The following is a 121,981-nucleotide window of genomic DNA, read 5'->3' as shown; positions in this document are numbered from 1 at the left end:
TTGCTTTTCCTCGCTTCTCTGCGCATTACATCTGCCGATGGATGATTAGAATCGAGGAAAAGTATGGAGGTAGGTAGTCTTTCTTAACTCGATCTTTGTACTCTGTGTGTGCAGATAGTTAGTTTTTAGTAAAATATAGTTTCTTCTTTCTTGTTACTTCCTGGCTAAAAGTGCAACTAATTAGTTTTCTTCCAAACATATGATACAAGTCAACATGCTTCATTAAATGTCGTAGGAAAACATTAAATTGTTATTGTGTACCTCATAATTTTTATCCTATCCATTTCATCCACCTGGAAATTAACAAGTGTAGGCGAGACGTTTGAATTATTATTCGTCTTATTTTCGCCTTCAATGTTTGCAGTGCAAACATTTTTTCCTAAAGTGTACAAACTTTGCACACTTTAAAATTGTTGTTTATCGATGTTGTATAAATGATGGGATTGAGTGGTTGCTTTAATTTTTTTAAATCTTTTTTTTCGCAAATGAACTGCATCTCTCGGTAGGGTTGACTTGTTTCCTCCTTGAACTCTTGAGTCTACATAATCCGTTTGAACGGGTATGGTTGAAACAAACTGATCAGACGATACAGATTTGAAAAAAATACGACATGATGATCGCTGTTGTTACTACAAGTGTTTGTCTTATCTTTTTCATCCTAATAAAGCATTCTCAATTTCTCGTAAGCCTGTCATCATCCCGTCTTTCTTTGGGAAGACATTGATTTGTGTGATTTTGTAATTTTTTAACCCATCGTCAAATGCGTAGCTGGATGATGGCATTGCATCATTACCACATCATCATCATCATTACGAATACATACTCTAAATACTGATATCTATGTATGTATCACATTGTTCTCTCTGCGACAATTTGTCAAGAGAAGTGAATAAGTTGTCAAATGCGGTAGTCCTGTGTTGTTGGGCTTGAAGAAAATCTTATTTCGTTCGTTTTAGCACGTTACTTGGTTCCGTTCTGGTCCATTTGCGAGTGATTTTAGATTTTAGTGGTGGTCGTGGGTCGTGAATAAATAATTTAAACTTGATATACAGTTTATCTATCCGTATTAATTTCACAATGTGAATAGCACCATATCATGGAATAGCAATCCTTACAAGATCGCTCAAATATGGCACCATATAAAAGGTGCAGGTGGATTAAATAGCTCGTACTATTTTGCCCAAGATTTGTTACATACATAGTAGACGCCATATACTGTAAGTGAAATGGAGTAAAGAGGATCGATCCTGCCAGATTAGCTTTACAAAGTGTCTTCAACGCTAAGTCAAAGTGGGTACAGGAAGGAAGTCGTTTTTTACTACATTATGTAACATTCACCTTTTCATCCCTTTTATAGTTTACTCGGATGGTTAGTAAAAGTATGCAAAAATAATTTTTTATCTGGTTTTGCTTGGACGGCAGAGGGGATCAAATTCATGTTCTCTTGATCAATTCGCTCCTTATCATGGTTGTAAAGCAGTCCCATTAATCCACACTGTTTCGAATTGATTTTGCGGATAATTGAGCAGTTATGGATTTGCTGAGGCTCGGATTAACAAATGATTCGCTGATTTATTCCTAAATAATAAATCTTCATTTTTGCAATAAGAGTTATTAGGTGGCGAGTTTTTAACGTTGCGATTTAATCTCTGTTCTGAATTCCGATGCACATCTGATAAGCTAAAGTGCTTTACAAATTGCTGTAAAAAGTATAAAAAACCTACAGCTTATTTTACATTTCGTTATCTCCTCCACGTTTTTATATAATATCAATTTTATTTTGTACTGTGTGCCGTTTCTGTTCAATGTAAAATGCTTCATGCAGCAAGCACCCAAGTCAAGCCAGTGTCAAATTGCTTCAATTTATGTTGTTTTGTTCTACTTTTTGGCTGGCCGAGGAAGGAGGAACGTGAATGCGAAAGAAAAGTTAGTGATCTACATAAACCATGTAGTGGTTGGTATTTTCTACTCGCTGCAAGTACGATACAGTTAAATTCTGAAATATTTAAATTTGAATAAAACAATGCAATAGACCGCATAAATATAGCAAGCAGAGATGAGCTTGGCTGGGATACCATTTCACGGTCATGATGCGAATGATGATATGTATGATGATGAGAGCAGGACTGAAATGGGAGTTTTCATCATTTCATTATTTTTTATGACTGCATTATTCCCTTCTCTGTACCGTTGTTGACTTGACCGTCGAGTAAATAATTAAACTTTTTAAAAGCTTAGAATAAAACTGGTGGCAAACAACAATGGACGAGTTGGAAATGTCTGAATTGGATTATGAGATGAATGGGGGAAAGAAATTATGTTTCTCTCTTGTAGAAATCTTTTTGTCTTCTGTGCTGCTAATTTTAGGAATTGCATAATAATAAATAATAGTGACACCATTCGATGTAGAAAAAAAAGAGTAAATAATTACAAGATCATGATCATCTAGACAAAGATTGTGATATTATATCAGCCAACCATTGTTGTGCTGGGGGTAGTGAATTGATGAGCATAGGAATGAATTGAATTGTTATTTATTACCTTGCTGATCTGCTAGGAAAATTAAATAATCCAAGGAAGTAGTTTTTGAGCAGTATATTTTTAAGGAATTGATTGTTACCGTGAAATAAAACGAGTAATTCCTTGCCTGCAGTGTTAATCTTAATTGAAACAAGAAGTTTAATTAGACAATGTTCGTGCAGTTTGTTTCGTGTCATAAAATAAAAATAGCCATTTCCTTCCCTCCTTATATACTAAATTTGTATCATCTTAATCACTAACATATTTACTACGTACGTACACGATACAACCCAGTTAATTTAATTTGCCTCAATCTCGTTTTTGCCTTTTTTATGCTTCAAGACCAAGGAGAGAGACAAATAATAAAGCGAAAAGGAAGTATCTGTAAACGGAACGGAAATTGTATCTAGCGTCAGCCAGGGTATATGCATGCTTACTTACTTTTTTATTATTGTGGTAGTGGTAACTGTGCTCTAGAGTAGCAAAGTTTTTAACAAATGTCTCAAAATGAGCAGATGTGATCTGAGGTGATGTGAGGTAGTCACTCCTCCCATCAGCGTCGTTCTTTCGTGGCGTGGGTACAGGTGCCATGCCCTGTTTCTGAAGCCATGAAACGAATAAAATGATCACGGCGACGATGGTATTATTATCGAGCGTTATAATTTTTCAGGTTGGTAGCAGTAGCTCTTGGTTTTTATGATTCTTTAAAAGCCTTTGTTTTCTCGTCGCATGAAACGAATATTACGCCAAGAGTGTGCTGAAATAGGAGAGTCTCAGATGATGTTCAGTTAAGTGCAGTTTTAAAAGCATAACCCTTTTTCCATTACGAATATATAAAAGTGTCTCACATCGTGCAACTCTTTTTAACCTGGTCATTTTACATTATTGCTTTCAGCATGTTTTGGTATGTTGCACAATTCTTCTCAGAACATGCATATTGTTTCGCAGTAATCTGAATTTGTTCGTCTCTGAGAAACTCTTGTTTCCTGCCGTTTGTGGTTTTCCAGTTTAGTTTGAGTTAGTTAAACCAAACATCATCATCATCTCTTTAAGAGAGTTGATGATGCTGCGAGTAGTTCCCTCGGGCTTTTGATTAGTAAGTGTAGATGAAGTGGATCTATGTATGTACCATAGTCAAGTCAAAGTTTAATAGCTTGGGAGCAATGAGAGCACAAGAAGAGTGAGTCGCAGTCCATCATGATGACCATCATATTATTGTGATTACTTCAATTCGGTCGTCCCTTGTTGTGTGCTAGGCAAGCCATTATTCTGACTCTTTCTCCATTCTCCATATGTTGTTTCCGGTTAACCACTTGTTGCATTTGGTTGGACGCATGTTACAATTCAAAAGCATGCGATGACGACGATGATCTGTTGCAGAATGGTGCTTTTATAACAGAGCAAGCGTAAGGAAGGATGCTCATTAGAATGGCTAGATACAGAATAAATCCTCTAATTTGTCCAGTCTTAAACTAACATAAAGCTCAAATTCATCCTGTATATTACATATTTTTTTACATCATAAACATATTTTGTCATGTTATTTCGTTGCACTAATTTTGTTTTATGTATGCACACATTTATGTATCAAGTACGGCTTTGTTGTTTGGTTAAAAACTTTTGCACATAATGCAATGTCTGCTCGCTCATTACTCGCATGACATCTCAACTTTTAATCGACATGAATAAATGATAGGGCAAGGAGGATGAGATTATTGTGGGCAGAACAGTTACGTCTTTTGTGTCTTGTATGACGTACTTTTTTTGGTGTATTTAGCTTTGCGTATCATGATTTTATTTTATCACATCATCTTTTGAAACGTGCATATGCGTTTAATTTGTTTCTGCTAACCTTTTTTTTGGTAACGTTACTTTGTGTGTGCGAATCAATGAGGTGGTGTATTTATGTAGTTGGGTTTATTTAACCTGTTCCGTTTTTGGAGGGGATGATGATGACAATGACATTGCATGGCATGTTACTCGAAAAAAAGTGCAGGTTCAGGAAGGAGCAGAAGAAGAAGAGCTCATCTAATTGTTGGAAAAGGGTAGGACGACGACGAGGATGCAATAAGCTTAAGTTGTTGGACCGTTAAAAATTGGGTTCAAAATCTTCCAAATTTATTTCGTGCTTGTTACATTACTTTTGTTTGTTCACCAACCGCATACTGCGTACATATTAAAGGACGAATACAGAAATATCTGTAATATGTTTAAGAATTGCGGAATGTTATTTGAATTGGGAAATGAAGCAAGGTTGTGATCTAGGCGCATCAGTGAAGCAAGGACACAATTTTTGTGTATTTAACAGGTAATCAGATTATACTAAAAGTGATTTGGAGATAAACCATTATGGGATTCTCTGTCGCGTGTGGTTTATTTGGGGTCGGTGCATAAAAGGAAACTAGGAAATCATATTAAGAAATCAAGCTATAGTTTCCTGACTAATTTCATGTTTTATATTCAATCTATGTATGTAGCTCATTGACAGCCCGCTATTCCTAACCCTTGAAAAATAGACGAAGAAAACAAGGGGACGGACGGAGGTGAAACACGGAGAAAAAAATGTTCTCTTCTGAGAAGAAAGAAGGAAAACGCAACGTGGTTCCGGTCTCAGTTCCAGTCCGTCCGTGGATCAGCAGATGGGATGGAAAAGGAAGGTTTACAAGTGCCTCGAGCGAGATCCCAATATTCTACTTATCGGTCGGAACTGGTTGCATTATTTGGTCGTTTGATCCCCTGCATCTCGTAATATTGCACTGGTCCCGGCCTTTTAGTACGGATAAAGAATCTCCCTTCGCATGCTGGACCTACGTCAAGCTCTCTGGAGTTGCTCCATACAATTCCTATCAAAAAGAGAGGAGTAAAAATTTCAAAGGTACAGACAACAAGACGACGGCGGCGGAAGGGTGGGTGGGTGACAACAATTGAGAAGAAGAAGGTTCCTTCACGTTTGATATACAAAAGGAGCGTGGGTCGGAGGAAGTTCGTCAGTGAGGTTGAGGTGCGCAGAGAGAAAGGACCATGACGCGATCCGGAGGACGACTTCTTCTGGTGGAACATCATCTCATCCTTGGAAAATGAGAATTAATCGGAGGTTGAGATTAGTGCACTCTTTGCATTTTAACAAGTCAAATTGCACTGGTCCCGGCCTCCCATTAGTTTTTACGACCATCATACACATCCTCACCAGAAGAAGAACTTATTTCACGTGTGTTACAGTTTGATTTGGTCAGTTACTTATGACGTGCACAAAAAAGATCATTTTATTTTGTGGTTTTCCGTGGATATTTTGTGCGTCTTGTTTTCGTGCTCGCTCTCATTTCTTATTACTTCTTCTGCACTATAAAAACAAAAGAGTAACGCTGTACTAATTTTCAATTTGACTTTTATTCAATTTGAACCAACCTTCTGAGACGACCAAAATTTAAAGTCTCCCGTCTCTCATCATCATCTGCTTCCTTGCAGAACTAACCAGATAAAAACTGTTTTTACCGAATTATTCGTGGGAATCTTTCTCATCATCGTGAAACAATGAGTCATGATGATGTTTTTTTCTCTCTCCTTGTCCTTCTTTTCTAGCTAATCCTTAAAGTAATTGCGCAGTCTCTTATCTTCTTGATTTTTTGGGCATATGTATTGTTATGCAATAGGACAAACGTGTCACTCATTCATAAATCACACACATGATTACCATAAAATTTACCATCAAGCATAACCAGACAACAATCTGCTGTATAATATGGAAAGACGAATTCAAATCATTTTTTAGTCACCAGTTTGGTAATAAAAGGCAAACCTTTCCTTCCTCCCTTGGTTGTTGTCTTTCTCTCGGTATATCAGCAGAAAGATACGGTCACCAAATGGTGAACTACGCACCAAGAAACGGTATCAATTTCCGTTTCTAGTTTCAAATTTACAAGTTGGCGACAACTTTTTTAAAGTTACGTATATACACAACGTTAAAGTGAAAAGGGAGCAAGACTGTGGTGGCTTTTTTTATGGAGGACGCTTCTCTTCTCTTTGTTCAAGTTACTAAACAAAAGTAGTACGAAATGACAAAATTGTAGCAAAAAATTGTAAAATTGCGCAGGATGTTTTGCAAAATAAATACAATTTAGCTGATGTCAATTTTTAATTTTTACGAATTTAAAATAAGTATACTGACAATTTGAAGTAATAGTATCAAGTTATTGCCTACGACTTGTAGTTTTACCACATTTTCATAAAACTGTCTCAAACTGATATAAATCAAAGTAAATTGGTCATACAAGTTGCCATTCACCTTTTGCATTATTGGCTGCATCCAATATACAATTGGCCCAACTAAATATTTTACAGATTCGGTTAGAGATGCACTTCTCCTTTACAGGGTTTGTGCTTAAAGTTGGTCCTTGTACATAGTTTATCGTTGGGTTGTTGTTCTGTCACCCAACCAGACATCACATTCTTAATTCAGCTCTCAGTCAGTCTCAGTGAGACTGTCTCACTCAGAGGCAAGAAGACTTCAATAATTCAGTAAAGACGAGGAGCATGCGAGAGAGACCTTTAAGTGTAAAGGTGTTTTCCTTTCTGAATAGGACTGGAAGGGCCCACACCAACCACCAGCGAGCTGAATAGGAAATAACAGTTGTAAATCTTGAGAATGATTCATAAAATAGAATAAATAAAATAATGAAATAAAATGCGTAGGGTCGGTCGATCCCCATTTCAAACCGATTCAACAATGAGGTAACAAGGTTGATGCCGTCCTGAACGGTTTGACATCGACGAAGCGAGCGAGGAAGTTTTGGTTCATATAATAATTCAATGTTACGTCGGTCGGTCGTGTCGTCTTTCTGGCTGAATTTCCATCTCCTTTATTCAGGCCTCTTCTCCTTTCCTTTCGGTGAGTTCACCTTCTTCTTGTCTTCCACATAAATACATGCTTCTTCTTGGTTGGTAAATTGGATTCCGAAATGTACAACATGCAGCATATGCCAGGTGCAGCTGCTCCTTAAAATCCAATAGTTTCATCACCGACAACAAAAGACAGATTGGTTGGTGTACCTCAAAGTAGGAGAAAATTTTCAGGTTAGATTAAGTTGGGCAGCTTTATTTCCTCCCAAGAGAACATTTGTAAGGGTCCCAGGCACAACGTTCAGTTTCAGTTTGAAGGATCTCTCGAAAATACTTTTAATCGTGATGGGCACGCAATCCATACTCGTACATAAGAGTTCGATGCATAGATGTTTTCGATGATAGTGAAGATCTGGGTTCAATTTTTAATCCCTTTGGGTGATTTTCTCTGTAAAAATTCAGGAGAGCAAGCAGATTGCAAACTTTTAGTAAAATCTCAACTAAAAGAAGAAAGTTATGTATTTGTTACGTACAAAATCCGCTTCAATCTATGGAGAATCTGTTATTATTATTGCTTACTTTACTTACTGCTCGCTGTAAAGGTAATCTTAAACTGTTTGTTAAAAGGCTCAAACAAGTGAAGAATGGATCTCGTCTCGTTTTGGGATGCAATACAATCTACAAGTTTCTTACGGCTGAAACGAGACACGTCCAATTTCTTTCATCTTTTTTTTCCTTTTCTCTATTGAATATTGTCATGAATTGGTTTTTTTTTTGAGTTCTGAATAGAAAGGAGATGGACTACGGAAGTTCGGGGTGAATGAAGTGAAATGCTGAGTTGACACCTGGACAGACTCAGAAACCTGGACCTTTTAACTTTCTTGCTACCTCTTAAAGTTCTGTGTGCATTGAGGAATCCAAAATTATGTATGATGCTATATGCTATGGCTTTCTTATGTAATCTCACATTTTAATTTTTAAATGTGCTCCTCAGTCAACAGAAAGGATGTTTTCATATTCTTTCTCTGCCAAATAAATCCCTGAAATCTTCTTAATGACCCAGCTCCTCCCATTAATTCTTACTTTTTATCCATGACCTAACTAACCTTAAAGTGGAGGTGTATCTAAAGAATTGAGAATAAAATCCTCATTTGAATGCGTAACCACAAACTTGTATTTAATATTTACGATTTATTTTATATGTCGTATTATTATGGTAAGTTAAAATCATCTTTTCTTCATTTTACTTACGCTCACAAGACATGCTTATCAGTTTATGGATAACATTGCATAGATATAGAACATTTTTGTTATGTAAGGAAACCGTCGAACGGATATTAATCAGCAGTATAATACGAACCCTCCTTCTGATGGAGTGGATCTGTTTTTTAAAGAAATGGTAAAAATATTTTACTTCAAAAGTAGTCGGGTGGCAAGTCATGTTCTTCAAATTGTCGTCAAACGCTAAACCACCACCACAAGTCGTTATTAGATTAAATTGTATATTTAGCAAATACATTGAGTAATCTTAACTATTATTATTTTCAATATGCATCATTCAAGTCGATGTCATGACCAAAATTATACCAGGCTTAAGGTCCCGTGATGAAGCAAGTTATCATCGAATTTCATGATTTTATATGTATGTATATACTGTTGTATAAGGAACTCATACTCGCAAAGTTACACCGATGAACTGTTACATCAAATTACGTAAAACAACTTTTTTTTCTGAAGCATGAACTAATAAAATTATTTTAAGATGACTCAAAAAAATATCGTATTTTTTCTTAATGACGATTAAAAATGGTCGGATTTTTTTGATTTATGTAAAACCACAGGAATATCGGTGAGGAATCACACCATCACCACCAATCATATACTATTAAATTCTTGTCCAAAAAAAACGAACAAGTATTCGAACCCAAAAGTTGACTGCGTAAACAATTACTAATAATCACATGCGTAAAATGTAGAGTGAAATATTAATATTGTAGTTAATTATATGAAAATTGAATTGTAGTGATGAAGCATAAAGCCTACAGTGGAGACTTCATTTAGCCCGAGTCAGGGACAGAGTCCGCCTCTAAATTTTTGTCCGAACTCGGACTATTACTACCCCAGTGAATATTTGTTAAATATTGGACTCTTGGGACCAAATTTTTATTTACCAATCTGGCAATTTCTGAAAATCCGTATGAGTCTCACTGGTGGAAAATTTTCAAATTTCACCTCGGAAATTTTCACTACGAGTCATTAACAATCTATTTTGAAATTTTGGTTCGAACCACTAGTTAACCACTTGACCGATTTTGCCCTGTTGAGGTACATATTTAAACATCAGTTCGTTAAAATCGGTTTAGTGGTTCGTCCGCTAAGCCCACACACACAGACATACCGGTCCCTGACTCGGGCTAAAAAGTGGATTTTGATGAATTGTTTTCAGGTATGTGGTCCAACAATTACTATAAAAAGCACACCGTTTGTTTTGTAAATTTTAAGAACATTTTTGGAACTGTATTATGTATGTTCATTTTTAACACTATATATTTACGTGTGTATGTAAGTTAAGTAATGTAGAAAATTGTAACGTAATCATAATCTTAAAGTATAAGTTAACATTTATCGAATCGAACTCGGAGAACAAGGTGTCTTACATATTTTAGCACATCAATATACGAAACGAATTGATAAGATCACTTGTTGAAATTACATAATAAGCATTGTCTAATTGAATGAACCTAAACAAATTAAGGATCAAAGATGATGAATAATAATTACAGAATTGTTCTTTTTTCATAATCTTAAAATCCTGAGTTTAGAGAGAGAGAGAGTTGTTTATTGGAAATTTTGAATGAACGGATTAGTAATTTATCAAGTAGCTAGCTCTCTCCTCTGTACCCTTTGTATTAATTTGTTTAACCTGTATGATGATTTTTTTTATGAATCCGATAAAATCCGATTTAGTTTGAACGACGATAATTGTAGTGATGATGATGGATGGATGGACAACGGATTTCAAGATCGATGTTGAATAATTTTACTGATTTGATTGCAGAGTGTGTAGTGGAATCAACAGTTGTGGTAGTGGTACCAAGTTCATCTCAAGGATGGTATGGGACAATGATTGGTAGAGATGAAAATTGAAGTGGGATTTTATTCTTCAATCTAATCAGAATCTGACTCAGATTCTGAAGGAAATGTAAAATATAATTAACTTAATTTGAAGCAAAAAGTTAAATGACAATTGGACTTAAAAATCGTACCCTCCTCGGCACTTTGGAGCCACTCGATAAACTTTTTCATTTGCTCCAAGAAGACGCTCTTTCCCTTGGATGAATGAGCCTCCTTATACCATTTCATGATCGAGTCCTCGGACAAAACATCGTCTAAGAAAATGAGTCGAAAATTTCATTTAAAAATAATTTCACAAATACTTGACCAGTTAAAATTGTCTTAAGCCTCACTTTTGTAAAGGAGCAAGATAATTTTCTGGAAAACCTTCATAAAGTTCATATTGTCGTAACAAAACTCTTGAATGCGCAAGATCAGGGTGAGCTCGGCCTTTGGGGTTGTGCTAAATGCTCCCAAAAAGGAGGCATAGTTCTAAAGACAGAAAATATTTTGATTATTAGTTCAGATATAGATATCAAGAAATCAATTTATTATAGATACCTTAATGTGCTTCAGAGCTTGTTCAGCAACCAATTCTTCCTTTTTGTTCCATTCAACAGCAGCCATAAGTGTTCCCCACACCTGTAGGAAAATGTAAAACAATCAAATACAATTCCAATCAACTACCTTACAAATACAAATCCCTGGTGTCATCTTTCTTACAATAGTCACAATTTCGTGCTCCGGCAAGTTATTCTTGGTTGAATAATCTTTTACTTCAGCAATGATGTCTTTTGCCGCTTTGCCTTCATCCAACGCATCAGACACGACCTTATGCAAATTCAGTTTCATCTCTTGGGAAGCTTGGTTCTTCTGGAGACGGACAATTTCAGCCAGATTCCTCTCCTGGAAAACACTGTTGAAGTACTCGGGAGTGCGCTTGTTTGAAGGGAAAAACTCCATCATCCTGCGAAGTGTTCAAATAGAAAATGCTTGGTTAGCAATGCATGTCATGAAGGGAGACAGATTTGATTATTATTAAATTGCATACTTCGACTCGAGACCACTTTTCTTCAAACCTGAAACGACGTTAGAGACACCCTTCTCTTGCTTCCAAGTTGTAAACACTTCCAAAATGAAATCAAGAGCAACGTTGTCCTTGACAAGATGTTCCTTAGAAGTGTGAATAAATGGATAGCAATTAGATCAATAAGACCATTAAACCAAAATATTTTCACTAAGCTTACTTGTCCAACAAGAGCCAAACAAGTTGGGGGTAAAGAGCCGTTACAAATCCAGAGTGCCGTCATTCTTGCCAATTTAATCCGATCTTCATCCGAATACCTCTTCATGTAAGTAAACACCTTTTTTATTTGTTCTTGAAATAGTTTTTCGAGGTACTTGAAACGCCGCGTCAGTTTGAGGAAAACCTAAAGAGAGATAGAAAGAAATCAAGTATTGAAATTTAAGTTACACAAGTTAATTTCAACGGACTTGTTCTTGTAGGCGAAGAGCGTCGATGGTGTTCTCCGTCGCAAAGACGGAGGCCGGAGCCAACTTATCCCCCTCGGCTGGAGTGACCCCATTGGGGCCAAGAATGCCCCCCGCGATTAAAACATCAAAGAGGGTTTCGCCGTAGCGTCGATAGTCCAGTTTCGTTCCCCCAGCCCCATCCAAAAATTTAGAAAGGGCCTCCAAATCCGTTCCAGCTTCAATTAGACCTTGTAACAATTGGTCGCGAAATCCATTAACATCAAGTTTTTCCTTTTCATCTGCAATTAAATAAAAATTAAATTAATTACCAGTTTGCAAAACGTTAGCATGACTAATATAATATATGCATGATCGATATGCTGGACTAAACAAAATATTCAAATTATAGAGTCATATTTCAGTTGAGTTAGCAAAATTCCATTTCATTCATCCATATTAAAATAATTATTTCAAATTATAGTGTATGCAATACTTTTTAAGTCAGTAAGTACATATTATATGCTCATCAGCATATTCTATACACAATAGTCAACTATGCCATAACCATTATAAACGAACTTGAAACTATTTACGTAAGCTTCTTCTTTTTGACAATTAGCTTTCTTATCATCAGTTTTTAAGCCAGTCTTCCTTATGTATCTCTCCACTCTCCTTGTACATTTCCTATCATCGTTTCTCTTTGATTATTACTTCCAAGATAAACCATTAAATCCAAAGTCAAGAATGAAGGTCATCAACAACTAACTACAGCCTAAGCCTAAAGACAAACTGGATGTTATACAATTCTTTTTAAGATTACAGAGCCAATATCATTCCGGGAGACGAACTTGACTCGATCATTCACACCAATAACAACCACCACACAATAATTCATGATGACATCATCTGCTGCTGCTGATGAGTGATCATTCAAAACGACACAATACAAAAGAGAAATCCTTCTTTTCCGCCTGTACAACACGTCTTAATATCTCTTAAAGTCATATCGACTTTCTTATCGTCACCTCATAAAAAACAGAATTTGTAGATAAACTCAAACTCACTCTTTTCATAACCACCGTTATTTTCACAAAAAATAAGACAAAGGAGGAAAACAGTAGAAATTTTCTTACCCCTTTTGCGAGTTTTAATTCGCTGCCCAGATAAGACAGGTTTCTCGGTTTTTTGACTCATTCAAAAATAACAAAAATTGATAAAAAACTTAAAAATTGACTGCGTATCCGTTCGCACGCCGTTCTGCTCGCTGCAATGTCGTGGCTCGAATTGAATCAATAAGTGAGTGAGGAAAGCAGATAGAGAAGAGCGGAGCAAAAGGATGATGAGATGGCCAAGAGAAACCAAAAGCTCGCGTCATTTCTCATCCCCAAACACCAAGCACGCCTCCACGCCCACTAACAATAATTCTCACTTTGCACTTGCACTACTCTTCTTATCAAGGCACCGATCGGATTACATTTGTTATTACTTTTATTAGCAGGATGTAATTCTCTTTCTATGCTTCGTAAAAAGTTTCAGATTTCGCATGCGATGAATATGAATATGAAGGATACTTGAGAACTAACTTCCGTCAATGTGTTTTTATACCCATTTGCAGTTGGGGTCCGTCCATAAATTACGTAACGCAAGAGGTAAGGCATCAATGATATCGTGCCTATGTTACACATGTTAATGGGGGGGAGGGTATCTAGAAAATCGGATTTTTGCGTTACGTAATTTATGGACGGCCCCTTGTAACTCGACATTTTTGAACAAAACTAATCGTGATCCTTAAATTTAACTGCGGGCTGTAAAATATGCCTAGATATCATCCTTACTAAAAAATCACTGCCAAAAAATACTTTCTGCAATTCCATCTGCGATTATCAATCTAGTTTTTATCGATGTGTCGACATGTCCAATTTGCGGCTGTTGTGAGAGCACTCAACCCGAGGTGAACGGCGCCACCCTTAAATGTTAAAATCCGGCGAAAATTATTAATTGTTGTTCAAATTCAAATCAAAACAACAATAAAATAAATACAGTTAACTAATAATATAATTATAATAGTTCGTGGAGACGATAGATAACAACATATCTGATAACGTTACTCTTGATAAACGGTAATAACATTAAATATTATTTGGGGTTAAAAGAAAAACTAGTAGTCGTTTATTTTATGTTGATCAATTTTCAATTTTGCAAATTTATTTATCGTGATTGCAAGAAACGAACACGAAACCGGTGATTTATAAATGTTGACAAAATGTGTTTTATTATTGTGATTATGCTTAAGATATTTATCAGTGATAATATAACACATTTTGAATTAATTTTTCAGGTTTTCAATTTCAAAATCAACATGAGTCTTGCCAGAGGACGAGAACGACGCTCCGGAGCAGGAGCACGAATGGCTCGGCTTATCAACGAGGAGGAAGAAGATGAATTTTACGCCACAACTTACGGAGGTTTTGAAGAGACTGAGGATGATAACGAATATAAGTAAAACTTAACCATTTCATTTCATTAAATAACACAAATAATGGTAAACTTTTTAAATGTTAGCATAAAAAATATGTATGTATAATATTACAGGCAAGAGAAAGAAGAAGACGATGTGGTAGATTCTGACTTTGATATTGATGAGGACGACGAGCGTATTTCTGACGGAGATGATGAAGACAAACCAAAACGTGCAAAACGACTCGTAACCAAAGCTTACAAGGAACCAACGACTAAGAGATCGGGTCCAAAAAAGAAAGTCGTAACTCAGAAGAAAGTCAAGTTTGAAAAGAGGAAAAGAGAAGAAGTTGACGCTTCCGAGACTGACGAATCGGAATCAAAAAGTCCAAAAGGAAAATCTCCTTCAAAAAAGAAGCGTAAAGTTGTTTATGAAGATGATGACGATGATGATGATTTTGATGATCTTTTTATACCAAAAAAAGAGAATGATGATGAAGATAAATCAGATGATTACGATAATCTTTTTATACCAGCACCTTACGATCCATCTAGCAAGAAAAATAAGGCTACAGCGAAGCAAGAGAAGGACAAGTCTCCAGCCAAAAGTGTGGCTGGGACTAGTTTCTCCCCACTCCGGAAAGCTGTCAGAACTTCAACCACTTTGAAATCTGTGGAGACGAAAAAACGGGTTCAGGAAAGACAAAAGGAAGAAGATAAAAGGAAAAAACTGTGGAGAGAGAGACAAGTTGACGAGATAAAGTATACGCAGGAAGAATTGTTCCAAGAAGCCAAAATTACCGAGAAAATCAACTTGGAATTTCTAGGTAATTTAATTATAATTACTTCAGTAAACACATGTTGCACTCAACTTCGTATTCGGTCAATATGTTTGTGCTTTATAATTAAACATGATATTGTAAACAAGTAAACGTGATATTGTATGCAGAAAACTTTAAACGAATGGAATTGGAAAAGAAAAAGGCTAAGCCATTCAAGAAAGGTCCAATCGTTCCAATGGTTCGGTACCATTCCTCACTCATGAAACGTTACAAGCCAAAGGAGGAATTTGAAAATAAGAATGTGGAAATGCTCGCAGATTCCAAACGGATAAAAAGAAAGGACGATGTTTATGAACGAACTTTTGTTTCTTTCAGCCACGTTCCAATGGCAAAGGATACATTTGCTCAATTTAAAAGAACGAGGAAAAGGATGCCTCCAAAATTATGCACTCTGACCAAGTACGAATGAAATAAAATAATAGAAACATGTGGAATGATGATTGATTATTTCGAATTCGAAATAATGAGATTCTTTTATTGTGCAGGATTAAAACTCCCTACTTTGATCCCGTATTGAGGTAATTTTTAGGTTTTAAATTTATTTTTGGCAAATTTCATGGATTTTCATCATCATTGAATATAAATTTATTTTGGCACTTGTAGATCTCCGTATTACAATGCTGATATTTTCAAAGTATTGCGAGCCGCCTACAATCGAATGATTTTTTTACGTGGTGATCGAAGAAACAAATTTGTGCGTCGATATTGTGAATGGTTGGAGAGGATGCATCCTCAGATCTACAATAGGGGGAATTTGGCTACTAACAAGACTCTTGCTGCACAAATAGGAAGTGCTTCTACTGAACAACAATCAGATGACAATGATGGTGAAGCAGAAGAAGAAGCAACAACTTCAACTTCAACAGCAGTGGTTAAAGCAAAAGGAGTGACGCCAGCAGATTCTGATTCATCTGACTCAACCCCATCACCTGAGAAAAAGAAGAAACCTGTGAGCAAAGGAAATCCCGGAGGTATCAAAGCCAGCACCCGGACCAATCTCAGGAAATCTGCGTCAAACCAGATTTCAAATGGTCCGGATGAGAAGCACAGACCTGCAGGATCTTCTGCTGCTGGTCACAAGGGGTCAAAGTTTGGTCGTTTACCAGTCAGATCAACATACAGGCCACCAGCGAGTAGAGTTCGGCCGTTGCCTAACGTCATTGTTAAGCCTGTACCAGCTCTTCCTCCCCCAACCGCTGTGAAACAAACTAAACCGCGTGTCATGGCTAAACCCAAGGTGAAAGTTGCGCAGGTAGCGGCTGCAACCACGGACAGGAAGATGTTAATTACTTCTTCTACTCTGGTTACTGCACCTGCTACTGCTTCAACTCCTAATATTCAGATGAATGCAGGAATAAATTCCAACCAGCCTGCCCCCATTAGAACATACGGTTCAAAGTCAAAAATTGTCCCCTTCTTGGCTGAGAACACAATTTTGGCAAGTGGAGGTGGAGACTTGACACTATCTTTACCTTCTACTACCACTACTCCTGCCACTCCAACTCCGGTGGAAATACCAACGCTATCAGCAGCTGCTACTACAATTATTCAACCAAATTCAACCATGCCCACGTTGAGTAATCCCCCGAAACAGGTCGTATTTAGTGGGAGAAATATCGCACGATCCTTAATGGTACAGACTCCTGTACAATCCATTTTAAGCAACCAGCAGAATCAGAAATCAACGCCCATTCTGATTAGAAGTTTGAATCCTACTCAAATTCAACAAACTCAGTCAGGAGGAGCCGGAGGAACTACTACTGCCGTTATTCAAACTTCTTCGGGGGGGATTCAAATCCCAACTTCTGGAATGCAGTTTACCGTTGGACCTGGAGGTAGCCCTGGTTTTGCTCTTGTGAACATCCGAGGAGGATTGGGCGGTATTCCGACCGTCCTTCGAGGAAATGTTACTCAGAGTTTTACTGGGAGCCAAGTTGTGCGGTTCCTTCAACAGTCTGGACTCCTCTTGCAACAACAGCCTATGGCGGGAGGACAAGCCGGCCAGGGTGGAATATCCACTGTGAATACAACTCTCCCACTTACTGTACGACTTCCAGTGTCTGCTGTTCAAACCGTACAGTCTTCGGGACAACAAGGCAGTGGTACTGCTGGCCAAGTAGTAACAATGACAAGTTCATCAGCTGCCGTATGCAGCACTGCTTCCGCAATAGTGGCCGCAAATAACACGGTTCGTTTAGCTGCAAGATCTGGAGTAACCGGAGTCACACAATTTCAGCTCGTGTCAAGATCGCCCAATACAATTGTGAGTACTGGAAGTGGGGGGACGGTGACAAGTACGAGCACCGCGGTCGCTAGAACACCGATCCCCGCTGTGGGAATTAGTATGGCTGGGAATCGTGTTGTGAAACCTGGCACAGTAACCACGGCCAGTGGGATTAGAGCAGCTACTATGACGGCATCACAATTGAGGTCGGCATTAGCTGGGGGTACACATGCTGTTATTCGGGCTCAGGGAAATATTGGAAATATTACCACTCTTAGGACCGCAACAGGACAAAATATTGCTGGAAATGTAAGAGTAAGTATTCCCACGAGTGGTGGTGGTATGACGCGAGCTATCCTGACACAAGGAAGTTCACCACGAACTGCGTCGGGAATGTTGAGACCGGTCACAATTGCAACGGCTGGAATGAGACCCCTTAACGCCACTGTCAGAGCAACCGTATCAGGAGGACAGGGTTAGACTAATTAAACTCTAACCATCTAAACCTTAATGCGTATAATTCATCTTTTAGCAGAGTGTGTGCATAGAATGCAACCTGATATGTTTATTTTACTTTCAGTGTGGCAAACCCAAACCGTGAGTGGAGGCACGACCGGTACTCGACTTGTAACAGTTCCGGTTACCGGGGTAAGACCCACAGCGTCGTCCATGGTTGCCAACAACCCCGGGGTTAGAATTGCTCGTAGACCTCTTCCACCTGGGACAACAACGACCACCGTCCTAATGCCCGTGGCTCGAATGCAGCAACAACAACAACATATTCTGAACCCGTCTCCAGCCAACGTTAATGTGACCAATAACACTCAGTTACAACAACCACAAACTCAACAAATAGTTGTGACCAGTAGTGTAGTAGATTCTGTGACTTCCACTCCGTTGACTGCGTCAGGTGGTGGGTCAGATGTCAATGTGATTGCGAGTAATTCCGCAAACTTTGGCAGTAACGAATCTCAAACTCCTTCTTCAGGAGGACAGTAATACTATTTTACAGTCGCAGTATTCTTTAACTGACTACAAATAGTTTGATGTTCATAATTGTGATATTTAATCATATCAAATATTCAAAATAATATCGTTGCTTAATTTATAAAAATTTCATTCTTTTATTAATATATCATGCCCAAGCTAAATTCGACAGTTTATCATCCTCTCTATTTTTAACCTAGTTGTTTATTATTATTGTAAAAATTCTTGTTTTATTTACAAATATATTATGATGTGGGCTTAAAGCAAACGTATGTATAGCTGAAGGGAAAACAAATAAAAGCACAAACTGAAATACATGAAATGCATTTCAGTATAAAATGCAGAGACTTTGGTATAATGATATATTTGCATAGCTCACCATAAGACGACTCCTGTATGTACTGCACACTCTATCACTTGTCGCAGTTAACCAACATATATTTATTTCAGCGAGGAATAAAATAATAAGAATTTCTCACTTTTACTCGATATTTCCGACAACCCCGTCAACGCCGTGGCATCGGGTGACTGATGAGCCCAAAACTATGTTTTCTTTCCGTTGCTTGATGAGAATTCCAGATCTAAAATTGTGCTGCTGCTCTTGGTCACGCCAAGAGATATTTTTCGTCATGTGATGATGATATGATGAGCAACGGACGGAAGGTCGAATCCTTTTATTTCTTTGCAGATCTACTCGAATTTTCATAACCACAAAATAAGCATTTACATACACATCTCTAGTTTTGAGGACTAACTACGTCCACGTGTAGGACATTAATAGTGGCAACCATGGAACAAGATGTAGATGTAGGTGGCAACAAATATAACTTGCGGCCATGCATCATATTATTTGAGATGGATATGGGTTGCAACATTATGTACAAGCTGTTTATGAAGATTGGATAAATTCTGCACCTAAAATGCACAAATTAGATTTTTCATTCACGAACTTAGATGCTTGTGCTACAAATAGTATTTGCATAAAACCAGAGCAGAAGGCATCATTCAGGGAGAGAAATATGTAAGTCTCATATGAGTCTCATTTTCCTCGTACAAGAAATAATTATTTCTTGTATTATTAAGTAGTCAAATTCATAGTTTTACAATTGTAAAAAATATTATATTTCTTGCCTCACCGGACCCATTTGTAGAGTTCAAAGTATGATCAGCATATTCTTTGGTAAAAGGGACGACCAGATAGAGTTGGATTTCGAAAAATTTCAAACGTCTGAAATTATTGAAAGTCTAGTGAGATTTATTTGTATCGTTCGTACTCTAAACAATCGAAAGAAATCGAAATACTTAATCGTAGGTATTGTGCGCCAATTAACCAGCAATGCCATTCATAATTCCATTCAAAAACTGTATGCTGCCATTCTGCAGTTTGTCTCACTTCATCCACTTAAATATAGGAGAAGGCGACAAGCAGTCTGGCTGAGACACGGAGACTTTTTTAAGAAAAAGGTCCCTTACAACTTATTCATGAGGAACTTAAACTTTAAATCACCATCTCGTATTTCATTTCTTCCATGGGATATCCCTGCCCACTTTTAGCTACCGAGTTGAGCAACCAACTTTTACTAAAACTTTTAGCCGTGGTTCGGTTAGTTTTACTTGTTGTTTTAAGGGTTCATGTAACAAGGAAGTAATAATGGGCCCAGTGTGGTGTGCGGTATGTTATCCATTTCATTCATTCATTCATTCATGTTTCAGTAAAGAGCAGCCGAAAAACTGGAGGTGGTCAAGTCTCAACTTACTTAAAAATCGGTTCAACATAAAAGACATATCTCCCAACATTTTACGACTCAGTCTCGCCTCAACTGGGACAAAGTTAAAACCAAGTTAAAAATTTGACACTAAATATTTTACAGAGACGATGAATTCCTACTCCTCTTACTCGTCATCGTCATCCTTGATGTCAACCCCACTGGGTGCAGAAACCCCCCTCAGCTACACCTCCCCCTACAACTATCGTCACGACTTTCCTTCCCCCAATCTCGCCTATGACTGTTCCGTCATAAACTCAGAATCGGACTCGTCACACTTTGGGGAGGAAAGTTCCTGTCTAGCGGACGACGGAAGGTGCACCAATGCCAATCAGGGAACAACAGTGTATTACACGATTGACAATTCTTGGATGCAGAACGAAGATAATTCTCACCTTCCCCAAAACAATAGTTATTACGACGAGTACTATTCCGATCAGTACCACCCACGGGCACATCATAATCATTTTGGAGGGTGGTGGAACAATAATAATAACAGTGATGATAACAACAATATTCATAATGTGTCGTCGTCGTGCCGTTCGTCGTCTTCTCAATGTCAAATTATTAGTGGAAGTGAAAGTGTTTCGGCGGAGCAGGTCAGGATTGGAGATGGGAATAGTGATCCCAGAAGTGGGGCAATTGAGACAATAATTAATAAAAGTCGGGATAAAGTTGTCGGGATGGAGAATCACAGTGATTATTATAATCAAAGGAAGGCAAACAATATGCTACGCCAAGGAATTGTTGTGAATGGTCAATCATCGTCCGGTTATCAAGCCTCGGATTCAGGATCGACAGAATCAACTCAGTATTTTGGGAGGATTTGTGGCGATTCTGAGGAAGCAGATTATTGCAGAGATGATGATTCGAATTCCTCAGGTATTTACTTATTTACTAACTACGTAATGCTACACAATAAATGAATCAGTAGTTTAAAACGCAATTTTATTAAAGATTCAAAGGGTCGAAAAGAAAGGACTGCTTTCACTAAACAACAAATCCGAGATTTGGAGAAAGAATTTGGAAATTCTAACTATCTAACGAGACTTAGACGATACGAGATTGCCGTGTCGTTAGACCTCAGTGAAAGACAGGTAAATAAATACTCAAAATATTCCCAAACTTAACAATTTACACTAATTATTTAAAATTTATCATTTAACAAAGGTCAAGGTTTGGTATCAAAACAGGTTCGTGCACTAATTTTTTTCAAAGATAAACTTTTCCAGAGTAATTTTATATGGTGTGATTTTCTTGCAGACGAATGAAACACAAGAGGACAAAAGGAGTCTCCAGTAATACCAAAGGAAGAAAGGGGAAACTATCGAGTAGCGATTCATCAGTGTAATTAATTAAGTTAGCAATACCGATAATAGTTTTTTAATAATTTCCCTTATAAACATTCTTAATCTCTCGTTTTAATTAATTCTATTAACTTATAGGCTGACATATGTTTGATTTTTCGAGTAATAAATAAAATTAGATAAATTGTCCCGTTGAGGAAGTGAAAGTTTTACATGATTGACTTGATTTTGGGGGTTTGGTTCTTTATTCTGTTGTCGTTTGCACAGTAACATCATGAAACTAAAACTAAATGAATATTTTATTTTCATTTCAAAATCTCAAGAATGTAACTGTTCAAAATCCAAAATCCTACATTGCATCATCATGGTCCGCTTTGACATTGTTGGGCTAAATGACTGCCCCTGGTTCGCGAAAGCTGTCAAATTAGCGGATGAGATTGCTGGGGCAAATCCAAGGGTGGAGTTCCATCACGAAATGCTGGATAAATTTAATTGGCACGTATGTCTTCATAAAGTTAACGCATAATGCGATATACTTTCCAATCTTATCTTAATTTCTCATTACTTAACTCGACTACGGCATGAAAAGTATTTACAGTAAAATACTAATTACATTAAAAGTTAAATAAAAACAAAATGAGAATTTTGCTTGATACAAAATAGAAAGCTGTAATCTTGTTATTTTCACAAATTTAGGATTTTTGCGACAAAATGAAGCATCTGAGAGGTTGGGATGTCCGAAAATCTCCGGTTATTTATGAAGTCCTAGTTGAGTCAAACGGGAAGGCTTTGCTCATTGGGGACTGCAACGATTTTTGTGACTTCGCTGCCATGTACTTTGACATATTTTATGACCCCACGACTACAGCTTTACAAGGGATGACAATAACCAACAAAACGGTAAACCATAACATGAGACACTTCTGCTAAATCTTCTGCAATGCTAAATTATATGTGCAGAGATTCGGACATGGATTCGGCGGTCATGATCGCGGTGACGCTGCCGTGTTCAACATTTCCATTGTCAATCCTCCTCTCAAACTGCTCGAATTGTTGATTGCACAACTGATTTCTCCAATATCGATGATTCCACCCGGAGTGTTGCTGCATATCAAAGTGTTCCAACCTAATCCAGACCACAGAGAAATGGAAGGTCTTTTTATGGAAATTATGGACATGGTTTCACCATCTCTGTTCAAAATCTCGTTGTGCTCGACTCTCGTTCTCTGCTTGTACCATTGCCACCTTCTCATTCTGGTTGAGTAGATTATTACTCTTGTAATTATTACTTAATTTTGGAGTAATTACATATTAAGATAAAATATTTCAGGCAGAGGATCTAAGTCGTGCCGATACTGAAGAAAACTGTGATTGGATTTCTCGTGTAGAACTCAACATAGCAGAAGTCATAACAGCAATAAATGACAAAAGAACGAAAATGTCGGACGCTCGAATCATAGTGGGTGGAAACGGACCACAATGTTATATTGCGGAGGTGAGACTATATCTACTTGTACCATACTTATGGACATAGGACTAATTAGAGATCATGTATACCACTGAAGATGCTGAGGGGTGGGGTCCTTCATACCAGATCAGGTCCTGGTCGAATCGTTGCCTCAGGTCAGTACATTGTTCAGAAGGCGAAGGCAGAGTTGTCCAAAGTTGGGAACGTTCCGGCCGGCTGCATCTCCCGAATTCACGCGTGGGGCTGGCCAGGTTGGTAATTTACAAAAATAAATTCGACCGTTTTACAGTTTTGTTTAAGTTGTATTTTTCCAACGATTAAGTTAGTTGTTCATATTTAAATTTAAATTAACTGTATAACCGGATTCTTGTGATCATATTTTCACCATGCTTCCATTTTCTTTTTAGGCGAGACTGGGGCATACATCGAGGTCAAAGACGCTGTGCTGAAAGGAGCCGAAATCGCAGTTAGAGGACCAGGCGTTGAAATCCCGTTGGTGGAAGTTGCCACTAATTCGGACTACATTTTCACCAAGTTTTCTAAAGAGTTTTTACGACTTCAGGTATAAAAATGTTTGCATGAAGTTTGTCCGTTACCGATAAAGTTTCTCTATTGCGTTAACAGAGGAAATCGCTGAAACACACCTTTCCCCGACCAACCCAGTACCACATGCCTCTTGCAGAAAGCATTTTGAACACGGTGCACGTTTGGTTGTCGAGTGAATCCATGTTGGTCCCCCCACCCACCAGCCCGCCCCACAACCATGCCTCCCCGACCAACAACCAGTTTCCAGACTCCACTGGAGGGGGGCCCACTAATCGACCCACGTCGCCCTTCCGACCGTACTCCCCTCCTTACAGTATTGCCCCGATTTTAAACGTGGGTGTGCCAACCCCAGCAGGGTCCACCTTCCCCGAGGGCACATTCATGGTTCAACCGTCCGTATGCATCAGTGGGCGATGGCAACCGGTCGGCCTTATCTCGGAGGGGACACATGAGACAGTGGTCGCAGAAGTTAACAAACTCTGGGCCGAGAGGGAGGAACTTATCTACCGAGATAAGAACGTGGCTCCAACCATCTTCCCAGATTTCGAAGAGTTGACTCGACCTCGGACTCCTACGGAGAGCAATAAAGCCAAAAAAGTGACAGGAGATGGTGAAGAAGAACCTGAAGATGACGAAGAGGAAGAAGGCGAGGAATCTCAGGTTTTTGAATCCGACCAGCTCCCCAAAGAACAGACCACCAATTATGATACCACTCCAGTTTATCCAAACGGAGGTGATCCCAACGGACAGCAAGCAGAAGAACAACAAGAACAACAACAAGGCTACTATGATGAGAATGGGCAATGGGTGCCCACAAATAACTAGGCTGCCTCTCTCTGGTTATACAAATGTACATAATGGTGGGCTTCCCCCTCAAACCTAATTGAATTTACTGACAAGATCATTCTTTTCCCCGTTTTCTCCAGAGACATAAATCACCCCGAGTGTATTCATCTTCGCCTTTAATCTTTCATTCTGCAATAAAAATGCGTACATAACCGTTTGACTAGGGAGGAGGCACATTCTCGACTATAATGCAGCAGCACCTTATTACCAAAAGCAGTATAGATAGTTACAAGATCAACCCTATGACTTCCTCCATGGGAAACTAATTAAAAAGTGATTTATCTATACGTGATCCCAGTTCACTTTCTTGGCTTCTACATAAGTAACTAAATATGTACAATGGACGATGAAAAAGTGGAACCCTATCTCACTCACTCACAGAGACTTACAGACTATTATCCACGTTGTAATTTAAAGCAGCTTCGAGGAGAAAAACTGAGGTCTAAGGTTAAACCAGCCACTTTTTTTGAAACACGAGACTTCTAGTCTCTCCACAAGCCAGGTCGGATTTGATCAGGCTTTGGGTTATTGCTGCACGCAGATTCTTACACACAGATTTTAAACCGTGATACAAGCATTCGAATAGGCAAGCCTTATATTTAATTGGCATCAATGACACTGCACATTGTGCACTTATAAATACACATGCGTAGCCTGCGGGGCCATGTTTGCACTTAAATTTACATTATTCTCTGATGTCTACTGCTGGTCAGATACTCGTACATAATTAACTGCAGCATATTTACAGATATTTTACTTTCGTTCCACAATATGTAAATACGAATCAACAATATTCTTTGTATGCCATCACACCTCATCACGCTAACAATTCACAATGGTCAATTATGTGTTACTTTTACTTATGCAGTTTGCAACATGAATTGCATTCTCGCTCATTGATAGATATTTTTATTTACAAACAAACATCTCCTGTAAATGATGCATGTTGGAAAAAAATTGCAAAATAAAAATAAACGCAGGCAAATAGCCGTAGCATGCATACATGAATTCAGTAGAAAAAAAATCCCCTCACTTAATGCATTTGATTTGTTTGACATTATTAACCTGTTGCAGGCAGCGTGTGTGTGGTTTGGTTGGTGGTCTTGTAAGTCCATTCAACAATCAAGTACCTGCCAAATGTATGTACATGTGAATAAGCAGTTGTAAAAATAAATTGTGACACGACTGACACAATGCGAAAAGTGAATGGATGGAGGGTTGTTGGATGGAATACTCTTTTGATTCCGTTTCCAATTAACAAATCTTGATTCTATTCAATTGGAAATACCAACAACAAAAATTTATGTCGCAATTACACACAAATCTTTATTCTTTATTAGCGTCCGCTAAATAAACGCTGCATGTCCGAGCATTATTAAATAGTTGGATGGAGGAGGAAATAGGATGAGGAGATGATCAGCATTTATTTTATTTTGGATAATAATTTATACAAATGACTCGCCAGCCGCTAAAGGAGGACCGTACATGGTGGTAATCTTATATTGACAAATTGTAAAATTTCTCTTGCACACATCAATTTCTCCGCTAAATTAGAAGTGGGACTAATTAGCGATGTGAAAGAAAGAAGGGATTATGATTCTTCAAGTGGTTTGGAATAATGTTCAATTTGAATTATTATTATAATCTGCCTCCTTCATCATTTTTTGAAGTATCGATAACTTGTAATTACTTAATGATAGGGGGAGAGAAAGATGCCTCGTTCAGACAGTTTTATCTTGCCGCATATGACTCGAAGTAATGCGTGGTGTTTGACATTAATGCTGCTGGTTCAATTTCTTTTATGTTTCTTCTAAATGAATACTTCGACTGATTGGTAAAGGGTCGTAAGACTAACTACTACTTAATTTGATGGAAAAGTACAAAATAAAAAAAGTTGTCTACAAAGAAAGGTCACCAAGAATTAGCACAATTATTAGTAGGCCGGTCATTTGTCACAGTTTATTACTAATGAAAGAAGATAAAACGAAACGTGTTGGTAATCCGTCTGGTTTTACTCTTGAGAAATATGCAAATTATTATTTTAGGTAATAAGAAATTAATTAATAGACTCAGTTGGGCCATTAAGTAAAATTCCCATGAATTTGTTGGTAGATTAACAAACGGAAATTTGATACTGGTCAGTTCACTCCAACTTCGTTCCCTCGACGTATGATAAACTATATTATTACGAACTATGACCAGTAGCAGCAGTGGTTATATAGAATCCATCATAATAAATAAATGCCTACTCGCATTGTAATGCAATATGACTAAAAACAAACTATTTCCATAAAAATCTTCCCACAATCTAAATTAATTCAATTAAACTTTTGACTTTACGATCTGCATGTGAAACGCAATTCATTTTCTGTAAAATCTGTCTCAACTTTGCACACATTTACAGAAAACAGCACAACAATTTCATCATTATTGAACCACCGAATGCAATCAATTCTTCACGTCTGTCGGTCTATCTGCATATAAATATTCCCTGCTACAAGTCCCAACCAACTGGATGAGGATGGATAAATAAAGTGCATCATACGAAGGGCGACGACGACGATGAGATTGAGATGATGAGACGATAACACCTCTCCATTAAGCTTGGTAGATATGTGCATACCTACCGAGTATATGATCACTTTGTAATAATGCCCCTGATGAGATCAAGCCTCCGCTGCTGCAGATTTCATTTCATCCCATTTATAATTCTCTGCGAGTAAAAGTAATGTTGCTTTGCCTTGCCAGGAGTGAGTTTTAGTTAGCGAGGCTTCCTTCTTCTTCATCATTTCATCCCACAACAAAATTGCCAACAAGACCACGCAGACATTCACAATGACTTCGTATTCGGGCAGCCAGGTTCACATTTATTTGATTCTTATTAACAAACCCTAGCTCTTCTGCAGTTGCCCAACTGCTGCTGGAATTCAGCCGAGAGTATTGTTGGATTTGGACAAAATTTACATTTACAATATTATCTATCCGAGAGGGAGGGAGGAATTGCGTGCAGAAAATCAACATTGTGTGTGTGCCGTATATATAAATACGTACGTACCACCAGTACCACCACCGCCACTTATTAAGTTACTTTGTTTGACTGCAAATACAAATTGTGGGATAATCTCCGTGCAAATAATTTAATTCAATTACACGATCCGTTCGGGATGAGTATTGGTTTGGTTTGGATTTTAGATGAGAGTTTTCGCTGATTTGAGGATGAGTGAGTGCGAGCGAGTCGTGTTAGCTTTGTGCTCTTTCCTGCCTAATAATCTCTGCGAGTCGTCTCATAATTGTATCAAATTCCCTGAGAGAGATCCCATTTGGTTCCTAGCTTAGTGTCATTCTCAGTTTGAGACTCGTTGGTCGGTCCAAATTGTGGGGTGTTGTATGGGCAGTATTGATTGGTAGGAGTGGGTTTTAAGCTTATCATGTGAAATTGAACCAAGATATTTGAGCTGATTGTTGTGCGGAAAATATTTTCGAGGATTCCAGAGACAAACTACATTGTAATAATAGTTGCAGCCTTGTTGGGTTGGACGGATTATTGGTGCGTTTTGACCAGTTTGAGAGGCATACATAAATTGGGGTTGGGGTAAATTCCATCGTTCTTTTGTTATAAATATACATCAAAACCGTTATCAGAAACAGACAATAGTGCGTCATATTGTTAGTGAGTGCATGGAGTGAACAATATCTACTTGTGGGAATCATCAACTCCTGCCAGTTTCTGTAAAAGGTGGTAAGTTTGCAATTTTTAAGACCTTTTTAAAGACGATATGTATAAGAAATACACAGTGGGTAATTTGAGATTGTCTCAATTTCCTCTCACATATTTATTTCTCAGCAGAGTTTTATCTTTCTTGGTAATAATATTTCTTAAGAACTTTGAAAAACATGAAGCGATGTGGAAGCAGACTAATTTCAGATTGGAATAATGCAATGGTTTGATCTCTTCTGCATTCTAATGAGCCCAGAAACTGTTCAGTGAGATTAATTGCAATTACGTACGTACATATGTAGGATATAGATTGTTTTACTGGGAAAACGACTCTCTTCTTGGTCCAGTCACACTTAATACTTTTTCATAATTCTTGTAGATTATAACTTGCAGGATAAAGTGTGGGATTTGTAATCTCTGCATACAACACGAACGAACGCATAAAAAATCAGGTAGGATTGCAACGATGCAAACCAACAGGTTCAAAGGTATTTAGCTCGTACAGTAGTAGTAAGTAGCAAGCAAGAAGAAATGGTATAAATAATGAACGCATCCTGGAACCGGTTCAACCGTTCAAGAAGAGATCTCGTAAACTGGACGAACAGAAAGTTAAACGCGTAAAGATGAATTGAGTACGGAAGAAAATTGGAAATGTCAGTTGGGTTACTTGCTATACACGGCTGCGGATCAATTATTAACAAGAGTGCAATTTGTAGTAAGTACAGAGTTGTAATTACAATCACAGATTTTACATGCTGCTTTCGTTGTAATGATAAAAATATCGGAAATTTTATTTTTTAATTTCGTTTTTAACAAACTATAGAAGAATTTAGTGATAAATTCTGTATATCTAAGCTTGTTCTTCTCTTTGTCCAATTAATTGTCACATCGTAATGTAAGTGTCACAACCTTATAAAGTAATCACAGTTAACGACACTTTAAAAAAACTAACTCAACACAACTTTAATTAAACGTCTTCATTTAATTTTCTCTCTGAATGCCCGACCTGTTCAATAATAATATTCGTATATGTACACATCCCGTTTCGTTGATCTGGTACTAACTGCTCAAAATTAAATCAAATTCATTGCGATGCAAGAGATGCGAGAAAAAAACGAGCATTGAATAATGTGTATAGAAGTGGCACAAATCACTTAATATCCATGTGCTATGCACTTTAAGTAAGTTGGCCCTTTTCTTCTGCTCAAGAAGAAGACAATTTTTTTTATACATGTCATCTTTCCAAGTTTATTTATAAACAGACAAGCCACCAAATCAAAACTGGGAATTTAATATGGCTGCATGCATCTCATTGCAGCAAGCTAACACGCGACACTTGACATTTAACGAGATAAATCCAGTCAGATCGTTACAAGAACTTGCGACTGGTTTTAATTTTATACTGCGACATGACGTAGAAAGTTTTAAAAATTGTAATGGCATTATATTTATTGCATAACTTTTGATACGAGGACGGAAAGTTTGAAATTGCCGAGTGGTGCAAGACATTCGCAAGTAACGTAGGCGAGGTCTTGTCGTCATCCTCGTTCTCGGTTCAATGCAATTAATATTTCTCGGACTTGGTTTTCCAACTAGATTAGATTAGATTGATTCCCAAAGTTTAATATTAGTTCTTTGGTGGTTGGTTGCATGCATGCATAATGTCTCCAAAAACCGCATGCACTCAAGGCGTGAAGTAAGTATATCAAAATGTCAGTCTATTTCTGCCAGGTCATTTAACCTCCTTCGTCGTCGAGTCCTCGATCGTACTGCCTTTCTTTCCTCACGCTGGCGACAAATGGTCCTCGGCAAGAGTTTTAGAAGTAATTGATCAAAATTTTAAAGTGGCAGACTTGGCAGAGATTTCGCATGCAATCGGGAGTTAAATCCGGACCGAACTCGGAAATGTAATCGTCTCAAGGAATACGTACGTACATAGATAATTGCGTTGCATTTGGGTGCAATTATATGTACACGTACTTATATGAAACCAATGTTAAATGTGAAAGTATGAGTAATTAGTCCAAGAATAGAATATCAAATTATACACAAAAAATTACGATAATTCGGAAGTGGGAACGAATTCCAGACGAGTTTAATAGGTTTAAGAGGATGTGATTCACACAGATTTTACTGGTCTCACATGTTGACAAACATTACAGTTTTTGTAAAAAAAATAACATGATTCATTGACTTTTGTACAATCTGACACGTTTTTTTTTTGATAAATATGACTTTGTGCATGTATGTAATGTAATCTATGCATTTTTTTAAAAATCAATCTCAGTCAACATATTTATTTAGTATTTGTCCGTATTGAGCACATTTATTTTCATCTATTTTTCCATAAAAATAAATGCACATGAAATTTTCAGTATTGTTGTTGACTCGGTTTTACGAATTTTATTTGACTTCACAGATAAATTGCTATCAATAGTCGACATGCACGATACGTAATACAAACATTCACCTGTCCCATTATGCTTTTCCTCAGAATACAATCCTGCATAAGCGCGTCCCATCAACTCAGTTTTATTCACGTCAACCACTGATTGAATTGTAAGGATGCAATTGATTAAAATTCAGCCATATTTTGTCGATCAAGTTAAACCCACCACAAAACGCGTAGTTGTTTTATTGCATAAAGGGAACGTTACTTAACAAATTATTTCAATCGAATCAGAATTGTGCTAGAAATAAATTCTGTGTATGCAGAAAAATAAAATAATGGAGAGATCTGTTAAAAAATTCAGTTGATTTTGGTGTCTTGAAAGTGACGGTGTTTACAAGTTCTGGTGATTTACTTGGCATATTTTTTTGGAAATTTTTATATGATGCCTTTGATTCAACTTACTTCCGTAAAAGGCTCGTATGGAACCATTTCTGATGGTGAGAGGTACTACCCAAGATAAGTTAAAAGTGAAATTTACCTTTTTCAGAATGCATAGATTTTGATCTTTCTTGTGTAGTTTCAAATATTAAGTATGTAAAAAAATGTCGCATTAAACTTACAAATGAGACTGTACTTTCTGAAATTCATGCATTGATTATTTCCAATCTAACACAATTTCTCCAGATTTCTACATAAATATTTCAATGCATGGAAGAGGGTCATCATCATTTTATACGTGCATTAGAGGTGAGCTGGATATCCATTTTTTTGGATAATGCATGGCCCGATCCAATCCAACTGGATTTGGATAGATTGGATCTGCAATTTTTTGGGCCAAATGGATTTGGATGGATTGGATCTGAAATTTTTTGGGCCAAATGGATTTGGATGGATTGGATCTGAAAATTTTTGGGTGAATTGGATTTGGATGGATTGGATCTCAAAGTTTTTGGGTGAAATGGATTTGGATGAATAGGATCTGGGTGGATTGGATTTGGTCGAATTGGATAAATTTCGTCACCATAAAGAATATCAGGAAGCGTTCTTTTTAGCACTCTGATCTCATCCTAACAGTAACTGGGCCATACTTTTGTTGCATGGACACATATACAGTCCAATCAGATTTACCCCGGACACTAACCATGAGTTTATATATATAATTCTTTGGATAATCCATGCCCTGATCCGATCCAACTGGATTTGGATGAATTGGATCTGATATTTTTTGGGCCAAATGGATTTGGATGGATTGGATCTGAAATTTTTTGGGTCAAATGGATTTGGATGGATTGGATCTGAAATTTTTTGGGCCAAATGGATTTGGATGGATTGGATCTGAAATTTTTTGGGTCAAATGGATTTGGATGGATTGGATCTGAATTTTTTTGGGCCAAATGGATTTGGATGGATTGGATCCGAAATTTTTTGGGTGAAATGGATTTGGACGGATTGGATCTCAAAAAATGACGATCCAGCTCACCTCTAACGTGCATTATCATGATTGAATTGAAATGAGAATACCGCATCCAGCTGTCGCATTATTCTCTAGAATTCATAAATACAATGTAGCAAACTAAACGTACCTGTCACTTTGTTTGACGATTCGATATTATTTATACGGATTATGGTAATGCAGATGCATAACGGAATACAAAGCAAATAACTGTAACCAATTGTGGCAAAAGTGCACCGTGTTTTGAGGCAAACCTACCTGAAGTTTATTCATTGCTCCAGTTCAATTTCCAGTTATTATATTTCTATGTATCAGATTATGGTATATATTATAGTTGTGTTCCGGTTGTACAAATAACGAAAGTTGGCTGTGTTTCGACATTTTAATGTTTGGTCGTTGAAGTACAAATGCATGGGTTTTAGTTTTAAAAAATAACTTCTTAGAATGGTGTGTATAAAGCAAAACATACCTAAAATCAGCTTATACTTATTGTACTTGTTTGAATTTTTGCAATTTTTGCAATTTTCACTATAATTCTCCATTTCTCACTTTAAATCTGACAATGGAGGTCTCCCAGCGTATGCCATAGATTTTGATCAACCTAGTGACAACCGATCATAAATTTAATTAATGTGAAATTTGCAAAAGACAAGATCCGACAAACCTGAGCATTGGGAGATCGTGTTTTATTTGTCAATTTCATACTAATTAAATTTGTGATGGATTGACTGATTGTTTGGTCAAAATCGTAGACCATACGCTGGGTGACCTCCATTATGAGTATCCTCCAAATAAAGTTGCAGTACTTAATATTATCAACAATCAAAACATTCAGTAAAATAAACCTTGCGAAACATAATACGAATCGCATAAAAAAACGATTGAAATCTCTGCTCGTACAGCGTCTTGGGTATCTAATGAAATGGATGTCATAATAAATAATTAATTACTTTCATCTTCATCTTCACCTGCTGCTGTGCTGTGCTATTATCCTGTTACAACTACTTTCATAATATTGCAAGACTTGAGACCACGTACTTATTTTTATTATTTTCTCAAGTACAGCTCCTTCATCACCCAGTATGAAAACTTTGCAAAGTACGCATTTCAATACATACAGCTCTGAAGACTCGCTTTCATAAGTATGAAGATGTTTCTCGATGATGACTGATTGCGATTACGAGGATAAAGTGACATGAAACGAAATGAAAATTGCATTAGCCACGCTGCTTTAAACGTATGTATCGATACGACACGGGCTTAATATCTGCAGCATCAGAAAATTAATGGAATTTATTTGTACATAAATCTCGTGTACACATAATTTCACGCAGAACTAATGATGATGAGTATGAGTAGTTAAGTAGTTGAGTGGTGCCATTGATTCTTTGGCCCATTGTCGATTATTCTGCATCTGATTGACGGAGGGATAAAAATATTTGCATGATGATGATACCTCCGGCTAAATATGGATTTTTGATGAATTGGTTGAGTCAGTGAGATGCAAAAAAGTTGTGCAATGTGAGATTTGCAGAGATTTCGGTAACACATATGCCGAGGAAAGAAGAAAAAATATGTATGATGATATGAGACAGAATCCGATTTTCTTGTTCCCGACTTTTATAATAATGAGGTAAAAGAAATGGCAACGTGTGGGAGTACGTTACGTATTTATTTACGTAATCTGGTTGAACTTTACAGCTCATGAAAACGACGACTGAGATCATTATTGAGATGACATGTTGAGAGAAAAACAAGTCGTAAAATAAACCTTGGATCTCGACATGTACATAAAACGTCGTACTGCAACCACTCATAAATCTTTTTAATTGACTGACATGTTCCCAACAAAATCTTTAAACTTTCTCCAGATTTTTAAAAAATGCCGTGTTTACGAGCAACAAATCTATTAACTCCGCCCATGGTTTGGTTAGACTTAATTAGCCGGATAGTTATACATAAATTGTATTTTATAAGTACTTTGTATTTTATAAGTACTTTATTTAGGTTTTTTTTTGCCATCTACGATTTTTTTATTAACATAAACATTGAAAACTATGAAAAAAAAAAAACTTTATTTAGGTAGGCGTAGACCATGGTAGTAAATTGGATGTGAACTTTATGCAATCAGAAATGCAAATACGTCTACGAATTTTTATCTAAAAGTTACGTTCTAAAAGATATCACATTTTTATTTAAAAAACCAATTGTAGTGAACTCTGAACTATTGCTAAATTACTCTTGTCCACAATTTCCAATTAAGCTGCTCCAATTTATAGTTATGGTTCCTTATCAAGGATAAAAAAAACGTTGTCGAAATACAAATTATCATTTTTCCACCCACTGCAAAAGTCTCTTCCAACTCTAGTCTAATTTTCAAACTTTATTGGGGAATAAAATATTTTGTTTCAGACGAAATTACTAATTTGTAATAGTTTTTGATATTTTGTAACAAGATGATTGAAGTAAAAATGGATCCAAATGCGAATATTGATGTAATTGAATCTGTTCCAATTCTAGAGTAAATGATAATGTGATAAATTATTCACAATCAAAATATTATTTAATGACAAGTTAATTATTGTCAAAATCTCTTTCAGATCGGGCTCGATATCCTCCAACCTCGGCATGGCCCAGTCTCGCGAACAACTCACAATGGACAACACGAAGGACAACAATTCCATGTTTAAACGTCCCCGAGGATGCTACCTTTCTCAGGCGAAAGCATTCGGACTCGTTCTTCTCGCCGTGGGGGCAGTCGTCGCCGCCGTTCTGCTCACCTATCACTGGACAACGTGTGAAGATGGTGGCCCACTTTCTCAGAAAAGTGGGGGTGGCAAGGGTCTCGCTAAAGCGGACAAGTTGTACGTTCGACTCCCCACAAATGTGAAGCCACTCTATTATAAAGTTGACTTGATACCGTACGTGGAGGAAGCCAAGAACTTCACAATTGACGGAAAGGTATCCAGCATTTCACAAAATAGTACAATTTCTTAATGAAAATTTCTTAAAATAAGCCCTCCCAATTTCCCAGGTGTGGATTGACATTGAATGTCTCCAGGCCACCCACAAGGTCACCATTCACATCAAAAACATCACCGTGGTTGAAGAAAGTGTCAAGATTTATGAGGTCGACGAGGCAGAATTGTCTCCCTCTGTTACCGAAGCAGTAGAATCCGTTTCACCTAAAAAACATGAGTACGACGTTCCCCGAGAGTTTTACAACATGACGTTACCAAAGTCCCTCGAAGCTGGGAAGGTTTACCGAATTTATATCCAGTTCAGGGCCCTCCTTGCTGACAGTTTGGGGGGATTTTACCGATCCTCGTACAAAGACATGGCCGCAAATGTGACGAGATATTTGGGCACGACGCAATTTCAAGCGACGGATGCTAGAAAAGCGTTTCCCTGCTTTGATGAGCCACAGTTAAAGGCACGATTTGAAATAAGTTTGGCAAGAAGGGTTAACATGAGCTCCATTTCGAATATGAATCTCAACCGGACTGAACCAGTGTAAGTTTAATTATGTAGTTGCATAAAACAGGAGAAAGTATTCTCTGACACCTACACAAAATCAGACGACACAAAGATTATAAAGATCTCTTTGTTCAAATTCGCATTCACTCCGTTATGAATGAATGGAGGGATGAATGAGGAGAGCGAGATTGCGTAGAGATTGGGTATGAAATGAGAATGAAATGAAGTGTCATCTTGTCAGACGACACTGATTTCATTGCGCGTTGTCAACTGCTCAATCAAATTGCACAACTTTCACTTCAAATCCAAACCCCGATTTTAATTTAGATGCGGCGTGTATCTGATCTGATTTGTTGATATTGCTTTAATCACAAGCTATGATTTGCGCATCGTCTGCAGTAGTGTGATGATTTTGAAAGTACATAAATTTGCAATATTGTCAGGGAAGGGATGGAAGGCTGGCTCTGGGATCATTACAACATTTCGGTACGAAAGTCTCATTATTTTGCATCCAATTAAGCGATGCAATGATGTGAAGTGCAACACTCGGATTTTGTTGAAATTTTGGAATTATGTGGTTCAAGTCGATACAAGCAACGTTTCTTGAATGGTAAAAATATTTTAGGTCAAAGTTGAAAAATGGACGATTTTTCTTAGTGGAAGAGCATGAAAGCGGAGTTTGCTTTCTCTGCTTTGAAAAATTCTCTTATTTTTTCAACTTAAACCTCAAATATTTTGCCAATCTCTCAATAAAATCAGAGTATTGCATTTTACACCGTCGCATTGTAGGTATTACATAGATATTTTCATGTCAACGCTATTTTCACGCAGGTTCCAATGTCCACCTATTTGGTCGCATTTGTTGTCTCTGATTTTGAAAATCGAGTAGCAAACCGATCCTTAAGCAAACCCGAATTCCGTGTCTGGGCTCGAAAGGAGGCCATCGAGCAGGCAGAATATGCGAGAGACATTGGTCCCAGAATTCTGACCTTTTACGAAACATATTTCGACATAGAGTTTCCTCTGCCAAAACAGGTAAGCAATAATCACTAAAGACCTATTTTTATTATTACGACTTTTCTAATGCGTATGATAATTGTTTTCAGGATATGATTGCATTACCAGATTTCGGGGCAGGGTGAGAACTTACACATCTACTGAATGTTAAGAATACGCAGTATAAATATGTATTGGTGTCATTTTAATGACTTTAGGGCGATGGAAAACTGGGGTCTTATCACGTACAGGGAGACAGCAATGCTCTACGATCCCAAAGTATCTTCAGACCTTAGCAAACTCCGCGTCGCAACAGGTATGCAAATAGGAACCATTATAAAATGCGAATGTGTGCGAACTTTACACTGATAATGAACCAAAACTTCACGCACTTTACAGTGATCGCCCACGAATTGGCGCACATGTGGTACGGAAATCTGGTGACGATGGCTTGGTGGAGTGACCTGTGGTTGAACGAGGGCTTTGCCAGTTATGTCGAGTACATTGGAGTGAATCATGTATGAAAAACTAATTGGAATTAATTACACAAACAAATTTAATTATTTATTTTTGTTAAAAATTTGTTAATTTAGGTTCATCCAGATTGGAAAATTTTGGAACAGTTTGTCGCCGACGAGATGCAGTATGTATTTTCACTGGATGCATTGGACTCATCCCACCCAATATATATTCCAGGTATTTTTTTAAAATAACCACCCCCACTCAACCAATGACGTAGTACATGGAAAAAATGCTCATTCATTCCTATGAACCGTTTTCAGTGGGACATCCGGAAGAAATCTCAGAAATATTTGACGGAATTTCATATGCAAAGGGTAAAATTAGCCAAACAGTTAGTCCATAAATATTTGTATAAATGTCCATTATTTAATTGTTCGGGCCATCATTATAGGTGCGTCAATCATTCGAATGATGAACCATTTCCTCACAGAAGACACGTTTAGAACAGGATTGGCAAGCTATCTCAAGAAATGGTAAAACAGTAGTATTTTTGATGTTGCAATGACTAATTATTGCACTTTTTTTTAGGAAATTTAACAACACGGTTCAAGACGACCTATGGGAATCTCTGACAGAAGCTGCTCATCACCAAACAAGTTTAGATCCAGCCATTACTGTGAAAGAGATCATGGACACGTGGACGTTACAAAAGGGTTAGCATTCATTGTTCACTTTAAATGACAAGCAATGCTGATTAAGATTTGCTAATTGTGACCAGGTTTCCCTGTCGTCCATGTTGAACGGAATTATGACGCGAATGAGCCAACCGCAACTTTCACTCAGGTTCATTTTCAAAATTCTTAGCAATACTAATAACCAATTTGCACACTAATTAATCAATTTGCATTCAAATTCTTGCAGACAAAATTTCAACTGATTAAAAACGAAACCTTAACGCAAGGCGAGTATTCTACTTACAAATGGTGGATCCCTATCTCCTACGCATCCATAAATTTTAACGCCAATTTCAACCGCACGAAGCCATCTTTCTGGATCAAGGCATCCGACAAAGCTGTGACCAAACCGATAGACACGAATAAACAGGACTGGATAATTGTGAACGTGCAAGAGACAGGGTTTTACAGGGTCAACTACGATCTTAAAAATTGGGGCCTGCTTATCAACCAGTTGAGGTCGAATGCTTCAGTGATTCATCCAATCAACAGGGGACAACTCATGTAACAATTAATTATAAAAGTAGTTGATTTGTTCAATGGTTTACTAATTAAATATTAACTGAAATTTAGGGATGATGCCTTGAATTTGGCGAGAGCCTCCCTACTCCCGTACGACTTGGCGTTCAATGTGACTCAATACTTGAAGAATGAAGAGGAATATTTGCCGTGAGGGGATAAACTTTGAAATTAAACCATATCCAAATAATTGGTGATAAATAATTAACATCATCATCAAAAATATGCAGGTGGGAATCTTTCTTTAACGCGTTCCACTTCATTTCTACAATGATGAGCAAATCTTCTTCCTACGGAACCTTCAAAGTGGGTCTAAAAATATAACAATTTACTAAATATGTAGATAATTTCAACACAATTTCGAAAAATATTTTTCAGAAATATATGCGAGATTTGGTGCACAAAGAGTACACTCGTCTCGGTTATGAGCAAAACGAATCTGATTCACTTCTCCAGCGTCTTCACCGAACGAACGTGGTCAGTTGGGCGTGCAAGGTTGATCACAAAGGATGCTTGGAATCCACCACGACACTTTTTAGCGAGTGGATGAATTCCTCTTCGCCAAATACGGAAAATCCGTAATAATAAAATACCATAAATGAAAATGTTAAGTTTATTTTCAATTTCTTTCGAATTTCAGAATTCCTACAAATCTAAAGAAGGTGACCTACTGCACCGCAATTAAGATGGGTGGCGAGAAGGAGTGGAACTTTTTGTGGCAGAGATATCTGGATGGAAATGTTGGGTAAGGTCGTATTAAATTCAGATTCGAAACAAAATAATTGTTCATTAAATATGTTCTGTAAATGGACAGTTCGGAGAAATCGACAATCTTGACTTCTTTGTCGTGTTCGAGAGAGACATGGATTTTGAACCGATACTTGACGTGGTCCATTACTGAAAATTCTGGAATTAGGAAGCAAGATACTTCAATCGTGCTTCGATCTATGGCCGCTACCTCGGTTGGCAACTACTTGACGTTCAACTTTGTCCGAGACAAATGGGCTAAACTCAAGGAATTGTGAGTTCTACTTATCGAAATTTAAATAATGTGTCGAAATAATCATGTCCTTCTTGCAGTCTGGGGGATGGCCTATCTTCGCTCGGTCCCATTGTAAAGTCTATTGCTGCAAGACTCAATACGCGTTTCGAGCTTAATGAGGTTTGTTCTTGTTACTAGTTTCCAAATCGAAAGACTTAATAATAAGATCATATTTTTCATTTTAGATGCAACAACTTCGAGACCGGTATCAGGGTGAGTTGGGAGCTGCTACGAGAGCAGGTATGACTGGAATAAATATATTTTAGTTCAAGAGTCGAGAATATGTATGCTATAAAGTGTCCACACAATGAAAGTGTCAAGGGTCCCCCTATTTTTTCAACCGCTTAAAAATTAATTTTGGATATGTAAAGAGCATAAAAATTGGCAAATTTGATAACCTTTCCAAAACTGAAAACAGAATTTGATTATCTCTTTTCGTTAAAAAATGACAGCACAAAATTTAGAGGAAGTGGAAAAATTAGTTTTACATAATTCTGGGCAAAAAAATCCATACTACTGTTTCCGCAGTACTAATTAGCACGTATGAATGTTTGTCTTTACTCTTTACAGTTGACCAAGGAATTGAGACGGCCACGATACAGATTCAGTGGATGGAGGAAAACTACCCCACGATAGCGTCCTGGTTGGAGAAAGCCATCCAAGTCGGAGGAGAAAGTACGACAACGGGAAATTCTGAATTATAAAGTGGAAGAATTTGTCATAATATTACCCGTATTTTTTCGAATGGGCGATGACACGGACTGTGCAAATTTGTTTTTATATGAAAATGAGGTATTGAAATTGAAAAAAATTCGTCCAATCTGTACACAGTATACTAAAGTATTTAATACATATGTACATAGTTGCACTTATTTTTACCCACCTAGATTTCCCTTCCACCCTGATTTATAGTAATTCTGAATCCGATTGGTACAATTTGCTAATAGCAATTAATCCGAAATTAGCGTAGTCTTCAAGCTTAATACTTAGGTGCCATATTTATTGTTAAACAACTTAAATCTAATGTAGCTAATTGTTACAATATTAAATCATACATATAAATGTACATAAACTCTATGATAAAGGAATGCGAAGAGAATGCTATTGTTGGGTTTATGCTTTATAGTGTCGAAGGCAAAAGAATGTACACGAGGACAGTATTATTGTGTGCAGATGAATTTAAAATAGTTTTATTATGATTTTCTGCATGTGATTACTGACATGAAAGTAAAATTGTAAATGATAAAGATTTCGAATGTTGTCGAGAATACAGATTTTCTTATGAACGCTTTAGTTTTGGACAATTAATCTTCTAGTGTACAAAAAAATGAGTTCATTTTTCATAATAATTTTTTTCCAATAAAATGTCAACCATTTTTGGAAGCCCTTACATATTTACTTCCGACAAAAATATGAATAAATTAGAATTATGCCAATACTACGGAAAGAAAATAGAACAATAGGTTCAAATTTGGAATTATTTTTGAATCAATGGTGGAAAAGTCGGAGGTTGGTGTGGGCCAGAGCAATATTGTGCTCGTCACAAGCGTCGACGACAACTTGATCATTATTTGATCCAGAGGGACCAGCGATGTATTCCACGCCACTCTGCATAATAATTTATTTATGAGAATTTAGTTTCTGAACGATATTGCAATCAAGAACAGCACTTTTTTTTTACCTGGAATGCTCTGTCAACATTGTCTCTGAATGGGAAGAACGCGTCGGAGCTGAGAGACACGCCCTTCAATTGCTTGACCCAGTCCTCCCTCTCCTTCTCGCTGAAGAAAGTGGGAGCATTTTCATAGTTGGCTGCCCAGGTGGACGTTTCCATGTCTTTTCCCACCGTTCCACCCACATAGTTGTCAATGCAGTTAGCAATCTCGGCACGTTTTACACCCTTCTTGAACGCCATGGTCAAGACTCGTGGGTGATGTCGCAGCCACCACAAATTCGCCTTGTCTCCAGCTAATCGCGTACAATGAATGCGGGATTGTTGTCCGGCTCCAATTCCAATAATTTGGCCATTCTTGGCATAACAGACCGAGTTGGATTGCGTGTACTTGAGCGAAATTGTGGCCACGATGAGGTCTCGAATGGCGTCCTCACTGAGCTGTGGTAAATAAAATTTGGGCATGATATACATACAAAATTTAGCTTAAACTATTTGACAGGATTTAATTAGTGTTTACATTCTTTCGGTTCGAGACCAGGTTGGCAAAGACAGATTTATCAATCACGGCATCATTGCGCTTCTGTTCCATCGACATCCCGAACAATGTCTTGGTCTCTAAATCTCTTGGGACGTAGTTTGGATCAATCTGCAAAATACAGTAGCCACCACCTTTCTTTTTCTTCAAAATCTCCAAAGCTTCAGGCAAATAACCAGGTGCTATAATTCCATCTGAAACCTCACTAAATTGGGGGGAAAATTATTATTAGTCAATCTTTTATTTGATAAAATTATCAGTTCATTAGTTCGACAAATAAGTTATTGCACCGCATACCGCGAAATGATCTTGGCAGTTTGAGCATCGCAAGGATCGCTGATTGCGACAAAGTCTCCAAATGATGACATTCTATCTGCTCCACGAGCTCGGGCGTAGGCAGTGGCGAGTGGGCTAAGCGTCCCAAGATCTTCAACCATGCACACTTTTTTCTAAGGTCGAGGCATGAAAACAATTTCAGTCAGATATTGATTCATTCTTTTATGTAAAAGGAATTTGAGAGTACTTACCTCATCATCAGACAATGGCACCCCAACTGCCGCACCTGCAGGGCTAACATGCTAGAATATTCAAATAGTTATTTTATACGTAAATTAAGCAGAATTCAAATTCAACATGACTTCAGAAGACAACTTACTTTAAAGGAGGTGGCGGCTGGGAGGCCCAAAGATGTCTTGAGCTCCTTGACCAATTGCCACCCGTTGAGGGCGTCGCACAGATTGATAAACCCAGGAGAACCATTTACGACTAGGGATAATTTTAACATTGCATTGAATTATACATAACTACCTACTGCGAAAATATTGGTATACATACCTTTGAGAGGAAGTTGGTCCAACGTGGTGTAAATTTGGGCCGGCTTTTGATGAGGGTTCATCCCATAGCGAAGCGTTAGTTGAGAAACGCCTCCAGAATACTGCTTCCGGAAGTAGTCCGATATGGCGGTGTCATATTCAGCGGTGTGGGTAAATGCTTTCAGAGCAAGCCGTTGCCTGTGCAATAAGAAAGAAAACTTGGATTACGATTACATATTTATCAGAGAGAAATATGCATATTTCGTATTGGTTCTAGTTGGGTGTCAGACCTCACGTAAATAGATAAGCGGCTTACGATCAAAGTTATAAGTCATGTGTAAGAAAATAATAAATAACAAGATTGAGTAATACTATTTAACCTGGTAGCATCCGTCGTGTTGGATCCAGACTCGAGTTCTTGCGCAACTTGAGCGTAGTCATTGGGGTCACAAAGAACCGTAACGCGAGCGTGATTCTTGGCCGCTGCTCGTAACAATGTCACACCACCTGAACGACAAGCAGGAAAATCAAGGTACGAATTAGTTTCATTTTCAGATGATAAATAAAAATGGTACTACACCGTCTCGTGACCAATATAATAGATTGAGTAGATCGAATAATATGACTTAAAAAGCGTCCTTATCACTAAGACACTGATCTCATGCACTTACACACTCACATGACTGAATTTCTTATCTCAATCTGTCAACTGAACTCATAATAATTCTTATCTGCTCACCGATATCAATGTTTTCCACTGCTTCTGGGATGGACACACCCTCCGTGGACACAGTTTTGACGAATGGGTATAAGTTGCACACAACCTAAATTGGCATTTAATTACATGTATGTAGTTGAATATCTTTTAGGCCGAAAGAACAAGATCATTAGGGACACATTATTATGCTTCGTACCACTTTCATCATGTTGTATCCTTGCTTGGCCATGTCTTGCTGGTCACTTTCCAACTCTCGGGCAAGGATTCCTGTAAACATGTGCATAATGATGATTTAATTATGCACGCATTTAAATTTTAAAATGCCGGCTTGCAAGAAAATTGCATTATTTACCTGCATGTACTGCAGGATGCAACGTCTTCACACGACCTCCCAACATTTCCGGAGCTGTAAATAATCAAGAATAAGAAGCAAGAAAAATAATGTCTAAAACACCAGTTCCCACACTAACCGCCAGTAATGTCGGAAACATCTTTGACTGGAAGTCCAGCATCTCGCAGCGATTTGGCCGTCCCCCCTGACGCCACCAGACTCAGACCCACTTTACTCAGGCGTTGAGCAAGTTCAATCAGCCCCGATTTATCAGACACGCTTAAAAGTGCTGAGCAAAAAGAACAATATCAAATTAACAAGATGTGGCTATTTACTTATTTATTATGAATTGAAATGCATACTGCTCACCATAAGAAGTCATGTTGAATTAATTTTCAGAAAATTATTTCCTGCTAGTGTGGACTGTATTCTTCTTCAACGATGTGAACTTGTGTAACGCACGAAGACTGACAAACAACTAATTGTAAGACCAGTCTTTCAACCCTTGGCTAAAGTTCTTAACTCCAGAGAGAGTCAAATATCTATACACGAGTCACTTTACATTTGCTGCATGTCATTTTAACATGACCAGATTCTTGTGACAAATCCAGCTCCAACTTGTGCATGTAAGAATGAAGTTCATACATACATTGCATTCGTTAAAACCGGCTTAAAGTTTTATTATGGTAAACCTTTAACTGCTTAAAGTTTTCTGTTGCTTGGCTGGTATTATTTATGAACCCAGTTTTTGCTGTTGGCCTTCACTCTTGCATAAATAAAAGTAGTGATTTGATTGTGGAGGTTGTTATTCTTCTGCATAGATCGCCATTCATATCGTAATCATGGCTTTATCTTTAACAAACAAATAACAAAATTTGTCCGGGGCTTGTCTGTCAAGAATCTGTAAACAGATTCACGTTCGGTAGTTGTATAAAAGTTGATGCATGCATGCATAATAAGATTTAATGTTATAGATGTATGAGTACGATACGTGGTATGGTGAAAGTATTCATTTATATCGTTTATTCAGATCGGATTATTTATAAATTGTACATAACTTTATGACGAAGACGACAAGTAAGTAATTTGAAGAATATAAACGTGTTTTTTTGCGAGTATGAAATTCTCTCGTAGGATATATTGATTTGGAAATAACGTTATTATAAAACTGTTCACAGGGAGGTAGTCGATGATTAGATAAAATTTCCATAAATTTTATAATGACAAAGAATTGCGATAATTAACTTATCTTATAGGCCCTGGAATCTTGATTACACAGATAGCAAGGAAATGCGTATAAAGGAGATCGACGAAAAAGGATGATCGAGGATAATTTTTTATTCGAGGGGTGTGACTAGAGCTAAAATTTCCGGTTTTAGAAAAGAAACTTCACCCGTGGCCAGTGGGGCTGGAGCAGAGTCCACTTTAAAGTTCAGAATCGAGGAGGGTGGTAGTTTAAGGTCGGCGAGAGAAGCATCCAAATCTGTTAAAGCTTCCCCACCTGAACGAACTAGCTCGAATTTGATGTCTTGCATTAAATTCTCGTGGACAAAGTCGTACAGACTCGAGAGTTTTTCATGGGCTTTGAAAGTCCCCTGTAATCAAAGGATAGGATAATTTACGGGTTCATAATAAATAAACTTTACAACAATTGCATGTATATTAATGTACCTGAAGAGTAAATCCATCAGGGAAACGAATTCTCATGATGCCATACCGGTACAGCCTTTGTTCCCTCAGCTCATCGCGTTCACGCATTGCTTTGGTTCTTAAAATCTGTTGGTTTTCTACCGCTTCGGACTTTAATTGTTGTTCCCTCTTAACCTCTTCGAGAGTTAGAGTATAAAATTCATCGGGAAGGTCACGTTTTGATTTCACCTGCAGAGGCATCAACACTTGAAGATTACGATCCAGTTCAGGCTTTATTGGTGTCGTTTGTCGAAGCATATCACGAAGCTCCTGTAAAGAAAATTGGAAAGATTTGATTTTAGTTAAAATTTCATTCGCCAATAAGAAAAATAAATCGTGATATTTTACGTACAGTTAAAAGTGCTGTGAAGGAGGACTCATCTTGTGGATGGAATACCCAAAACTCTTCTTCAATGTCGGAGGTGGAATCTACTTTCATCACCGTTTTATGAAATCCAGCCGACCTCAAAAACTGCTCAGCACCCAAAACACATCCAACTTTTTCTTGAAATACTTTATTGGAACAACGGATCCTTTGAAATTTGGGTTCATTTGGGTTGCTAATTATGTTGTCTAAATATTTGCATAAAGTTTCAACACAGTTGGTGATCTGTGAAGCAATAAGAAAGAATAAGATACATACATAATCAAATTATTACACTTTTATTGTGTCCTATTTTTTTAAAGGCTTACTTTCTCGTAAGGTTTGTTGCATGAATGGATCATCTGTAATTCAATTCACGAGCAAATTTAATGCATTAAATAAACTGTACTAATGTCAATCAATATCGTAAATTCGTGAATACCTACCAAACATGAAGTAACTCCGATTTCTTCCTCTGGTTGATCAAGCAAGAAATTTTTAATATTATCTTCAATCTCACTCTTGGTAAGAATCTCAGGTCCTGCAACAATAAGCACATTCAGTCACAAATCCCTTACTTCATTCAGGTGTAGTATTATTATCTCGGGTCTCACCAATTAGCGGACAACAAAAGTACACCCCACTGACTGCCATAGATTCCGGATTTGTCGCTCTGGTCCGGGTGGGTCTAACTGTCTCTTCTTGGTCATTTCCCCCTCCAGAAGCGGAATGGTCATCTTTCGTTGTCTCCATTGCTTTCTCTTTCTCCGCGTCAAGTTCTCGTCTTGCTTGTTCTGTCAAAAATTAACATGCAAACTTGTATTCAATCTGTCCTCCTCATTAAATCTCACTAGTAGGAAGCATTTACTAATCTCAAAATAATTACTCACCTTTAATAAACGCCATTTGCCTGCTTGCCAGTAATTTATCTGGATCAACCTCCCCTGGCTTCCTGGTCTTTTCCAGTCTTGCCAAAGCTGCAGCTGCTGCAGCACGTTTCTCCTCCGAAGAGGGAACCCCGCCCCCGGAAGACTTTTGATGTTGATGGTGTTGTCCATGACCAGATGACGATGAAGTTGATGTCGATTGCTGGCGTGACTTTGCTGAAGTGCTTCCTCCTTGTTGTGCTTTCGCTGCTCCCTCTGTCGTAAGCTTTTGTCCAGGACCAGCCCCCTTGAACGCTTTATCTGTCTTCTTCTTTTGCAAAAACTTTTTTAGAGCATCCATATTGAATTGCGTTAAATTTTCAGAAAAATATTATCACGGTGTATTGGGAAGAAAATTGAATTGAAGCTTGAACGTTTAAATCCGAGGGGAATGTTCTTTTGGTAATTTGAGCTCAGAAATTGAATTTTTCAGTTCTTCAATTAGTTTTGTGGACGAGGAGGGCTGCATAAATTTGTCGATTATTTTAGATCCGTACACCCTCCTCCAGAAAAAATAGATAAGTGCGATATTTGTGACTACGATGAAACCCAAGATTTTGCACAATTTCCACTGGAACTCATCAAAGATGTCAAGGTCAAAAATGGTGAAAGTGGTGAAAGTTGTAATGTTTGTGAGAAGATCCGCAGAGGTGAAAGTAGTAATTGTGGAATTGCTGAAGTTCGATGCTGCCAAAATCAGAGGTTGCACGACAAACCGGTCCAGTGCCTCAAGAAATTCCCACGTAGTCAGAGTCTGATTTTGGAGAAGGGAGTAAATTGAGGTGGAAAAGAGCATTTATTACTTATTTTTACGAAAATATATTATATGTACAAAATTAATAATTTGCAACAAAAATCAAGATCCACCTGAATGAATGATGCAGAATGACGAATGTTGACTGCTGTTTATGCTGTGTGGATAAATGTTACATTTTCGCTCGGACAGGGGCAGAAGCGGATTTGTCTATGCAAAAATCGTGACTAATACTGACGTAATTGTTCAGACAGGAAATGTACATTATATATTACTTAACTTTAGTGTAGTATTTGTCATATTTGATATAATTAGGTGTGTGCATAATGACATACAGAATGTGCAAATAAACCAATATGGTTAGAGATTTTTATATCATTGACAGTTCAAGAGATAGCACAGTCCTGCTTTCACCTGCTTTCACTTTCTCTAATAATAAGCATTTCATAATTACAATTAAATCAAAATGTGAAATCAGTTTAGGATGGATAATATAGAAAATTGTCATATAAGAACAGTTATTTAAAAGTCTATAAATAAGTAAATTTTCCAGTGTTGCATGTAAGTAGAAAAACCATGCACATTGTGCTGTCATTTTAAAACTACCATCAGCCCATTATCTTTACCAACAATAGTACATACTTTTTTCATGAATAATATTATTTCACAGCCATTAATTATACTTATTAAATCATTAAGTATCAAAATTATATTGAGAAATCTAATCTTAATTGTGAAGATTTTTTTCACTTTGCCTCAAATGAGTGTTCTAATGCTAAGAGTCTCATGTCGCCTTTCTGTCGAGAAACTAATTGGACCAGCACCAAGCTCAAAACTCAAAGCTGTTTTCATTCATATTTACCCAAACAATTCAATCGTGTATTTATTAAATTTAGTCGAGTTAATTAATAATTTAGACACCCACACAAAAAGTTTCGAGTAGTTTAATTTAGTTTGTAGCAATGTAATATCATGAATACCACCACCCTTCCTTCAAACAAAATGTAAGAACGATGGAAGAAGAAATGTTCTAATGTTTGTTTTGATTGTGGAGTGTGGAGTGAGTGAGGTCAATTAGTTGACCTCAGGTGTAAGTTTAATGACCCAAACGTAAAACTAGGCTAGGAAACCATCATATTGTGAACCTTTCATGTTAATAGTAAAATTATTTTAAGAATCTCGACTCGAAAACACAGTCAAATTATTTTAAATTTCAAATATCGTGTTCTTCGCTAAGTAGTATCTTTTAGGTTTAAATTAAAGTTAGTTAGTTATATTGTAGGCAGTTAGCGTTCAACGAGTACAACATGGAAATGAAACAAAGACGAGCGTGTAAAAAACCTAGGTTAATTGTCATTTCAATATGCTGCCTGGGATTGGGAATGATTTATTTTCATCCTGTGAATGGTGCGGCTGTCACAGCGAGTAAGGCTCAGCACTAATATTTTAAAGCTGCATTATATTCTTGGTTGTATGTAAGTTAAGTTTCATATTTATCTCTTTATTACTCCTTCTAATTCAGAGTATGTTCCAAACACGAGAAACAACCGAATAAATCGAGAACGACCTCCCCTCGTTGTTTACGAAGACCCTACTGAGGGGGTCGAAGATGTGACCGAGCGGAAGGACGAGGGTGGAAGTTTGTTAGATGCAGGATTGAGACTTGGACCTACGAATGAGAATTTGACCACAACTTCTGGAGAAAAAAGACTGGTTTGCAGTGCTTGTGACAGTCCACACTGCGAGCATGTGTACAGTTGCAGTAACGCTGTAATGGTGAGTCGTCTTTAGTGGCGTTGAGAATAAAGACTATTTATTAGTTGAAATTAAATAAAGATAATGGGCTTGATTTTTATACAGTGTTGGTCTTCCCGTCATCGAGATAGTTATGGATATGAACGTTTTTCCAAAGGTTGTGTCAACAGCAGGGACAGAATCCCCTTTACGTGTAACTCACGGTCACATTCGAAACCATCTAAACAAGCACACAACGCAAGTAATCCAGATTATGACTTTGTTGCTGGCTATTCCACGGAATGTTGTTCCAGTCGCGATTTCTGTAACAGTGGGGAATTTCCCGATATGCCGGAAGCACGCCAGGGTTAGTTATTTTCTTTGTCAATTTATTAATTACTGTTAATTTTATATTTATATTATTGAATGAATAATTACGTATGAATAATTAATTATAAATTAATCCACTTATTTTTTTGTAGATTTAACTGATCCCAACGCTTCCAGCGATTTCGACACTACCGTTATTTACATCGCTTTTGGATTTACCATCATATTCTTCGTGGTTATTATTGCTGTTACTATAAAATGTGTACGAAGGACGCACAAACGAAGGATGGACGAGTTAATGAAGGCACACAGGGAAAATTTTTATCCATTAAATGACGAAGAATTACAAGCCAAATCAGCGGGAGACAGCACCCTCAAAGAATACTTGGATGGCTCAATGACATCGGGGAGTGGTTCCGGACTTCCTCTTTTGATTCAGAGAACCCTGGCAAAAAATATTCAGCTTGTCGAGTGCATTGGAAAAGGACGGTTTGGTGAAGTTTGGCGTGCGGTGGTACGTTGAATGCATAATTCACAATAGTTGTTACAATATTTAAGCAATTTAATAATTTTACAGTGGAACTGTGAGAATGTGGCCGTGAAAATATTTGCAACAAGGGATGAGGCGTCGTGGATTCGTGAAACGGAGATCTACAGCACTGTAATGTTGCGACACAACAATATTTTGGGATTTTATGGCTCTGATATGACTTCTAGGAATTCTGTAAGTCGAAATATTGCTATTATCCGGTTTCAACAAAAGTTGCAAAATTGAAACTTTCAAGAAACAAAACAATATTTTTATCTCTTGTCTAGATGACGCAACTCTGGCTGGTTACTCATTATCATCGAAACGGTTCATTGTATGACTTTCTTAACAAGAAGACGATCGAACATCCACAGCTCTTCAAGTTGGCATACTCACTGGCAAACGGTTTGGCGTTTTTGCACAGTGAAATGGTCGGAACAGAGGTAAGCATACATATTCACGATTTTTTTAAATACCTATTTTATTTTAACTAAGGAAAAAAAATTCAAAAATGCTCTGTTACTAATGTTCTGCTCAGAGTCGACCTGGAATTGCACATAGAGATTTAAAATCCAAGAATATTCTTGTGAGCTGCAATGAATCCTGCATTATTGCTGATTTCGGAATGGCTGTAAGTGACAAATCATTTGTCACAAATGCGGTGGTGTGATGCTTTGATGGTATCTATAACTGTCTGAGCTGGTATTTCAGGTCACCCACAAACGAGACACTGGGGAATTAAATGTGTTTCCAAATCCAAAGGTTGGGACAAAGCGCTACATGGCTCCTGAAATATTGGACGAATGGTAAAACTCCAATAACTGTTTTGTCTATTAAACAAATTTTATTCTTGATTATAATTATAATCCATTATTTTGTTGATATAGCATGAATATGGCATCTTTTGACGCGTAAGTGAATCCTAAGTTAATTTAAACTTACTCGATAATATTACGTACAATGTATTCTTATCTATAAAACAGGTACAAACGTGTGGATATGTATGCTTTTGCACTTGTACTGTGGGAACTATGCTGTCGCACCATGGCAAATGGAATCGCTGAAGACTACCAAGCACCATTTCAAGATGTTGTCCTTGCTGATCCTTCTTTTGAGGAAATGAGAAAAGTTGTCTGTGTTGATGGCTATAGACCTGAAATTCCTAACCGTTGGGCATCAGACCCGGTAAGTCTATTTGTTAAATATCTACCTTAAAATTACATTGCTGATACATTACATTACTTTCCTGGGAATTTTAGGTACTCTCCCATTTCTCCAGAATAATTAAAGAATGTTGGCATCCAAATCCAGCAGTTCGACTATCCGCCCTTCGTGTGAAGAAATCTATCGCCGTCCTTGCACAAGAAAACTGTAAAGGAACGCTTGACACTGTCATCCTTTAAACAAATAGAAAAACGATTTGCTCGAGGTGGAAAAAGTGCCATGTAGTATAGGAAGAAGAATTACTTAGTACCGACTTATTTGTATATAGCTAGAGCCATTAATACAACTGGTTGGCCTGAAACTTAGAATCTACATAATGTATATGGCAAATCAGTGAGATTTAAAAGTACACAATAATTCTTCCGGTAAATCTGATCTAATATTATTATGTACGTACACTTGATTAATTATTATGACAAACTCACTCATCTACTCATGTACGTTCAATAGTCTCAAAGTGGGAAACCAACCACGTTACGATTACAATTATTATGCTAATTTCATCTCATTATTATTATGATTTATAAAAAAAAATTTATTTGTCAAGTTCAACATTGTATTTTTGTACGGAGATAGAATATGCATACAACGATGCACATGCAATGAGGCTAATGTAAATGCAAGTTTTAAATAGTGTCAATATTACGTTTTGCCTAAACTAGTAGGACACGTAGGTTTAGAATACTAAATTATATTGCAATCTATGTACGTATATATAAATTGCTAACACTACTTCTCGCTATTACTGTGCTAATTGTCTTCTAAAAGTGTGCCTATCAAAAGACAATCAATTCTTACATTACAAGTATCGAGATTCCTAAATTTAATTTTGAAATACGTATTTTTCGGTTGAATCTTTATGTCCATTGTTTTTACTAATTTGTTTTATGTCAATGTGTCATATTTCCATAATAGTTCTTCCTATTTAGATCTCTAACTGAATGTTTAGTTTATTATTAAATAATGTATGCAATTAATGCAAATTGACATTTTCGTCTCATGTTTTGAGTAGAAGACTTTCAAATTTTATACCTCAGATATCTAGCTTTTAATTTAATGTACTTAACTAACATGACTATCAAATAATTATTATGACTCATCCATCCGAGACTAGAAGATTGAAATCTACAGTTAATGATTAGTTAAGGCCAAAGGTTAATACTGATAGATATTGAATATAATGCCTAAATCAATCTACTTATTATTATGTACTGGACCTGAACTGGCTGATTTTTTTGTTATTTCATTTCTTATTTATTTTGCCGTTACATATAAAATTGTCAAACTTTAGAATCCTGACGAATCAATAAATAATGTAAAATTTATAATATCCGATTGAAGGTATAATTGAAATCATTATTTTTTGCATATTGAGAATTGGGAAACATGACACAGCGGCAACGGGATGAAAATAATGTGGTGTCCATTTCACAGTTATTCTTTTTGAGACGTAAGACAATTTAATTTTTAATCTATAACAAAACAATATAGCACTTGCTGCAATTTTCGAATATTTGATATCAAGACAAGAATACTGGTAAGCACTTGCCATTAAAAGTTATCTATAAGCAACTAAGTCTTGTAGCATTCATTGGAAGGATAATATAGTTATTACACTTGATGTTGTAAAAGAGACGGTCATGGTTGAAGAAGTTTAGTTTCAGCCTCTTTTTCTAAGTTAATTTTGTTGTTTGCTACTTGTTGGTCACCCACCGTGACCGTGTGACCGATGATGATGTTGATGAATTATAATGAGTAAAAGTTTGGTTCGTCATCTTTTCTAAGTCAGTCAGTCAGTCATTCACGCTTTAGAGATCAACGGTGATGCTTGTGGTCAACGCACTAATGTGTATGGCACTATTGTGTCAAGTACAGTTTTTGTATTAAATAATAACAGATCCCGAATTAAATTAATTTTTTTGCAATACATGGATATATTTTTTGATATTACAGTTTTCAAGATTTTTAGACCAACTTTAGTCCTTCAAATTGTGCTGAATCATGGCTTTAAAAAAGAAGAACGTCTTCCAAGGTTTCATGCCGGACGATTATGTCCCTTCTGGTGACCAACAGATAGTCAAGTACCTCCTGGGTAAGATTATGAGTTACAGAGACTATAATATGTCATGGAGTGCACAGAATGTTATTAATTGAATATTTGATTGATATTCAGGAAAAGGCAACAACCTTCATGAAGTAGAAAGTCCAACGGGGTCCATCTTTTTGGTCACAATGCCCAAAAAGTTTCGACAAACGGTCTGGCTCAAGAAAGGCAATTGCATAGTTATAGACCCAATCACAGAGGGGAAGAAAGTGCAAGGGGAAATTATTTGCGTCGTCCCATCAAAATCTGTGGTTGAGATGATCAAGTCAGGGGAATGGTTTCCAAAATTGGAGGACTTCCCTGAGAATACAACGACCTGTAACGGTGCTGGAGATGGGAGTACAAAAATAAGTCTCGAGGAGAGAAGGAAAAATTTCCTGGTTCAATTTTACGCTGACGCCGGAGGAAAAAATTCTAAGGATGAAGACGAGTCCATGATGCCTCCATCCGAATCTGAAGAGGAGGATTCATCATTATCAGGTAAATAGTAGCATAACAATTATTTAAACCGGAAGGATACAGCTTCCTTAATTGGTGTCTTTTTAAATCAAAATAGATGATGAAGACGAAGCGTCCGACCACGAAGAGTCGTCATCTACGAATAACACCTGTAAAGGTGATGTCGCAGTTCTAATAGGAAATCATTCCAACCAGAACCAGAATCCCATAACTTATTCAGCTCCAGAGCTGGACAATGATGAGGACGAAGGGTACAAAAGTCGGGTGCAATTTCTCGCCTCTGGGATTGTGACAGTGACCAATGTGGTGAATGATATTTCCTCTCTTAACCTTCAAAATGGGCTACAATCCTTAGATTTCGAAACAGAAGATTCCTCCCTAGAATCACAACAGCAGAGCCAAGTTCATCAAAATGATAACAACAGCACATCGGTTCATCGTCAAGCAAATACGATCAGGATACAGGTTAACTATCCCCCAGAATCAGCACCTCATGATGTAACCGATTCCAATATTTCGAACGACAATAATCAAAATTAGGCAAAACATTATAAGTATAATTAATGCGATTCATGCATTCCTCAAGTGATCTTATTTTGCATTAAATATCTATAACGAAAATGTTAGCTTTCACTAAGATTTTAACCGTTTGATCGAGATTTTTAATAACAATGGCACAATTATTTAAAATAAAGTCCGATTTAAAACCATTTCCAACACGCTGAACTACAAGTTATTCTCTCTTTTCATTTTCATATCACAATTATTATTGTGCTTTCTACCTACTTATCTCGGCTCCACCAAGCAAAGTGTAATGACTTGTGTACAAGAGATTAGATTACATAAGCCCATCTCAAATTCACATAGCTCACATACCTAAAATACACATTCCATTTTGCAATAATACTTGCATGCATGTATAAAAACTACTATATGCTTGGCATGCATGCATATTACTTGACATGCCAGACGACGCAGCATTTTACTTATTCTTGACCACTACTAGCCAACCAATCTCATCATGAATCTCGCAGTCGTCTCATTTTTTTCGACGACGACTAATATGCTTTCATAAGTCCTCCCTTTGTCCTCAATCGACCGAACAAGTTATTCTGCAGAAGTGCCGTGTGTGTCACCCAACGAATATGAATCTCTCTTCGTACTTATTTACCATCTCGTAAAATCCTTAATCATACTAACTCATTCCCATTCTGTTGTTTTATACCAAGTCAGATCAAAAATACGAAATGCCATATGCAACCACCTGACACCTCTACTTCCTCTGTATTTCATACCGGTTGGTCGGTGGCTGTTATTCAGTTTTGTGCTCATTCCTCCCACCATGAAATGAAATGAATCATACATACAACATACATAATGCATCCTATTATTGTTTCATTCTGTTTTCTGCCGTTGTATACGTTACTCACTCATGCCCCATCACTTTTTAACTGGTGGATGCTTCGCAGGAGAGAGAGAGAGAGAAGAATGAATTGATAAAAAAGACCAGGCCAGGCATTTCCATCCCCACCCGCGATACTGCTTTAACGAACCACCCTTTCCCACTACTTACAATAAGGATGGTGGAGGATCACAGGTAAAAGCAGGTAGGTGGGATCACTAATAAGAAGAATGAGAGATGAATACGTATACGGTGTTACTGTTCAAAGGGAAAAATCACATCAGACGAGGCATGCACGCCATGGTAGATTCTCACTCAATCCAATAATGTTACTTTACTACTTATGCACAAGTAAGCGAACCTTAATAACACAATGGAATCTATCTCCTATCCTATTACACGTTAACATAAAATAAAATCTGACTCGTCAAGTCAAGTTTGCTTTACTCATTACTCTGTATCCTTTTTGCTTTACTAATAATATTATACCAGACTCGAACAGTTTTGGTCCCGTAAATCGTAAATTTTAGTCTCTGGTAGTGGTGTACAACTAGTTTTGAGCTTAAGTTCTGAAATTCGAAGCCTTATTCACATATTAACGACTTTGATCTAAATACAACAATACATACAAAACTTGGTGTCAAAAATTTACCCTGAGTGAATCAGTCATTCTGCATTTCGTCAAGTACTTTTATCGGCTTTGCGATACAACAAGAGGAGAAAAACGAATATTAAAATTTCATGCCGAACATAAACTTGTTCAAGTAGGAAAATATATTTTCTTGCAACTTTGCAATCCGTTACGCAAACTGTGATACGTACCCTGTACAAACTTCCGGTGGTGTAGTTTCGACTACTTTTTTTTACTCGTGTAACTAAAAGTAAGCACGCAAGTTGACAAAACTTTCTCCGAGTTGGCTTCATTCCAGGAGAAACCCGTCCCGGGAAAGAATTTTTGGTGTTTTCATCTGGTGAAAGTTGGACCCGTTGGAAGAAAACAATGTGATTTTTACTTGTAGAACAGAACACGGCATTCCATTTTTGCTACAAATTTAAGTTGAGACGAGGTGAATTCTTTCATAAGCAATACACACTGCTCAAGGTTGTAATTAAACTCAGAAGTGTCTCAAAATAGTGACGCACATCCTTCACAAAAGATATATCAGCGTACGTAGTAAAACGCGCATTGTGAACTTTTACACAATTTCTTTAATGAGTACCAGTCTTGGAGAATAAGTGGTCAAAACGGGCAGCAATAAGAGATTGGACGTCATGCCGTCACCAATGGCGAGGTCTCCGGGTGATAATGAAGTGCCTGAAATACGGGTGAAAACTGCGTATAATGGGTAATTTTGAGAACTCATTACGTTTAACTATATGTCTCTAAATATTTAATTACATGTCGATTATTATGACAGAGAAGTGCTCATTACATATATACAACCGAGCATCAGCTTGGACCAATTTTGCGAAGAGATTCGCGACATGTGCAAATTCACACGGGAACAAGGTAATCTTGATTTTATTTTAATTCAGAGTTTATACTGTTCGCATTGAAAATATAATATTTGACTTTCACTTTTTTCAGCTTTCACCATGAAATGGGTGGACGAGGAAGGTAATCAATTTAATTATAAGCGATTCATTTTTGCACGTCTTAATTGAAATAATTATCCGTTAAAGTCGATGCTTTATTTGTCTTAATTGGGGTGTAGGTGATCCTTGCACAATTACGACTCAGATGGAATTAGATGAAGCCATTCGGCTTTATGAGATCAACAAGGATACCGAAATCGTCATTCATGGTATGCCGAATTTTCATCCCGATTTCATGAGCGGTATTATTCACATGCATCCATTGATGTGCACCAAAGTGATGATGGATACATTTAAGAAATTAGATAAGCAAGAGAGCAGTCTCATCTCAGATATCTTAGACATAAACCCTCTCCGTCTCCCTGCATTTCATCCCTCACACGTTACTTGAACTGATTAGATTACACAAATTTTACATCTGACTCATCCCAAATTACAACAAGATGTGCATTTTTTTCCTTAAAATAGGGCACACACAGCATTATGGTAAAGATACCAGCCACCAGTCAAGGAGAAGATGGGCGGTTTTACATTGCAGGAGCAGCAGACTAATTTCAGTCAATATATTTCTATTTTGAATTATATTCTCCTTAATTTCTCAAGAGACTCAATTTACCATTTTACTTGTTGTCGTCTCTTAAAAATTCCGAGACAATGAGTTTTATAACAAGGAACAAGATCTGGAAAGCAATCAGCATTGCGGGTAAAAAGAAAGAGGAAAAAAACACTCTCCTCCCGAAAAGTCATTTCACCGGGCATAATATTATTCAACCCGACACTCGACTAACTTGCCCACTCGTGCACTTTCTCCAATCGAGTTTTAGTGCACTTGAAAATGTTGTGTAAAACGGCATGCGCTCGCTCGATACACTTTACTCACTCTGAGATCTTCAATCTTGGTGAGGGAAACTGCACATATTTTCATCCCAATCAAAATTGGAAAGTTTTTTTCTGGCCAAGTTTTTTTTTGCACATTTGGAATAATTAGCGGTGAAATTTTGGTATTTTTTGTCGTATGTGAAGGTTCCCTTGTAGTCGACTTTCTCCACTCACCTGCTCCATCCGAGAGCAGAGTGACATTCTCCCACACTTTTACTTTCACTTCGTTTCTCGAGAAAGTCATCGACAGTTGGTCCTCTAGACGATAGTGACAGGGAGAAAAAAGTTATCAATTTTACAGTAGGGCGGAATTATGCACTAAATTTTGTTCGGTTGTTGGAAGGAAATTAGAGACATTTTACCGCTTTCCTTTTTTGAGACTTTCTCTCTTGTTAAGTACTAATTGCACATTTGTTTAAGTCTTCTTACACATATTGTATTAGCTGTGTGCAAAAACTATCTGCAGCCACGAGATATCCACAAATTGCTAAGTAAAGTGCAAGGACTGGAGAAAGTTGTGATAAATTGTTTGCAATAATGGCATGGGGCTACTGGGTATCTTCAGACTTAGGGCCAGATGGTGTTTGCTTGGCTGAAGGTACTTTATTCATACGAACGAAAGGAAGTAGTACTGGAGGGGGAAAGCTTTTAGAAATATGGTTGCATGATTTATGTACCAGCTAATTTTTGCATTATTTGTTTACAGTATTCCCAAATGTGCCTACCGTACCTGGGATGCCTTGCCAAGGAGAAGACCGTAAGTTCTTACTTTTAATAGTGGTATATCAACAAATATATGCAAGAAATTCAGAAGAATTAGCGGATAGAACTCCCATCATAAAATACATTCGCCCATTAAACGTTTTGGTCATGCAACTGCACTTTTTCTGCAATCAACACTCTCGAGTCCGATTCTTTGAGATAATCCAGACTGGATTAGACCTGGTTCAAGTTTCATTCGAATGACGATGTGTTTTTCATGAGGATTATACCATTAATGTAATTGGAGTACAAGTATACTGTAGATTGTCGGGTGGTTTATGAGTTTCGCAGATAAGATTACATCATCTCCTGTTGTTCCCGAGTTTACAGTCACAATTGAATTAAGTCGGTTAGAATTTTGTGAAATTTATGTAGTAGATTAACAAATGTGAATTTTATGTTCAGGGAGCATCTATCGCAGAGGTGCGCGAAGGTGGAGAAAGTTATACCGAGTAAGTGACAATCAACTTTCTAAATAATTGACCATTGTTTTGCTTATAAAGCGTGTATTTTATAGGTAAATGGACACATTTTCCAAGCAAAGCGGTTTAATCGGGTAAGCATTCGCTTTGTTCTTGTGATTCGTTATTATTAGTCACTACATATACTCCATTGTACAATACATGCATAGACGCACACACACATATTACGCAAGAAACAAGTCAAAACAATATTCTATTAATGAAACGAACGAGTACATGCGTTTCTTGCGTAAGATGTTTGTTAAAACCAAAAATAAACAGAAACCAACGATTATGTATTTGTTCTCCGCTACTTCATTTCTTATTTGTCGTTTCCTCCTTGTCCGGACCGAACACGTTTTTTTAACGTCCATTTCTCATAAAATCATCAAATTATTTACTTTAGCTTAGTGATTACAAAGTTTTTCTTTATGAACATTTGTATATTTACATTTATGAAGGAGGCATGAGTCACAAGACTCTGTACTTTCCATTAGAATTTGCCATGTTTATTTGTACAATAAACTCTTAACCACCACACCACACACCCGTTCTCATTAGGAAAGTGCTCCAGTTTAAGGATTTGGGTTTTCGTATTTATTCACACGCTTGTAAAGTGCTATGAATTTTTTTATTTTTTGGACAAAATTAAAACCAAGGACAGAATAAAGATGTGCATCATATTGCATCTGTAATCTTGTTACGACGTGGAATTTACGTCGTAGCAAGGAAACTCTGGAGGAGGAAGAGGGTTGTGTGTACGGTTTAATAATATTGTCCTATTTTGGGACCTGGGATAATATTACCCTCATCTCGTCTCATGTTCGGTGCTGGTGTGTGTCATTTGCTCTCCTTTCATGGATGGACGAGTGGACGACCAAAGTGAATGAGACTTTTAACCATCTTAAACGAAATGACATGAAATGCAAGCAGACAATGTTACTTACATAAAAGTGTAGCATCTCCTCGTCACTTAATACGATGCTCACTCATATCATCTGAGAACGGAGACCGGAGATGATCAAGTTCAACGAAAAGTTATTACATAATAGATTATCAAACCTTGGTAAACAGTGTGATTGTTTTACTAGAGCGTATATAGGAAATGTGAAGGAGATAAGTTGCATTTAACATATGACAAATACAGTTTAGTTGATAAAGATTTTTGGACGAAATACATACTGCAACTCTCTTGTCATCACCGGTTTATTAACTTGTGGACTTAATTTTCATGTAGAGAGCGGCCTGTGCATATTGCCAAGACCGTATTTGGGGTTTAGGTCGACAAGGGTTTAAGTGTAAGTACATATTCTTCTTTAAAGAAATATGGATACATTTTCATTGAAATATATGCAAATTTAGGTACCCAATGTAAGTTGCTGGTGCATAAAAAGTGTCACAAATTGGTCCGTCTCCCTTGTTCCAATGACGCATCGGCCACCCTGAACTCTACTTCATCCACTACTTCATCATTCCAAGGAAATTCACGGGAATCCTCCATGTACATTGAGCAAGAAGGTCACCACCACCATCATCATGGCCGACACAATGGCGACAGTTCGGGTGGATCCATGGATAAGCTGCATGTTAAAGGGTCTCCCGACTCGGATACGCCTGGAGGCATCCCACGCTCCTTGTCCGACACTTTTCCCTTGCAAGACAATGAGAAAATCGGTGAGAGAAATACTTTGTGAATGATAAGCTGGGGTTGACACATGTCGTTAATTTAATATTCATTGGATCTGTTGCAGACGAAGACTTGGAGCCTGGGCGCCAGAGGCAGTACTGCTTAAAAGACTTTGACCTTATTCGCGTCATTGGGAGGGGAAGTTATGCCAAAGTGTTGATGGTCGAGTTGAAAAACACGAGTAGAGTTTATGCCATGAAAGTAATTAAGAAAGCGTTAGTGACAGATGATGAGGTGAGTAAATTCAAACTACAGTAACTTATGTAAGTACGCATAACTTGTCAGTTTTTAAATTTGTCTTGAAATTTCAGGATATTGATTGGGTTCAAACGGAAAAACACGTTTTTGAAACAGCTTCAAAGTATGTGAACGTAGTTTAAACAAAGTATATATTGAACAATGTTAAGGATAACTTTAATCTGAAATATTTTGTATTCGAATTGCTAGTCATCCATTCCTTGTCGGGTTGCATTCCTGGTAAGAAAAATTACCAAACGCAATTTCATTAACCTCATAAGTTTTGGCAGTTTGATTAGTATTGATCTTATTTATTTCAGCTTTCAGACACCGAGTCGGTTATTTTTCGTGATTGAATTTGTCCGAGGTGGTAAGTGCCAGTTTAGTTATTTGATTTCTGCATAAGAATAAAATAATGAATGATGAGTATTGACCCGAGTTTCTTATTCAAGGGGACTTAATGTTTCACATGCAAAGACAAAGACGACTTCCGGAAGAACATGCGAGATTCTATGCTGCAGAGATTAGCGTTGCTCTTAATTTTTTGCATTGTAAAGGTACGTATGTACATACGTGAAATTGAGATAGAATAGAATTTAAGTCTAAAATAAATAATAATTTACATTCTCATTATTTTTGCAGGCATAATTTACCGAGATTTGAAATTGGACAACGTGCTATTAGATCATGAAGGCCACATAAAGTTAACAGATTATGGAATGTGCAAAGAACAAGGTATACATAAACAGTTTAGCGTTTTGGAATAATCAATGCTAATAATTTGTCTTATCTGACTTTCTCCAGTTCGGCCTGGTGACACAACCTCAACATTTTGTGGTGCGTTAAGTTTATACATTTATTTGCATCAAGAATTATGTATTATGAAAAACTATGATTTTGCTATTTTTTGCAAATTACAGGAACTCCGAATTATATTGCTCCAGAAATTTTGCGTGGGGAAGAATATTCATTTTCCGTTGATTGGTGGGCTTTGGGAGTTTTGTTGTACGAAATGTTGGCTGGTAGGAGTCCTTTCGATATTTACGGAGGTAAGATTAGATAAGATAATATAAGATTTTGTATAATATGCTAATTTTTTTATATTGATTAACGGATATGATTTTATAATTTTTCAGCTTCTGAAAATCCAGATCTTAATTCCGAAGATTACTTATTTCAAGGTAAAATATTTATCACATACAATTTGTTGGAGAAAGTAGACTTTCAGTGTATCGGTTTTTAATACAATTAATTGAAATTTTGATTACAGTTATTCTTGAAAAAACAATTCGTATTCCAAGATCCTTGTCTGTCAAGGCTGCATCAGTACTGAAAGGTAAATTTGGATCTACTACTTTGTAATATTAGTGTCTGGTTGAGCCAATTTTATTTTACTAATGCTACATACTTACAGGATTCTTAAACAAGAACCCAGTAGATCGTTTAGGGTAAGTGTTGCCATAATATTTAGTAATTGTAAGCATTTCTTCGTACTTAATTTGTAACCACGTTTCTGGTTTTAACAGATGTCACGCAGAAACGGGATATTTCGATATTTTGCATCATCCTTTTTTCAAAACTATAGAATGGGACTTGGTAAGACAAATTTCAATGCATTTTTTAGAGTTAACATTTTAGTTTCAAAATATTAATTTGTTCCACGCCAGCTTGAGAAGAAACAAATTCCACCCCCGTTTAAACCCAAGCTTGAAGGCGATCGTGATTTAGACCACTTTGACCCACAATTTACATCTGAACCGGTGCAACTCACTCCTGACGATCAGTAATAACAATATTTTTTAACAAATTCAACATTTTTGGGTCATTTTTTCAAATGTCAACTTTTTACTTCTTTCAGGAAAGTTATAGAGAAAATAGACCAATCGGAATTTGAAGGTTTTGAATACGTTAATCCACTTTTAATGTCTTTAGAAGATTGCGTCTAGAAGAACTAATCAATCAATAATAAAAACCCACCTTCAATAATGCGAACTTTTTAGGAAACGACAATTACGACCTGTTAGGCCGGCAGCATGGCACTTGTCATTCAATAATTCGTAGTATTACACTTACTTTCCTTTGGCGAAAGCTAATCACGTAAAAAAACGGAGCATAATGAAAAGTTACTTATTTAGTTTAGCTGATAGTCGTACCGATTTGCTGGACGAATTCATTCATCACCAATTAGTACCTACCTACACACATACGATATAGTTTAGAAGAACATATTTACGTGCTTTATTTTATAATTTGTATGATTTTTCATAGAATTAGGTAATTCCTTGAGCTTCTACAGCTCATATTTAACATGCAACTGTGCAATCTGCTCTCAATTTGAAAGGAAGGATACTGGATCAGGAAGGGTTGTGCCAATAACAATCAAATCGAATCTAACAATACATAATATGCGTCACAATCATAATAAACATAATTTAGAAATATTATATTTAGTAAAAAATAATTTTTGTCCAAAGTCCTTTATTGCTGAATGATGTAAAAACTATTTAACTCGAGTGAATTGCAGATTCCTTAGCTATTTAACACATTATTTTGTTTTGTGTACTAATAACAAATTCTCAACGTATGTTATCCTTTGTTACGTTTATTAAATTAAAGCAATTAATTACTGCAAGGTTTATTACAACTACAACACATACATTTAGTCCCTGTCGTCGTTAATACGAATGTATTACCACGATTCCTAATTATACTTGTTTTATGGTGATTGTTAAAAATTATTGAATTTTATTATAAATAGTTAATCATCTCATCTCTTCTGTAAAGAAGGAGAAAGTACTAATGCAAATCCTGGCCTGATCGGTCTAATTAAGAAATGAATGAAATAATAAATCAGTAATTATGAGCAAAGAGTCTGATGTCTATTTGCTATGATTTTATTGGCCGTGTTACTTTACTTTTAGAAAATTGACGCCCGACATATGTCAAGGTCAAGGTCAAGGTCAAGTAATATTATTCATGACCACCGGAATGTTCGTCATGGTTATAAATACATTGTTCTCCTCCACTCTCTAAATTCGTCTGCAGAAGGAAACCCTACCTGGATTTATTTGTTGTTATCATACAATTTTTATCACGATGCGTGTCTACAATTCTTTCCTCAGACAACAGAAAAGCATGTTTATAGTCTTGATTGTTGTCGTTATTTTCTTGGTCTGCGTTGTCTTGTCGCTCGAGTACATCATTTACGGAAAACATGGTCCACACATCCCCTTTGGAGTGAGACTCATAACACTCGGGGACTATGACTCTGTGGGTAAGTTTTATTAGCGCAGCTGAAGGTTTTTGCACTTGGAGATTAATTATTTGAAATTCACACAAAATTTCACACAAAATATGTATTTAAAAAAATCCGGATCTGGAGAATTTGAAGAATTGTCACTTAATTTTTAACGTTGTTGAACAAACATGTAAATATGTGGATGGAGTTACGCACAGTTTTATCAAAAACTCAAAATCTGGTCACATTGATCCTAATTCCAGTGATTCCAGCTCCAGACGCAATTTCTATTCATATTCAATCACCGTTGAACCTTTAAGAGTGACTAGTCTAAAATTATAAAAAGCGTTAAAAACAAATAAACAAATAAATAATTAAGCAGTAACTTTAAACGCTAGAAAAATGTGACGACACTTTTTTCCCTGTGCTAAAACCTAGAAATGAAATTTGGATCAATTTTCAAATGTGTGTTGACTCATTATTTTTTGTCTATAAAGTAAAGGATAACATTTCCGAATGGGAAATTCATGGATGGAAATATGTCGCAAAGTTCGATTCATTGGGACCAATCTTACAAGATGACGGATTAAGAGTGACGAATCCGAAAAATAAGGATTCAGATATAACGGGATTTTGGGTTCTACCAGGTTTGTATACATAAAAATATTTAAAATTACAATTCATGAAAGCTACAATATTTTATGGCTGAAGTTTTATGGCATAAAAAATCATCTCTCATTAATTAGCCGTCCAGCCAGAGAGCCAATTTCCTGTAGAATTTCCTGTAGAAATGCAGCAATCCAATAATAACCCCACAACGGTGGGTGCACCATATCACGCCGAAAGTACAATGCTTGCAAAAGTCCTACCAAATTTCGCAAACAAAAAATGCAATGATTGCATAATTCTGGACAATTTTCAAAATGGGAGCAATTATTGGATGGGTATCCAGCTATCAGTGTACATCAAGGGGGTTGCAGGTCTTTTCGTGAGCTGTAAGCATAATTTTGGTGCAGTAAACTATCCCATTATAGGACCAACTAGGAACTATTGTGAAGAAGAAAATGCTACTTGTTTTCACACCGAAATTATAGCAACTCCGTATAATGGACCAATTAGTTTGGTAAGTATGCATATTTGCATGGTCAAATAAGTTTAATGAATATAAATACGACCAATATTTACTGTCTATTTCATTCAGGTCATGTTTTTGGGCAGACTTTACGAGCCGAGTGCATCAATCGTGATAGACAAAATTTCTGTGGTTGTGGGAGGCAAAATGGAAATTCAGAAGTACATGGAAAGTGTCAGAAAGTATTTGTAAATCAGTTTATTATTCATGTTTAAAAATTATAAGTTAATTTATTAGCTTAGTTCTGTTAGAATAATTAAATTTCTACTTGGGGGAAAAGTTATTAAAGTGGTTGAATTGGTCTCATCGGAATTGGATAAAGATGGTGATAATGTTCTGTTGGATAGCACATGCGAAATTTGGTCAAAGTTGGGGGGCTATTCACCATCTCATCTTCGTACTCCTTGCGAAATGCCAGTTCTCCCGTGCTACGTGCGACGTCGCACATTTGCTTTTTAGCTCCACAATCTCCAAGGCTTCGATGAAGGCAGGCATTTTGATTGCCTTCATTGCAGATGTAAATCCCTTCCGGTTTACAAGCTTCTTGATCCCCGGAGATTTCATTCCCGCAGAGAAGTTGGTGTCCTTGGACGTTGGAGGGACACTGGCAGGTCGATTCCTCGCAAGAAGCTTCCGTCTTATGGGCGATGATAAGCAGTACCAAGAATAGAAAGGTCCTTTCCATTTTTTGGCTAAAAATTTCCAAATATTTATTTTGTTATTAACAAAAATACTACTCCGTTAAAAACGTACCTGTGATTAGTTTACCTATATTTAGAAGCTACTTGATGAACTTTGCGTTATTAAATTTGATTTTTTCAGCGTAAATTCTTAACCCTTACAATCAATATAAATCTCAAAATACTCAGGAAGTAGTTAAATCATAAAGTATTTAATACATCATTGTTTTCATGTTTACTACATTTTACGTGTTACATATTGTTTCGAATTTGTCGATTTGTCATCATGTACATGATTAAATTTCAAACTGTCTCATTCATCGTGGAAAAAACAAGACGCATGAAAAGCAATGTTGTGATGATCTCTTTGTACCAAATAAACAACCCGATCGATATGGACACGTGTGGTCGTTAGAAATTCATCAGAAACCATCATGTTCCTTTGGGATAGACTTGACAAAAGAAGAAGCAGCTTCAAGGTTTCGTGTGTAGCCCATCATTCGCATCGCATCTCTGCTGCTTTCACTCGCAGATGCAGATGCTCCCTGGACATTTTCGTCTTCATCTCTCTCGATATTTGCTTAGGAGCTCTACACAAATCCTTTATACGTCCCATTTATTTCCTCTTTCTGCTTGTTTGCCTGTGTGAAATATATACAAAACAATACTGGACAGAAGAGTTGTTGTGCTTGTGTATCCAGCGAGCAAAGTTGCATTGCATCTCCTTGGCTCAAATTCACTCACTTTCGATCAGTATAATACTACAGTCTCGATAAATCAATACAAGCTAAATAAATTAAGACCGAGGGTGCATAATTGCATCACATTAGAGCCAGTTAATACTTAATAGCTGTATTATGCGGAGAGCTTTTATTTAATCACGGAAATCAGACTCGTGCTGTATTTACTAATGCCATAATTTGGACTTTATTTTTTCCTTACACAACGAGTTAAGCCATTCATATTCATCATTTTTATAAATTTCTTGGAGAATAAAGCTTTATAAGAACGGTGTCAAGTGATGTTTAGTCTTTATTTTTTGTGGCTGAGGAGTGCAAGGCAGGGTGTAATTTAATCATCAGTGTAAATTTATCATATCTACCCTGCAGTCAAAATAAGAGGTCAAAAGGTCTCCACTTTATTAAGCGATGACTGCGTATTTATCGCGAAAATGGCTAACTTCTCAATAATAATGACGAACTATACTATGCATTACAGATTGTAGTTTAATGTGAGAACGTACATATTGCATATGTGTAATAATAAACAATTAACAAAGTGTATTCACAATTCTCACGTAAAGAATGGTTATGAATTGTTAAAAGTGAGTAGAATTTAGCGTTTGAATATCTGTGAGCCATGAATTTACTAAGTGGACTTGCTACTACTTTTCTCCTATTGTTTGCCTGTAAGATTAGAAATTAATAAACTATTGTGTTTGATATGCAATTGTGTAGTTTTGAATACAATTTTATTTCACATTTCAGCCCTACCTCAATCATTTTGTGCCATTGACGAAATATCGCCCAATCCTGGCAGTCTGAATCCTCATGAAAGCCGATTTTACCAACATTTGGAGCAATATTTCGGCAGCGTTGGTGGGAATGGGGGAGAAACGCAGCCTCGTCGAAATTCATTAGTCTTATCCGAAGCCCCCTCGGGCCCCGTGTCAGTCACTGCGAAAAAGACGGAGGATGACTCCATCGGAATTTCGTCCACAAATCCGTACCGAATTATGAAGCATTTTCCCTATGCACCCCTCTTCGACCCCTCCGTACCGCACAATAATGAGCCGGAAGTGAGATTTGGGTGGCGTCTCGTGATAAAACCTAGTCCCGTCAATAATGCTCGACTTATCGTGAAGAGGATTGATGAAAGTTTGAACATCACGTGCACACTGGAATATGTCGGACATGCCAATGGGCCCATTGTTTCTGGTGAGGGGGTTGATACTGCGAACAAAACTAGTAATCTGCCTTCGCCACACCCACTTCCGGTCGTGGTAGATGAGCAGGAACCAGAGTTGGGAGAAGATCAAGTCTTTCGTCTTGCATGGCATTTGCCATTTATGCCGCAAAATAGGTGACACATGCTACAAATCTAATCTGCAAAGTACATATGTAATTTCTTATACTAAAAGTTATGGATTTGATTCTCGCAGTAAAAATCGGGTTCAATTTCAAGATTTTCACAATTCGAAACATTTAATCGTGGACCATTTAAAAGAAAGCGACGGTGGTGAATATGAGTGCACGGCGAATGCCTTGGTCGATTCTGACGATAAGTTGGGTAGGTAAGTTGTGTCAATTTATTTCATCTCCATAATACATTTACAAAAAATCTCAACACACTTCAATTTCTCTCATTCAATTTCCCTAACATTGGTTCAAACCCCCAGAATAATTTGACAAATTCACAAATCTCACCCCATGAATTAGAATCAACTAAACTACATTTATTAGTAGAATAACCTACATCAGAATTCGGACGAATAGGATTACGCAATCCCAACAAATATGCAACATACCCAGCTATTATCATCTTCGCTTCGATGGTTTTGGTGTTGATGTTCTTCTTATCATCATCCTCACAGTTGGCGACAAGGTAGGGTGTCATGGTAGGAGCCTTCAGTGGGGGTGGATAGATACACAAATCCTCTGCTCTACCTAACTCTCTATCTCTCTGTCTCAGTCCCTCGATCTCTAACTCTCTATCCTTCTGTCTCTTCTCTGTGATGCGTTTGTACTCTCTAGCACCATCAGTCCCCGCTCTTAACTGAAAACGATGTTTGAAATCGGGGGTGTTGCTCCACCCAAAATACCACATGTTCCGACTCATGATGGTATACAAAAAGGTATTCCCTTTCGCCGGTTGTTGTTGTGCTGCTGCTGCTGTGCCAAGAAGATATTCTCCCGGAAATGGGTACTTGACCCCCGCCTTCTCGTCTTTGGTCAAGTGGCGCCGAACTTTGAGCTCTATCCCCAACTCCTTTAGTCGCGCATCGATCTCACCCTCCATTCCATAACACAAGGGGATCAAATCATCCAAATTGATGATGGGTTGAGATCCGGAGGCGAGTTTGATAAACATGCCAATGGTCTAGAAATGCATAATAATAATAATAAAATCATTATTCAAAACATTATGTTCGAGACAATTTCACTAACCGATTCAAATGACAGCATCCTTAGAGCCTCTCCTTCGTTGTTAAAGTGGTGTCTAGATATCGATTTGGGGATTGGTCGAGTTTGTAGACCACTGGTGGTACAATAATTTGCCCACTGCGTGTAACCGGTACATAAATGATGTATCATCAATTCTGCTTTTTCGTCTTTCATCTGTTTGGACGCATTCGATACTACCGAGAATGCAAGCTTCATATGAAGAAGAACCAACACGTCTCTTCGATTGTAATCAGTCATTTCCACCACGGAAAAAATTGGATTTGGTTGATGTTGGGCACATTTCGGGAGGACATCACTTGAGAGAGTTTGACTGTATTGGTAGCATTCTGGTTAATGAGAATTACATCTTATTTAAATACGTACCACAGATACAACACATCCATCTTAACTATGCTTACTTGGTTTTGTACAAAGCCTTATAGCTATATATCCCAGTACTCCCCTATTTGTCTGAGGTACCTCCAAACACAAATGAATTAACCCGGTGGTGGGGGCCTTGTGAATAATTAAAAACCATCCCGGTTTGTCTTCAACGTCAACACGACCTCCTCTACCGAAAATCTCTTGGAAGAGAACCTCCCTCTGTCCAGCAGTCAATCCCTGTTCCTCTTGGGTCGAAACTAGTTCTGGGGACGCTTCAAAAACATCGAGGTCAGACGAAGTGGTTTCATTCTGAGCTACTCCAACTAACCGCAGAATCGTCTTCCTGATTTGGTCGACCCCTTCACCTATATAACATGATAATATTATTATATAGTGTGCGCCAATCATTATCATGTAAGTGGTAATTATTATTTTACCTTTCACCGTTGTGCCAAGTCTCACATCTGACGAACCCACGTACTTTATATGGAACTCTTCAGCCAATTCCACAGCTCTATGAATAATACCCCTCCCATCCCTGAGTCGCATTTCTTCCTCCTCCACTTCCATCTCCTCCTCATCAAGAATGTAGGACCACGGGACGGGTAGGAAATTCTGGTCTTCACGGACAAGACTTGTAGCGGTTTCCGACTTTCTCTTCTCCTTATCCTTCGTTCCACGGGGATTTAATTCCCCTTCGGCACAATTAGCGGCTCTTGTAGTCTCGACGGCCAAATGTTTGCTAGGATCAGGGAGGGCTGTAGCAGTCTTCGTGGTGGAACTAACAAAACAAATTAGAAATATTGATTAAATATTAAATACAAAGTAGTGGGGGGAGGAAGAGGAGGAAACTAAAAACTAACGGCTTAGATTTAGCAGCAGATGTAGATGGACCGGCTTTTACTAATTTCGCCTTTTTCTCAACCACCTCCGGTGTCGCCCTCCGCCTCGTCCTCTTCTGCGTTGTGACGAAATCGTCGTCATCCGAAAATGAGTCGCTCCCCTCCATTGTTATCCAAACAAAACTACAGTACAAAGTGTAAATTGTTACTCCTGTGCTGTGTGAAAAGTCCTAATATTTGAGGTTCTTTTGTTGACGGGTGCCTTTTTTTCAGCGGCATAAGTTCTACCCCGTCTCACTCTGCTTTACCTCAGAGCTAAGTTTGTAAATACTTCTTTTGTGTTCTTATAGCATCCCTCCGTTTGTGGAATCCATACAGATTTTAGTAAAGCCAAGTGAGTAGTTACTTAATCCATTATATGGTGACTTTATATTTTATAAAATTTGCATTTTTACTTTCTCTTGCAGAAAAGGGAAGTTGTAACGAACCGTTAATTCTCTGCTCTTCCGGAGAATGCATTGCAAAACGGTTCATGTGCGACGGAAAGCCGGATTGCAAGGATCGCAGCGACGAGTCTTTTGATAATTGTGGTAACGGTAACGTACTAATTAAGTATGCATAATTTCTTCACGTATGAAACTGAGGTATTGTTGATAGGCACATATCATCCCTGTGAAGGAAAACTGCGGTGTTCTGACGGTAATAATATATAAATTCTACGTTCACCACTTTTTCTATGCGAATTTTGTGGCTAATATTTATCATAAATTGAACAGGCCGGTGTATTTCCCCGTATTGGTGCTGTGATAGAACAATCGACAAGAACTGCACGAGTCTAGTTCAATCGCCTTGTTGTGCCCAGTTGAAACATAGTAAGGATTTTATGATAACTATATTCCTCAACTAATTTATATGATTTATTTCCCCTGTGACAAAGTAGTTCCCTTTCTCATCGAGACGCACTACGGTGCCCAACCGCAACACTACAACGAGATGGGATTCCTCCAAACCACGATTTACACGGTCATCGGATGCTCCATGGCCTTCATGTTCATCATCACAATTATGGTCATTGCCATTTGTCGCGTCCACCTGCGAAGAACAGCACTAACTCAAATGAACCATAATCACCATCACGGTCAGTTGAGGGGGCTCGGATCAGCCGGAGCACCCGCACCTTTCGGCGATATTTTATTCAATTCCGGAGGTATGTACACAACAGTTGCTCTGATTCATCGTTAGATTTTGTTAATTGACGTATCTAAATATTAATTAGGTGCGATGCCTTACACTGCAAATGCATCCGGGCTGCTGGTCACCTACAACATAAACAACGGGGTTCAATTTATGGGGAGAAGTAGACCTACGAATCCTCCACCCTACAGTTTTGAGCAGCCCAGCCTTCCCCCCAGGGAAGGACCTCCACCAGCCTACAGCTCCGTGGAAAATTTAGCCGTGTCTGGAGGAGGCGGAGGTGAAAGTAGTTTATCTACATTAAACCCAGAAGGAAGTAGTAGCAGTCCTTCCCCAAACAGAAATAATCTGAGCGAAGATAGTGCTCGAGAAGGAGGAGTAGGTAACTCGAGAAGTAACAATGCTACCAACAATAGGACAAGAAGTCCAGGTCCGTCAACAACGAGTGACCCCACACCCGGTAGACCATTACAGGATGCAGAGGTTGACGAGTCTATCGCAGTAGCTCAGCCATTACTTGCACAAACTTCGTCCCCATCAAATGATAGAAATAGAAACGAGCAGCAAAATACTTAATTGAAACTGCAACTAAAATCATTTTTACACAACTGGTGAAATCATAAAATGTTAAAAGAAAGATGAGGAAAGATGAGGGTGAAATTTTTTAACTCTCAAGTCACGTTTTTAAATTGAATTTGTATCAGCAAATGGTGAAGATGACATTGTTTTTTTACTATAACTCACTAATTAACTTAAACCAAAGATTTTATTAGCTCTCTCTCTGTAGTTGAACCCTGTTTACACGGAAAGCTTCCTCATATTCTTGCCACGAAAAAAAGTTTTCTCCAATTTTACGAACCTGTCAAAAACTTAACATACTCATTTACTTTGCTCATTCATTTAAATCTCATCATAATCACGACAACATGAAGTTATTCGACATATCATGTATTGATTCTGGTTAAAGTTAAGTATGTACATACCTTGTTCGTTCGTTATTAATTTGAAATGACTCTTATATTAATATTGACAAGAACTGTTGAAACGGAACCAGTCAGTAGAATAAGTTATGATTTTTGTAATAATTTTAGACAACAATGAGATCTTCCGGTGACATTTTATTAGTAATAAATTATTAGCAAAAAATAATAAGGTTCTTAAAATAACAATAATACTTTGCATATTTGCAATAATATTAATGTTGGGCGCAAATGTCCCAGACTTTATCCTCCTCGGAGTCATCGACATCTTCGAACTCAAATCCAGTCGCTGTTCCAATACCACCACCATTATTGCAGAAAGTCGTGTAAAGTAATAGGTTCCGTTCAACTCAGGCTTTATGCTTCGGAAGTAGATGCTTTGCTCTTTCATGGAAAATGATCTCTTGGGCTTCAAGTTGTTTTTAAATAGTTATAAAAACTATGTGATAGTATGTCTTATATACAAAGATCCGCAATACTTGTTTTCGAATAGCCTGAGGAAACAGTTGTTCCTTCACATCATCCATCACAACAAACCCCAACTCGGATGGTTGTTAACACTCAACAACCAACCCCCCCCCATCCACCGTGCTTATCAATAATTCCAATTGTAGTGGGAATAGGTTCGTTTGATGGAGGTTATGATGACCATTCTTTTGTGCATTCTCCTCCTCCCCTTCCTCCGAGTCAGTGGAGAAGAGAACATCGCTCGCCCTGAGCAAGAGGGGAATCCCCCAATGGAACCAATATCAGAGAATAGTGAAGCAGCCCCCCACTACTGCGAAGTATCCGACTCTGTCATTTCCGAGGGGGTGAAGGAGTACTTGGAAAGTGAGGGGCTCAGGGAGATTCTCCTGGTCGACAAAAGTCCCTTCCCCGATCTCTTCCCCCTCGCAAAATGGCTCAACCCACAAACTGTTTGGAACAATTTCCAGAGGCTGCCTCCAAATATCTGTTCCCTCGAGGAAGTCAAGTGGTTTCTACGCTACTGCGCCAACAGAGAAAGCATTATGGACCGGGTGCGCCACTACTGGACTCAACCCCATGACTCGGCAATCGTTGCAGAACGCAGAGGTGCCTTCATTTCTTTTTTATACATGCTGATGGTGATAATTTGCTAAAATCCCTTCCCTTTTTTCAAATCAGCAAGTTTGCGGAATCTGATTTGGCTGGACAAGTTTGAAAATGCCGTGCTTATTTGGTGTCCCAGCAGTCCGAGGAACAGATGCAGACACTTTTGTCGGGGGATAAATGCAACCAAGTTCAATCATGATGGGGACCTGGATCTGGGGAAGTTGGAGCGTGTTCTTGTCAAACTTGTGACCAAAAATGGGCCACTGGCCCTCACGAATTTGACACTCAGCCAGGATCTACTCACTCGGATTGCTGCCTTTGAAAAAGGTAATTCCATCAATTAGTATTATTACTCAATATATTTGATGACATTGTGTAGTACATATCATGGGCATCATTGTGTACTCAAGTTGTAGATATTCACTGACAGTCGTTGACTTTACTAAATAGCAATTAATTATTACTAACTAATTCATATCAGCATTTCTCACATGTCCCTGTCTGTTTAGATTTTGCTAACTCAATATGTAATTACAATTCATATTTATGTTAATTATTTTTTCAGGGAAGGATGACGTGAGAGACGTAAAACAAAGGTTGGAGAGACTTGAGGCACAAGTAAAAAATATTAGTGACATCCTGACATCGCTTCACCATAATGTTACAGAACTGCAGAGCGAGAGGAGAAAATCGCCCCCCTCTGGGAGACCTCGGAGTTATCCTACAGTCGATCGTCATATTCGTCATTATCCCTCCCACTTAATAAGGAAATAAAATTGAAATCCCTGAAAATAAAATTGAAAAAAAACATCAAAAAGCTGAAAATAAAATTGCAAAAAAAGTATAAAATAAAATTGGAAGCAAGCTGAAAATGAAATTGCAAAAAGCATCAAAAAGCTGAAAATAAAATTGCAAAAAAAGTATCAAATAAAATTGGAAAAAAGCTGAAATATTTTGTAAAATCATTTTCTTTACAAACACTAATACTTTGCATATTTGCATAAATAGTAGTAGAATTTGAGAATTATTCACGTCTTAATTGCCAGCCAACTTATAATAAAATAATCGACGTCATACGCATAGTGCAGCCATATACAAATTTCTCGGGGATTTAGCCAACGTAATATCCCCGAATTCGGTTTTATTTTTGCAGGATGGAAAGCCAGCATGCGTCAAGCGTAGAAGCATTGTGTTTGTTGTGTCACAACTCAAGGAAACACGTAACCCTTCCGTGTTTCATGTAACCGTGCAAAATGTCGTTGTTCATGGACAATGATATAGCAAAGGAATGAAATTGAAACAAGAATAATATGTTTTCCCTACTTCGGGCATTAGCTAACATGTGTGTAGCCGACAACCCGCTGGCTTTACGGCTAATCTTGCGAAAAAGCTACGACCTGATTAGTTAGTAGGATTCCCTATATTTTTGGTTACTGCATCATCAGACGACATCAATCAATTACATATTTACAGCGTACTGAAACTGTGTGATAAGTATGCATGTGGAACAAGATTTTAATAGACCATCAAAAAATCAAGTTAAGCAAACATTTAAGATAGTCACTGGCTGAACTTGAACCCTGACCTTCAACTTAAAATGTTAGTTTTACTAACAAAATAAATATCATCATATGGATTGATGGACAAATAAGAAAGAAATATCAGGTTATTGATCAAGTGAGACTGAAGTTAAGCAGAGGTCCACATCTTTTTTACAAGTTCAAAGAAAACAAACAGACAAAACTTTTGGATTTACTTATTTCGTAAAGCGCTTCTAATACGGTAAGCCATTTAAAGTTTTTTCATGAAAATTTTGAGTGATTGTGTCAAATTCGGTTTTGGCATGGCGCTGTGAACATCGTGTCGTTTTCCATTTTAATGAACAGCTCCCTATTTAGCACGCTTTGTACATTGCTGTCGTGACATGAAACGAGTTAAGTCTGGAGTTGTGATATACTTAAATTGAGACAAAATTAGCAGCATCCCATCAAACAACAAAAGTTAGTCAATCTGACCCCAGCCATGGTTAATAAGCAGTGATACACATAATAATAATCAAGTGTCAATTAATCATGAACATCATTTCATTTCCAACTCGCCACATACTAAATACAAACCTTTAGACACAAGATTAATAGCACTAATAAGCGTCACTTTTTCCAACGACGAATACATCGCAAAAAATCTGCTCTGTGTGTCCTACTAGAGTTTTTGCTGTATATAAAAATCAAATAAAGGCATACAAAATCCGGAAATTTGCAAGACATTTGTTCAAGAAGCATCATTTCTGACCTGTTTTTGTGTGACTCTGGGGTTTAGAATTTCTACAGACTTTTGGAGTGGATGTAAACAATTTCGGGTCCATTAAAATTATTATAGTGGATTGTTTAAAGAAAACGCAAATCTTCTTGGAACTCTGAAACTGAAGACGAGAGCCAAGTCAAAACAACGAAGGCACACTTGATTCTTATGAATAATATCTGGTATCGTTGACGTGAGTAGTAAAATAAATAGTAAGTAAGTAGTCGTCTCTTGGTACATATTACGATAGGACAATTTTAAGAAGGAAGCATAACTTATGCTTAGATTAAGATTAGACCAGTCTCACTTTCTGTATTACGTCCATGCTGAGTTAAAATACCACTGCTTAAGATTAGTTTTTATGTTTGCCGACTGATTCATCAGTCCCTGGTATTGGATTCCATGAAATTATCGTAATATTTCATTACTTATGTACGAATTGTAATGAAGATTTGACACGAAATTAGTCAGGGCATGTTACTCATTGCGTTTATTCAGGATAAGGAGTGCAAGCAAGCAGAGCTGACCAACTTGCCCAACTTGCTCGTCTCAGTCCCAAGATTTTTTGTGATTGTAAAAAACGTAAATAAGTATTAAAGTTTCTGACGTGTTACATTTATTTGTGGTTGACCGTGTGCGCTTCCGATTTCTGGCATCCGGGCAATTTTGGTAGAATCATTTAGTGCAATAAAGTTTTAACACAGTACGTAATGTTGCTAAAAGTATTTCATAATTACTGTGACGTTAAATACGAGTATTTTGTAAGAGTAAGTAACCATTTATTAATTATTTGCAGGTGATTCAGGAGAGAACATATTTATCTAATTCGCCCGTCGTCTGATATTATTCCGAACTTTTTGGTGGATTGCGACAACTTTACAATTTACAAAATTCTTTCATAAGATGGGAGCTCGACATGCTAAGAGATGGGGACTTATCTCCTGCCTTGGCATTCTTCTATGCGCTATACTCCTCCCCCCTCTGGCTGAACTGGCACCAGCCCCCGCCGTCGAGGACAACGATTCCTTGAACTTGCAGATAATACCGGATGCAAAGGGAGACAACTCAACTACTCAATTTCCCACCTTTCCCAACGGGACAGCAAACTTTGCTAACGGCACAAATGCAACAGTAATATGAGAAATATTTAATAAGACAACTACAAAACAATCCGTTTATATATATTTCATGATGATACGTATTTTCAGACCATTCCCCCCAAAATGACGGAGGGTGGTTTACTCAAGACGCTGTTCGACTTCACTCTGACTTCAATAACTGACTACGCCCACGAGTCAAAGTTCCTCCAAGAACTTGAAGCAAATGGAACCAACATTGAAGAGTATTTTAATAAAACGTACGGCCCCAATGGAACCTCAGCGACGGGTCAGATGTCCGAGTACGATCGTCGTTACAATGAGCGGTATGGATATAGACCGCATGGCTATGGGGGGTACCCAGGGGGCTATGGGTATGGTGGAGGTAATTTTAATTCTAATTCTAGCTATTCAAGATTCCCCTTGCGTGTGCTAATTGTATCATTTTATTTATTTATTATAGGAGGCTACTACGGAGGTAATCTTTTAATGTGACCTATGAATTAATAGGGGGGATTAACTATGTCTTTTGAATGTGCAGGAGGATACGGTGGTGGATTCATGCCGATCCCAATTTTCATGGGAGGAGGATTTGGTGGTGGATTTGGAAGACCTAGTTACAAAACTGCGATGATGATGGCTGCCCTTCCTGTGGTTGCAAATAAGTTGTCAAACAAGAATGGATATTCGTCAAAGTATGGAGGCGGTGGATATGGTGGGGGCGGTTTTGGGGGCGGTTTTGGTGGGGGTGGGTTTAGAGGAAATACTGGGTACGGATCAAACTATGGAGGTTACGGCAAGAATACGGGGTACGGGGGAAATACTGGGTATGGGATGAATACTGGATATGGATCGAACACAGGGTACGGGGGAAATACTGGGTACGGGGCTAACACCGGGTATGGGTCGAATACTGGACATGGGGCGAATACCGGGTACGGGGCGAATACCGGGTATGGGTCGAATACTGGATATGGGGCTAATACCGGGTACGTGACGAATACCGGGTACGGGGCTAATACTGGATATGGGGCGAATACCGGGTACAACAATCTCAACAAACCTGGCACGGGATCTGGAACCTCAGGGGCAGGATCCAACATTGGATGGAACATTCCTCCAAACTCAAACACCAACAACCTGGGTGGAGCTGGAGCTGGAGCAGGAAACAAACCCCCACCTGCAGGATGGAATATCCCTCCCAATTCTAACACTGGTGGTACTGGCAATAAGCCCCCATCGCCTGGATGGAATATTCCCCCAGCTAAAACGCCTTCAAACACTGGGACTGGAACGTACTCTGGTAGCAAACCTGCCTCGTCTTCTTCAGGGTCATCTGCCAGCGGTAAGGGATCCTCTGGGTGGGGCTGGGGTGGAATTTTAGGGGGTAGTTCCTCCTCCTCATCATCATCATCGTCGTCAAGGGGAAGCAGTGGACGGTCATCGTCCGGCGGAAGGAGTGGGGGGCGTGGCGGTGGAGGTCGTGGGAAGGGCTAAGATTCACGCCATGCACTAAAAATGAATTGTCCACCTTTTTTCTAATTTCTCTAAGCTAACTAACTACTTATGTTAATTGCTTCAGTACAAGAATCTCACTTATGCATTCATTGTGAGCTTTTTCAAGTGCATTCTTCACTTTCTTCGTCTGTGAACATTTCAATACTTTACAAAATGAAACACATTATTTGATGAATTGTTATACGTATAATAAATGATATTTATAGTTATACAAGTGTTGGATTCATTACAATATTATTCATTACGTTTTTAGTTTAATAAATTTAATTGTTCTAAGAAAATATACTTTAAACAAATTTTAAGAAACATTCAATTTTGACTCTGCAGCAGATTGGTCATTGTCATCCGGAATTTCCGTAATTCTTAAGTGCATACAATACATACATTTGATTATCACGAAGGATTCCCAATGCTATGAATAAATCACAACAGGGCATTCGCGAGCATATCAGATTATCAAGTGGCCTATTATCAATTATCGATAATAATTCACGGGACATCAACCGAGATTGAATCAATTTGCTCGATTTTTATTTGGAAAGTACCAGCTCAATGGAATAGCTTACCCGACCTTATGACCAAGATACATGAACTATGTGCTTGATTCTTTAATATGACAGTGAATTCAGAATTGACACCCAATTAAATACATTATTAAAAGATAAGCTGATATGTTGTTTACGATAAGAGTTCTCATGCCGGAATTAGAATTACTGAAAATCAATCTGTGCCAGAAAGTGGACGGACAAGGGCATGAAAAGTCTGCACCTTTAATAAATATCTGATTCGAAATGGAGATCCAAGATATCCTTTTTGCATCCTTAGCTGGATTGTTTTTTATTTATTTGATTACAAAATTCTTAGAATTTAAAGATTTACCACCAGGTAAGTTATGATTTATTCTAAATTCCAAAAATTTCTGAACTCCAAATCTGTTTCCTTGTGGGGTACAGGACCCTGGGGAAATCTCCCGTACGTGGGGTACCTTCCGTTTCTGTTCTTTAAAAGTCCGTTAAAAGTATTTGCCGTATTCAAGGAAAAATACGGGAAAATTTTCTCTCTGAAATTGGGCGGATTTAGGTATTTCGTGTAATTTAAGGTGTCTCGTCGTGGACCCAAAATTTATTTCATTTTGCAATTATTTTCAAGAGTGGTTGTGATTAATGACTACAAATTGGTAATGGAAGCGTATAAAGAAGATGTGTAAGTAGTTTAATTCTACATAATAAACCAGTATTTATTACAGCAAACTATTTTATGTAATTGTTATATCTTTAGTTTCATGGGACGACCTGCGTTCGAAGCACAAATGACCAGGAACCACGGAAAGAAGCGAGGTTAACTTATAACACTTCGAAATTCTAATAAAATTTAACTGTAAGAATTTTGCTTTAGGAATTTTATTTTCCGAGGGTAAAACTTGGCAAGAACAGCGTCGTTTCGCAATCAGAAATTTGAGGATGCTAGGTCTTGGAAAGCATTCTATGGAGTCCAGTATTCAACTCGAAGCACGGGAACTTATTTCCTTCTTTAGGTTTGTATGTTTAATTGTCAATTTTTCAAAATCGTTACGAATTACCAACAAATTTTGCAATTTAATTATTTAGTAACAATATTGGGAAACCAATCCAACTCAAGAACAAATTTAATGCATCTGTTCTCAACTCCTTGTGGTACATTTGTACTGGGGATCGTTTTGAAGTGAATGACCCCAACTTTCTCTTCATGATTGATATGTTCATAAAGTATGTGATCCTTGATTTTTAGAAATTTTTTCTAAAATTATATATTCAGCATAATTTTATATTTTTTAACTCAATAGCAACATGCAACAGTTAGAGCTCACCGGCGTTCCATTTTTCTTTCCTTGGATTTTGAAAAACACGGATTTAGTTGTGAAAGGATTTTGGAATCGATTTCTGGAATCGAGAGACCGGATTCAAGGTCTGATTCGAAAAACGATTGAAGAACACAAGAAGACTTTTGATCCCGAAGTGCAGAGGGATTTCATCGACCTTTTGATTGCTCAATGGAGGAAAACTGATGACCCAGAATCGTCGTTTTATAAGGACGAAGGAGGTTTGTCTTATATTTAATTTATGAGTTTTGTTGTCCGATTTTTGAAATGATTACTTCATTTGCAGATTTGAACATGTTGTTAGTCGTTGTGGATCTCTTTCTCGCAGGAGCTGAAACTACATCGAGCACCCTTCAGTGAGTGAAAGTTGGCTATGCATAAGGTCATCTCACGATCAGTTCTTCAATAAATTGAGTTTATGCCAATTTAGATGGGCAATGTTGTATATGATCGAGTATCCCGAAATTCAGGTAGATAAGACAAATTTCACCTTCATGAACAATGTATCTTACATATTTTTGTATTTATCGATTTACAGGAGAAAGTCCAGAAAGAAATAGATGCCGTGATCGGTCCAAACCGAGAACCTTGTCTGGATGACAGGGCAAAGTATTAAATAAATTTCCTAATTTTATATAAATCATGAAATCAGAGGAATAACGATTTTAATTTGTGTCAATGTAGCATGCTCTACACGGAAGCAACTTTAAATGAAATTCACAGATTTTGTTCTCTCGTTCCTTTCTCCGTGTTTCATTCCACAATGGAGGACGTCAGTACGTAAAAACATCATTTCATGAAAAGATTTCTAGAAGAATTTATTCACATACATGTTTTCCAATCTTGTAGAATTCGCTGGTTTCAAGATTCCAAAAGATACCGTGATTCTGGCGAATTTAAGAGATGCCCATTACGACAAAGGTTACTGGGTCGACCCACACAACTTCCGACCTGAGCGATTCATTGATGATGCCAATCAGAAGATCGTGAAGCACGAGGCCTTTATGCCCTTTTCTACGGGAAAACGTACCTGTTTGGGAGACTCAATGGCAAAAGATTCCCTTTTCATTTTCTTTACCAGTCTCCTGCAAAAATTCAGAGTGGAAAAAGACCCTGATTTCGGACCCCTATCTCTGGAGCCAAACGCACCAACGTTAATAGTCGCCCCTTGTCCTTTCAATATAATAATTAAGAATAGAACATGATGCATTGTAATTTTACATAACGTTTCGATTTATTTATTTTTAGAGATATATTGACTTTTTTTTCTTTACAAGAGCAATAATGGCGAAAAAGTATATCATTTCGTATTTGTGTATGTCGATCGTTGCATAATAATGGCATAAGCATATCTTTCTTGATACAGAATTGAAATTATAACACACGTACTAGCCATAATAAAGTCTTTGGAATTTTTGAAAGCCAAATAATCTGAATATATTTTGCGATTTCGACTATACCACTAATTATTAAAACTATTTAAATTATCTGCATTTGATTTTGATTACACAAACTAGAGAATAAAATTGTACTAGTTTTAAATAGATTGTTGCATGAGGTGTACAACTTTGAAGCACTATTACCTGCTAATTACTAGTTGGCTAATACATCCTGCTAAACTCAGATCAGCATATTGAGCAATATGTTACAATTGCATAGCATAAGTACTACATATCTGGACAGAATTTGTTTGCATAATAATAATGATTATCATAATATTGCAAGGCAAGGTACACATCCCTTAAGCATTGAGCCTTTTTTTCTATCACAATTGGCTACATGTCCTCAGTCATCATTCATACGTATTACGATGCCACATAGTATCGTATCGCTGCACATGTAATTTTATACTTTTGCAGACCTTGGACGTTCAGGCTCGCAAAACTTGAGGGTTTCAAGCAAATAAAATATTCCAGTATCATCAACAGTTAGAATTTTGCCAAAACTCAAATCAGTAACAAAATGTTGTGCATAATTTCCTCGAAATGCAAATTGCTGAAGAAGTTCGCGTTTTCCTACTTTGCCAATTTTACTTCCATCTGGAATTTCGAGAGATAAACGGTTCGAGTTATTAGTTCGAGCAGGCGAATCTCCGGAACGACGTTTTCGCCTTTCCGACATAAAACTTGAACGTCTTCGAGGTTTAGTTTCTTGCTGTTACATATAAAAAATAAGAAAATTAACAAGACGCATTAATTTTCATCAATATAAATGTATGTTAATATTACATTGTCCAAATTCCATACAGCTAGATTGTCTCCACAAGAAATCAACCAGTGAGAATTTCCAATTACTTCAGGTGAAAATTGTAAATGGCGAACCCACGATTTATGAAGCACTAACTCCATATCTTTTCTGGGCGACATATCACCGCTAATTATCCAAATCTATGTAGTAATAAGTTTATTTAATTAAATTTAAACTACACAAAAAATTTAACATAAACAAATACTATGTATAGTTACTTACGGAAATCAAGCCATTGTCATATCCAATCGCCATCTTTGTTGAAGACATGTCAATAGCTATGGACCGAACGGGTGACGACATTTTAGCACTTAATTTATTCTCTATAATTCCAGCATTCGCAGATAATGACAAGAAAAACACGCCGTCACTACTTGTTCCAAGTGCTAAAAGGAGTCCGTCCGAGCTGCATTCACAACATGTTACATGAATTTCTTTTTCAGCTTTCCATGTTCGAATATCGTCTTTTCGGGACATATTTATCTTCTAATACATAACAAAATATTAATAAAACATATATGTCAAAATGTAGCAAAATATTTCAATTGTAGAATTATCATGAAAATTACCATTGTTGAAGAATCTTGCGCAACTGCAACGACGCAGTTGGAGAAAACAAAGCGAGTCGCAAAATAGCAACTTGTAGATATTCGAAATTTCTGAGTAACAATCCCCCCTTCCAGAATCTGCAATAAAACAAAGCAATGCATGTACATGAATCGATTTGCACCCAGGTTAGGTATTTTTATGATACACCTACCATAAATGATCCGGCAAGAGAGCCAGCTACCAAATACTTTCCCCAAAATCCGTAATCGAGAGCACAAACTCTTGATTCCAGGGTATCCAAATATTTGGGTTCAGTAACAACGCGGCCATGACCATGAATCTGTTTGCCTTGGAACAAAATTTGTTCAACAGAGATTTCATAAACTTTTCCATCTTCAGCTCCAACAGAGACAAATCTGGCACATTCTGAGATAGCAATTTGGGTGAGGGTGCTATCGAACGATGCAGACTCATATATTCGCTTAGAATCTTTGTAAATCTGCACTGTATTTGTTTCTGTAAAGAAACCAGACAGGAAATGTCCATCCTCACCAACGCCCAAGGTGACAAAGGTTGATGAAAATAGTTCACTTTTTTGTGGTTCTTTTGTTCCTTTCTCTTCTTCTTGGATATCCCAAACCATAACAGTGTGATCTTCACTGCCACTAAGAATTGTGCAAACATCTACAGAAGAAAAATCCAAACATGTCACCCACCTGTAGAGAGAGAGAAACAAAATTAGATACCACAGGTAAAAATTAATAATTGAATTACATGTAAGCATTTACCCATTATGACTCGTAAAACATCCCAGATAGCGCCTCTCTTTTGCATCGATTCGCCACAACATTATTTTATGATCGGACGTTCCGCAAGCTAGCAGCCTTCCTCGTTCATCTTCGCTTTTCGCAGTAACGGCACAAAGAAGTATTCCAGTCGTTCGATTGGTCAAAACTTCTTCTTTCACAATTTCAATAGCCATACTTCCTATGTCAATCAAGGCACTAGTAGTAGACGGAGGATGATGAATAGTCATTGCTCCATTGTTTGCAATTATGGCAGAAGTAGATTTCACGACATGATTTGCAACTTGTCTAGTGTCCAAATCTACATTCCCATTGTTCCAATTCACTTGAATGTCATTGGGATCCAGGGTTTTGCAAGGTCGGAGAACTCTGCTTCTATCGACTTCCTTTGTAGTCTGCAAAATTAACATTTCACCGTTACAAGTAAATAGATTACTTACAATTACTGCAGTTTTTGAAACCTGATATTTAATAAATAGTTATATGTTTTGAAGTACCGGAAAAGACTGGACAAGACGTGACGGACTGAGACTTCTGCTTCGAAACGCTTTGCTTTTAGTATTTGGTGCGAGCTTGTTAACCTTCCATAATCCAATTTCGTTTTCACTCACAGTGCAAAACGTGTCAGACGAAAGGTACAAAACATCCACTATTCTCATTGCATGTGCTTCAACAGCCGTATACACAGAGGAACGTTCCGAAGACATGAGGACAATCTGATTTTCGGCGCAACAAACTAAATATCTGGCATTGTACTCTGGAGGGAAAAGGCACCGTTGAAAGGTCAGGTTTGGGAAAGCATCAAAGGCTGGAGAAATTTTTGATAAAATCTCTCCATTGGCTGATTTCCAAATCATAATTTCATTCGTAGAAGTTGATACAATGGTGGAACCGTCTGCCGAAAATTCGGCGAAAGTGACGGGAGCAGTGTGTAGTTCATACGTAAAGTAGCTATCGTCCCGCTGACGGTCAAAAGCCCATTGATCTGGACGTAGTTTTGGCGAAGGCGAAGTACCGAGCATTCTCCCTGTTTTCAGCTCGTACGGCTTTGACTCAACTTCATCCAAAATTGCTTTCAGGTTCCACAGCTTACACGTCTTGTCTGCCGACGCAGACAAAATAATGAGAGTCTTTGGCGAAGATTTGTCATAATCATGTTGGTTCTTGCACGGAGGGGATTCTCTTAAAGAATGGACGGAGTCCGTGTGTCCGAAGAAGATATGACAAACTGCGGAAGACTCGAGGTCGCATAGCTAAAATGGAAAAAAATGAATCTTCTAATTCTTATTTTTTCCTTCCCAATAAAGATTTACTTTTTAAAATAATATTAAATCCTACCTGAATAGACCCGTTGCTTAAACCAGACAAAAATGAGCCTCCACGTGATCCAACAAATTTAACGCAATGAACACAGTCACTGCAAAGCACCGTACTTTCGGGGTTCTGTGCCAAGGAGAATTTTCATTAATGATTCAAAATATTAGAGGTGACCTTGTATGGATGTCACGTTTAAACAAACCGAGAAAACATACTTTCCAGCCTTGCCCAGCATTATTCCACTGGAGGTATAATCGATTGCTGGCGATTTGTGCCAATATTTTGGCCTGATTGTGAATCCAGGTAAGGTGTGGAGTTTGCAATGCGATTTGTATTACATCTACGTCAATCTGTCCATAAATCCGGTGTCCAACAAGCTGGGAGAAACTCTGGATTTCTTCAATTTGTCGAAGTTTTTCTTCATCCTGAAATTAGATATTAGTAGATATTATTAAAGATTAGAGTAGTTAGTTCATTAGTGGACAAACTTACAGCACCGACAATAAAGTCTAAATATTTTCTAATATCCACCAGCAAGTCGGAAGGTCCCGTTATTCGAAGTTTTTCTCCAATAAATTGTAAATCAAAATATATCTTCTGGAAATAGTGATACGATTTCGATTTGTAAAGGTGATATCCCAAGTAAAAATGAATATAACCGTCGTCAGGTAATTTGTGAAATTCGCCCCCGCAGACGTCAACGTATTGATCAACTAATCTTTTGTGACTTTCCTGTACAAAATCATACAAATTCTCACAGTTAAGACGTTACACAGATGTAAACACATATATTTAAATTAACATACAATTTCTAATTCACTCTCAGCTACGAGTCTTGTTTTCAAATAGTCGAGCAACAGGTCGTGAACCGAATAAATGTAAATCTTTTTCACAGGATCGTACTCTTCAATTACTAGACTTTTTCGGACAAAATCTTTCATGATATCCTCAACCTCATATTTTTGCAAGCTCCATAATGTCATCAACACCTGGACAAGATATTAACATTACTACAAATTGTGTAAACTTATTTCGAGTATTGATTAGGATTCGCAATCAACGCTTACTGAACACGGGATCCCCACATCATCTTGGAACAGAGCAAAATCGGAATATAGAGTCTGATTCGCTTCAGTCAACCCTTCAAAACTAAGGGAAATTGCGTCCACAATACTTCCATGTTCATAACCTCGGCATCTCCCGACCTTAGAATATTTACGCTTGGCCAAAGAATCCAAATAATATTTCCATCGACCCTCGTCCGAAAGCTGGTGTTCTTGCATCAATGAAGCGAGGAGTGATATGACCATCGGGCTTCCTTTACATTCACAGTGAATCTGCCGAGCCTGGAGAGGAAGTTCAGTTTTCGAAATGTTCAAGGCTCGAGAAAACAAGGAAAGTGATTCTTCTTCGGTGAAACCGTCTTCAACTTTTATGTGCGTATATCGTCCATTGACAACGTCCATTATGGACAAGTCACGTGTTGTGATTAGGATTCGACATCCCACGTCAAACGCTCGAACTACTTCACTCCGCCAAACATCATCCAGAACCTAGATTTAGGCTTGGATTAATATAAATCGCCATCTTGCATTGTATAATTGTATAACGCTAGTTGAATTTTGTTGAGTACCAAAAGAGTATTTTTTGTCCTTTTCAGAAAGGCAGTTCGTAGTAGATCGGCCCCATGGTCAAAAGAGTTTGGGGCACGGGATTCACCTAGTCGTTCACAGAGTATTCTCATCTTGCCAAGAAGGGCATCTTTAGATTCACTGCATTCTTTTCCAATTGACAGCCAAAACACTCCACCCTATAAAATATGCAGATGCAATGAAGTAAAGCTTTAGTGAAACATTAGTCCTCAACATCTTCAGCTTCATAATACCTGAAAGTAGCCATCAACCAGCTCATGATCACTAATTGCTTGAGTAGCTAACACCGATTTCCCAGAACCAGCCATCCCATGTAGCACCAAGTATCGCTGACTTTTCAGGTTCGGTAAAGCACTTAGGATTTGCAAAAGCTAAAAAACCATTGTCAACAGGATTATTAATTATTATTCCAACTAATTATCAGACCAAATTAATTTATCTTTAACCCACCAAATCTGTTCGTTCCACTGCAACAGGAGGGAGACATTGAACCCCACCTGCTTCCAGCATAACTCGAAACTTTTGTTCCTTTGTTGGGGCTTCATCGAAAACGGATTCCTCTAGAAGCACATTGTCCAACAACTTGTTCCTTATTCCGCTACCTCCAGGAGAAAACTTTAGTACCAATGGAATGACTTTTGATGAGTGAGAATCTGGAACGTCGTCTTCTTCTGTCAGTCTTTTATGAATCCAGTCGTATTTTGTCTTGAGCGAGTTGACAAATATCGGAATGACATCTTCCTTGTTATCACCATCCTCGGACACTACTTTATCCTCCAGTAATTGTAACAATTTTTCGGCCTTATCTTCCAGAGATTTCTGTAAGGAACAGTTTTGTTAATTTTAAGTTCATACATGCTATTTAGATAATGCATATAAAGTATTAATAGCAAACTCAATGATCCAGTAATATACCTCATAGTCGATAAGCTGCTTATCTCGATAATCAATTACAAGTTTTGATAAAAGTTCTGGAAGAACGTCTTGTACGTCAAGGTCCTTAATAATTTCTTTTCGAAACCGGTACAAATCCACCATCTGACGAGATTGAGGTACACGTTCTTGACCCATATTAATTTTGCGATTATCTAAAATTCGAAACGTTTAATGGGCCACTGTTACTGTCCAGGTTTGCAATTTAATGCCTTTAAAAGTAAATTATTTTTTTGTATTTTTAAATTAAGATTTTCTTTAAATATTAATACCTGCTTTGATTTGATGGCCGTTCATGAAGGAATGTGCAGTCTTAACCTACCTTAACCTAATGCTATAAATTAATAGTTAACGTTTCATCACAAGATAACAGCGGTTATTGACAAATAGGATAAACACGAGAATATGAGAATGTACGTCCACGATTGTGAATTGAGAGCCCGGGTTGTGTAGCTGGCTGGAGTTTACACAAATTGAGAGGTTTGAGATTTGAGACTTCTCACTCCAACTTTCACTCTGCCACTTTCACCACAATTTTCCTCGTTAACTGTCGCTAAATCAGTGCGTAAATGATAAGATACTTATTACCTCGCAAATTCGATTGCATATTTAAGCATGTTTAATGATGATGACTTTGCATGATTTTTGCACATGTATCTACATAATTTCTCTGTGCTTACTTTTCTAATGTACTTTGTATCCAAGCGAGTCCCACAACTGGATGTGAGGAATGACATTTCAATAGGGACAAAGTAGCTCAACATTCATGTCATCATGAAAACAAAATGTGGAGCATATTTTGGCTATTATGTATTTCTAAGAATCGAAACAAAATGCACTAGTCATCCAATTGATAGAAAGAAAATGATGCGTGTGAAAAAAATGTGTTCCTTGTGTGTGTGATGGGTATTAAAGAGTTACCGTTTTCTGATACCGTTGGTTAGTCATCGTCTATACGGAGAAAGTTACTCCGTTCACGTCCTTGATGTATGCATGTAGGTGACTGGGCCTAATGGATTGCTTTTTCATAATATGTAACCTTATTACTCTGTAATTGCTCCAATTTCCAGAATTGCACTGTATTCTGGAAAATTATGTGCGAAATTGTTACATCCTGAATTGATACCTCTAACTTATGTTCTATACGTACATAAATATGTATATTAACCTTTTCTTACTTTACACTGAAACTTGAGACAAATGTCTCTTTTCCTTCTGTCATCCTCCCACTCAAAATGTGTCATCTTTTACCATTTTACCAAATTGTATGATGCATCCCAACGGGCAAGTCGAGATATCCTCGCTGATCGAAATCCCCACGATTATCTCGAAATATAAGCGAGGTCTACATCGCTCAGAAATCCACAAGATTTCCTTATCGAATTCCATGGGATATTTGAGCTACTAACAGACATAACAAAACGTCGTGACACTCTGTGCGAAATCGATACGATTTCGAGAAAAATTCGAGAATTGCAAATCAGCATGTAACATATTATGGACGATTAGTGTCAGAATTACTCTCGATATCCCTGCGAATCTACAAGTATTGTTAAGATGGTAACTCGAAGTCGTAGCGAATTTTTAGCGAATACAAAAAGGACTAATTAAATATATCCAGATCCAGCTGATATATTATTACTACCATTGTGACAATGGGACGAGTAAGTAAAACTCCAACGTTCCGTCTTTGTAAAAGGTCACAGTTTAGGAAAATCAGCGCTAATGTAGCCAAATTTATGTATAACAATGTAACAGATAATATTTCACATTTTCAAACTGATATAGTTAATTTTAGCAGTTCACAAATAAATCCCCAGTCCGAAAATCAGAACACAATTGAAATCAATTTTAACGAAGACAATTTAGAAAATAGTGTAATTGAGTCGGTGAATGAGTTTACAAATTTAAGTACAGACCAATTTGCTTCAGTGCCATATAATTTAGAGCAAGATTTAAGAGAATGGGGTGTGAATAATAAAATAACAAGATCGGCATTTAATGGATTACTGACAATTTTAAATAAACAACCAAGCCTACCAAAATTACCTGTCGATGGCAGAACTTTACTAGCAACCCCGACAACATCACTGGTTGAAGAGTGCGGTGGGGGACAATATATTCACTTTGGTTATAAAAGTATAATTGAGCAGTCAATTAAATTACTTCGACCAAACCCTAAAGTAATCAAAATTCAAATAAATATTGATGGACTCCCACTATTTAAAAGTTCATCTAAACAGTTTTGGCCAATTTTAGGACGTGTAATTGAAACGAAAAAAGTGTTTATTATTGGACTTTACTTTGGGAATGAAAAGCCAAGTGACGTAGATAACTACCTGCAAAAATTTGTTCAAGAAACAAAAGCTTTAATCGAAAACGGTGTAGTTATTAATAATGTAAAATATGAGTTTAAACTGTCAAGCATAGTATGTGACGCCCCTGCTCGTGCATTTGTCACTGGAATCAAGGGTCACACTGGATACTACGGTTGTGGAAAATGCATCGTTAAAGGAAAATATAAAGAGAATCGTGTAGTATATTTAAAAACGAACAGTGAATTGAGGACAAATCATTCATTTCGTGCTAATCAACAACCCCCTCATCATAATTATAGAACAGTGATTGAAAATTTACCCCTCGATCTAGTTGGAGACATCCCATACGAGTTCATGCATCTTGTATGCTTAGGAGTGACAAAAAAAATTCTAAAAATTTTTGTACATGGAAAACGAAAAAGCTACAGACTAAATAAAAAATCAATTGACAAAATATCACTTCGTCTTGAAAAGTGTCGACCTTGTGTGACAAGTGATTTTGTGAGAAAAAGTCGCCCTCTCTCTGAAGTTGACAGATGGAAAGCTACGGAATTCCGCCTGTTTCTTCTCTACACGGGACCGATCGTCTTAAAAGGAATAATTAGTGAAGAATATTATAGACATTTTTTGGTGCTATCAATTGCTGTTAGGTTGTTATCAATCACTAATCAAACCGAACCGAATTTAAAATACGCTGAAGATTTATTACTTTATTTCGTGGAACAATTTAAAAAATTATATGGAAAAGAAAATCTATCATACAATGTACACGGCCTAATACATTTGACCAATGATGTACGAAAACATGGGGACTTAAATTCCTTCAGTGCATTTCCATTTGAAAACTTTTTGGGAAAAATTAAAAATTTAATTAAAGGGTCTCATCTTCCCCTCCAACAAGTATACCGCCGCATCATTGAGCAACAGAAAAACGAGGTGAGCATGCTTCCGCATACTGCAACTAAAAATTCAGTGACTTTTAGTAATGCTAAAAAAAATAATTCTTGCGCATTTAAAAAAATAGTATTTAGGGACTCTATAATTAGTAATAAATCCCCTGATAATATCATTTTGCTTAAAACCGGTGAAGTAGTAGAAGTTAGTCACTTCGTTAAAAATGCAACTGATGGGAACGTAATTGGACGTGTTTTTACTTCAAAAAACAATTTCTTTGAGTATCCGTGTAATTCATCGATTGTTAACATTTTTGAAGTTGATAGTGCTACTAGTCCCATAAATACTTTTAACATAAGTGATGTTCAATTTAAGTGTGTGGCTTTAAAACGAAAAAATAAAATTATCGTTATTCCTCAACTCCATAATTTCAACGAATAAAAAATGGAGCAAAAATACGCCGTCGTCGTATTTAAAGAGTGTAAAGATAATCAAGACATAGAGACTGTGGAGGCCATTCCAGTTTCATGGATATCTAATGGTTCCATTTTATGGCCGAACAATTATGGACATAAAGTTTTAAAAAAAGCAATCAAACGTTGTGAATCGCCCAAGGAAGACTGGACACAATATCAAGGAAGAGTTCTTGGACAATATGGTGAGTGAAAAAATTAAGTAATTTCCATGAAGTCAATAACTAGTATATTGTACTCACAATTTAGCAGTTGCACGATAACTTTAATTTGGTGAGATCTTGAACAATAATTTGTTGTTCCTTAAACAATAAGATCGAGTTTAAAAACCTACAAATGATTTATTATGTATTCTTTACATTTATTTACATATATATATATATATTTTTTTAATATTAAGGGACTTTGCAAGAAGCTAGACAGGAGTCCAAAGTTGCAGAGGGAACATCTGATTTATCCAGCGCCAAACGCCGTGTCGTGAAGAAGAATGTTGGACCCGTTACTCAGCTACCAAACCCTCCGCGACATCAAATTGAAGAAATGGCTTCAACTTCTCAAACTATTTACACAATTCAAGAGTTGCTGGCTGCTGGTGTCGATACGGGAAGGAATCAAGAGGGGGACCACTTTGCAGGAAATGAGGGCGACGACTTTGGAGGAATGGAGCGTGGCGAAATAATCCTGAATAATGCAATGAGCCAGGCTCCCCCGCAAAGGGTAGAAGAAATGAATAGAACCGTTGGCGATCAAGGTACACAAGATAATAAAGGGATTATTTTTATATTTATTTGTGAATGCAGATCATTTATTCACAAATGCAATATTTTAACATTAATTAATTTAAAAACAAAACAATAATTTTTAGGATTACTCCCTGAAATTCTAAAGAAAATAGAAAGAATAACTATTGTACTCGATCGCCAACAAGATCAACTGGATGAAATTGTGCAGATTTTAAAGAATAATCAGTATAATCAACCGCTCGCTTCCAGTCAGCAAACTTTCTCCTTTCCTTTCGGATTATTTCCACTTCGGGATTCTGCAGCTCTTTCGTCACTGGATGAGCAATTAAAAAATGATGAGGCTGCCAAAAATGCATTGGTATGTAATTAGACCATGAATATGTTTTTGTTTAAAGATGTTTTAATTGCTGTATATTTTATAGATTCGTAAGCTGAAAGATTGCGGGGGTGCAACTTTGTTAGAAGCCGTTAAAGGGATGATGTCCTTTTTAATGACGGATGAACTTTGTTCACTCTATAGTCACAAAGGGAAGCGGGGAAAATTGTCGCTGGCCGATCATGCTCTTCTTGTGAATTCGATTTTTGGTAAGTGAAAATAAAAATATCGTATTATGGTTTGAGTTCATTAATCAGACCCTTTCGTATGAATTTTTTATCGAGCGGGGTCATTTAAAGCTAATTATGAGCGCGTCTAATTATGTGAATTGCTTAATTAATTATTAGATGCACTGATGAGAAATCCACGGACATCTGGAGAAGCAACCTTGATTAAGTATTATGAAGTGCTTCCGACTGTTTTGAAGCAAGCCCATGATCGAGTTAGACAAAGGAGGTAAGTACAGAAACATTAAATTAATATATATATTTCTATGAATATATATCAAATTGAATCGTTGTATAATGTATGGACTATTTTATTATTATTTAGAAATGTAGCTGCTCAACCTGGCAATCCTGAGTGAAGATAAAATTATAAATTATATCATTAACTTATTAATTTTTTGATACAAATTGTATTGGTAGTTATTTGTTGTAAAATAAATTAAGACACAAACAATGCAATGTATTTTGTATGCTACTTTTTTAATCCCAATGAAATCGCATAAAATTCGAGAGGAATTCGATATTCAGGCAAATACGAAATCTCGTCGATTAATGCTGGAAATCGTGTCGCCAATATCTCCGAATAATCGAGAGGATTTCCTTAGGTCTCGCTGGACATTTAACTGTAAATTCGAGATCTTTTCGAGCTACCCTCGCTTAGAATCGAGAGGCTTTTTTATCTCGAAATCGTAGGGAATTCCTATGCCTTTGCCCGTTGGGATATCTCGCGATAGCTTAGATTTTGTGTTAGATATAGATTTCTGGAAAAATCAATATGTTTACCTTCCAAGTCTCTCACAAGTAGATTATAATAAGTCTGTAGTCTGGTCTTTTCACGATATGTAAATATTCGTCATCCACAAAGTGCAGAAAATGCCTTTCTCTCTGCATGATTATAGTGTGTGCAGCTCATGCCTATTATAAATGGGCCATTTCCTTCGTTGCTTATGGGAAAAGTTATTCCGTCCGGTCTATGTCTTATGCAAAACGTGTTAAAACCCTCATGTGCACAGCACACCCCCATCTCAGAGTCGGTCTCAACTTTTCCTGTCGTCCTTTTCACCATCAAAGGGACGATAATAATGATAACGACATGGGCATTGACATTGACTCTGTTGTACATCATCGATTGAACCATATGCATATTACTCTATGTACTCGCGTGAGAGAACGAAGATGACCATGAATTTTATGGTAGTTTTAGCCGAGGTTTAGTGCAGGAGCAGTAAAATTATTACAAGTTCAAGAACATTCAAGGTTCCTTGGCTAATAAGTGGCTGAAAATTCCTGGCAGAGAAAGTGCGCCCTATAATTATCGCCATGTGTAGGAACTCCTGACCGAGTGAGACTAGATCATTATTAATGACGACGACTTTTTCCCATTCAAATGAGCATACGTTGCGACAAAATATTTTCAAGTTTTTCTGCAGTTCAGTTATTTTATTACTGTTTACTTCTGCTTTCTTCTTTTGTGCACTTCCTTGCGTCAATGGGATAGCATCTCATTTTTTAATAGGCTCAGTCCAAGATATTATGTCCCTTTCTGCCAACGACATTGTAAGCAGAATCATGGAGAAAGCAATGGATACTTCTGGTCTTGGAGGTGATAAACCAGGTAGAAATCATCTCATTTGTATAAATCGTGCTCGTAAAAAAGTAACTTGCTCTTAAAACCCAATATCTTTCAGGTAGCGCACTGAAACGTTACCATGTCTCTCAAACGGCAGATCAGCTACCCGATTTTCGTGTGCGAAATGCTTTCTACCGGTTTGTCTACATTATTATCTCGACTTTTCCATACAAAAGCTAATTTGTTGCTATTTCATGTCAAAATTTAAAATAAAGGGCAGAGCTTGAGAGACAAATTGCAGAAAAGAAGGAGGCTGAACGACGCCGCAAGGAGAGGGAAGCCATCGACGAAGATCGCTTTCTCCGAAGGATAGAATCCGATCGGGAAAAGTTGCGACGAGAATATTTAGATGAAATTGAGAAGCGACGATTGTTGGCAAGTCTAATATGTATAAAATTGAGATAGCAATGTCTTGTACAAGTAAATTATGTAGTTATGCATGTGTGGCACGATAAAGCAAGAAGAAGCGACCAGAAGGCAGCAAGCATTCGCCAAAAAGCTTGAGGAAATTCATGAGGAGGACGAACGCAAGAAGGAGGAAGAAGAACGTAAGAGACAACAAGCAATAATCGAAAAGCGGATATCAGATTTAAAGGAGGCAGTTGAAAGGAGAAAGTTGGAAGAGGCGGAGAGACGACGCCTGATTTTTGAACAGTTGTACGGAGCGACAGGGATTCGCTATCCGGCAGCCCTTGCTTTGGAAGACGGGGTGACGACGTCGACGACGACACTGCCAATAATTCCGAGATCCCTACTGAACCGCTACTCGACTAGTGACTGGGACTTTTACAGAAGACCGTGGAATAGCAGAGACTACGTTCACTCTGCGCTGCACCCTGATAACCTAATATTGGAGGATGTTTATTTCGAAGCCCCACTTCCTATTCTAGCCGACGTTTATAAAAAGTTGGACAGTGAGAAGAAGCGAATTAAAGACATTATGAGACAGAGAATTGTGCAAGGTGACATTTAAAACAAGTCGGAGGAGAGAAAGTTGAATGATTTTGTAATGCAATCATTGAACATTTTCAGGCGAAATTAAGTTGTGAAAATGTCTTCATGTATTAAATATTATAAAAGATAACATTTTATAGATGCTCCAGCCCCGGCTGAACCATGGTCCTGAAGAGTTATCAGCAATTAAACAACATTTTGCAGTCAACAAAATTACTAAAAGTCAAAAATATATAAAAATACAGTTTAATAAACACAACTTGTATTATACAAGTCCAAAGTAAAAATGAAACCATCACTGTTCACTAACAAAATTTCCACAATTTTATATTCTTTTCACTTGCAAATATATTTGGAGAATCTTCTTCGTCATCTTCATTATCTGAATAGTTTGGCACTTTAGGCACGTGTCTTTGTCCTGAGGATGTTACAAGAAGTGGGATAAATGGGTTGACACTGAAAAAGTAAGCACATAAATAAACAGTTTGTATACTTATCGTTAGAAGAAATAATACAACAGAAAATACAAAAATATAATACAAACCTAACTCCGTTGATACATTCTGGATTAGCCTGAAAAGAAGAGTGTGGAGCAGTAGTTTCCTCTGATGATAGCAAATCCCAAATTTGTACTACTCCATCGGTCCCACCACTGACTAAATACTTTCCGTTGGGCGTGGTGTCGAAATAAATTCGTTGATGTGTAGTCACAACTCTGTCGAATATGGTGTAATGTTCTCCCATATATCGCATGTCCCAGCATATCAGTCTTGAATCCTAGTAATTATAAAGTAAACACAAAATAAGACAAAATTCATTGCAAAATTATTACCGCAAAGTATCACTTACCTTTCTCCCTCCAGAGAACAATTTCGTCCCATCAGAACTAAATTTTAAATGAGTCACGCCTCCCAGATGTCCTTGCAAGATACACAGCACGGATCCATCATCGTGATATAATCCGACCGTTTTCAGGTAACTTCCAACCGCCATTACACTTTTGAGGGCAGGATTTACAGCTATACAGGAAATGATTCCAGGTTGGCTGAGCTCTGTGATTTGGGCGTGTTTCAACTTCCTGTCAGTACAGTGTCGCCCTGGGCGAGTGATATCGAAGGTTCGTATCATCTTGTTGAAACCACAAATGATTGATTGGCCAGTTGTATCAAATGCTACACTGTGAGCGGCTACCACTTGGTCTAAACTGCAATATTATAAAGTAAAGCGTACATAAATTCAAATATTCGAATATTTGTAATGAAATAAATAAACTAGCAAATTATCGATTAATTACTGGTCATAGGCAAGATAGGTTGCTCGAAGTTTTCCTGTGAATGCATCCCATAAATGGAGGGGTGCGTCTGATGATGTGGTCAAGAAACTGGAATAACCATTGATTGATACATGATGCATACCAAACCAGTAAACTATGCCGTCGCATTAGTGACTGATAAATATGATCAAATTACCAGCAACTGACAGGATCGTACGAAGACATTAGAGGGTACCAACAATAATCATAGACTTGTCCACCTTCTTCAACTTTCAAAACAGACTCCATACTTAAGCTGTTCTCCGTCGGGGTATAGTTATTCCAATCACTGACTGTGTATAACGATTCCGGGACATTGTAAAGTCTGAGAATGTCGTCGTCTGAATTTGATAATAGACAACTACCATCAGGAGACCTATAAAAAGTATTAAAATTAACGTAATGTAAAAAAAATCCATGATAAAATTTATCCCTACCATTTACATCCTTTGTAGAAATTGAGCCGCTTCTTTCTATTACTCGGTTCGACAGAACTAACTGCTAAATAATTTGATGGTTTAAAATCTGGTGGGATTTCATAATCCCAATAATTTAGGACAGGAATTTCGACATCCATCTCTTCCGTGTGCTGGTCAATTTCTGCTCCATTGATTTCCTCGTTTTCTTTAGTCTGCACTTTTTCTGACTGCGGATTTTCGTGATTTTTACTTTCATTATCATTAGTTATCACGGGTATTGTCGTCGTGTCACCTTCGCTGGGCTGTTTCATACATATTAATAGAATGATTTTTAAGTTAAAAATTTTAACGTTTGAATTAAAACATTACACGCAATTATGTCTAAAATATGCAAAACTATGTACCTTTGTCGAATCTTCAGGTGGAATTACAAGTTGATCAACTTTTTCTGTGTCCATTTCTTTATAAAATACGCAATAAACTTATCATACAAAACAATTGCAAATAACTTGAAAATTTTACGCAAACAAAATATTTATTATTTTGAACCCGGCTTGAAGTTGCTTAAACTTTGTCTACATACGATTCCGCTCTCGGCGTCTCAATTTTACATTCTTCATGTCAAAAATGGAAACATGGTGAAAGCAATCACACTTTATGCAGATTTTTGCAGAAGCGTTTTAGTATGCATAGTCATGCAATTAACAACAAATAATGATTCAATTATTGTGTAAAATTAAATAAGTGTATTTATGTAAAATTTATAACAAGATGGGCTTGAAATTTTCAAGTTGAAAATTGAAACCAGCTTAAGTTATCGGTGCAGATCCACGTGCAGATCGACCATAAATGACTTTACATGAGCATTTTTACCCGAAAATTTCGGGCCGAAATGCCAGCAATGGTAAATAATGGCGAATCGCCATTGGCGATAATGCAACATAAGGATGTGTTACCCTGCCGACCAGACCTTTTTGAAAATAAACCCCGACTGGTAGAATCGGACGACATAAAAATATTGGAGTGACAAACATTTTTTCTCTCTCTTCCCACAAGAAATTATCGTCGCCGCCGTCAAATTCCCTGGATTACAAGTTCCGGAAGTTGACCACATTCTGAACGAGTAAAGTGTGTGCGTGTGCTTGGAGGTGAGTGATTGGAGCTGTAAAACGATAAAAGTTTTGAGAATGATAAATGGACTGGTCACTTGTGGGGTGGCATGAATCATGATAAGAAAGATAGAATAACAGAAATATAGAATATCATCATGTCTCCTCTCATTTGCACAGCCCTTCATTATGGGAAAAGCCTTGCTTTTTCTCATGGCTGCGATTGTCATTAACATGGCGTCGGCCGACAATGTTACCAGCGTCGTCCCTGCGAATCAACCAATGTATGCCGTTCATGACTACGCCTCGAGTAATTACGACATCAATGACTAATTAGCAAAATTCCCCTCTCACTAATCGTGATTTGTTGTCTAATATTATGATTTGTAAATTTAGCTGAGCTTCAAAAACGAAGAACAATTGCAGACGGGTTGGCCTGTGACTCGGATTTTGGTTTAGATTTGGAAGAAATTGTGGCTGAGATTGAAAAACATGTGGATTCAAATGAGGAAATGGCCGTCAAGTTGAAAACCAAATTCCAGGTGGGCAAATAACAATGTCAACTCCTTGAAAATCAAGTACCCCATAATTTGTCTTTTTTAGGAACGCATGGAGATGAACAACGCCCAAAATCTGTGTTTGAGGGGATCCTGGTGTGACATGGGGGTTTGTCGGAAACGTGCGCAGATTCAAGGTCGATCCATGGTCGAGGCTGCACCCAAGGAGAAAGAGGATCCCAAACCGGCCCCACCACCACTTCCCAAGGCAGCTCTTGTCCCCAAGGCTGCTGAGGCACCCATGACCACTGCTGTTCCAGCGACCACGATGGCCTGTAAGCCCAAGCAAAATACATTTTAAGTGATAGCCAGAGGGTGGATATGTATTCATTTTCATCTTTTTCATTTGACGATGACCGACGGTCAAACTTTGTGGGTGTGCTAACTACCTCGTATAAATGACAAAAATTTCAGACCATTTTCACTGTCACATATATATTTTAAATATTTCTAGGTTTTCAGACATATTTATGAATATTTCCGCTATTATTTCAAAAAATACGTAAATATGTTGGATATTTTTATCAAAAATACGTAAATATTTGAGATATTTGTATCAAAAATATGTTTTGTAAATATTCCAACGGTGTTAGGAGATTTTTTTTGGTCAAAGAAATTGGATCACAAAAAATCAAGAGTATTATAGTCAAAAATATAAATTTTGTAAAAATTCTTACTGATTATAGTTTTTCGTGTATATTTTGGTGTTTTTCTCCTAAATACTAAATATATATTAAATGCATATGTGTTGTCTGAAACTACTGAAGTGTTTAAATTAAAAAATTAATATATTAATATTTCAATAATATATTAATATATTAATATTTCAGCCATCGCCACCCGTGAAGCAATCCTTCTCTGTCGCTGGACCGTTTTGACCCTGATGGCCGTCTTGATTCCACGCAATCTCTGCTAAACTAAATAGGACCTGCCGCTCGACTCACTCTCCACCTTTACGTCCTGTCAAAAATCACAAAAAAACACCTTGCTAGCTTTCTCTACAAAATTCTAAATTGTTAATTTTCCGTTGTGGGGTGCGCCATTTGGATAAAATTATTGAATAGACCTGATCTTTGGGAGTAGGAGAATTTGATTATTGTACGTTATATATCGGACAGAAATAAAGGCATGTGAATTTTAGAAAAAAAGACATTGACACTTTGTGAAATATTTACTATATAAAATGCTAAAAGTAACTGGTACTAGAAATTTGCCATATGTATTAATTTATTGTTTTTGCATGCATGTGTTTATTTGAGTTTATTTACGATATTCTGTTTTCGAACCACTCGGCTCCATGAAGGAGCAATGCATGATGTAAAGTAAAGTACAATTTAAAGTTATGACTATAAATATGTAACGAGCAAGAATATGTGCCAATGAGTTCCAATTTCCAATGTATTGCTATGTACGGAGTCAATATTCAAAATCTTTAAACTGTAGACTGAATATTTCATGTAATATCATCATTAGAAAGTATGCATTGCGACTTATTGTCATTAGAAAGTAATACGCCATAAACTGTGTACAAACATGATATGCTTATTAGCACAGCTATCTGAATGTTTCCTCCTCGGAATTCAAAATCTCATGTTTCATTCTCATCTTACAGGATTCACATACTAACCAAGTCAGTAAAAAAGTAAGACCAAATCCCATAGATCTGTCCATATCAGTATGTACATCCTGCCCGACATAAAGCTCAAACTTATAGTATACACACTACAACGTGTTATGTACAATGTAAACTCTACATCAAACCAAACAGCTCTGTACATTATACGCTTAAAAGCTACGAAACAGATGTATATAAATTACTTTCTCCATAACTTGTTAACAATACCAAAGTGAAACAAATTAGTCTGTCAGCGTATTACTCACAGAAAAATTGATTGCTACAAAGTGACAGATAGTGAATGACATTTTAAGAACAGGGGTTCTGTTTACACACAAATTTTGTTGCGTATTAGAATCTGGAAATTTCCACGTAAAAAGCACTGTGATGGTGGGGATGGAGAAAGTTCAAGGGCAAAAGGGCCACATGGTTATCCACGAAGATGGAACCATCATTTCTGTAAACCACTACAATTAAGTAGTTTACACGTAAATACCTTACTTATTAAATGTGCTATTTTGGTATTTATAAAATTGCAGTCTTCAGGAGATTTGGCCAGCAGTGAAAGCACAGCTCAGCAGCTAATCCATCTTGTTCAGCACGCCCTTCCGGTCAACTTTAATACGGAAGATGTCGAAGGTGCTGTGGGTGGCGATCCTCCTCCTCCCCCCACGAATAACCATGCTGCTGCTGGAAATTTCGTTAATGGTGACAATCCAAATTCTAATAGTGCCACCGGACAGGTCTGGAAGTGGAATAGGCTGACAGGTGTGTTATCCACAGTAAGTAGTTATCTACGATAATCTGAACTAATAATGCGTGCCTTGATATTTAGTGGACTTTGGAGATCATTCCTACATTGCGTGCCTTTCGAATAGGAAAATTCACATTGTCAAGCGTGACCACATTTTCCCAGATCTGGATCATGTCAACGGTTGAATTAATTTACTTATTTGGTGTCTACAGTACATACATATTTTACTTTAATACTATCTAGTTCATTAACACATAAATATGCATAAATTAATAAACACAGAAATAAGTTAAGTTATTCAGTAATACAAATAAACAAACTCTAATATCATTGCGTCCCAGAACGCTAAATAACAAAATTAATAGTTATAAATATTTATGAAATAAAAATTCATCAGAAATGAAAGTTTATAGTTGTTTTTATCTTTTGCATGGTTGGTGTTTTACATATCGTAATGCATGCAAATCTAATATACGTGGTAGAGATTTCATAACAATTTCATATTCATGTATCAATTCACTTATATGTCATTCTAAAATATTTCCATTTTGCATGCGACACGTAGTGTGTATATCTGATTTTTTTTAATACACTTTAAATTAATTGATCATGCATGTGACATTTTTGCGTAATTATTAATAATTAGTCCTATCGTTTCGCACCATCCAGATGTTATAAAATTTTATTGTGCTCTGAAAAAAAAGAGAAAATTATGATCTTGATTTTAATTATCATTTCTGTTTGTGAAAGTCTGTACAACATACTGAAAGTTTTATTGGAGGTGAGATGAGACTGCAATACACAATACTTTCCAGAGGCAGTGTGAATCATCTGTTGAACAGTTGAGCTGTATTTCTATTTCACAATTTATTCGCAAAATAATGAGTAGCAAATAACAGCTTAGTAATAGTTTTTCGGTAGTTTGGACAATGTTGAACGTAGAATTCAATTTTAGTAAAAGTAGTGTTGTCTAGCTATCCACGACTCACGAGGTGCAGACTTTTGGAGTATTTCGATTCGAAATTTCCGAAAGGTTCGGTTCAGATTTTCTTGTAAATGTTGGTCTAGTAAAATTCTACACTTTCTTCATCAGCCACCACGTTATAAAATGTTTTCTCGATTTTCCACAATGTTTCACAATGTGCGAATCCCTGGTGGAAGTGGGGGTGACCGAAGGGTAGGTGGAAATGGAAATAATGGAGGAGGAGGTTCGCGACCTCCGACGCCGAGCTCATCGACATATGGGTCATACCCTAAGAAAAGCAGGTCGGATAGGGGTGGTAAAACTGGTCCAGGTTTACAAGCTGTCGAGGTGAGTGTCCTGTTCAGGTGGTTCCCTATTTAGATTTGGTGAAATTTAAAATACATTAATTATCATTTGGTTCTGGTTTTTATATTAGCTGGACAATTCGGCTGCGGTCATCTCCAAAATTGCCCATTTGTACGCTGAACGTTTATTGAGTGATATAACTCTTGTGATCAATGGGGCAGAGTATCCTGCCCATCGACTGATTCTTTGCGCGTCTAGCGATGTGTTCCAGGTAATACAACTTAATTTACAGGTGTTGAGCATGTGTCTTGAGTTTGTCTTTATTATATGTAAATATAATTCGCACAGGTCATGTTAATGAACCCAAATTGGAATGAAGCTAAAGAGTCAAAAGTAGTTTTACAAGAATCCGTCGAATGTGCCCAAATTTTTGAAAACTTTTTGAAATATTTATACACTGGAGGATTGAAACTCGAGCTGCAAAATGTTCTTCATGTCCTTATTCTTGCCGACAAATATAATGTTAAGGTATAATAATAAAAATATAGCAGTCTTATATACATGAATATTGTATATATGATGTCAGTTTCATAATTTTTTTATCATTCTGTAGGATCTGATATCGTTGTGCTTAAGTTATATGGAAATTCACATCCCAGTTGCAGCTCAGCACAGCCAACTTATACTTTGGTTACAGTACGCTTCAAATTTTGGAGAACATCATGCCAAAATTGCAGAATGTTGTCGGAATTACCTCAAGTGGAATTTGGAATCTGTGTCAAAAGCGGAAGATTTCCCCCATTTAGAGCCAGATTTGTTTACCAGCATCCTCAGGCAAGATGATGTCGTTGTTTTTGATGAGTATCGTCTCTACCAGTAAGTGAAACACGTAACAGGTTTATTTTTGATGGCAATTATAACTTGGAAAATTATTATTTTGTAGAATTGTTGAGTATTGGTTAATGTGCCGAACAGAGAAGGGGTGCGAATCAGATTTAGACGCAGAAATGGAAAATGAAGTTTCAAAAATGGTTTACCAAACTATGCAACACATACGCTTTCCCATGATGAATCCACGACAGATTGCAGATCTCATACAGAGTCCTTTGATCAGAACTTGCGAACCAGTTATCGATTTGATGGCGATGGCGATGAATTTTCACAACGGTACGTATTTGGCATTGTAAAAGTGAAGATCTGTTTGAGGATCTGAAGTTTGATCTGATCTGAAGATTTGTTGCTGATTGACTTTTATTTTTCAAATTATTAGGATGCATTGAAAATGATGTAGACATGGTGCCTTCTTCTTTATCCTCTCTCTCATCTCGACATCGTCAAAGTCTTTCATCTTCGCGAAATCCCAACTACAAATTCTTCACCCCTCGACTATATTGTACAGATCAATGGTCAGTTTGTATGGTCACGCCCTTTGATAAACTGCAACACTACCAAGCGCAAACGTTAGTTTTTGCAACGCCCTGTTCATTTTCCGAACTTCTGAGCAAATCTGACAAACAAATTGAATGGTGTTTGGACTTTTATCCGAAGGCTGTCCAATTCCAAAAGTTTTGTTTAATCGGATGGCATGTAAGTAAAAAATTTAGTATGTTAAGAATATGATCTTTTTATGAATTTTTACATTTTGCTCGTCTTCTGCTATAGGAAACGACAGAAATGCCAGACCATATCTTGAAAACAGTTCGTCTCTCTGTCGTCTGCCGTTCTGAAGGGAACGAAGATGTTCGCGTTCACATTGGAATTCTAATAGCTGGTTCTCAAGATGGAGTTGAACATGTCCGTAAAGTAGTGAACAAGAACCATATTTTCTCTGAACGTGACCGAGTGCTCAATATTGACGATTTGCTGCCATACGGAGATCTCAACCCGTGTGCACAATGCGTTGCTAGAAACCGAGTTCAACATCCAAGTGGTACTTCTTCTAGTCGGATGGGCGTCGGCTTCCCCCCAGCGTCGCCATCATGTCCAACCGTCCAAAGTGATAATTATAATGGAGAACTTCATCAGAACAATAGTAATAGTAACACAAACTCTTGTTGGAATTGTCACGCCACGGAATTGTCAGGAACCAAAAGTTGTTTCTTGATCGGGGACTGTACGATCAAAATTCGAATTGCAATTACACCTTTGCCCTAAAAATATACTTGATTCAAAGCTATACTCAAAAGAAATTACTTAAATTATAATCATCCCGTCCATGAAGTTTTGCTTACAACTTGTCAATTTCCATTGAATTTCTGTTTTTATAATTTGGTGCTCACTTAATTAGTCAACAACTGATTTTTAATCGAATAACAATTATGACAATTCCGGTAAATCGCGTCATGCAATAAATTCAACATTATATACGATTCTTGTTGCTGCTTTCTTTGACTTTCACTCGAGTCGCCCTTGCCACCCTACCCAATCAGAGTAGGGGGTGAGCGAGTTCAAAAATTTGACCTACTAGCACATCGCACCCAAACAGGATGGACACGCCAGGTCAGTTAAGCCAAGAGGACTGACCCTAGTGGTCAACCTCGGGAGAGTCAGATACCATCATCTATGATGCATATCATCACGAGGACGTCACCCCACACACACGTGTCCCCTGCGGTGGTATACAAGATACCACCCCAGCGGACACCAATGCACGTCATTTGCCAACGTGTCAAGGGCAGGCCTTCCAGCGCAATAGGGTACAAAATGCGACCAATTTTGCAGCTTGTGTGACCATAAAGTAAGTCATGTTTTCCCACGTTGGAGAAAGTAGGGAGACTTTGTAAGTTCAGGGGTGAAAGTGGTGGATGAAAATGTTCTATTTTTTATGGCTTTAAGATACCTAAACGCATTCTCAAAATTCATGAAAATTATGATGGAGATTTACGTATTACGAGTAGGCACGTAAGTACATAGCACGCGTATGAATAATAACAAATGGCCAAAGAAAATGCACACCTTTTTTACAAGCATATTATATGGGACTCAAAGACGATGATGAATGATTATGTAAATTATTATTGAATTTTTAAATTACTCTTCAGAAATGGCCATTTTAACCCTGTAAAAAATGGCCCTCTCCAAAAAATACCCTCAGGATAATCCTGGTTGAACCCCTGTTGGGGTGCAGTGAGCTACTTCTTTACATATATGCGTTTACACGGTTTATTAGGATTATTCAGACTAAAATAATGATAGACACTTACACAATAATATGGAAAATATAATTTGAGTTTTAATCTGATATATAATTCTCACAATATTTTTAGTTTGTCTATTTCGCCAGGTCAAGTCATGATTAGCTGGATAATTGGCAATGATTCACAAGAATAAAGTATATTTTAACCAGGTCATAAAACACGATCTATTTATCTTGGAATTTTGGAGGTCGTTTCTCAACAAAAGCGCTCATTCCTTCTGCTCGGTCTTCCGTGGCAAATGACGCGTGGAAGAGGCGTCGTTCGCAAAGAAGTCCTTCTTGAAGGGTTGTTTCGTACGCTGATGTAAGATTTAAAAATCCTATTTGTTAACTTCCATTAATATTTACGAAAAATATATTTAATTATCTACCTCGATTCACAGCTTCTTTAGCCATTGACACAATAATTTTGGAATTGCTGGAAATTTTTTCTGCAGTCTTGATTGCTTGTGGCAATAGTTGGTCAGGGGGCAAGACCTGAAATATAAAATAGCAGATTCATAAACTACAATAATGGATTTACATAATAATTTGTATTCATATTAAAGTCCCACCTTACTAACTAAACCCATTTTTTCTGCTTCTTGAGCAGTAAACTGGTCCCCAGTGAGGCATATTTCCATAGCTTTTGACTTGCCAGCGGTTTTGATGATCCGTTGAGTACCACCAGCCCCTGGAAAAAATGACATTGAGAAGATACAGTATAATTATGTAAACATAAGTATGTAAAACATTACTGCATTACTTATTAGAATTTAAGGATAATAATACGTTACCAGGAATAGTTCCAATTAGAATTTCTGGCTGTCCAAACTTTGCATTTTCCGAAGCAAATGTGATGTCGCACATCATCGCGAGTTCACAGCCACCTTGGTTAAAAAAAGTTATAATATTCAGTCTTCTTAATTAAGCTCGGAGGTGGTTCGGTTAGGTTAGTCCCAGTGTGGGACTAGATTACAGTGACCAAATTAGTCCAGCAGATGGTTGAATTTCATCGGACTGGGAATCTATGCTGGAGATGTGAAGCAAGATGTGTTGGCACATCATCGCGAGAATTTGCACGCAGGAACAAAGCTCACAGATCTCACTCACTCACTCCGCTGTGAATTAATTCCACTACCACTCATAAAAGTAAACAAATATTCTTCTCTCCGCCCACACTCTGAAAGTGAATAAATTAGTATTACTTAAAAGTTGGACATGTCACCCATTTTCAAGAAGCTGCGAAAAAGAGTGACAGCCAAAAGTGAAGCTTTTGAAGTGGCAAAAAAAAAAAATAAGTACGCGTGCGACATGTGCAATGAAACTTTGCCATGTCCTTCTCGACTTCAAATTCATCGAAAACGACACTTGAATGTGAAGGAATTCGCTTGTGACAAGTGCAGCAAAACGTTTGTCACAGAGAGTAATCTGACAAGTCATCAGTTGACCCATTCCGATGAGAGAAAGTTTGCGTGTGTACTTTGTGGGTTAAAGTTTAAAAGGTTTGTCTCTCATTGTTCATGTAATTTCGTATTATTGACTGTTTGATTAACCTAACCATTCTTTGAATAACTTTAGAAATTCTGATGTCCTTCGGCACATGAGGGTACAACATCCCGGATCCAGCCAGATTGAAAGTAATGTTTAGCTAATGTTTTTCTAATTTATAAATTACTACAATAATCGTTATCTATATTTTTGTGTTATGTAGAAACAAGGATTAGGCGGAAAAACTTTTACGAAGATTTCGAAATAGAGACTACTGGTGATGAATTGGTGGCGACGTGCATAACTTGCAAGTTCTTGGCGAGTAATCAGATGTCGATGCAAAATCATACAAGGAGAGGACATGTCGCCATTCCCACACACGTTTACGCAGACGGTGATGGTTGCAAAATTGTTCCGAGAGCATTTAAACCTGAAGATTATTATGGTAAACTAACTTTATAAAATACATACGGTTCAATATATATTTAACTCGTTTTTATTGTTGGTTGCAGAGAGTCATGGCGGATTACACAATATAATACTCAAAGTTTGGATGAAGGACAACACGATCGGTCTGAGTATAAGTAAAACTACTTATGGAAACGGGGTTCTTGCCGCCCAGAAAAACAAGACTGACATGAAGAGTGCCGGGCGTCACAACACCACGATGCTGAAGAAGGCTTGCTCGTCGAGGGTCCTCATCCCAGAAGGATATGAGGTTATTTGTGAGGATACAAGAGTCGTCCCCATCCACCCTTTTCAAGGAACTTTGTGCAGTTCGAACGGGAAGTGGTTAGTTCGCAACATTCTTCAAAAAGTGTGCGTGGACACGTTTATGCCCCCAGAATCTCTCACGTATTTTGAAGAAGATGAACTCGCCATCATCATCAAAGCAGTGGAAGAGTTGACGAACTCGTTGGTTATTGGGGACCGTGAACTAGTCTTTATAGACGAAGCAGAAGAAGGCGACCGACCACTGGGCGATCCGATTCTCAGGGCAAAGATTGAAGAAGGGTCTTCCAAAATTTGCAAATTGGAGGAAGACCTGCATCAGGCCTCGCTTCGTGAAGAAAAGTTGCTCAAGGAGAACGACAAATTGAGGTCTCAGTTGGAGGATGAGAAACAAGCTCACAATGAGACAAAAAAAATGGTAAGTCAACTCTCCTTCTTTTCAACTCTAACATAAGTAATTTGTGTTGGATTCGTTGTAATCGTTGAACTGTATTTGAATAATTAGTTGGTGGCGATGAAGCGAGAACGAGCTTTGTTGCTGCGTGCAAATTCTGAAAAGAGGAATGCGAACCGTGTTCCCCTCTCAAACGCCACCAACTCACCGGTGAAGAGGAAGAAATGACATAATCTTTCTTGAAATTATCATTTTTTGTTGTGTTCAATCATTAGACATAAATAAATTGTTGACCAGTTTTCACCCATCGCTTCACATCTCCAGCATAGATTCCCAGTCCGATGAAATTCAACCGTCTGCTGGACTAATTTGGTCACTGTAATCCAGTTCACCTCCAAGCTGAATTAGTGAAACACAACATCAAAAATGTATACAAGTTACGTTAGTTTATTTACAATGTAAATGTACATACAGCATATCCGTTGACCGCAGCAATGACAGGCTTTCGACAAGTCGACACCCTGAGCCAGTGACTCAGAAAACTGCCGGAAAATACTTCTGCAAAGTTTTTGTTTTGCATTTCCTTAATGTCAGCACCTATGAAACATTTAGATTTATCGAGTTTCAGTCCATATCTCTTACAAATACATAAATCATTATTCTATGCAAACCTGCAGCGAATGCTTTTCCCTGCCCAGTGAGAATAATGGTTCCAATATCCTTATCCTTTTCAAATTCATCGATCGCATCGCTCAAGTCCTTCATCAATGCGTCACAAAGGGCATTTAACGCCTTGGGACGATTCAACGTAATTAATCCGATATTCTTCTTCTCACCAACTTTCTCCGTCAAAACGAACTCTCTCAAGAGAGAATTGGAGGCTTTGAATTGATAAGTGGCAAGTTATTTTATTTACACATCATTTTACGGTGTGAATGACATAATAATGCACTATGTGGCCTTACTCGATAAACATCGAAACGCAGAAAAGATACTTGGTGTCTGGAGACTAGATAATACCAATCTTCTCATTATCCCAGCCATTTTGATGATATTCGATCAATATATTTATATTCTCGCCGGTATATAAATAAATGGATGATTCAAGTACTTCTGTAAAAAAAATAATCTGCAAATAATATCGTGTAACTGAATACTTGACACAGGTTAAGAGAAAAATTGTAAAATACAATACAATATACAATCATGGATTTTTACGTACCTTTTCGATGATAAGAGTAGAAATTGAGAAATTATGCTGTGCACAATTTTAGCAACAGAACTCGACAAATGTGAAGATGCTGATAGTAAAGTTGAAGGTTACGAGTTGCATTGCATTGGATTATTTATATTTCTCATTTTTCCCAAAGTCAAAAGTCCATTTAAAAGAACACGTTGCCCCATTGTTTGTAATAAATACCTCCTCCAAGATATGCAATTTTAATTTATGTTATATTTTAATTTTATGCCCTATTTTGAATTACTAAAATTATGACAAGTTATAGGATAGCACGTTTATGCACTTAATCATATCTGAAACCTGTAAATGTGACACCCTCCCTAAGTGATAGCATGTGCACGTGGAATTGCGTTTGTTTGTAGAATAAAGTAAAAAAAAATACAAAATCTCTAAACATGCGACTAATTTGAACCCTGTAATTATTGTCTTATTATTATTTTGCATAGTTGACGAAATAACGAATGACGTGAAAGGATTCATGGCTAAATTCTCTTACTTATTATAATTACCAATTTCTTCCATGCAAAACCGGTTTTAATATGTATGAATATCCACACGAATGTGCGATTATTTCTTTGCAAAAAGATGGAATTAATAAAGTATATAATCAGCCGAGGCTAGAGTAAAGCATCTCCTGGAACTGGAAGAATAAAATAATTTGCAATATTTCCAAGCCTTTCTGAAAATGATGGAATTTTTTAAATTGAGATTTTTCTTGGTCATATTTTTCCTTGTACTTCAGTCATGTACAGTGAATTCTGTGAAACAAAATCAGAACGGGAACAATGGGCATCCAGTGTACCAATTTTCTGCACGGTTGTTGAATCAAGTAGCCCTTGAGAAAGGACGTGAAGGAAGTAGCCATAATATTTTAATATCACCTTTTTCCATTAGAACCGCTCTGGCGATAATGTCTCTAGGATCAAAGGGTACGCAAAAAATTATTTTCATGACAAATGCATAATCTCAGTTTCTTCTAAAATGGTTATCATTTCTTAGGCCAAACTGCTTCCGAAATCCAAAATGTTTTGAAATTGCCTTTAGCGCAGGATGAACTTGTCCAAAATTTGGCAAGACAAATCAGCTCTACTCTGGTGAATTTCTAACATGACAATGAATTAATGTGTACATGTGAATGTATTTTTAACGTATACTTCTTTCATGTACTTGTGTATTAGAACTCGGAATCGTCCACCTTAAAAATCGGAAATGGGCTATTCATCGACAAATCGTTCTCTATAAATGAAACTCTTGCAACCCAATTAAAATCAAAATTGGGATCTACAGTTCAAACTGTCGACTTCAAGAATGATAATGTCGGATCCTCGGCAACAATAAACAAATGGATATCCTCCTTGACAAAGGGATATATTCAGAATCTCGTTGCACCACCATCCAGTACAACCCCCACATTTTCCTTCTTACTGGCAAATTCATTGTTCTACAGTGGTTCGTGGGACAAGCCATTCACAGTCTTGGCTAAAAAGTCTGATTTTATGCTTGATACCGGAAATCGAGTGAAGGTTACGATGATGAGTCTTGAATCCATCTTTGGATATAGTTACATCCATGACCTAAAATCTATCGGAATTTCAATTCCCTTTAAAGACGACAGATTTCACTTCATAATTTTGAAGCCAGACGACGGACAAACAGTGAATAGTGTGAGACCACTCCTCAACAGTTATCCCTTGGAAAAGTTGGTCAGTAATTTGGAACAGAATTTACGAACTGTAACCCTTTCCTTGCCAAAATTTACACTAAAAGCCAATTACGACACCATGAATGTTATGCGAAAGGTATGCATGAATAGATTTATTGGAATGTTTTTTCAAGAAATATTCGAAAATATATTAGTTTAATAATATTTGTTTAGATGGGAATTGTGAGTTTGTTCGACCCAAATTCCAGCGATCTTTCTGGCTTCGCTACTCCCAAGTCTTCAAAATCTAATAAGAAAACCCCACACACCGAACTACCCGTAGTTTCTCGGATGATTCATCAGACCCATTTGGAAATAAATGAAGTGGGGGCCACCGCTGCTGCGACGACGACACTTTCCGGGTATCCGATTTCGGTGGCTTCTTCACTGGAGATTAATAGTCCTTTTCTGTTCATTTTGAATGACAGGCTGACGGGTCCCGTTCTTATCGGGCAACTAGTAAACCCATTACAATAAAATGTTTTGATAAGATTTTCTGTGAAAAGTGGTATGAAAATATTTTCTTTCCGGGTATGGATGATTGTTTTTGCATGTAGAGCAAGTGGTTGTGGTTGTGGTATTCGGAGAGAAACATTCCTCTCGGAATATTTTCTCGGCGTATATTGCCCGGATTCGGGCTGCATATTGAAAACGCATGACAGTACGATGAAAGAAATCCGATTTACTAAACTGCGAACAGATTTCCTTATTCCACAGATAATAAACAATTGCGTACTACATATACTGCATACGTACATATACACAGATTGGTCATAAAGGGAAACTTGAAAGTACATATTGTGAACAGGAAACCTTGGTTCAAGGGACCCAGAGACTTCTATCGTTCACTACATAAATAGTTTTCTGAACTGCGTAGCACTTTAAACAAACAAAATGCACAAACATTGTTCTGAGCTTAATACATAGTCATCGAAAACGGTGATAAATTCTTCCCTATTTGCAGTTAGACATTTAGACCTCTTATTTTCGGAATATGTTGACAAAGATTAAACCAATATAATCATAATGCATTTCTGGATTGATAAGCGATCCAGCCAACTTCACAATTTCGGTGGAGGAAATCGTGGCCGTGTCCCTGGTCCAGGAGGATTTTACAGTAATAAGAAATAACAATTCATAATTTAAAAACAGAAATTTTTTAATTAAACTAAATACGTAATGAATGTTTTTTAATAAAAAAACTAACATCATACCCATTTTTAGCACGAACATTTGGAACCACGACATCCGGTCGACACCACCACCCACCACCCCTCCTTCGATCGACTTCCACCTCTTCACCCTCTCAAACCCCTCCTACCTCTACGCAAAGTCATTTTCGATCGCTAACAACAAATAACACTGGTGCCACAAGTTCTAACAATGGAGCCCATAACTCATGCACTAATACGACAATAGTACCTTCACAACAAATGTCTTCTCAACCCCACAACAATTCCAGCTTCGGGCATTCTTCTCATTCCCAGCATTTTAACATGAACCCCTTGGACAGAGGGAATAATACAATTCCGACTAATCACAACTTTGACATGTTTGTCCCTCCGTCCTCCCAACAACAAAATACGTCTCTCCGACTTCATGGTGTGCGACAAATGGGGGGAGGATCGCCATCCTCGCTGCAAATGGGTAGCAACTTTGGACCGCAAGGTCAAGGGGGAAATCAACAGCTGGGTGGGAATCATGAGATGATTAACTACATGTCGACTGGGGCGGACCCAGTGATTGGTCTTTCAGGTCAATACTACCTTCGCTCCAACAACAATACAATGCGTATGACAACCACTAATCGACTAACGAATTTATTTCTACATATGTGCATAATATAATAACCGTTATTAATGTTTACTAAATATACGGTTGCAATTAACCAGCTTATAGATAGATGAATGAAATATGTAACTTGCTGGTCGAATTTATTGATAGTTTTAATTGCATTATATGCGCTATGCTTAATTTCAGGGGGCAGCATGGGTTCTTCTGGTAGTCGTCGTCCCAGATCACACAACAGTGGTCATTCCGCTTCTTCTGGATTACCAGGAGGTACAGGAAGGCGAAGGTCATCTTCCAGTTCTGGGGGTTTCAACCAAAGACGGTCCTCCGTGAATAGGTGGACATATGACCCTTATAATATCAGTCATCATCAACAAAGTCGGCATTCTCAGCAGGCACAGGTTGAGATATATATTCAGTAATGGTAAATAAAAGTATGCAATTTCTAATCCTGCGTAGATGTGGCCTGATGGAAGGCAAGGATTTATGGATGTCACATCCTCCAACAATTTGGCCACTTCTCCTCACGGAATATTAAACGTGAACCCTGACTTATCTGAGTCACAAGTCCGCTCAGCCGTGTTGGGCACTTCGACAACCAGCACGGGCACGAATTCGATGGTCGACCCCGCCTGGAAACGGACGAAACGGATTGGTCTCACCCTTTGCTTCATGGCGTTCATCCTCCTCTCCACCGTGGCTGCCAAATTTGTCATCGAAGGGCCGTGGTTGATCGACAAAACGCCTCGGAGCGAACGGACGGAAGCCACCATTTACTTTTTCCTCACCGAAGTCATTTTTATCCTGTTCGCTATGGGATTGTTTTTCGCTGGAGTTACCTGTCTTCGAAAACGAACAAACGCTTATCTGCTCCGCCAGGTATTGCGGTGATTAGCGTAAAGCTATGATTTGCCAAAATACTGTGAATTAATTAGTCACATCTTTCCTTACAGTTTAACGAGTACATTCTGCAAACCTCTCCGCATGGGACGGGTCCAATGGGCTCGCCAAATTATTTCGGAAGAGGAACTAACGGGGAAATGAGTGGGATTGGTATTGGGGGACCCAGTTTGCAACACCAAGCTGCACACACGGGTAGAATTATTATACTTTAATTGCCAAAAGTGAGTCCCTATTTGATTACGTATTTCATGGTGCATATATGTATTTGTTTCGCAGGTGGGATGATGGGGATGAACCCGAATATTGGGGGCGATCGTCCCTTCTTGGGACCTCACTACCTCCCATCGCTTGAAAACCACTTAATAAATATGCACATTAGCGTCGCAGAGTCCTCCAACTTTGTCATGAGTGGTCTCTCCAAGCCGCCTCCGTACCATATTGCGCTGTAAGTACATAATTTCAGGAAATATTAATCAGTAATAAATTAAATCCTTCAAATTAAATCAGATATCTCCCCGTGCCGGACGAGTTGTGCGAAATTACCACCTCGACTGGATCCAAAGAAGCCACACCGGAACCCAAACCACGCCAACCGCAACAGCACAATAGCCAATCGTCATCATGGATCTCTTCCTGTTTAGTGGACAACGAAGAAACCCTCAAGACTGACGAGGATTCGGCAGATGACGATGACAACGACGGTGTTGAAGGGAGACCAAGGAAAAAACGTCGCAGAGATGATGATCACGATGGACGTTCCGAAACTCCGCCACCGCCGTACGGCCAACTCAAGTAGGAACCCGGAAGTGTAATAAATGGCCGAATGGAATGGATATAAACGGTTATTTACTGTACGATGACGACAACCGCACCGTATTCCCCAATTGCTCGCCTGTGGCAGACTTTGAAAAAAATTCCGTGATTCCTACACTTTTTAATATCTAAGTTCGATACAGCGATTCTCTGATGACGAGATGAGATGTTGTATCGCATTCTTCGTACGTACATCAATTTCTCGACATGAATCAATCAAATATCAAAACTATCCTTATCTAGACATCGGTTTCTTTATAAATCTATCAACATCACCCTTTTAGAATCATCCTGTTGTCAAGTTGATGTCCCGTTCCTTCCATATCAGTGAAAACAAATTCCTTTCTTCTCACTGTGAATGGTGTATAAAAAATGGACAAATTGTATATTTGTTACCAGTGAGAGTCACTCAGTCAGCCAGTCCATATATTTAAGTGCCATACCTTTGTACATGATTCATTATACTGCTATTTGCTTGCAGCTTTTGTGAGCTAATTCATACGTATCGAGTGAAATCAAATTGTGAGAAGTGGAAGAAAGGATACATAAAATATCTCCGGATTCAATCTCACTTTTTCCTCTTTTACAATTCTTTTAACAACGAGTTCACAGCCAATGGCATATAGTTCGTTAACTTGTTTTGTAGTAAGTGAAAGACGGACATGGAGATTAATCAGTCCATCAAATTTTGAGATGTATGCATGCATTGCATTCTTATTACTTGAAAAGTACAAGTACTTACTTACCAGGCAAGATTTCGTCGGATAGGCGCAGCATGAATTGGTTATAATTATTATTTTTACAAAGATGCAGTTATTTTGGCACAATAAGTTCAGTCAGTGGAATAAAAAGCAATCTGTGCAGTTTTTCATGGTGGTAGTGATGACGGAGAGATGTCCGTTAGCAGAAAGGCTAACAAATCACATTTTTAACAAATCCCTTCTTTGAAACTGCCCAGGCACTCTTTTTATAGCAAGACCACCTGGATTGCATGAATTATTTCAAGTAGAGTGAACAATACAAAGGACGCATTGTTCTTGCTTCGTTCGTAAATTAAGACTCCGAAATCTATTAAATTATTAAAACAATACACAAATACCCACCAATCGCCAGTTGGATTTGAGATTGTATATTATGTATTATTACGATTATTGCAATGCGAATCTCTGGAAATAAATTATATTTACTATTTAGGATCTGATTTGATCGATCGATTTAATGATCAATTCCACAAAGCAAATATGTGTATGAACGAATGCGAGCGAGCTTTACACTAATTATTGTAAATTTTTGCATGTCAATGTGATTATTAAAATGACTTGTTGTTGAAATGCACCTAAATAAATATGTGTTTAGATTATTCTTATACTTAATTAAGTATGTATTAGTGAACTTTGGGCGTGATGTTCTTCTCGCTCTTTACAATATCAAGGAAACAAGATGATTCTGGTGATTACAAAGTAGATACCGAAAATGAAATAGAATTTAACCAAGTAATTAAACCGTCTTCACCTTTTAATACCATTCATCTTCCATTGTAAGAATTTGCATGCATGCAGCTGGTATAGGAATATATGTGACTATTGAAGATCGTATATGCGTACATACGTGGTGATGATGTGCAAAGGAATAAATCATTTTGTCCCATTATGGCTTTGTCGTCGTTTGCTTTACAGCGAAAAGTTTGTCGAGATTAAGTGCCCGAAGTACATAAGGAGCGTTCCTTGTCTGTCATCCTGATTTATTTCATTTATTTGTTTACTTGTCGTCATCGGATCAAGAGGGTTTGTTCGGAACCCGAGTCCATTTGTCATTTTAACATCAATGAGCTCTATTTGAAATGTTGATTTTCTTCTGTTTGAAGTTGAACCCAACCCATAACCCGTTACACCGAAGTAAGTAAGTAATGTATTTATTTACAAACTAATAAAGCACTGAAGCCCTCATCTTTTAAATCTGATATTTGAATGCACTTCTCGAATTAACCAAAAACTAAAGTTATGCAGTGCACACGTTGTTGTTTAAGACAATTTTGCTAATAACAATAACTTTGAAATTAAGTGGTTACCATATTTCGGGTATATAATTTATGTATGATGACTTACACATAAATGAAATGAGATCGTATCTGTAACGTATGTAACGTAATAATGAATTCATTAAGAGTGTGAAAAAATCAGATTGAAAACTTGTTCAAAAGTCGAGTTCGCATCATGCCAACTCACGCTGGTCCGGAATACTCAATTTGTTGGCCAAAACCTATTCTCACCGATCCGAAAATAAAGTACCGTGTTCAGTACCTTTGACATAGATGTTCAATTTTGGAAAATTTCATTTGAATTGTTCAAGTGGTTATGGCGTGGCGTATGCTCAAACTTGGCTGATAACATTGGGTTAAATGGGGAAAACTTTAAGTTGAAAATCCTGTCTATTCCTGTGCTTTTCTGAGGAACCGTAAATGTATTATTAATCCCCCATATCTCATCTACAAAAACTGCTGCCACCAGCTGCCACCATTACAAATAGGCAGAGAGATTTTATTTTATGCAATTGCAAATTGCCGTAAGTAAAATATCTGGAGTGCTCCAGTCATTGTCACGTATGAAATTTTCGAGTGTTCCAAATAACACAATCGCTTCAAAATATCTTGCCCATTCCTTGGGGAAGGAAATATGATAACACAATCCCCTCTAAAAAATTTATTACGAGCGGGGGAATTTTATGAAGTGGTGACCCCCTGAGGAGGCATAACTAAATTTATAATTTTGGTCATATTTTCTTTGTTAATCAAGTTAGAGGGTAGAAATACTTCATAAGACTATAGAATATTGTCATTTTATGAAAATACATCCTCAGAATTATCAAAACAAAACTTTCAAATTTGTATTTTGACCACACCCCCCTGGCAGTGGGTGTGCCGATAATGTCCCAATAATGGTCGGAGTTGTTTAGAGCTTGATTAGACCTTTCAAATGACACCCCACTTGATCGGGTAATGCAAGAAAACAAATATTCACCTGTGACCACACCCCCAGAGGGGTGTGGCTTCAATGAGAGTTGCATAGCTTATACCCCTTGGAACTTCATATCTCGATCCCCGAAGGCAGAATTCGAAAAAATTAAATGGTTCGAGAGCTAGAGGTTTTGGCAAACAAATAAAGGAATCCGGACCAGTGTGCAACTCGGCACAATTGATTATGACATGACACTCATTTTGCATTCTACATATGTACATGGATGGATGGAAATTATGTACATATTGCAACGAACGATACGATTTAAAATGTCTGGTTCGGTTTGGTTTCCTTCAAGGATGAGGACAGCTACATCATTTATCTTGCCGAGATAAATGAGCTTCTTTCGAAAAAAGTTTGTATATTTCATTTGGCAATGTTATCGAAACAAGTGTCGGGCTGACTGTGGTTCTGGTGAATAAGTTGCAATTGTGTAAAACCGAGACAGGAGTATGCGGATGAAGAAGAACCCGTTTATAAGACAAATATTAAATAGAGGTGACATACTCGGTCACAATATTTTAACGTGGGATTTCGTAAGTCATATTATGTATGTACATACCTCAGGTCAACACAGGTTACGAAATGATATAGCAGAGAATTCTTAATTTAATTAACCACATTTTTATTCATAAATGAGAGCAAGTGAAATTTCAAAATATTTTTATTAATGTGGCACGTCAATCAAATATGGCTTATAAACTATGTCTCATAAAATATTTGCATTTATCAATCGAACTTGGGAATTTTGTTATTGATTCATTTCCTCGTTTTCATTATGACTCATGAAATTATGCGGAAAAATCAATATTGGAAACATAATAAAGATTATTTCCATGATAAGCTAATTTGATTCACTAATCCAAGCTAAATAGCCATTCAATGGTAATTGGAAGTATGTATGATCGGAACATGAGATATGTAAATATTTAGTCAATAGAGCATCTTCAATAAAGCAGTGACTTCATTCATCTTTTCGGTTGTGACGTCTAATTTTTTCTCCATGGCTGGCTGAGTATTTAGTAATCGTGCATATGAAGAATGCCGTCACCGTTGTTGTGAATTCGTCATCTCAATCGTACGATGATGATGGAAAAATGGAATGAAAAGGCTAATCAACAATAACGTAATTGTTTAATCTTCAGCGATGCGGGAGTTGTTGAGTCACGACCTTTTGCAATTTTAACCTTGTCGGAAGACAGCTCATTCTCTCCATCGTCAGACCCGGACCTTTAAGCATAATTAAAAGTATGACATCTAATATGATGAGAAATTCATAAATTAGGCCAGAGATTAGGTCACTGAGGATTTATGCAAAAATACAATTTACATTTTGTTCATCTTTCCTACAACAACAATACGATAATAATAATGTCCAGTTGGAGAAATCACGTAACATGTTTTTGAAGACTTCTTCAATAAAATCTCAAAATGACATGTACACTAAAGACCAAATATGAAAAACAACTTGATGTTAGATTTAAATGCTAATTAAATGGGCCTTTGTTTCGTACTTATGTTTTTTGTGTCGGTGGTTTAGTTAATCTTTCGACTACCACTTGCACTTAAGAAATTAATTAATTTATCTCTCGTTTACAGATTCGGCCCGTGTTGACAGCGTAATTTATAAAACTTTGATTATCTGTAATGGTATCCTCCTCTTTGCTCAATTAACCTTCACCTTTGGTGATCTTACAGTAATTGATTTGATTTTAATGCCAAGCCAAAAAAAAACATTAATGAGACAAATTGTGTGAAAAATCATTCAAAGTACAAACCACAAGTCCTTGGGTTTCTCACTTCAAATTGGCAAACTTCTCCATAAGAAAATGCATGCAGGCTATAATTTTAGTTTGCATTGCATGTTTTAGGCTAATTTACGACATTTAAAGTCAAAAGGATTTGCAATTTGTATACATAATTCGTTCGTACTTTGTCTTCTTGCAAGTACTTGACGAATTGTGTGTTCTATAAAGATTTGCTCAGAAAAACTTATAAAAATAAAGTCTGGAAAACGTGACATACTAATTGTTTCCAAGTGCGAAGATGAGACCTGGAGGTAATCAACTGAAAATGTGTGTTGTATTATATAATGCAGAGATTTAGATACGGTCATAAAATTTAACCCAACAAAACAAAAATTTTTGTTGAAATACATATGAACAACATTCCCTAATTCCAGCGACCTTCGTAGTTAGTTTTCGTGGATGAGTTTAAGTAAGAGTAGATTTGAGATTGAGCATTTGGATTTACAAGATTGAATTGTATTTAGCTTGTAGGCTACGATATCATTACGAATTTATAATACATATGCATATTTAGGTAGTTGACGTGTGAATGTGAAAGAAAAAAAAGTATTGATCAGGACGAGAGGATTTATTTGATTTCTTCATGAATTGACATAATGGAATTTTGATCAAGATGAGCAAAGGAAGATATTTTATCCTTAAGATCAGCAAAGATCAACAATTAGGTAATGATCCCACGACGGACTCAAACTGGAACCTTTTTGTGACTCAAATTTATTTATCCAACATGCAAATCAAAGCCTAATAATTGCTTAAAAGTTGAATAGTGGATGATCAAGTTTATTTATTTCCAATTATTCTAGTAAAATTCTCTTATTTTTCTAAATGTACCATAATACCCGTTCTAAATGCATGGTTATTCTCCCCAACACCGTCACTCTTCATTAATCGAGTTCCGTAATGAGTAGCAACACTCAACTAATTTTGTGAAGATCATTAGCATCATGATCACCACTTTCTTTGCCAATGAATAATAAAGCCAAGTTTAATTAAGCCTGAGTTACGTAATGGGACGGGTTTTTTGTTGTCCAAAAACTTAGTAAATGGATGAAGGTACATATACATAATTCCGAATTTGTGCTCATCTTCTTCTTGCACGTCACAACATGACGCTTTCTGGGGTAAACGAAATTTTGCAAATTATAGCAAAATCATAATCAATGGAGTCCCACTATTTCCTGAAGCTCATTGTCTGGCCCATATTGCACCATGTCATTAACTTGCATGCATTGTGATAATGTAAAATAAATTGATTTATTTGGATGTCTTCATAAACATGTAATTAAGCCGCTTGACCCATCACTTTAACCTTGGCATTGATCTTCTTTTCTGCAAATTGCAGTGCATCTGATCTTCGTAACTTTATGAAATTTTCAATCCACAAAAAAAACTTTTTTATGCCGTGCTCGAATTTCCCGAGGCCGGAACGCATGTCGTCAAGAAGATTAATCCAGAATCTGCTCGTGTCGTGAGTTGATCATTACTGGAACGAAAGTGAATTAGAATAAAAATGTGAGCAAAACTGCTATGCAGCTTTATTTCACGTCAAAAAGAAGATGTTCAGGATGGATTGGACGAAGGAACACAAAGGTTGCATTGAAAAAGGCGAGACAGACGCGTGCAAAGATGACTCCATTTTATTGCCATATTATTACTACGATTGACTTTATGTATTTTTTTACCACACAAATATACATATTTACAAGCCTGTCCGTCGGTCCGTAGGGTTTAGGTAAGGTCTTTATCCGTAATTTTTTCCGCCTTATGCATGCATTAGCATTATTATTGTAAAATGTGTGATTGGTTTTCAGCTCGAAGAGACAGACATGCACAATCAATTTTGGTATTGCCTTGTCGATTAAATACGGGCGAACGAATGCAGACTTGTTGAATCAAAAGTTGAGACGAATAATATTTTACTTGATTTATTCTACAGGTAGATATTCATTGTTGAATTTAATTCGGGTGATGATACGCACCCTTATTTATTCTAAAACCTTCATCAATCAGGAAACCCAGTTGAGGCACATTGAGACATTTGCAGATGAGACTCGTATACACCTGCTGGCCAAGATTTCCAGTTTAATATTCCAGCACGACATGACACTTACATCGTAATAATTCTCGACTTGATCTCCTTTATTACACACTTAAAATACTCATGACTTGATCCAAATTCAAGGTAACTCACTCCAGCAGGATGACAAATAAATTTTGCGTCGTCAACAAGCCTCAGTCGGTGTACATACGACGACAAATTTATTCGTGACTGATACACATGAGGAGCATCTTCAAGAAAATGATGCAACAAGATTAATGTTGGTCTCAATTGTAAATAAATTGTCTCACTGCAACAAAAAATGCTTTATAACTCGAAATATTTTACTTGGCAATTTATGGCATTTTCTTATTCGTGTGAAGTTAAAACAACAGTCGTAAATAAGTAGAACATTATTTGTATGTAAATAATCTGGCACAAAAAATATTCTCCAGAAAATTGGATGTGTTTAAATGTTAACAGCGGAATAATAAGCATCACCGATTGGGATTATTTGTATGCAGATCTAAAATTTTTTAGTTGTTCTTGTTATACAAACGCTTTGGCATCATTTCTAATTGTAAGAATTTGAATTGATAAAAAGTCCTATTCGAAAATAAAATAGTCTTCCTAGTAAATACTTTCAGCTTTATGCCACGATACAATTTACTTATTTACATATATATAGATATCACTTTAATGAAAAAGTATTTAAAATGTTCCTATCAGGGGAAAATCTCCAGAAACTAGATTTATTTTATGTCGTTGAGCAATAATAAGACAATGACAGCATTGTTTAAAATCCTTCAATTACGACGAGGACCTTTTTATGTGGAGGACGCAAATCATTTCTTAAAATGTCCTGTGCAAAATTTC

The 121,981-nt window shown here is 37.3% G+C and overlaps 27 protein-coding genes and 1 long non-coding RNA gene across 46 annotated transcripts; 21 read left to right on the top strand and 7 right to left on the bottom strand.

Moving 5' to 3' along the window:
- Nucleotides 1-5,443: 5,443 nt before the first annotated feature.
- Nucleotides 5,444-9,024, top strand: LOC118438474. Its single transcript, XR_004836820.1, has 2 exons — nt 5,444-5,748; nt 8,146-9,024. It is a non-coding gene; the product is annotated as an uncharacterized LOC118438474 (long non-coding RNA).
- An 814-nt stretch (nt 9,025-9,838) lies between these two features.
- LOC110858379 (protein krasavietz) lies at nt 9,839-13,252 on the bottom strand. Its single transcript, XM_022107144.2, has 9 exons — nt 13,077-13,252; nt 11,965-12,242; nt 11,718-11,900; nt 11,522-11,643; nt 11,194-11,437; nt 11,032-11,112; nt 10,824-10,962; nt 10,623-10,745; nt 9,839-10,547 (listed from the first exon to the last, which is right to left on the bottom strand). Exons 1-9 carry the CDS (start codon nt 13,135-13,137, stop codon nt 10,525-10,527), a joined length of 1,254 nt encoding a protein of 417 aa, XP_021962836.1. The 5' UTR covers nt 13,138-13,252; the 3' UTR covers nt 9,839-10,524.
- Nucleotides 13,253-13,739: 487 nt separating this feature from the next.
- On the top strand, nt 13,740-18,796 carry LOC110858428 (mucin-19). Of its 2 annotated transcripts, XM_022107207.2 has the most exons (7): nt 13,740-14,063; nt 14,282-14,442; nt 14,536-15,227; nt 15,350-15,641; nt 15,728-15,760; nt 15,846-17,941; nt 18,047-18,796. In XM_022107207.2, the coding sequence occupies exons 2-7, from the start codon at nt 14,303-14,305 to the stop codon at nt 18,463-18,465; spliced, it is 3,672 nt and encodes a 1,223-aa protein (XP_021962899.1). In that variant the 5' UTR covers nt 13,740-14,063; nt 14,282-14,302; the 3' UTR covers nt 18,466-18,796. The 2 variants fall into 2 exon arrangements, with proteins under 2 accessions (XP_021962899.1, XP_035714712.1); XM_035858819.1 differs by lacking the exon at nt 13,740-14,063 and having other exon boundaries at nt 14,309-14,438.
- An 820-nt stretch (nt 18,797-19,616) lies between these two features.
- On the top strand, nt 19,617-21,710 carry LOC110858564 (homeobox protein Hox-A4). The gene is made up of 4 exons (XM_035858821.1): nt 19,617-21,101; nt 21,177-21,316; nt 21,390-21,412; nt 21,483-21,710. Exons 1-4 carry the CDS (start codon nt 20,330-20,332, stop codon nt 21,568-21,570), a joined length of 1,023 nt encoding a protein of 340 aa, XP_035714714.1. The 5' UTR covers nt 19,617-20,329; the 3' UTR covers nt 21,571-21,710.
- Nucleotides 21,711-21,890: 180 nt separating this feature from the next.
- LOC118438453 (putative malate dehydrogenase 1B) lies at nt 21,891-22,792 on the top strand. Its single transcript, XM_035858766.1, has 3 exons — nt 21,891-22,025; nt 22,223-22,426; nt 22,487-22,792. Exons 1-3 carry the CDS (start codon nt 21,891-21,893, stop codon nt 22,790-22,792), a joined length of 645 nt encoding a protein of 214 aa, XP_035714659.1.
- An 85-nt stretch (nt 22,793-22,877) lies between these two features.
- Nucleotides 22,878-24,890, top strand: LOC118438460. Of its 2 annotated transcripts, none has more exons than XM_035858773.1 (3): nt 22,878-23,021; nt 23,092-23,245; nt 23,402-24,890. In XM_035858773.1, exon 3 carries the CDS (start codon nt 23,664-23,666, stop codon nt 24,363-24,365), a length of 702 nt encoding a protein of 233 aa, XP_035714666.1. In that variant the 5' UTR covers nt 22,878-23,021; nt 23,092-23,245; nt 23,402-23,663; the 3' UTR covers nt 24,366-24,890. Both variants share the same exon structure in this region, with proteins under 2 accessions (XP_035714666.1, XP_035714667.1).
- A 2,264-nt stretch (nt 24,891-27,154) lies between these two features.
- On the top strand, nt 27,155-40,465 carry LOC110858609 (aminopeptidase N). Of its 3 annotated transcripts, none has more exons than XM_035858784.1 (22): nt 27,155-28,122; nt 34,550-34,910; nt 34,984-35,462; nt 35,870-35,912; nt 36,258-36,461; nt 36,533-36,564; nt 36,641-36,738; nt 36,822-36,940; nt 37,016-37,118; nt 37,205-37,258; nt 37,336-37,417; nt 37,473-37,597; nt 37,663-37,727; nt 37,806-38,122; nt 38,192-38,287; nt 38,368-38,443; nt 38,516-38,715; nt 38,778-38,882; nt 38,952-39,158; nt 39,218-39,299; nt 39,365-39,419; nt 39,750-40,465. In XM_035858784.1, the coding sequence occupies exons 2-22, from the start codon at nt 34,578-34,580 to the stop codon at nt 39,881-39,883; spliced, it is 3,009 nt and encodes a 1,002-aa protein (XP_035714677.1). In that variant the 5' UTR covers nt 27,155-28,122; nt 34,550-34,577; the 3' UTR covers nt 39,884-40,465. The 3 variants fall into 3 exon arrangements, with proteins under 3 accessions (XP_035714677.1, XP_021963123.1, XP_021963122.1); XM_022107431.2 differs by having other exon boundaries at nt 27,156-28,125; XM_022107430.2 differs by lacking the exon at nt 27,155-28,122 and adding an exon at nt 30,647-31,000.
- LOC110858610 (bifunctional purine biosynthesis protein ATIC) lies at nt 40,340-43,855 on the bottom strand. The gene is made up of 13 exons (XM_022107432.2): nt 43,620-43,855; nt 43,390-43,539; nt 43,272-43,325; nt 43,116-43,186; nt 42,941-43,025; nt 42,582-42,708; nt 42,224-42,399; nt 42,045-42,154; nt 41,917-41,967; nt 41,687-41,838; nt 41,372-41,594; nt 40,861-41,292; nt 40,340-40,787 (listed from the first exon to the last, which is right to left on the bottom strand). The coding sequence occupies exons 1-13, from the start codon at nt 43,630-43,632 to the stop codon at nt 40,668-40,670; spliced, it is 1,764 nt and encodes a 587-aa protein (XP_021963124.1). The 5' UTR covers nt 43,633-43,855; the 3' UTR covers nt 40,340-40,667.
- A 390-nt stretch (nt 43,856-44,245) lies between these two features.
- On the bottom strand, nt 44,246-47,206 carry LOC110858611 (UBX domain-containing protein 6). 2 transcript variants are annotated; one of them, XM_022107433.2, is made up of 8 exons: nt 47,097-47,206; nt 46,194-46,983; nt 45,918-46,097; nt 45,750-45,844; nt 45,633-45,665; nt 45,292-45,549; nt 44,922-45,209; nt 44,246-44,845 (listed from the first exon to the last, which is right to left on the bottom strand). In XM_022107433.2, exons 2-8 carry the CDS (start codon nt 46,528-46,530, stop codon nt 44,588-44,590), a joined length of 1,449 nt encoding a protein of 482 aa, XP_021963125.1. In that variant the 5' UTR covers nt 46,531-46,983; nt 47,097-47,206; the 3' UTR covers nt 44,246-44,587. The 2 variants fall into 2 exon arrangements, with proteins under 2 accessions (XP_021963125.1, XP_035714679.1); XM_035858786.1 differs by having other exon boundaries at nt 46,194-47,126.
- Nucleotides 47,207-47,803: 597 nt separating this feature from the next.
- On the top strand, nt 47,804-51,053 carry LOC110858442 (activin receptor type-1). Its single transcript, XM_022107225.2, has 11 exons — nt 47,804-48,408; nt 48,506-48,759; nt 48,844-49,084; nt 49,200-49,561; nt 49,625-49,771; nt 49,864-50,019; nt 50,115-50,207; nt 50,288-50,382; nt 50,464-50,487; nt 50,560-50,761; nt 50,836-51,053. Exons 1-11 carry the CDS (start codon nt 48,291-48,293, stop codon nt 50,977-50,979), a joined length of 1,836 nt encoding a protein of 611 aa, XP_021962917.1. The 5' UTR covers nt 47,804-48,290; the 3' UTR covers nt 50,980-51,053.
- Nucleotides 51,054-51,198: 145 nt separating this feature from the next.
- On the top strand, nt 51,199-54,073 carry LOC110858437 (probable RNA-binding protein EIF1AD). 2 transcript variants are annotated; one of them, XM_022107220.2, is made up of 4 exons: nt 51,199-52,250; nt 52,754-52,892; nt 52,974-53,384; nt 53,461-54,073. In XM_022107220.2, exons 2-4 carry the CDS (start codon nt 52,802-52,804, stop codon nt 53,901-53,903), a joined length of 945 nt encoding a protein of 314 aa, XP_021962912.1. In that variant the 5' UTR covers nt 51,199-52,250; nt 52,754-52,801; the 3' UTR covers nt 53,904-54,073. The 2 variants fall into 2 exon arrangements, with proteins under 2 accessions (XP_021962912.1, XP_021962911.1); XM_022107219.2 differs by having other exon boundaries at nt 52,184-52,337.
- Nucleotides 54,074-55,188: 1,115 nt separating this feature from the next.
- On the top strand, nt 55,189-63,258 carry LOC110858357 (atypical protein kinase C). 3 transcript variants are annotated; one of them, XM_022107103.2, is made up of 23 exons: nt 55,189-56,111; nt 56,184-56,275; nt 56,354-56,383; nt 56,481-56,570; nt 57,947-57,997; nt 58,408-58,454; nt 58,520-58,558; nt 59,701-59,761; nt 59,826-60,137; nt 60,215-60,384; nt 60,462-60,511; nt 60,598-60,627; nt 60,708-60,757; nt 60,840-60,944; nt 61,030-61,122; nt 61,192-61,224; nt 61,308-61,436; nt 61,524-61,568; nt 61,658-61,723; nt 61,802-61,835; nt 61,914-61,983; nt 62,055-62,170; nt 62,246-63,258. In XM_022107103.2, exons 1-23 carry the CDS (start codon nt 56,038-56,040, stop codon nt 62,331-62,333), a joined length of 1,875 nt encoding a protein of 624 aa, XP_021962795.1. In that variant the 5' UTR covers nt 55,189-56,037; the 3' UTR covers nt 62,334-63,258. The 3 variants fall into 3 exon arrangements, with proteins under 3 accessions (XP_021962795.1, XP_035714590.1, XP_035714589.1); XM_035858697.1 differs by lacking the exons at nt 55,189-56,111; nt 56,184-56,275; nt 56,354-56,383; nt 56,481-56,570 and adding an exon at nt 56,888-57,064; XM_035858696.1 differs by lacking the exons at nt 55,189-56,111; nt 56,184-56,275; nt 56,354-56,383; nt 56,481-56,570 and adding an exon at nt 57,480-57,838.
- Nucleotides 63,259-65,976: 2,718 nt separating this feature from the next.
- On the top strand, nt 65,977-72,167 carry LOC110858417. 3 transcript variants are annotated; one of them, XM_035858653.1, is made up of 9 exons: nt 65,977-66,845; nt 66,925-67,519; nt 67,599-67,730; nt 70,178-70,221; nt 70,295-70,423; nt 70,485-70,526; nt 70,604-70,699; nt 70,765-71,034; nt 71,104-72,167. In XM_035858653.1, the coding sequence occupies exons 1-9, from the start codon at nt 66,797-66,799 to the stop codon at nt 71,595-71,597; spliced, it is 1,851 nt and encodes a 616-aa protein (XP_035714546.1). In that variant the 5' UTR covers nt 65,977-66,796; the 3' UTR covers nt 71,598-72,167. The 3 variants fall into 3 exon arrangements, with proteins under 3 accessions (XP_035714546.1, XP_021962883.1, XP_035714547.1); XM_022107191.2 differs by having other exon boundaries at nt 65,979-66,845; nt 70,295-70,417; XM_035858654.1 differs by having other exon boundaries at nt 65,979-66,845; nt 70,768-71,034.
- Nucleotides 67,723-70,061, bottom strand: LOC110858416. The gene is made up of 5 exons (XM_022107190.2): nt 69,849-70,061; nt 69,423-69,766; nt 69,021-69,350; nt 68,605-68,948; nt 67,723-68,536 (listed from the first exon to the last, which is right to left on the bottom strand). Exons 1-5 carry the CDS (start codon nt 69,992-69,994, stop codon nt 67,790-67,792), a joined length of 1,911 nt encoding a protein of 636 aa, XP_021962882.1. The 5' UTR covers nt 69,995-70,061; the 3' UTR covers nt 67,723-67,789.
- A 170-nt stretch (nt 72,168-72,337) lies between the features above and the next one.
- On the top strand, nt 72,338-73,883 carry LOC110858616. Its single transcript, XM_022107440.2, has 3 exons — nt 72,338-73,075; nt 73,148-73,402; nt 73,641-73,883. The coding sequence occupies exons 1-3, from the start codon at nt 72,634-72,636 to the stop codon at nt 73,847-73,849; spliced, it is 906 nt and encodes a 301-aa protein (XP_021963132.2). The 5' UTR covers nt 72,338-72,633; the 3' UTR covers nt 73,850-73,883.
- A 545-nt stretch (nt 73,884-74,428) lies between these two features.
- LOC110858423 (glycine-rich cell wall structural protein) lies at nt 74,429-78,200 on the top strand. Of its 5 annotated transcripts, none has more exons than XM_022107201.2 (5): nt 74,429-74,857; nt 76,173-76,507; nt 76,585-76,858; nt 76,937-76,951; nt 77,015-78,200. In XM_022107201.2, exons 2-5 carry the CDS (start codon nt 76,280-76,282, stop codon nt 77,968-77,970), a joined length of 1,473 nt encoding a protein of 490 aa, XP_021962893.1. In that variant the 5' UTR covers nt 74,429-74,857; nt 76,173-76,279; the 3' UTR covers nt 77,971-78,200. The 5 variants fall into 5 exon arrangements, with proteins under 5 accessions (XP_021962893.1, XP_021962894.1, XP_035714629.1 ...); XM_022107202.2 differs by lacking the exon at nt 74,429-74,857 and adding an exon at nt 75,204-75,569; XM_035858736.1 differs by lacking the exon at nt 74,429-74,857 and adding an exon at nt 75,204-75,588.
- Nucleotides 78,201-78,728: 528 nt separating this feature from the next.
- LOC110858563 (cytochrome P450 2J6) lies at nt 78,729-81,279 on the top strand. The gene is made up of 12 exons (XM_022107380.2): nt 78,729-78,876; nt 78,945-79,071; nt 79,141-79,194; nt 79,270-79,328; nt 79,387-79,525; nt 79,599-79,736; nt 79,814-80,070; nt 80,136-80,205; nt 80,280-80,319; nt 80,388-80,458; nt 80,534-80,625; nt 80,699-81,279. Exons 1-12 carry the CDS (start codon nt 78,783-78,785, stop codon nt 81,052-81,054), a joined length of 1,497 nt encoding a protein of 498 aa, XP_021963072.1. The 5' UTR covers nt 78,729-78,782; the 3' UTR covers nt 81,055-81,279.
- On the bottom strand, nt 81,062-87,767 carry LOC110858562 (apoptotic protease-activating factor 1-like). Of its 2 annotated transcripts, none has more exons than XM_022107379.2 (17): nt 87,626-87,767; nt 87,336-87,508; nt 86,871-87,239; nt 86,654-86,791; nt 86,402-86,578; nt 85,836-86,321; nt 85,575-85,757; nt 85,261-85,500; nt 84,984-85,193; nt 84,790-84,894; nt 83,949-84,704; nt 83,434-83,846; nt 82,857-83,361; nt 82,666-82,782; nt 82,319-82,582; nt 82,078-82,236; nt 81,062-82,003 (listed from the first exon to the last, which is right to left on the bottom strand). In XM_022107379.2, the coding sequence occupies exons 1-17, from the start codon at nt 87,648-87,650 to the stop codon at nt 81,695-81,697; spliced, it is 4,629 nt and encodes a 1,542-aa protein (XP_021963071.2). In that variant the 5' UTR covers nt 87,651-87,767; the 3' UTR covers nt 81,062-81,694. The 2 variants fall into 2 exon arrangements, with proteins under 2 accessions (XP_021963071.2, XP_035714718.1); XM_035858825.1 differs by having other exon boundaries at nt 82,319-82,579.
- Nucleotides 87,768-90,982: 3,215 nt separating this feature from the next.
- LOC110858465 lies at nt 90,983-92,843 on the top strand. The gene is made up of 6 exons (XM_022107255.2): nt 90,983-91,223; nt 91,439-91,789; nt 91,904-92,139; nt 92,204-92,366; nt 92,505-92,613; nt 92,710-92,843. The coding sequence occupies exons 1-6, from the start codon at nt 91,010-91,012 to the stop codon at nt 92,741-92,743; spliced, it is 1,107 nt and encodes a 368-aa protein (XP_021962947.1). The 5' UTR covers nt 90,983-91,009; the 3' UTR covers nt 92,744-92,843.
- Nucleotides 92,844-92,979: 136 nt separating this feature from the next.
- Nucleotides 92,980-95,260, top strand: LOC110858412. The gene is made up of 5 exons (XM_022107186.2): nt 92,980-93,999; nt 94,073-94,151; nt 94,230-94,389; nt 94,472-94,976; nt 95,109-95,260. Exons 1-5 carry the CDS (start codon nt 93,747-93,749, stop codon nt 95,138-95,140), a joined length of 1,029 nt encoding a protein of 342 aa, XP_021962878.1. The 5' UTR covers nt 92,980-93,746; the 3' UTR covers nt 95,141-95,260.
- LOC110858411 (telomerase Cajal body protein 1) lies at nt 95,201-97,287 on the bottom strand. The gene is made up of 7 exons (XM_022107185.2): nt 97,104-97,287; nt 96,718-97,001; nt 96,438-96,656; nt 96,263-96,349; nt 95,818-96,172; nt 95,513-95,745; nt 95,201-95,424 (listed from the first exon to the last, which is right to left on the bottom strand). Exons 1-7 carry the CDS (start codon nt 97,155-97,157, stop codon nt 95,274-95,276), a joined length of 1,383 nt encoding a protein of 460 aa, XP_021962877.1. The 5' UTR covers nt 97,158-97,287; the 3' UTR covers nt 95,201-95,273.
- Nucleotides 97,288-97,448: 161 nt separating this feature from the next.
- Nucleotides 97,449-99,625, top strand: LOC110858646. The gene is made up of 5 exons (XM_022107475.2): nt 97,449-97,847; nt 97,989-98,118; nt 98,205-98,350; nt 98,412-98,640; nt 99,196-99,625. Exons 2-5 carry the CDS (start codon nt 97,998-98,000, stop codon nt 99,279-99,281), a joined length of 582 nt encoding a protein of 193 aa, XP_021963167.1. The 5' UTR covers nt 97,449-97,847; nt 97,989-97,997; the 3' UTR covers nt 99,282-99,625.
- Nucleotides 99,626-100,068: 443 nt separating this feature from the next.
- On the top strand, nt 100,069-101,139 carry LOC110858497. The gene is made up of 3 exons (XM_022107304.2): nt 100,069-100,439; nt 100,520-100,748; nt 100,816-101,139. Exons 1-3 carry the CDS (start codon nt 100,368-100,370, stop codon nt 100,917-100,919), a joined length of 405 nt encoding a protein of 134 aa, XP_021962996.1. The 5' UTR covers nt 100,069-100,367; the 3' UTR covers nt 100,920-101,139.
- A 406-nt stretch (nt 101,140-101,545) lies between these two features.
- Nucleotides 101,546-104,373, top strand: LOC110858392. Of its 2 annotated transcripts, XM_022107160.2 has the most exons (8): nt 101,546-101,767; nt 101,828-102,046; nt 102,135-102,275; nt 102,353-102,532; nt 102,618-102,880; nt 102,948-103,171; nt 103,275-103,591; nt 103,667-104,373. In XM_022107160.2, the coding sequence occupies exons 2-8, from the start codon at nt 101,843-101,845 to the stop codon at nt 104,156-104,158; spliced, it is 1,821 nt and encodes a 606-aa protein (XP_021962852.1). In that variant the 5' UTR covers nt 101,546-101,767; nt 101,828-101,842; the 3' UTR covers nt 104,159-104,373. The 2 variants fall into 2 exon arrangements, with proteins under 2 accessions (XP_021962852.1, XP_035714719.1); XM_035858826.1 differs by having other exon boundaries at nt 101,546-102,046.
- Nucleotides 104,374-105,150: 777 nt separating this feature from the next.
- Nucleotides 105,151-109,178, bottom strand: LOC110858299 (probable enoyl-CoA hydratase, mitochondrial). Its single transcript, XM_022106998.2, has 9 exons — nt 109,019-109,178; nt 108,762-108,909; nt 108,468-108,677; nt 108,269-108,393; nt 108,189-108,195; nt 105,977-106,069; nt 105,755-105,873; nt 105,572-105,677; nt 105,151-105,499 (listed from the first exon to the last, which is right to left on the bottom strand). The coding sequence occupies exons 2-9, from the start codon at nt 108,838-108,840 to the stop codon at nt 105,366-105,368; spliced, it is 873 nt and encodes a 290-aa protein (XP_021962690.1). The 5' UTR covers nt 108,841-108,909; nt 109,019-109,178; the 3' UTR covers nt 105,151-105,365.
- On the top strand, nt 106,059-108,099 carry LOC110858296 (zinc finger protein 69 homolog). The gene is made up of 5 exons (XM_022106994.2): nt 106,059-106,684; nt 106,761-106,819; nt 106,894-107,115; nt 107,183-107,820; nt 107,908-108,099. Exons 1-5 carry the CDS (start codon nt 106,401-106,403, stop codon nt 108,022-108,024), a joined length of 1,320 nt encoding a protein of 439 aa, XP_021962686.1. The 5' UTR covers nt 106,059-106,400; the 3' UTR covers nt 108,025-108,099.
- Nucleotides 109,179-109,351: 173 nt separating the features above from the next.
- LOC110858298 (alpha-1-antitrypsin) lies at nt 109,352-111,235 on the top strand. Its single transcript, XM_022106997.2, has 4 exons — nt 109,352-109,965; nt 110,036-110,130; nt 110,215-110,835; nt 110,913-111,235. Exons 1-4 carry the CDS (start codon nt 109,722-109,724, stop codon nt 111,213-111,215), a joined length of 1,263 nt encoding a protein of 420 aa, XP_021962689.1. The 5' UTR covers nt 109,352-109,721; the 3' UTR covers nt 111,216-111,235.
- Nucleotides 111,236-111,350: 115 nt separating this feature from the next.
- On the top strand, nt 111,351-115,895 carry LOC110858561. Of its 3 annotated transcripts, none has more exons than XM_035858640.1 (7): nt 111,351-111,855; nt 111,963-112,493; nt 112,719-112,930; nt 112,989-113,408; nt 113,483-113,624; nt 113,709-113,877; nt 113,940-115,895. In XM_035858640.1, exons 1-7 carry the CDS (start codon nt 111,765-111,767, stop codon nt 114,226-114,228), a joined length of 1,854 nt encoding a protein of 617 aa, XP_035714533.1. In that variant the 5' UTR covers nt 111,351-111,764; the 3' UTR covers nt 114,229-115,895. The 3 variants fall into 3 exon arrangements, with proteins under 3 accessions (XP_035714533.1, XP_021963069.1, XP_035714534.1); XM_022107377.2 differs by having other exon boundaries at nt 111,963-112,529; XM_035858641.1 differs by lacking the exon at nt 111,963-112,493.
- The last annotated feature ends 6,086 nt before the right edge of the window (nt 115,896-121,981 follow it).

This window comes from Folsomia candida, unplaced genomic scaffold, assembly GCF_002217175.1.
Source record: "Folsomia candida strain VU population unplaced genomic scaffold, ASM221717v1 Fcan01_Sc021, whole genome shotgun sequence".
NCBI lineage: Eukaryota > Metazoa > Arthropoda > Collembola > Entomobryomorpha > Isotomidae > Folsomia > Folsomia candida.
The sequence above is the reverse complement of the archived record's forward strand: the minus strand, read 5'-3'. Positions and strand labels throughout refer to the sequence as shown.

Excerpts from the sequence above, each read along its gene's own strand:
- LOC110858412 (XM_022107186.2), top strand. The coding sequence starts at position 93,747 with ATGACGACGACTTTTTCCCATTCAAATGAGCATACGTTGCGACAAAAT. Across the intron at positions 94,152-94,229 it reads GTGCGAAATGCTTTCTACCG|GGCAGAGCTTGAGAGACAAA; the intron begins GTTTGTCTACAT and ends TTTAAAATAAAG. Across the intron at positions 94,390-94,471 it reads TTGAGAAGCGACGATTGTTG|CAAGAAGAAGCGACCAGAAG; the intron begins GCAAGTCTAATA and ends GGCACGATAAAG.
- LOC110858417 (XM_035858653.1), top strand. The coding sequence starts at position 66,797 with ATGAATTTACTAAGTGGACTTGCTACTACTTTTCTCCTATTGTTTGCC. Across the intron at positions 67,731-70,177 it reads TCTGACGATAAGTTGGGTAG|CATCCCTCCGTTTGTGGAAT; the intron begins GTAAGTTGTGTC and ends GTGTTCTTATAG. Across the intron at positions 70,222-70,294 it reads ACAGATTTTAGTAAAGCCAA|AAAAGGGAAGTTGTAACGAA; the intron begins GTGAGTAGTTAC and ends TTTCTCTTGCAG.
- LOC110858428 (XM_022107207.2), top strand. The coding sequence starts at position 14,303 with ATGAGTCTTGCCAGAGGACGAGAACGACGCTCCGGAGCAGGAGCACGA. Across the intron at positions 14,443-14,535 it reads GAGGATGATAACGAATATAA|GCAAGAGAAAGAAGAAGACG; the intron begins GTAAAACTTAAC and ends ATAATATTACAG. Across the intron at positions 17,942-18,046 it reads AACCGTATCAGGAGGACAGG|TGTGGCAAACCCAAACCGTG; the intron begins GTTAGACTAATT and ends TTTTACTTTCAG.
- LOC110858609 (XM_022107430.2), top strand. The coding sequence starts at position 30,936 with ATGATGCCTTTGATTCAACTTACTTCCGTAAAAGGCTCGTATGGAACC. Across the intron at positions 36,462-36,532 it reads AGTTTCCTCTGCCAAAACAG|GATATGATTGCATTACCAGA; the intron begins GTAAGCAATAAT and ends AATTGTTTTCAG. Across the intron at positions 37,418-37,472 it reads GCAAGCTATCTCAAGAAATG|GAAATTTAACAACACGGTTC; the intron begins GTAAAACAGTAG and ends ACTTTTTTTTAG.
- LOC110858562 (XM_022107379.2), bottom strand. The coding sequence starts at position 87,650 with ATGAACGGCCATCAAATCAAAGCAG. Across the intron at positions 82,783-82,856 it reads CTCTTGCCGGATCATTTATG|ATTCTGGAAGGGGGGATTGT; the intron begins GTAGGTGTATCA and ends GTTTTATTGCAG. Across the intron at positions 82,237-82,318 it reads ATGACAATGGCTTGATTTCC|ATTTGGATAATTAGCGGTGA; the intron begins GTAAGTAACTAT and ends ATTACTACATAG.
- LOC110858563 (XM_022107380.2), top strand. The coding sequence starts at position 78,783 with ATGGAGATCCAAGATATCCTTTTTGCATCCTTAGCTGGATTGTTTTTT. Across the intron at positions 79,072-79,140 it reads CTGAAATTGGGCGGATTTAG|AGTGGTTGTGATTAATGACT; the intron begins GTATTTCGTGTA and ends ATTATTTTCAAG. Across the intron at positions 79,195-79,269 it reads GAAGCGTATAAAGAAGATGT|TTTCATGGGACGACCTGCGT; the intron begins GTAAGTAGTTTA and ends TTATATCTTTAG.
- LOC110858437 (XM_022107220.2), top strand. The coding sequence starts at position 52,802 with ATGGCTTTAAAAAAGAAGAACGTCTTCCAAGGTTTCATGCCGGACGAT. Across the intron at positions 52,893-52,973 it reads GATAGTCAAGTACCTCCTGG|GAAAAGGCAACAACCTTCAT; the intron begins GTAAGATTATGA and ends ATTGATATTCAG. Across the intron at positions 53,385-53,460 it reads GGAGGATTCATCATTATCAG|ATGATGAAGACGAAGCGTCC; the intron begins GTAAATAGTAGC and ends AAATCAAAATAG.
- LOC110858296 (XM_022106994.2), top strand. The coding sequence starts at position 106,401 with ATGTCACCCATTTTCAAGAAGCTGCGAAAAAGAGTGACAGCCAAAAGT. Across the intron at positions 106,820-106,893 it reads CGGATCCAGCCAGATTGAAA|AAACAAGGATTAGGCGGAAA; the intron begins GTAATGTTTAGC and ends TGTGTTATGTAG. Across the intron at positions 107,821-107,907 it reads ACAATGAGACAAAAAAAATG|TTGGTGGCGATGAAGCGAGA; the intron begins GTAAGTCAACTC and ends TTGAATAATTAG.
- LOC110858416 (XM_022107190.2), bottom strand. The coding sequence starts at position 69,994 with ATGGAGGGGAGCGACTCATTTTCGGATGACGACGATTTCGTCACAACG. Across the intron at positions 68,949-69,020 it reads AAGGCTTTGTACAAAACCAA|AATGCTACCAATACAGTCAA; the intron begins GTAAGCATAGTT and ends CTCATTAACCAG. Across the intron at positions 68,537-68,604 it reads GGATGCTGTCATTTGAATCG|ACCATTGGCATGTTTATCAA; the intron begins GTTAGTGAAATT and ends ATGCATTTCTAG.
- LOC110858299 (XM_022106998.2), bottom strand. The coding sequence starts at position 108,840 with ATGGCTGGGATAATGAGAAGATTGGTATTATCTAGTCTCCAGACACCA. Across the intron at positions 108,678-108,761 it reads TGCGTTTCGATGTTTATCGA|CCTCCAATTCTCTCTTGAGA; the intron begins GTAAGGCCACAT and ends ATCAATTCAAAG. Across the intron at positions 108,394-108,467 it reads GGGAAAAGCATTCGCTGCAG|GTGCTGACATTAAGGAAATG; the intron begins GTTTGCATAGAA and ends AATGTTTCATAG.
- LOC118438453 (XM_035858766.1), top strand. The coding sequence starts at position 21,891 with ATGGTCCGCTTTGACATTGTTGGGCTAAATGACTGCCCCTGGTTCGCG. Across the intron at positions 22,026-22,222 it reads TGGATAAATTTAATTGGCAC|GATTTTTGCGACAAAATGAA; the intron begins GTATGTCTTCAT and ends TCACAAATTTAG. Across the intron at positions 22,427-22,486 it reads TGACAATAACCAACAAAACG|AGATTCGGACATGGATTCGG; the intron begins GTAAACCATAAC and ends TTATATGTGCAG.
- LOC110858442 (XM_022107225.2), top strand. The coding sequence starts at position 48,291 with ATGGAAATGAAACAAAGACGAGCGTGTAAAAAACCTAGGTTAATTGTC. Across the intron at positions 48,409-48,505 it reads TGGTGCGGCTGTCACAGCGA|AGTATGTTCCAAACACGAGA; the intron begins GTAAGGCTCAGC and ends CTTCTAATTCAG. Across the intron at positions 49,772-49,863 it reads ATATGACTTCTAGGAATTCT|ATGACGCAACTCTGGCTGGT; the intron begins GTAAGTCGAAAT and ends TCTCTTGTCTAG.
- LOC110858392 (XM_022107160.2), top strand. The coding sequence starts at position 101,843 with ATGTTTTCTCGATTTTCCACAATGTTTCACAATGTGCGAATCCCTGGT. Across the intron at positions 102,047-102,134 it reads CAGGTTTACAAGCTGTCGAG|CTGGACAATTCGGCTGCGGT; the intron begins GTGAGTGTCCTG and ends TTTTTATATTAG. Across the intron at positions 103,172-103,274 it reads GGCGATGAATTTTCACAACG|GATGCATTGAAAATGATGTA; the intron begins GTACGTATTTGG and ends TCAAATTATTAG.
- LOC110858561 (XM_022107377.2), top strand. The coding sequence starts at position 111,765 with ATGCATTTCTGGATTGATAAGCGATCCAGCCAACTTCACAATTTCGGT. Across the intron at positions 113,625-113,708 it reads ACACCAAGCTGCACACACGG|GTGGGATGATGGGGATGAAC; the intron begins GTAGAATTATTA and ends TTTGTTTCGCAG. Across the intron at positions 113,878-113,939 it reads CCTCCGTACCATATTGCGCT|ATATCTCCCCGTGCCGGACG; the intron begins GTAAGTACATAA and ends AAATTAAATCAG.
- LOC110858411 (XM_022107185.2), bottom strand. The coding sequence starts at position 97,157 with ATGGACACAGAAAAAGTTGATCAACTTGTAATTCCACCTGAAGATTCG. Across the intron at positions 97,002-97,103 it reads CACCTGAAGATTCGACAAAG|CCCAGCGAAGGTGACACGAC; the intron begins GTACATAGTTTT and ends TGTATGAAACAG. Across the intron at positions 96,350-96,437 it reads TACGATCCTGTCAGTTGCTG|TTTCTTGACCACATCATCAG; the intron begins GTAATTTGATCA and ends TGGTTATTCCAG.
- LOC110858616 (XM_022107440.2), top strand. The coding sequence starts at position 72,634 with ATGGAGGTTATGATGACCATTCTTTTGTGCATTCTCCTCCTCCCCTTC. Across the intron at positions 73,076-73,147 it reads AATCGTTGCAGAACGCAGAG|CAAGTTTGCGGAATCTGATT; the intron begins GTGCCTTCATTT and ends TTTTCAAATCAG. Across the intron at positions 73,403-73,640 it reads GATTGCTGCCTTTGAAAAAG|GGAAGGATGACGTGAGAGAC; the intron begins GTAATTCCATCA and ends TTATTTTTTCAG.
- LOC110858610 (XM_022107432.2), bottom strand. Across the intron at positions 43,026-43,115 it reads GATACAACATGATGAAAGTG|GTTGTGTGCAACTTATACCC; the intron begins GTACGAAGCATA and ends ATGCCAATTTAG. Across the intron at positions 41,839-41,916 it reads TGCCATTGTCTGATGATGAG|AAAAAAGTGTGCATGGTTGA; the intron begins GTAAGTACTCTC and ends CCTCGACCTTAG.
- LOC110858357 (XM_022107103.2), top strand. The coding sequence starts at position 56,038 with ATGCCGTCACCAATGGCGAGGTCTCCGGGTGATAATGAAGTGCCTGAA. Across the intron at positions 58,455-58,519 it reads GGTGGAGAAAGTTATACCGA|GTAAATGGACACATTTTCCA; the intron begins GTAAGTGACAAT and ends TGTATTTTATAG. Across the intron at positions 61,984-62,054 it reads AAACTATAGAATGGGACTTG|CTTGAGAAGAAACAAATTCC; the intron begins GTAAGACAAATT and ends GTTCCACGCCAG.
- LOC110858423 (XM_022107201.2), top strand. The coding sequence starts at position 76,280 with ATGGGAGCTCGACATGCTAAGAGATGGGGACTTATCTCCTGCCTTGGC. Across the intron at positions 76,508-76,584 it reads CTAACGGCACAAATGCAACA|ACCATTCCCCCCAAAATGAC; the intron begins GTAATATGAGAA and ends ACGTATTTTCAG.
- LOC110858646 (XM_022107475.2), top strand. The coding sequence starts at position 97,998 with ATGGGAAAAGCCTTGCTTTTTCTCATGGCTGCGATTGTCATTAACATG. Across the intron at positions 98,119-98,204 it reads CGTTCATGACTACGCCTCGA|CTGAGCTTCAAAAACGAAGA; the intron begins GTAATTACGACA and ends TTGTAAATTTAG. Across the intron at positions 98,351-98,411 it reads AGTTGAAAACCAAATTCCAG|GAACGCATGGAGATGAACAA; the intron begins GTGGGCAAATAA and ends TGTCTTTTTTAG.
- LOC110858298 (XM_022106997.2), top strand. The coding sequence starts at position 109,722 with ATGATGGAATTTTTTAAATTGAGATTTTTCTTGGTCATATTTTTCCTT. Across the intron at positions 109,966-110,035 it reads AATGTCTCTAGGATCAAAGG|GCCAAACTGCTTCCGAAATC; the intron begins GTACGCAAAAAA and ends ATCATTTCTTAG. Across the intron at positions 110,131-110,214 it reads GACAAATCAGCTCTACTCTG|AACTCGGAATCGTCCACCTT; the intron begins GTGAATTTCTAA and ends CTTGTGTATTAG.
- LOC118438460 (XM_035858773.1), top strand. The coding sequence starts at position 23,664 with ATGCCTCTTGCAGAAAGCATTTTGAACACGGTGCACGTTTGGTTGTCG.
- LOC110858611 (XM_022107433.2), bottom strand. The coding sequence starts at position 46,530 with ATGGATGCTCTAAAAAAGTTTTTGCAAAAGAAGAAGACAGATAAAGCG. Across the intron at positions 46,098-46,193 it reads GCAAATGGCGTTTATTAAAG|AACAAGCAAGACGAGAACTT; the intron begins GTGAGTAATTAT and ends AATTTTTGACAG. Across the intron at positions 45,550-45,632 it reads GCAACAAACCTTACGAGAAA|ATCACCAACTGTGTTGAAAC; the intron begins GTAAGCCTTTAA and ends ATTGCTTCACAG.
- LOC110858497 (XM_022107304.2), top strand. The coding sequence starts at position 100,368 with ATGGTGGGGATGGAGAAAGTTCAAGGGCAAAAGGGCCACATGGTTATC. Across the intron at positions 100,440-100,519 it reads AAGATGGAACCATCATTTCT|TCTTCAGGAGATTTGGCCAG; the intron begins GTAAACCACTAC and ends ATAAAATTGCAG. Across the intron at positions 100,749-100,815 it reads GAAGTGGAATAGGCTGACAG|TGGACTTTGGAGATCATTCC; the intron begins GTGTGTTATCCA and ends CTTGATATTTAG.
- LOC110858379 (XM_022107144.2), bottom strand. The coding sequence starts at position 13,137 with ATGAGTCAAAAAACCGAGAAACCTGTCTTATCTGGGCAGCGAATTAAA. Across the intron at positions 11,644-11,717 it reads GTTTGGCTCTTGTTGGACAA|GAACATCTTGTCAAGGACAA; the intron begins GTAAGCTTAGTG and ends CACACTTCTAAG. Across the intron at positions 11,438-11,521 it reads AAAAGTGGTCTCGAGTCGAA|GATGATGGAGTTTTTCCCTT; the intron begins GTATGCAATTTA and ends AACACTTCGCAG.
- LOC110858465 (XM_022107255.2), top strand. The coding sequence starts at position 91,010 with ATGGAGCAAAAATACGCCGTCGTCGTATTTAAAGAGTGTAAAGATAAT. Across the intron at positions 91,224-91,438 it reads AAGAGTTCTTGGACAATATG|GGACTTTGCAAGAAGCTAGA; the intron begins GTGAGTGAAAAA and ends TTTAATATTAAG. Across the intron at positions 92,140-92,203 it reads AGGCTGCCAAAAATGCATTG|ATTCGTAAGCTGAAAGATTG; the intron begins GTATGTAATTAG and ends TATATTTTATAG.
- LOC110858564 (XM_035858821.1), top strand. The coding sequence starts at position 20,330 with ATGAATTCCTACTCCTCTTACTCGTCATCGTCATCCTTGATGTCAACC. Across the intron at positions 21,317-21,389 it reads TAGACCTCAGTGAAAGACAG|GTCAAGGTTTGGTATCAAAA; the intron begins GTAAATAAATAC and ends CATTTAACAAAG. Across the intron at positions 21,413-21,482 it reads AAGGTTTGGTATCAAAACAG|ACGAATGAAACACAAGAGGA; the intron begins GTTCGTGCACTA and ends ATTTTCTTGCAG.